This window comes from Acartia tonsa, chromosome 4, assembly GCF_053477335.1.
Source record: "Acartia tonsa isolate MP-2025a chromosome 4, ASM5347733v1, whole genome shotgun sequence".
Taxonomy (NCBI): domain Eukaryota; kingdom Metazoa; phylum Arthropoda; class Copepoda; order Calanoida; family Acartiidae; genus Acartia; species Acartia tonsa.
The window spans coordinates 9,956,573-10,090,557 of record NC_137263.1 but is presented as its reverse complement, the minus strand read 5'-3'; the positions used below and the strand labels follow the sequence as shown (position 1 = coordinate 10,090,557).

The window sequence follows — 133,985 nt, the reverse complement described above, 5'->3', positions numbered from 1 at the left end:
TATTTAATCAAGGCTATAGTGAAATATATCATCCAACAAACAACCAATATCTTTAAAGCACGACCTTTGTAATGATGTACTAATTGTGAATAGAAATTTGAGATGTGCCTGTTTATTGACCAATTTATCCTCCTGTCTTAACCTCTTTTCGAGGAAGCTTTGTGTTTATCAAGATCGAAATTAATTCCTTATCATTATCCCAAATCAAGCGCAAATGTCGTCTTGTTTGACTTTCCTTCAGTAATAGACGCGGCATGGATTGTTTATATTTTGATGCGCCCACGTTCGTTACTTTTGAATGAGATATGAGTGTGTGAAGATTTCGGAGAACAAAATTGGGCCTATCATTGGTCTCATAGTGCGTGAACAACCCTAGTATACCAGGGATTTGAAACCATAAGAACTTCAGGTAGAATTTGTTAATTTTATTAAGTGGAATGGTGTATAGGACGATTATATTTAGTTTAAAAGGCTTTAGCCAGCTAAGCATGAAACTTAATTATGATTAATATTATGTTTTAGTAATTTTTTATGTGCTTTTATTTTTGCATTTAACAATGATTTATTAAACCAAATAATTTTCCTTTAAAGCCAAAGTTTCCAAAGATTCTTAACCGTAGAGAAAAATGATTTTAAAAAGCAATTAAGATTACGTGGTTATAAAAAACTGGAATTATGAATTAATTGATTTTGTAATTTCAGGACTTTGAAATAGTTGCCTCAATAAATCTATAATCAAACCTGCTGTTGAAACTTGATGGTTCCTGGTATTGGGGGTTTGTCTGTAAGTCAACAAGATCTCGAGAACTTCCCGCTAATTCGGAAGTCACACTCAACCAAAGTGTCATGGTTGAGACAATTTCAAAGTATCTGAAGAATAGGCGTTAGCATTCTTCAAGAGATCAATAGCATCCAGTGATTATTGATGCAATAAACTGTGACATTTTTTTCTGTGAAATAAGTACCTAGTGAATCAATATGCCACTAACCAAAAAGCAGAAAATTGAGCGAGCTATCGCTATTGGCAGTGAAAGGCTAGAAGTGTTTGACGAACAGTTAAAAGTGTTTTATGACAATCTAAAAGCCTGCCAAAGTTTTAGTTCATGTGAAAATGTGAATCTAAAATCAATTCGTGACATTTTTAGTGAGGTCAAGGACCAATCTGACCTAATAAAAAGTCTAAAACCTGCCGTGGAGACTAGTGAGTTGTGCGAGTTCAAGCGTGATTTGGATGAAGCTAGTGAACAGAAAACTGTTGCAGATAAAGTTTATGCGTCGTTGGAGCAGTGTACAAAAATTCTGTACTGGCTTGACAATGATTCAGATGACGCGAGGTCAAGCACTGTCGCCAGGAACCTCGACGTCATTGAGAAGGTGAAGATGGACATGGGAGTGCTTAAAATTTCCATGGAGTTGCGCCAAGAAGTACGTGATATGTACCGAAGGCTTAGAGAGATGGAACGTCGTTCATCTAACTTGGATGAGAGTGGAACACCTGCCATACTCTCCAGAAGTATGTCTGCCGTGGATATTCGGAGTTCCAACCCGCAGTATGGGCGCTGGGACAACAGTTTGTTGCCGTCATTTGACGGTACTGACACGGATTACTCCAACTTTAAACAGGTCTTTAAAGATCTATGCGCTGGTTACGGATTTTCTGACCAGAGGTTAAGTCTGATGTTGTGTATGGAGAAGGTGATAACCAACCCGGAGCTACGCAAGCAAGTGTCAGCGATTAGAGATCATAATGAACAATGGTTGTTTCTCGATCAGATGTTTTTATCAAACACCCGCCGGTTCATGAAGATTTTAACTAAGCTGAACAAGATGAAACCTGTGGATAAACCTGTGGACGTGGTTAGTGCAATTGCTACCTTCAAGAGCACCATGCAGGAAGTAGAAGCCATCGTTGGTTCTGCAGCTAAGGATTACCACCACCTAACTCTTATTCATATTTTCAAAGACAAGTGCCCAGATGGCCTGAGAGAGAAAATTATGATGGAGCTAGGTAGCATGAACCAACCAAACATCCAGAAGATTGTAGAACTGCTGGAGAGGACCAGGGGAGCAATGTTGGCCGGTGATATGTCCTATGACACTAGCGCCGGCAAGAGAAATCGTGACAGAGCTGCCGCCGCGCAAGTATCTGGCCGCAGCGACAATAAGAATGGAAAGGCTGGAAAGGACAAGGCTTCCAAGTGGAACAGTACATGTCCTGTTGAAAGCTGCAAGGAGAAACACCCGATTTTCCGTTGCCTCACGTTTAAGAAGATGGATGTGGTTGACCGAAAGAAAGTTGTCCAGCAGAAAAAGTTGTGTGAACTCTGCCTGTGTGATGGCCATGCTGCTGACAAGTGTAATAAATCGGATAAGCTTGGTGTTTGTGGCACCAATAATTGCGACAGATATCATAGCCGGTTGATCCATGAGGCTAGTGCTGGTGTGAATACAGTCTACAAGTCAAGTTCTGCACCCAGCCCCTGTACCTTCTTACTTCAGTTAGTTCCTGTTGTAGCACCTGGCGGCGGCACCTGCCACGCCACTGTCATGTTTGACTCCGGTGCAAATTTGCCACTTGTGTCTGAGAAGTTATCCAACAAGTTGAAGCTGAAATCTACCGGCAGATATACAACTATTTCTGTAGCTGACGGCAGTGAGACTTCCTGCCGCAATGTTGTGTTTTATCTGAAAGATAGCGACGGTAATTTGAGGGAGTTTGAGGCGGCTGTCATGCCTACCCTCGGCGGGGCCAACAAGATGCGCTCGGTCCACCCCGAAACCACCGCCGAAATATTTAAGATGCCGCCAGAAAGATTTACATATATTAGTGGAGGCTTAGATATCATCATTGGAAATACACATCCTGACGTGTTTCCATCAACCTACCAGAAAGTGGGCCAGTCTATGTTGTGGCGAACCATTTTTGGTAGTGGTTTTATCTGTACAAGTGCTGACGGTGGAGCTGGAGACCAGAAGTCGGCATATAAGGCTGTCAGTGTCAGTGGAGGCACCTTGCCAGACTTTTTGACGTCTGAATCGTTTGGCGTACAGCCGCAGGCACTTTGTCCAGGATGTACTGCCTGTCAAGAGTGCAAGGCTATGGCCGACGGCACTACCTGGGACCAGCGTGAGAGGCAGAGAATAATTGAGGCAGGTTTAACACTAGACTTGCAATCCAACAAGTGGACAGGTCAATATGCTTACATTGAAGATCCTCACACTTTGCCCTACAATGAGAGTTTAGCCCGCAAAATTGCTGAAAAGGATCGTGCCAAGATGGTCAAGGAAGGTACCTATGATATGTATGTGCAGGTATTCAACGACGCCATCTCCAGAGGCGTGTTTCAAAAAGCAACGCCTGAAGAATTGAAGTATGAAGGGCCTAAGTCTTGTTCATCAATAGTGGTTGCTTTCAAGGAGGATTCAAGTTCCACACCCATGAGATTGTGTGCAAATAGTTCTCTGACGTTCAAGGGCACCAGTTTTAATCACATAATGCTGGGAGGTCCGCCGCCAATGCAGAAGATTTTTTATCAATTGTTGCTTTTCCGCGGTTATAAGGTTGGTTTAACCGCGGACATTTCCAAGTTTTATAACTCCATCCTGGCCACAGAGTTCGACAGCCAGATGAAGAGAGTTTTATTTTCTCCGACGCCAGACGGTCCACTTGAAATTTACCTGACTAAAGTGGTGAATTTTGGCGAGTTGGCTGCGGGAAATCTAGCAGTTACAGCCCTGAAGTTGACGTCCCGCCTGTTCGGCGGAAAGAGTGAAGCAGAAGTCAAGGAGATGTATGGAGAGGGACAGATAAATGGTAGTGATATTGTTGCAAAACCTGAGTTATGGAAGGAGCCAGAAATACCTACCTACCCCGAGGAAGATTTCAAGTTACCTCAGATTCCAGTTGCAGTCAAGCTTGAGAAGCACAGCTTCATAGATGATGTTATTTCGGGAGTAAGATCTGTGCCAGAAGCCAAGGAGATGATGAAAGAAGCCGACAGAATTATCAGCAAAGGTAGTTTTTCCTTCAAACAAGTCATTTATTCTGGTGATGATTGCCAGCCAACCAAGGTTCTTGGGCTGATATGGAAGCCAGTCACTGATGTGTTATCCATCGCCACGAGAGTCAACCAAGATGGTAAAGTCAAGGGAAAGAAGGTGAAAGAGGATGCTGATTTGTACAACCTCCAGGACGCCTTGGACGAGAATCTGACAAAGAAGATGGTCCACAGGTTCGCCGCCCAGACCTTCGACCCGCTCGGGCTTTGCAGCCCTATCCTGTTGAGAATTAAACTTGTCCTGCGGAAAACATGTTTGCTGAATTTGGGCTGGCAAGATTTCATTCCAAAAAGTCTACGGGATGAACTTGTTAAGTCGCTGGAGGACAGAGCTGAGGTCGCTAAATTGGAGTTTGACCGTTGTGTGGTCCCGGAGGAACCAACTGGCCTTCCATCCTTGATGATGTTTTCGGATGGGTCATCAGAGGCCTATGCATGTATGGCATATTTGAGGTGGCCAACTAGGCAAGGGTTTGAAACGTTCCTGCTAGCCACCAAGTCAAGAGTTGCGCCGGTCAAGACTGAATCAATTCCACGCCTTGAATTGATGGGTTGCCAGATGTCCACCAGGTTGTCAAAGTCCATCAGAGATGCCCTGCCCTTTGATGTTATCAGAGTGATGTACTTTACTGATTCATCGTGTGTTTTATCACAAATTGTTTCCAACAGTGCCATGTTGAACACATTTAATTCTCATCGCATTGGAGAAATCCAATCTGCAACCAACAAGGATGACTGGAGGTGGGTCCCTGGGACACACAATGTTGCAGATTTGGGCACCATAAGCACCTGCAAGGTATCAGATTTAGGACCAGGTTCCAGGTACAGATTGGGCCCAGAATGGTTGCGCCAGGATGAAAGTGCGTGGCCGGTGAAAACTGCCGAGCAAGTCAAGCAGGATTTACCACCGGAGGAGTTGAATACCAAAATGGTTAAGTTATGTTCAATGAAAGTTGCCGGAGAAGCCGCTGAAGATGTCTTTAGGTTTAAGCACAGGAGATCATTTGGACAGGCCAAACGTATTATGGCAGCTGTCCTGCAAGTATCGAACACCTGGTTAAAGAAGCTAAAGAGCAGACAAGAAGGCAAGACTACAGCCGCTGGTAGTCATGTAGCAGCCGCAGATTCTGTGTACAAGCCGTCTTTGTACAATTTTATGGCGGCGGCGGAACTTTTCATTGTGTCATGTAGCCAACAGGATGAGTGGATAAATGACGCTAAAGGCAATTATTCGTCATTGAATCCATTAGTGCATGAAGTATCATTGACCTGGCCTGTCGTTGGTCCCGGAGGTAATTATGTGACCAGGGAGATGAAAATTCTAAAAATGGTTGGTCGTGGCGAGCCCGTCATTGACGCCATTACTGGTGGCCGTAAAATGCTATTTGAAGACATGCCAGGTTTAGTAATTTTGGAGCCTGGTAATTGGTTAGCTTCTGTCTTTATGAGAGAAGCGCATGTTGAGCTTCATTCTGGTGTCCGTGGAACTTTAGCTGAGAGCCGCCGTTGGTGCTGGATTGTGAAGGCAAGGAGGTTGTCCATCATGGAGGTGAAGAAGTGTTGGCCCTGCAGTGTTGAGAGGGCCAAGGAATGTCGTACTACCATGAAGGATGTGTTACCTGACAAGTTGGTTCCGAGCAGGCCATTTGAAGCTGTGCAAGTTGACCTTATGGGTCCGCTGGTTACGAGGAGAGCTACCGCCAAAACGAGGAGTCAGACAGCAACGAAGAAGGTGTGGGTGTTCGTGGTAGTCTGCAGGTTCTCAGGGGCGCTATGGCTGGACGCCTTGGAGAAGTATGATACCAGCAGTATCCTGTTGTCCCTGCGCAAGTTGGAGGCTGCTTGTCTGCCGAAGGTTATAGTAAGCGACATGGGCACACAATTATCCGCTGCTCGCAAGGTTTTAGAGCAGAAGTTGGGCAGCCAGGTAGAGTTTTCTTGGTCCCAGATCCCGGCCCGAGCCCACCATTTTATTGGGCAAGCTGAGAAAATGGAGGGATTAACCAAGAGATTGCTGTCCAAGAAGTTGGTGAATAGTTCTGTTAATTTTAATGAGCTCCTGGTGTTGTTGGCAGAGGTTAGCAAGTTAATGAATAGCAGACCGTTGACGATAGAAGCTGCGAACGACGTGGAGAATTGGCGGCTGATTACCCCTGGCCAGCTGCTGGGAAATGTAGACCGCCAGCCGTTGTGCAATGTGGCGATGAAACCGGAGGACCAAATTTCCTCCAGGTTGAAGTTATTAGAAGATTTGTCTGCCCAGTTTTGGACTTCCTACCGCCAGGAGATTTTGCCGAAGATGTTAAGGATGTCCAAGTGGAAAGATGAGATGGCGGAGCCGCTAGCTGACGGAGATATAGTGCTGGTTACGAGTACCAATCCGCTGATGAGATGTTTGCGGATGGGCCGTGTGACGAGGATTGAGGATGGGAGAAAGACTGCAAGAGTCTTGTTCAGGCTGACAGATAAATCTCCCCTGGAAGAACATGCTGTATCAGTCAGGCAGTTATTAAAAATTATGATTAATAATTGATTCTTATTTTATGGAAATTGAGATTTTTTTAGTAAAAAAGCCACATTTTCATATGCCTATTTTATGCCTAAAATAAGAATCAACCGAAAGGCGATTAATTTTTATTCTATTTTATATGCTCAAATTTAATTTTATTGAGTTTAATTTCTTTTCAAAAGTACAATTCATTATAAAACTTACCTGAAAAGTTTACCAAAAAGGAATAAATGTGTCGAGGTTGCGTGATTCGATATTTATTCTAAGAAAAAATCAAGTATTTTTTAGCAGATTTTTTTAAAATTACATATGAATTTCAATCAAGTAAAACATTTTTATTCAGATCAAGGAATGATTGAAAATTCATATTTAAAGTCTCATATTTTTTTTACAAAGAAAAATTGGTATTTTTTTCATAATTTCGATGAAAATTCTAACGAAGATATTATTATTATTTTGCTATTATTTAAGTATTGAAAAGTTTTATTGTTGATTAAGATAGTTACAGTTCTTATTCATTAAGTTTGAAAACTTTCTGCCCAAGGATTTTGAAATATTTTTCTTACTACTCTTTTGATGCTTAACAAATTTAGTTTTAAGTACCTATAAATCTTAATTTTCTTGTCTAAGATTTATTTCGTTTTATATTACCATTATTGTTTACATTTCAACCTGATTTCGTAGGTACTTATTGATTATTAATAATGATTTATTACCTATTGATTATGAAATGATTATTAATTAGTATAAGTTGTTATATTTACAACATCATGATTAATAGGATTATCCATTTTAGGATTTGTGTATGTGATCTTGTGAGTGTCATGTGCCTGGAATATTGTATGGTACAAACCAATCCCCATCCTTCTATCCTAAAATGTGAGGTATTATGAGTCCTAGTGAGGAGTATAATATTGTGTATGCATTTCACGGGGTTTCATTTAGTTAGGAGCAAAAATTGTCATGTTTTTCGGGATGTGGCCATTCTCATGTGATTATGGTGAGTTGAGTTTAGTGAGAAATGTTGCTAGTGCTCAGCGCAAAAAAACCTTGAATCTCGTTAAGGAAGTTAATTTGACTTTCAAACGGGGGGTGTGTCTTAACCTCTTTTCGAGGAAGCTTTGTGTTTATCAAGATCGAAATTAATTCCTTATCATTATCCCAAATCAAGCGCAAATGTCGTCTTGTTTGACTTTCCTTCAGTAATAGACGCGGCATGGATTGTTTATATTTTGATGCGCCCACGTTCGTTACTTTTGAATGAGATATGAGTGTGTGAAGATTTCGGAGAACAAAATTGGGCCTATCATTGGTCTCATAGTGCGTGAACAACCCTAGTATACCAGGGATTTGAAACCATAAGAACTTCAGGTAGAATTTGTTAATTTTATTAAGTGGAATGGTGTATAGGACGATTATATTTAGTTTAAAAGGCTTTAGCCAGCTAAGCATGAAACTTAATTATGATTAATATTATGTTTTAGTAATTTTTTATGTGCTTTTATTTTTGCATTTAACAATGATTTATTAAACCAAATAATTTTCCTTTAAAGCCAAAGTTTCCAAAGATTCTTAACCGTAGAGAAAAATGATTTTAAAAAGCAATTAAGATTACGTGGTTATAAAAAACTGGAATTATGAATTAATTGATTTTGTAATTTCAGGACTTTGAAATAGTTGCCTCAATAAATCTATAATCAAACCTGCTGTTGAAACTTGATGGTTCCTGGTATTGGGGGTTTGTCTGTAAGTCAACAAGATCTCGAGAACTTCCCGCTAATTCGGAAGTCACACTCAACCAAAGTGTCATGGTTGAGACACCTCCTCTAGTCGACGCCAGTTATATTTCGATGACAAGAAGCCCATGCCATGCCGCGGGTTTATCATGATTACTACCGGCTACGCCCCCTAGAGGCCTCTAGGGGCACTTAAGGAGGGGGGAGTTGAATCCCAAAACCTAAATTTTTAATTAAGATTTTTTTTAATTTAAAAAAATTTTATTTAATTTTTTTTTGGGGGGGGGATTTTTTTCTATTGGCGGTTTCTTTTGGGTGGGTGGTGGTACCCTCCTCCAAAATAGTTATAAAACTTCCCGGGACCTATTATAAGCTACCCTGTTAAGGAGAACCCGATAGGTTCAGCGGTTAGCGAGATCCTTCGGTACAGACAAACAGACACACATAAAGACATTCTGTTACTTTATTATAAGGATTTCTTAATGTTTTAAACACGATTATCACCAAGGCAATTTTAGCTTTTCATCATTTTGCGAAAATATAATTTTATCAATCACAAACTAATAATTCTTTAAGTTAGGCGATGCTTTTATCCAATTATATAATGTAGTAAGCTTTTTCTGTCTGTAGCGAAGGATCTCGCTAACCACCGAACTGATATGGTTTAATATCTTAAAAGTCTGTTTAATTTGATTGTTTTCGAACTGCATGATGTTGCCATCCTTTTAAGTTGAGTCATATAACTGATAACATTTTCTTTTAGTTTTTTTGAGGTTTTATCACGACCTTGCAAATAAGTCAACCTAAACCAAAGATTATTATTTTCTTTTCTTAAAAATGCAATTTTTAACATGATAGTTGCATGCAACAAATGTATTGGTTTATTTTGTTAACTATAATACTATGCATCATTAATCTTAAATTAGTTAATTATTCTTCATATTATATTTATTTAAAAGAACAAGGATGTCAACATCCATCAGTAGCGAAGCTAATAATTTTAAAACTATATAATGAGGACAGCTGAATAATTGACGGGTCAAGTATTTTATATTTAATAATATAAAGTTATAAAAAAAACACTTTTTTTCAACAGAATTTCGAGCTCCATCAAACTCAAAGCGTAATGAACGAACAAAAGGACAAAAGGTTGCTATTTTCTTACAACCATTTTCAATTGAAAAAAATACACATTTCTCCCAAGTCCTAAGTTCTCTTTCATTTGGCAGTCTAATGAAACTGTAGAGTATATGCTAACTAGCGATTGTAATGCAACAGAAATGCCAGACATTTGTCTCCAATAGTAACTAAAAAATTTCCATTTCCATTGTAGAAACATCAAAAGAGCATTACAAAAGGACTAAGTAAGTAATAGAGTTAACTTAGGTGGAAGAAATGTTTAACATGAACAAAAAGAAGAATATAGAAAAAGTCTAGGTAGAAAAATTTGACCATTAGAAACCAACCAAATTGTTTTCCGTGTTTAGTTTATTTGCTACTAAAGAATGAAAAATAAATATTCGATCCTTTACTTACAATTTTAGTTTTATCAAAGAATCCTAAGGTTAATAGACGGCAAAATTAGAAAGAAACTGAATTTCAGGGATCTTAAGGGATAAGACAATGAACGATAAATTAATTTAAATTCCTAATGATTATAAACAATGTTACTTCTTTTTTTATGCATTAATAGTTATTTCTTTCATCGTATTATAAACGGCTTTCCGCGGATATAGAATGTACAATTATAAGAATAAAACCTTCGGCATCTCGGGACTAAAAAAACTTGTTTTAATCTTATGATTGTACATTTTTATATTTGTAGAAAGCTGGATATAATACGATTCTAGACATAGTTTTTTCGTATTTTTATGAGAACCGGTTCCTATCCACCGGATTCGAATGAATACGAGAAAAGCTATTAGTTTAGAAACCACTAGTTTTAACCAACCAATCAAGATTTATTATTGATATAATTAGGCCAACTAATGAAAGATCGTGTTTTAATACAAGGTATGCAGACATAAGATTTACTACTAATAAAATTTTTTTTGGTTAATAATTTGTCTTTTCATTACAAATTTTACAGTTAAAAATCATGTATAACACAAATTTTGATATATTTGTCAGTAATTCTAAACTCAGTGGTTTTAGTTAGTCAACAGTTTTTAGTACGAAGCTACTCTATGATGTTAGTTGAAAGATAGTATGTCCGTTGGTGACGTACCACACATAAAATGTACACTGTAATAAAGCTCACAATTTATCAATCAATTTATAAAGAATTGGCGTTTAACTCAGTTTCTATCCATTTGTATGTTAAGCTTCCCTGAAAAGTAAATTATTCATTTGCATATTGGATATTCTGTTTTACACTCCTACTGATTGTCTGTATGATAACACCCTTAGGCTCAACCCCCCCCCCCCCCCTGCCGATCGATAATAAAAGATCCCTAATAATCTCTGTTTTACCTCCCCCTCAACCCTGTGCACGCTACTGATGAGAAGATAAAGGTTTTGACTTAAAATTCCATTAGTTAAAAAAATCACAGATTTTAAACATATGAATACTTTCTATATTGATAACTATTCTGGCATGCTCAAGGGACATAAAAAGATGATTAACATGAATTTGAATAATTCGTTTGATTTCCTATTTATTGAGGATTTATTGACATTGCCATCCTTGTTTACAACCTATGCACCTATATTAAACACACACATACACACGCACACACATAAAGAAATGCATTTAATTGTGTGTGCACTAGACTGTACATCTGGTTGTGGAAATAACTAAGCAAACCATTTTGTTACACTTTCAATGACTAAGTAATTACAAAGAAAAGTAAAAAAAATATCTTTGTAGAGGAAATTTTTTGGGGGGGCCCCTTCTTCAAGCTCAATGGATAGTGTTGCACACCCCATCCCCCTCTCCAACTAAAAATCTGAAACTTTCCTGCCTGTTTATGAGATCTTGGCGTACATACAGATATCTATCCTGCTACTTAAGTTTTAAATTTGTCATTCTTTAAAAAGTGATATGTTTAATGGGAAGTAGGATTTGTTTGTGAAAAGGATTTTTAAATATTTTTAAAGATTCCATGAAATAAAAGCCAAAAGAACACAAAATATATAATATTCAAAGAAATTAGTATAAAGGTAATATCCTAATTAGAAATTTCAAATTTGTTCACAATAGGAAGCAAAATTATATTCTTCTACTTTCAAACAACAGTTTAGTTGGCATTAAATTTTATAAATAAGTTTTATGTTAACTAATTTGATTTATATAATTATCTGAATCAGTTAGATTGCAACTGGAGTTTAAAATAGCACAATTGTTTATGAATTAAATAATATACATTTATCGTATCGTATCGTATTAATTACAGTTCTGAGGACCAAAAATTAAAATTATAAGATTATTTAAATTTTATGGGTTTATTTCTTTATTTCATTTTTCGTGGCCATTTGTCTAAAATAACATACGGTAAATGTCTTTTAAGCACTTTTAGATATGTTTATAATATAGATTAATAGTTTACTGTAAAACGAATTGATAAAACATCCCTACTAAAATTTAGTTATTAATTTACAGAAAATGTTTAATCTTGTTTAAACATTAATGACAACTTTTTTAAATTTTATTTCATGATCTTTAAATTTAACTTTCACACATGTCTAAGGCTTTATTAATTTTTGTCCAATTGTAAGGTATATATAGCTGTTTTTCAGGGAAGAGTTTCAAGAAAATTTTTTTTATTAATTAGGCTAATAAAAGACTAATATAACGAAGTGGTTAAGTTATAGTAAGCAAAAAGTAAATTAACATTAGATTTTAGGTTTTACAGAGAAGAATATGAGAAGCAGTTAACTAATTTCTAATCCTGGCTTAACACATCAGATGCCCTTCAACAGTTACGAAAAGACAAGGAAAATAAGAGGCTGCAGCTTGTTGCAATTTGAAACAATACAAGAATTGGCGTGCAGAGCATATCCCAAATTTAGAATAACTAACTTTAACTAGTAAAGAACCACAACAATTAAGATTTTCAAAAATAAAAAAAAAATTACAATCTATAATAACCAATTAGATATCACTTGATACAAACAAAACAATTAATTATCTAAATCTTTAAGACAGAAATATAAAAACTGAAGGTTCTTTCAGGGTTCGTCAGCCGCGCGTTATTCACCTATAAGCCCCAAGGAAATCAACCTTTCACAATTTTAAAATCGCCTGGAAGTCTAAACAAGACCCAAATACGGCAATCACTCTTTTCTAAAAACATTCAACGCGTCTAAACGCGTTATCTTTATAGCTTTGTTTAACTAAAAAATATCAAATATCATCTTTCGGCTAGAAGTCTAAACAAGACCCAAATACGGCAATCACTCTTTTCTAAAAACATTCAACGCGTCTAAACGCGTTATCTTTATAGCTTTGTTTAACTAAAAAATATTAAATATCATCTTTACATAATAATATTGTCACAGATCAGCACCATTTAATTAGCAAAAAGTTCAATTATTAAAATCTTGCATAAGTTGAAATGAAGGCAGAGTAGACATTACTGAGAGTGAAGGATATTGATATGGACATGCTTGAGTGAACCAGGGAGAGGGACCAGGAGTTCAACATTGACAACAGGATTCAGGGTTCACATAGGGGAGGGAGGGGTGTATGGTAAATATTAATAAACTATAATTCTCCTACACGGTGATAGGGATGGGACAATTGTAGATAATTAATGCTTTTAGTCTATGCTTTCAGTAAACATAAAGATAGATTACAATTTCATGACTCTTCAGGTCATTTATCATTCAGTTCCAGCACTAACTAACAAATTAGTAGCAAAGACGACCTTTTTATCTGCCCCCCAAATATTATTTAAAATTTATTTTCCTGATTCAGTCTTATTTCATAAACCACAGAAATAACTTAAGCAGCCAGAGAATTTATTGATATTCTGCAGCTGATGTCGCAGCCACCAGTAATACAACAATTCGCAGCCGCGTCGCACCATTTTTGTCCAATTAGTTTGTCTGTTTTCAACATTTAAAATTTAAAAATCGCAGCTGTGGTTAAGCTGTTCTTAAGTTGTGTGAAAAGATTTATTCTTTATGTGCCTATCTCTGTGTTCCTGACATGTGCTACGGCTGCAATATCATGCAAATTTTAAGCATTCTAAATGTATGTTACTGCATATTAAGATTTTTAATGAAATGGCACCTGTCGTGTTATTTAATGCGGGGTGGGAGGGAACATTGGGCTGTTTATTACACTATAATCACCATACTGGTGTAGTGATCTAAACAGTTTTTTGTCTTAAGCTTAAGATTTGAGTCTCCTTTTTATGGAAGGTTCCAATTTCTATATTTAAGCCTTTGTATTGTTTTAGGCTTTTGTTCAGCTCCCCGGCCCTACTTACCCATTTGAATACAGAGTCCCTATCTGCTTTGGGCTTAGCTGCTAGTTTTATTTACCATTTATTACAATTATTTACATTTGTTTACAATTATTACGGTGGGGGAATCAATTTATGGTCGAGTCTCCTACCCCTGCATCCCTGATAAATACTTCTCTTCCAAGTGTCTACTCTTTCTTTTAATTGCATAGTATATACAAATAAACAAGAATTATAATATCCAAAGAAAAATTTTAACTACAAAAAGTGATTTACTTCAATGAAATACAATAGGTATCCTTGTCACTTATGATCTTCTAAACGGCTAGACAGTACTGTCGGGGCCATATCAAAAACAATATCAAAAAAATGTAAATAGATTAAAAAAGGACATAGAATCTGCGCATATTACAACAATACAGAATAAACAAGTAATCATTAACCAATAAAATATTCCTTGCATTGTTTCAATCATTTTTTAAACTTAACAAGAGCTTTAAGTCTTTAAAAAAAATTGGATAAATTTATTTTCTTTATTTGAGTCTAAAAGAAGTAAATATTTGCCAATGAAACCGTTAAAACCACAAATTAAACAAAACAAAACTTTGCATTATAATTTTCTTTATATCCTAATTCTAATAACTTAAAATTTGAAATATGATCATTTTGGTAGCATTAAAATTAACAAGAACACATGCGATCATAAAAAAAAACTAAGGAAAACAAAGATATTTAAAATTGTTTTTTTAGTTAGATTTTAGTACCTAATATTTTTAAGCTTTATATTAGATTTTTAAAAATAAAATAAAATACATCTTAAATAACAAAAAAAATTTAAAACTAATTTTTAAAAAAAAATGAAATATTTTAAGGAAAGCTGAGTAAATCAATGAGTACGGGATGCTTATCTAAAATTCTTTATTTATACAAACATAAATTTAATGCTGATTCCTATTAAAACAAAGAAACTAATTTCCCCTTAGTAGCGTAGGTAATATATAATTCAAAATATTCGTTTGCCTGTCAGTTATGTTTATGGGGGAATGAAGATACATTCCCATATAAACAACCCCTTAAATAGTGGATGTAAATATTCATTTATTTCCCTGGTATCTCATTTATATCCCTGGTATGATTTTAGAAGATTTTTAATTTTTTTTGGAAGATTTTTTAATTTTTATTAATTACTAAAAGAAAGAAAAATTATACCAGGGTAATAATTGAAATTTAAAAACCAAAATTAAACCACATTTTACTAGCATAAAAATGAGTTTTTGTTTAAATGAGAATGATATTCCTGTCCATTTTTTTGTTTAGGAATGAATATTTCTTACCCTCGTGAATAAATGATGACCTATCGGTCCATCATTTATTCCCTCGGGTAAGAAATATTCATTTCTAAACAAAAAACTGGGCAGGAATACCCCATTTCTGAATTTTTGTGTGATGATTTTCTATACCAATGGTTATTTAGTTTACAAATTACTGTTCCGTTGATCTGTTAGTTATCAACTTATCATTCTCTCTCTATCTTTTCACACACTCTCTCGTTCTCTAAAACAGCTTTTCTACTATTGGACATAAACGTTATTGTTGAATCTATTGGACAATTTCTAATTGTAATCAAAAGATGACAAACAAAATATTTTTTTTTTACTTTCTAAAATAATCATAGAGTAAATAATTAAATTAAAATAACGACTAGGCCAAACAGACAAGAATGACAACATCCACGAGCAGTAAAGCACAGAATGAAGCACTAGAAAAATTAATAATTTGTCCTAATGATTTTCAATTATATATTCACAGAAAAATAATTTCATATTTTAAATAATATTCTTTTTGAGATTGTCTTATATCTCTTGCATTATGTACATTAACTTCAATCTAAATCATTTAAATAATATAAGATTTAAATAAATTGTGACTTTTTTTAATTACAAAAATAATAAATTACATATTTGAATTTTACTTGAACTATAAAAAGGCTTATTTTATTCCAATGTTTAATAATGCTTTAACAACTTTTTATTGTTCAAATTTATTAGCTTTTTTCCTTTAGATTGGATTTTTTATTTCAATTATGAAACTCAAATTTCATTAGCTTTAATGCTTTGATGCAGTAAATTAAATGTTAGATACAAATATTAATATTATTTTAATTGTTTTCACCTATACAATAAAAAAAAATTAGTATATCATCAAGTTCTAATATTTTATCACTGCAATATCACCTTAATAGTTAAATAATGAATTAGTTTGTATGGCAAAAATCTAAATTATATTTTGTAAAGTTCTGTTTACTTGAATGTATATGATAAAACTGCTCATTGACAGGATGCAAACCATTACATTCAGGATTCACAGGAAGGCACACGCAAAAGTTGTTTACACAATGAGTTAAAATTTGCATAAAAATAGCAAATACTAAAAGTTATCATCAGGGTCAATGGAATCAACAAGAGATATGCAATTTTTGAAAGCCTTCAGCCAATTTTTTAGACCCTTTCATCTCCTTAATAAGGCTATTTTTTTAGACAGCGACATAGAACCAGCAAGTAGTGTACAGTTATTTTCAAGGGAGCCTTAAGATTTGTGCGGTCCTTTCCATTTAGACAGCATTGCAATCTCCCTCCCAGATTTTTAGGATCTAACTATCTAAAACTATAATTATGCAATTTATAACCAAATTATGATTAAACTATACTTTTAAACTCCAATACTGCAAAAAATTCTCATAATATTATCTTTTACTCATAACTACTTTATATTATGTCTTTTCCTTATCGAGTTACAAATCTCTTTAGTCTACGCTTATTTTAAGCTAGGTTAATTTTGGTTAAGTTAATCGAGCATGGGTTACGTCTGGCTTGATAAGGGTATTAAAGAAGCTCTTTTTTAAATTTCATATAAAAAGAAACTTTTGAAACTTTTTGCAAATTTGTATGAACTCTTGCCGTAAAGAAGTGGTTAACGCAGCAGAAGGTTGAAGAGGAGGCGGGGCTGGGGGTAAATAAATACATACAAGATGAAGGAAGATGTCCATCATAACTATTTTCGGTTCGATTCGCCCCATCTCTTTATGCATCCCCCTTTAAACTGGATTTTTCTGGATTATCTAATCCAAAACTTGATAGCGATAAGGTGTTTATACAAGTGCGCCAATGTTTTTTTTTTATAAAATTGTTAAAAAATGACATCTGTTTGGTTTTCCTTTGCAATTAAGCTTTTTTATAGGTACAGGGAAGGTTTTTAACTATTTTGGGAGAGCGTATCTCTACCCTCCCAATTTAAAATCACACCCCCAAATTTTTTTCTGAATATTTCTTATTAAAACTCAGTTAAAAAGTAGAAGGGCGGTTGACTTATCCCCCTCCCACCTTAAGAACACCTAGAGGCTTCTTGGGGGCATCCGTTGCCCCTAGTCTTTCTTAAAATAAAAGCTATGTCTTGCATTTTTTTCAATTAGGTGTTTGATCACGAATTTCATATGGTAAAAATATTTTTCTTTTTTAATTGTTATCCTAATAAGATAAAAGTTATGCTTGAAAATTGTTTTAATAGCTATTATTATATGTTGCATTTTTAGATAAACGTGAGAATTGCGTTCAGAATTGCGTCAGAATTTGCGTCATTTGCGTCATTTCAATTTTCAGATTTTTATTACCCGTCATCACATACAAGCATATGCAAGTAAATAGGGTGGTAGGGGGTTGTTTAGGCAAATAATTCAAAGTACACCCCTTTCCCTTTTTACATATTCCCTTCTTTTATACTACGCATAAAAAGGCGTAGATAATCTATAATTTGCGTAATTCATAAGTCCCTTTGTAATTAACCTGCAAAGGTCACAAGGTTACTTTACAACCCTTCTCTTGATATTTTACTAGCTACCAAAGGAAAAATTCTCACATTATAATTTGAGAGGGTTAATTGTCTATCTTCTATTATTCTAATTTATAGAATCATAGAGTTTTATTGGAAACCTTTCCAACATCCTGAATTCTTAACCACCCTATAATAAAACCAATTTAAATTATGACTACCTATTAAAATTTACCTCCCCTATTTTTTTTAGAGGGTGTTGTTCCAGGGATAAAAACAACATTCAATCATACTGCTATATTTTTGTTTTAGAAAGAAAATCTAAATTTTTTGGGGGTAGAGTATGTATTTCTCGAGGTAAGTGGGGGTGAATATTCCAAGACAGCCTAAAACCTGATCATCGCCAAAACTGAATTTTCTTATTAATAGCTTTGTTCTTGCTTGTTTAATGTCCAATATTATTTCAGGCAGATCAAATATAAGAACTCAGCAAAATGAAAAAATAAATATTAAGTCAAATATTTAGTTCTTAGCTAACTAACTACCGATAAGAAACAAGTGTAAAAAGCAAATCCTTATACTAAAGTAACAAGATGTTTGTCTGTTTGTTTGTCTGCGTGTCTGTACCGAAGGATCTCGCTAACCGCTAAAATGCTAACCGCTAAAATGATCGGGTTCTCCTTAACAGGGTAGATTCTCATATGTCCCGGGAAGGTTTTTAACTATTTTGGGGGAGGGTACCACCACCCTCCCAAGAGAAATCACAAAAAAATCTAAATTTTTTACGTTCTCGATTTAAGAAAGAGAGTTCAACGCAACATAGACATATTTTAAATATAAAAAAAAAAACATTTAAAGTGCCACTAGAGTCCTCTAGGGGCGTAGCCAGTAGTAGACAATAAACTATTAAATGCCTAATTTATCTGAATTTAAATGATTTATATGTGTCCCTATTTAAAAAAAAAACCTTAAGAATACTTTTTCAAAATAAAATATTAAAACTTTTCGACACGACTAGACAGTAGACATACTAAAATTATAAAATGTGACTCATATTATGACGCAGCATAAAGCTGATACCGGGGTTAATAAATGGTACGCAAAACGCGCGTAAATTTCTCTTGGTACAAGTTTTAAATTTCAAAGTGAGTCACCTCATTTATACATTAGAGTTCACTATATACATTTTGTAGTTTCAGTTCTTCAGACATTTTTGTACTTTGGGAGGAAAAAGATTTTTATTAATTAGAAATTATAATTTGTAAACATTATGATATACAAACTTGTGATTAATTACAACGTATGTAGAATATACGTGGATATTTTGACAGAGGAAAAATTCTCATAAATTTAGGTTGCTAACATGAAACTCACTTCTAGGTCAGTTCGTTCATCCAGTAGGAGGGGAGGGGATGGGGTAAAGGAGGTGGGTGGGAGGTATCGTTATTTACCCCGCTACGAGTTTCGCTTTATTAGAAAACATGAAAAATATAATCTGGTGTAAGATCCAAGTGATGATATATCCATTCCGATTTCATACGCTTAAAATATTTAAAAACATACTTTTTAAATTTTTTTTTATTTTCATTTAGAATTCTGGGAAAATTGTAAAACATTTCATATGTGATATATGCTTAAAGAACTAAAAAAAATATTTTGAATGTAAACCAACGAAATTTTAGTTTATAACATACTTTTTAATTCAACAGAATGTAAAATATTTGTATAGTTATTTCTCGCATCGTATTATAAACGGCTTTCCGCGGATATAGAAAGTACAATTATGAGATTAAAACTAGTTTTTTGGCCCCGAGGTGCCGAAGGTACCGGCTAAAAAAACTGTTTTTAATCTTATGATTGTACATTTCTATATTCGTAGAAAGCTGGATATAATACGATGCTAGACATAGTTTTTTCGTATGGATGAGAACCGGCTCCTATCCACCGGATTCGAGTGAATACGAGAAAAAATATTTAAACTTGAATTTGACAGTCAATATCCACTTAACTTTGTTTTCCTAGAAAATCCTATGAATCATGAATTCATTAGCTTCAATGCATAACTCACAGACATACAAACACACACACACACACCAAACATGGCTTTTCCCTTAAATTTTAAGGCATCCCTACTCTTAGTACACAGTCACACACGCACAGAGGTTGGGATAAAAATTACAAAAATCAATTTATCTATGAAGTCAGATTTATTATTTAATGAAATAAAGGCGTTTCTAATTTCTAAAACCTGCATATGTATAACTTTAAAGTTCTGTATTGATTTGTAAAAAGTTCTAAATAATCTGAAATTTTTTTTTATTTGTTTTGATGAATTCTTATGTATTTCTAATTTTTAGAAGATCAGGACAGTACACATATTACACATTTAAAGTGTTTTCACGAAGTTGTAAATTTCTGCTTTTCTTTTGTTTTACATCTAGTATTAATACAAACTCCTGTATCGTGTATGTTCCTTAAAATATTTGATACAAATGATCAAAGAGTAAAAAAAAACTTTTGTGTATAGTCCCTTTCGTAACATCGCACCTTATGGGGCGATGTTACGAAAGGGACTATTCCCAAACTTTTTAATTTCTAGTTTTATTAATTAGATTTTACAGAAATGTAAAAACATTGTTAAAACACAATAATATTCGTCAGGTAAAAAACTGTGCTAAGCGCACAAATATTCTAAATATTTGAAAATTGACAGTTGTATCGTTTATCAAATGTTGTCGCGTCTTTGCACACGGAAAAAAGGCATTCATTGGAAACAAAATTTACCTGTGTACTATAGCTTCTGTACAAGTTTTTCAAACTGGTCACATGATAAGGATATTTTCTTGGGTGCAAAAAGTGAACCGTGTAGACTTTTTGTGAGGATCAAACTCAATTAATATCCTATAATACAAAGTAGTAAAATTTTTCTGGATGAAGCTTAAGAATTCAATAACGTCTGGACAGATTGATTTCTCTCTTTTAGGGAAGCTTCACATAATTCCCGGAATGGTTTTAGCTTATCTTAATTTTCAGATTTAGGTCTTGGAATAGTTTTACGTTTCAAATTTTAAAATTCAGAGCCTTTAGATGCTAGGGTACAGCTACTAGTAATCTAATAATCTATGAGACAAAGTAGCTTGATGTCTGTCCGTCCGTCTGTCCGTCCGTCTGTCCGTCCGTCTGTCTGTCCGTCTGTCTGTCCGTCCCTTAAGATTTCGGTAACCATTGAACCGTTTGGATTCTACTCTTCAATGATATACCTACTGGTCCTGTGGTGGTTTTAGGCTTTTTTCTTGTTGGGTAGGACACCCACAACCCTCCCAAAAACAAAAAAATCCCTCACCATTTTTTGCAGTTAATTTAAACTGTGGTGGTTGCAGCACCAGAGGTACTTATTTTTTTTAAATTACATCTTTTGGCAAAGCCCCTAGAGGCTAGGGGGCGAAGCCGCTACTTTAAAATAAGAGAATATAATTTCAATCAAAAGGGTGTTCTACATTTGCACTCTAATCTAGCACACTTTTGTTTTTATCTTTTAGTTTGTTAATTTATCTATTTTATTTCATAAATTTACCAAGGACGTCCAAGCTTTTTTAATTGGGGGGGGGGGTGTCACCCTTTTTCCCCTTCCCCTCTTGGACGTCCCTATTCCAGTTTTATTTACGAGTGTTTTTATTCGTGAAATCACAATTAGAATTATGTAGACAAACCTTCCCTGAAAAGCATCGTTTAATAAGATGACATTGACACTGTAACAATTTTCTCTTAATTTTGCCGCATCATTTCTAAATTTACTTTGTTTTCTAGAAAATACACCAGAATTGCAATTTTATTTTGGCCATCACTTCCGCTAATAAACATTATTATACACTATACAGTTATCAGGATCGCAAATTTGTGCTAAAACAGAAACTGTCGTGCTTCCTTTTTAAACACCCATGTAACTTAATTGTTTATGTGCATTTTTTGCGAATTTATGACAGCATGTGGAAGCGATGGCACACAAAATTCTGCAATCTTGACAATTAGCAAAAATATATGCAATAGCTGCCGTTAATAGCTGTTGCTGATTCCTTGAACAATAGGTAACCATACTTATTGTATATATTTATTTATAATCTGTAGTTGGAACCGCACTTTTAACAAAATGACAGCTAAGCTGCGGCTGATCTAAATCTAAAAACAAAAATGAAATTCAGCTGTCAGTTTGGAGGCCGTGATCGAAAAAAGTATACACAAGTTTCCCCATAAAAAAAATAATGTAATATCTTCAAACTGGCATTAAAAAATCAACTTCCTACAAGTACCATTCATCGGCAGCCTAATTTGCAATCGGTAAACAATTTTTTTAATGAAAATTTTTGTGGCAGATTTCAAATTATTTATAATAGAAATATAAGACTTTCGATTAATAGAAAGAAATTTATATGAACTTGTACAATTAAAGAAATTGAATTAGTAAAAGCAAGCAAAGCACTGTAGTGTGGGGAAAAATGGGGATGACTATGATGATTAATTAGTATAAATATTATGATGTTAAAAATCAGTATATAATCTAATTCATGTTTTGAATCTTGGTAACGCTTCGGGTACAAGTCCTTAACACGTAACCTACTAACCATTGATCATATCTGCATTCTTTTGAATTGCTGTGTGACGCGCTCAATCGCCTAACACCCATTAGACAACCAACCCTTTGATTGTACGACCTTTAGCTGAGAAGTCCTTACTGTGCTTGGTAATAAGTTGCGCCTGTTTGGGCCAAGACATTCTCCCCACTCTAAATATTTATTTCGCGCATCTTACATAGTAGTAGGAACCATTTAACGTCTTTAGTTCTGACGCGGTGTCGGACCGAGAACCTATCACCTACCCCACACCGAGCGGATGTGCTACGTGTTAAGCCACGGTCCCAGGTTATCTTATTCTTGTCAGTGTTTCTCTGAAATGTTTCTTTTATATCTATTGTTGCAATTCTTGTGAAATCAGGGATCTTAAGGGATAAGTCAATGGACGATATATTGATGTACATCCCCAATGATGATACACAAAATTCCCTCATCTGCAGTTACTGGTTGAAACGTTTGGACACTCATCTTAATGAATCAACCAATCAAAATTTATTAAAAGTCCCCAAAGTAGTTGAGTTAACAAATAAGAAAACGTTATTAAAAACTTTGGGGACTTGTATAATAAACAACTCATTGTCTCCTCTCTACCTGTTGTGAAATAGTGCAGGTGTGCACATATTTTCCTTTCCTTTTTTACACGCACAACTGTTGTATAAAGCGTCACTTCCCCAACACTGTCTGTCTCAATGTAACTAGTTATTTTTGTAAATTGTTTTTTTTTTTCAATTCCTCTTCCCCTTTCTACTATATCTTACATACTCTCCTTTTTTTGCAAAGCTTTCCTTTCTGTATTTTTTTTTTGAGGGGCTTACACTTGCTGCGATACAACTCTAGATACAACTCTAGATACAACTCTAGATACAACTCTAGATACAACTCTAAATACAACTCTAGATACAACTCTATATACAACTCTAGAAACAACTCTAGATACAACTCTAGATACAACTCTAGATACAACTCTAGAAACAACTCTAGATACAACTCTAGATACAACTCTCCTTGTTTTCATTTGTTTCCAAAATGTCCTGGAATTTAAGGGGGGTTTAAAATAGTATTTTTCATCTATTTCATAAAATGATAGTTTAAAATAATAGAACCGATGAAGTTTTGCTCTTGTATTTGTTTACTGATTGGCAACTTTATATAAAACTAAGTTTATTGCACAAATAAGATTTTTTGCCTAGTATTTGTTTTTATTCATGTACACCCTAAGTTTAGTATATAGTACTTACTATTTCCTGAGAACTACTGGCCAGGTAAAGAACAGAGTGGGGGGATATCCCAAATACATTTTTTGGCCAGCTTTCAAGTCTCAATTTTGAAAAACAAACTGAAAAGAGTGAACAGTCTAGTAACATTTGTCCGTGCAAACGAAAGTGTCTAGAAAGTTCATCCATACGTAATCACACTGAACTTTAACTTTATTAAAGCATCAGAAATATGAAAACTGGATTAGAAGATCAAGAGCAGGACCTGAGTCAGGTCAGGGACAAGCCGCCGCTGCCGCCAGAGCTAAAACAGCGGCCGCTAAGCCCCAGCTGTTCAAGAAAAATGACAAGATCACCGACAAACTTTTTTGACACCCAACCGCCGGTTGGATTTAACGTACAGCCTGTGTCTGGCTTGTTGCGGCCACGTCCAATGGCGCCGACTCCAGAACAGGAAGTGGCCAGGATACTTAGCTTCAACGCGCCACCCAAGAGAAATTCTGTAGTCAATATGCAAACTGCACCGCAAGATTGTAATGATGACCAACTACGTTTCCGTCCAATTTCACCACCAGTGTATGGCTGTCATGATGGTGGTATACAGGAGCGGCCCATGTCACCGCCACCCTTGCTGCCATTGTCTGCGGCTGGCCAGACAGGCATGGATTCTGACGATAATGATGATTTAATTATAAGATTTTCGCCTGTTCTACATTCAGAATCAATGGATACAGATTCAAGTTCAGAGAGCCAGTCTAAAGAATCATTAGATAGTCCAAGCCCTGCTCCCAAGAGAGGTGAACAACAAAGGCCTGCTTCAATGCCTGCAGAAATTGCTCATTTTTCTACTTTCCTTGGCCCATTTGGTCCGGCGCCAGGCACAGCTAGGCAGGCTGGTGAACTTGATGCTTCTGTCAACGCCCGACCTTTGTCACCTCAGTTGCAACGGTCTAAGAGATTAAGCAGCCGACCAATGTCACCAACATTTATGTCAGGTAGTTTTAAACATTTTTTAATATTTCAGTAGTAAATTTTATTTTTAAAAATATTACATCTATTAATAAAATGAATGCAGATTTAATGAATCAGGTTATTTGAAGTAAAATAGTTCTTATTTGACAGGTGCTAGTCAAGGTAGCAGGCCAACCTCTCCAATCTGTGGTCGGACCACATCACTTCGACCGACCTCTCCGCTTCCATTCGCCAGCATAGCAACAAGATCATTCTCACCAAAGACAGTGCAGCCACCGGACAACAAATCCTCCAGATTTGTCAACTACACAAACTTCCAGACCCCGCTCAACAAGGACGACCAGTTCAAGGATTTTCTGCAATTGAAAAGAAAGGTGCCGCGTCCATCCTCCAGCGTTCTGGTTGAGCCAAAGTGGCAGGTAAGATATCACTAGATACGTTATTTAAATTCGGTAAATACATAGATAATCACATTGAAAAAAGATAGGCTTTGAGAAATTAATAAAACAAAGTTATTCTACATTTTGAAATATTATGTTAAAAACACGAAACCTTTCAATTCACCTTTTACAAAAGTACACAAAAAAAACTTCTCAATAGAAAATTTGAATTTCTGTAAAATACATAAAAAAAACATTTAAATGTCTACAGTTGCTATGCTTTCTAAACGACAAAAATCATCCTGAAGTGTTTCACAACAAATAGTACACTTGTCTATATCAACTATCAGAGCTATGCGCTACGGACGCACAGGCAGAATTGTGGAAATTTGGATTTTGGATCGACCAAACATAACTGTAAAAAATGTTCGCTTTTAAAGAGTATAAACTAAATAAAACAATTGCAAATTTGAACAAATAAGATAAGTTATAACCCTATAGAAAATCATTACGAAATTATAAAATAGTTTCTAGTATTTAATAATACATAACTACAATTTTAATTTAAAGTAATTCAGGCATCATTCTATTCTAAATAATTTATTAGAACTCGATGATTTGAAAAATTAAGGTTTTCTGAAAAGTTTGAATTCGACATTCATGAATCAAAATGTAAAGTCAGAAATATAGTGATATAGATAAGAAATTGGATAATTATTTTAATTTTATTGTTTCAGCTAGTAAAGCTTTATAATTAAACTAGTCTGGATATAAAATTCAAACCCCCCTCTCAACTAATTATTATGTCTCGAGGGGGTGTTCACTGGTCCCGCCCTCACCCCTGACTTGTTTTTTTCGGATCAGTTGGGGGTTTTGGATGTGAGACAGGTCTGTGCTACCCATCCCACCTCCTATTTTCAGACAAAATAAGGATAATTGAGTTAATTATTCAATCCATATATCCAAGAAACAAAACTTTTATTATATCAAATATCCTATGCCTCTATCCTTGTGTAAAGTATTCTTTATCTTCTCTTACTGAGAATACGTTAGTCAGGCTATTCAACAAATGTTCGGTTGGCATACCAATAACAACACTAAAAAGTATCTTAACATTGTTACTTTTGGCATGTTAGAATCGTTTTATCGATTTTTAACCTTCCAAGAGGATTCATATAACAATAGTTTATATATTTAGGGTACAGACGTCTTCTTTAAATATGTAGATTTTTTGTTATTTTGGCATTAATATTTCACCATGTTATAAAGATTCTATTCATAATTTTTAAGTATTGAAATGGGATTCTTAAAGCATAATAAGGAACATTGGTTTATGTGAAGCTACTCTTTAATCAAGCCAGCATCCTGTATTCCATCAATCTTGCTTGCTTGTCTGATTGTCTAAGTTATAAAGCTTCGCTTTTTGGATGTTGTCATCCGTGGTTTGTATGGACATTATTTATTTTAAAACTATTTTTTACCAAATTCAATTTACAAATTAAAAACCTTATGATTTCAAATGTTAGGTTTGGTTTTATTGTGTCTTTATTAAGCCAATCTAATATAATTTTTTCTCCTGTTTATAAGAAAGTTAAACAATTGAAATAATATATAGATTAATTTTGTTTATTAGTGCAATTTATCAAAATGTACTAGTAAGTATTTTGTATTTTTGTCAAAGTATCTTTTTTCTCAACTATTTACAGGATCTAATTTAAATACGAGACAATACTCAGAAAGAAAATAAAGAACGATGAAGAGAAAGAGAGAGGGAAAGGGAAAGGGCGATACAAGAGAAATAATTGGAGAAGAAAGGGGAATTCCGATTTAAACGAGAGATCCGTTTAGTGGCTTAAGCCTTTATTTCATGTAAAATAACTAAAATTGCTTTTTATAAAAAGAAATTCTTAATCTTTATAACTTTTGAATACGTTTTTTATACATATGTATTTTGAAATAAGGGTATTTTATATTTTTATATGACATATGGTTATTTTGGTAAAATTTAAATTGCTGTTTTATGAGAACTACTTGCCTAGCACCAAAAAGTACGTGAATAAACGAGGTAGAAGAGGGGAGTCCGCCTTGGCACTTTCAGTGCATACAACTATAACGTTACATCTTATAATGAGAGAGAGGGGGGGGGGGCAGAGATTGGGGGTCTTTTTTAGATGAGATATAGAGTGTAGAAAGAAAGGGCTTTTTATAAGTGACACAGACTAAACAGACTAACAGTCAATCTTTGAACGACAACTAGTTAATACATATAAGCAAGAAACTGAACTAAAAACTTTGAAAAAAGTGACAAAAAATGTCAAATTTTCCACCACAAATTGTCATAACCACTCCAACGGTAATAATTTATTTTTTGTAAGAAAACATTATCTGCAAAATGAATGTTTCTTAATAAATTGTTTACGCAAATTATTACACCGAAACTGATGATAACAATTCAATTTAATATTTGTTTTTTTTTTATTTTTCTTATAAAATGATTTACGTCTGTTCAATACTTACTTGTAATAAACCTAAAATATATAAGACATTTTTTGAAATGAAAATATTTTTATAAAATGTTACAAAATGTTGAAATAATGTCTACAAGTTGTGCAATGCTTCCAACAATATTTTTCTGATGAAAGTAAACAACAGCTGAGTGTGTGCGTGTGTGGGTGTGTGTCCAAGCAAAAGTTAATATATAGGCCTTACTGCACCATGATTCATTCAGTTTTCAACATTCTTTCAAAGTGTTATCACAGTTTTTTATATAATATAGACAATACAAAATTATAAAACTTAAAAGATTATAAAAATCTGTAGTTATGATAACAGTGAATGATATTATGAATTTGCAGGTTCCTGAGTGGAGCGTGGACGAGGTGGTCATGTGGGTCAACAAGGCCGGCTTCAAGGAGTACTCAGCAGCCTTTGCCGACTCAGCCGTGGACGGTGACATTCTGCTCAGCCTGACAGACGCAGATATCCGTGATGATATTGGTATCAAGAATGGTATTCAGCGCAAGAGATTTATGAGAGAGCTGAAGAATTTAAAGAAAAATGCCGACTATGGCTGCTCGGACGATGATGGGGCAACTGCAAATTTCTTGGCTAAAATCAGTCCGGAATTTAGAGCCTACACATACAATCTTGTCAGCCATGATCTCGCCTATGAGTACCTACTAAGACTTGACCCAACTAGCCTAGAAGATATGCTCAAGTACGTGGGCATCGAGTCAGCCATCCACAGACACAAAATTGTGGAGGCTGTTATGATTGCTAGCGAAGAAGAGGACTCGAACTACAACATGCTTGACAGACTTTACCTGGATTCATCGGAGCCAACAGATGTGTACATCAGTTACCCCCGCAGGGGTGGTGCAGAGCTCGCCTCCTTGATCTCTATGCAAATGCAAATGCGCGGCTACTCAGTTATTTCCGCGCCCAACGACGGCCTAACAGTATCGGAAGGAGTGAAAAATCAAGTGAGAGAATCCAAGTTTTATGTGCTTATAATGCCAGCAGGCGCCCTGAATGATTGTCTGCGCAGGGATGAACAGTGCCGCCTGTATTGGGAGCTGTGTACCGCCCTGCAGCATGGCATCAACATAATACCTGTCTCCCTGGACTTCCAGTGGCCGGAACCAACAGAGCTACCTGAGGAAATCCGCGGCCTCTGCTATTACAACAGTGTCCGCTGGGTGCACGACTACCAGACTGCCTGTATCGACAAACTGGACAAATTTATGCGCCAGGACCCGAGCTTGCTGCGCACCAACACCGACTCCCCAGCAACTATACTGACCAGATCCGGCAGGTCCACGCCTCAAGTGCAGCTGGCCGCCTCTCCGAGGCTAAAGTCTCGCCGACGGAGTAGAACCCCAAGTGTGGATTCTGCACTAGGATTTTCTCCAGCACCCAGTACTACACACCTTCCAGGTTCTTCATAATCAGTGAAGATAGAACTCTAATGTAGCAAAGTGAATCATAGAGTAGATTTGCTCTTTAAAGTATAAATTTAGATTTAACCAAGAAACTCTAATTGTAATAGTTGCTCTACAATTATTTACTCTGAATTTTATTTAATTTTTATTGTTTGTAATAGTTATCAAATGTTATGATTAAAAATTGTGCTTCACCTAAAAAATAAAATAAATACTATAGAGATATGAATCATGTTTTTTCATTATTATTATTAATTTTATAAACATGTAGAGTAAGAGGAAGTGTTTGTCATTTTTAATTATTTTAGAAATTCCATTGAAAACAAAGTTCCCATTTTGGGTGGATATGTTAATATTGAATTAGAAAATTCAAAATATTTATTTATGTCATAGTCAAGAAAAACCGAGAGTATACAAGTTGACATTCATCTGTTTTTAAAATTTTTTGAAAATGTATATAAATTTTATTTATTTGTAGAAAAGGGGTAAAAAAGTACGTACAGAGTATATAAACAAGAAAAACACTAAAGGATATGACATTCTATCAATAGAAATAACATAAATCGGCTCAGTAATTTTTGTCATAAATTCACTTGTCATAAGTACACTTGTCATAAATATATTTGTCATAAAAGTACACTTGTCCTAAAAACATTTGTCATAAAGGTACATTTGTCATAAAAACATTTGTCATAAAGGTACGTTTGTCATAAAAACATTTGTCATACAGGAACATTTGTCATTAAGGTATATTTGTCATAAAAATATTTGTCATAAAGATACGTTTGTCATAAAGGTACATTTGTCATAAAAGACATTTGTCATAAAGGTACGTTTGACATAAATTACTGGTACCCAAAGTTTTATGCTAGTACCCAAAGTTTGGTAATTTCCTCTTAGAATTTTTTTTCAATTTTAAAAATTTTAGTACCCCCGACAGAACTATGAACTCTGGCCGCACCGCTCAGCTCCCTAGCCTGCCTAGCCGCAGCACTTGGCCCCTTTGTCTGTCTAGCCGCAGCGCTCGGCTCCCTGCCTGCCTAGCTGCAGCGCTCGGCTCCCTAGCCTATAACCTAACCTAAAATAGTTGTTCTCTGTCAGGGGGGGGGGGGTGTACTCAAATTTTCAAAATGAAAAAAAAAATTTATGACAAATGTTTTTATGACAAACGTACCTTTATGGCAAATGTTTTTTTATGACAAGTGTACTCTTATGACAAACGTACCTTTATGACAAATGTTTTTATGACAAGTGTACCTTTATGACAAATGTAATTATGACAAATATATTTATGACAAGTATATTTATGACAAGTGATTTTATGACAAAAATTATTGAGCCCATAAATCTATGTACAGGCTCCTTGAAACACGTGTCTGGGTTCTTCAGAGATAAGACGATGTACAAATCCCCATGAAGATAACATCAATACCCTTTCTACAGATTAAGATTATTGGTTGATAAGCTAGGACACTGCTACTTTGAACCTTTGAAGATAAAGCTTTTGGTACTAGTATAATTTAGAATAAAAATCTTTAACGAATAACTGCTCAAATAGTTAATTTTCATTTAGGTGTATTTTTTATCCCCAAAGCATTTAATGTAATAAATTGTAACAAAAACTGATAAAAGACGGTTTTTCGGCGGTTAATAATTAGCTAGAAGTAGATATTTCAATCAGATATATGTTTTAGTGAGCTGGCTGTGCAACACTGAATTTTTTTCGGGGGGGGGGGGGGTCGTTATTACCAACACCCCCTAGCTACCCTCCCTTTTTTCTTCCTTTCTAGCTTTAATTCATGCCCTTTTTATCAAAATTATTTTAATTACATAACTATGTATAATGTATTTTGTACATAAATTAAACTCATTATATAATCACGCGGGCATTAAAGTAAGCCTAGAAGATTTCTTTGATTTCAGTTCGAGCATTTTTTTTTGTTATCTGGGAATATTTATAAACTTCCTAAAAATATGAAAAAGCGATTTAATAAAAATTAGAAGAAAATTAGCCCCGAGAAAATCGTTCTACGAAGTAGAATGATGTCTGTCCTTCCAACCTTCCTTAAGATCTCGTTTGATGCTAACCCCCCCAACCCCCCCGGGAAAAGGGGGTCCATAAAAGGACGAGAACTCCAAATTATAAAAAAGCCTTTTTACATTACTATTACAATTAATATATTTAAATTCTCTCTAAGGACCGAGCCAAAGTATTATACAATAAGAGAGGTTTTTTTCTAGCTAGAAATAAATTGGGTTGTGCTTTAAGATTGTTGCCTTTTTTTGTAATATTGTGAAAACGTTGTTATCTCGCGACAAGACAAATATTTCCGGAAATTCCAGTAAAATCCATTCACAAATACTTACTAGGTGTTCATGCAATTCAAAATAAAATATAAATAGAATATTTGTTGACTATTTTATGTTATGATTACCTCTCATTATTTTTTGCCTACGAAAACCAAAAACCATTAAAAAACATAATTTTATTCTTTGTGTAGTTTCTGTTAAAATATTAGGTGCCAATATTATCATAAAATGTTACTAATTTAATTATTCTATGGATGTCGATTTAATTTAAGTTAAAATACAGATAAAAATGTTGTTGATTTGAAGGAACTTAAATTAGTTCAAGAGCAAATTTATAATAAATTGACATTTTATTTGTATAAGAAGATTCAATATTGGAAGTCTAGTTTTGAAGCAAAAATTTTCTACAGTTTTGTTCGTTGGTTAGCAATTCTAATTCGAACAATTAGAGTATAGTTTATTTTTCTATTAAATTTTGAGTAGCAAAAGACATAAAAAGGCATAGGATGATAGTCAATACAGATTTTCTAAACTGAAAATAGACAACTGAACTGTAAATTATAATGTTCTCCAAAGTTTTAAAATACGTTCTATCATTCTTTAGTTCCAAAAATTAGGAGACTTCTGTTAAATCTTGATTGGGTTGTATAATCTAGCATTTTATAGAATTCTTATACTTTGATTAATTTGTCTTCTTATAATCAAGGGTGCAGTTTACATCAAATTATCGTCCATTGTCCTAAGAATTATGATCCCTAAGTATAAAAGAAAAAATTTGTATCATCATTTCATCAAAGAGATAGGATATGTGTCTGTCTGTCTGTCTGTGATGCAGCTTGTGACAAAAGATCTCTGGACCATTTGGACTCTTTAGAAAAGCAAGTTATAGGTCTAAAGTCAGTTATTTAGGGTGGTAGAATAACCCTCTAAAGAGAAATGGGCACTTATTGTTTTTAAACGAAAATTAAATGCAGAGTCCTGCTACTCTTGGAGTGAAATGGTAAGGGGCGAAGCCACAAGCTAGTTTAAAAATTAAAGTACATACATTATTTATGTGTATTTTAGCAAGATAAAAAAATAATTAATATATAACAAGTAAACAAGAACAAATGTTAGCGAATGTTTTTGATGAAGTTGATTTAAATTGTATTTTTGTCCGTTTTAGCAAATTGTTATATTGTTATTGTATTTTATTATTTGATTTAAAGGATTTATTTTAAAATTTGCCTACAATCGCCACAGGGCTTTCAAAAATAACTATTGATTTCTTAAAGTGCCTGTCGAGCTCTGAACCACCAACACCCCTCCTTATTAAGTACTTAATTTGCTATGCCTAACCCTTTTGGAAGGTGCTAACCCATCAGGGCCTATGCTTATGGTGCCCTAACCTTGTGGGGCTACCTAAAATAAAATAACAATGTACAGTACACGCGGACTATTTACTTAGGAACTTGAAGAGTAGCTTTGCACCCAATAATTCTAATTCATATTCAGGCTCATTATAATCAACATTCCAGCAAATCTAGGGATACAGGGATAAGACAATAGAATTAGATTATTGTTCTTAAATTTCTGCATTTGCTAGATCAAACCCCATTTAGAAAGGAAGATGTTTAGTTTATTTTTTAGTGCTATTGTCCCTTTCCTCCCTGAGCAAATCTGAATTGGACTAGAGTAGTGAAAGTGCTTTATTTTTGAAGATATTTAGTTTTGTCCAGTTTTCTTTATGTTTGGAATTCAAGTTGTACTGATTATAATTAGACCTTTTGCATCTTAAGGCTGTACATGTTGGTATCACGGGTCCTCAGGGTTGGAAGGAACATAGGCAGGGAGGGTTGGGACATTGGGCTGTTTATTACACTAGTCCCCAAAAATTTATAACATTTTCTTATTCATTGGTACAACAACTTTGGGGACTTTTATTTAATTTTGACTGGTCAGCTTATTAAGTTGAGTGCCCAAACGTTTCAACCATTAATGTTAATCTACAGAACGGGTAATTTTGTATATCATCACTGGGGATGTACATCAATTTATCGGCCATTGTCTTATCCCTTTAGATCCCTGGAGCATAGGAATACAAATTTTAAACAAACAAGGATGACAACATCCATAAGTAGCGAAGCATAAACAATTAAATAAGAATTTAGATATTAGTTGACAAAAGCATTTATATTAGGAAAAAATCACGAAACCTTTTCAACATTTGTTTTTAATTTCTTAATATTTATTTATATTTCAGTACTATGACTAACAGACTGACGGTCAAAGTAAATTACATACTGGATGCTCAGAACAACGGGAAATTTAATTTTGATAACTGCAAAAATTAAAAAAAAAACGGACCATAAACACCAAAGATATGAAGAAAAATGTGAAAAATATAAAAATAGCCAAAAACCTGCAAAAAGGCAGTCTGACCGCCATTGATGTGTTCTTGAAACGAAAGAAAATTTAATTTTGATATCTATAACTGAAAAACTTTGGAAATTGGGCCATAAACACCAAAGGTATGGAGAAAAATGTGAAGAAAAAAAACAAAAATAGCCTAAAACCTGCTTAAAGGCAGTCTGACCGTCATAGTTGTTTTCTTGAAACGACAGGAAATTTAATTTTGATTCTATAACTAAAAAAATTTTGGAAATCGGACCATAAACACCAAAGATATGGAGAAAAATGTGAAAAATACAAAAATAGCCTAAAACCTGCTAAAAAGCGGTCCTATCGCCATTGATGTTTTATAGTTAATTGTGCTCCTTGATAATGGAAATGTTGTCAAAAAAATTTCAGCCTTTAATCTTTTATAGGAGCCGAGAAAATCACGTTTCCCACAAACTAAGACGGACAGACGGACATTTCAAATTATAGAGTAGCTTCGCTACTAAAAATAAGGTAAAAAGATGTAAAATAATGTCTTATCAAGTAGTTTAGTGTCAGCACCCTAACAAAATATCATTACACAAGTATATCCGTTAACCCTTAAAAACTTCAACCAGATTGACTTTCAAAATATTAGTTTCTATTTCCATAACTTAGAGGCTGCCTTGCTTAAAATGGACGTGCACGCCCTTTTTTTATGCGTACAGAGTAGCTTTGCTACAATTATTTATTATTTATTAAATTGGAAAGTCTCCTAAAGAACAGAAAATTCTTTTATCATAAATCAGCATAAATAAGGACTAACTCTCCCTAAAGCACTAACATTCTAACCACAATCATAGAAAAGTTTTGCTTTTCTGCTAGCTTCTGGTTATAAGATAAAAAAAGATATTGAAAAATTTTATTTTATAGGAATCAGATTAACCATCTTTGTAATTATCAAAATTAAGATAGGAACCTTTTTGTTCTTTTCTATGCATTTTAGCTGTTGCATTTTAAGTTGTTTAAAGCAAAAAATAGTAAAGTTTTTTTGGATTTTTTAAATGGAATTAGTTACGTTGTGGTTTAATTTAGGTTAAAAAATTGAAAAACACAAATTATTAAAACACAGCGTCTGATTCCGGCTAATAATACAAAAAAAACATAGTAGCTGAATTAATTGATTCACTTTTACAAGAGAATTCTGGCAATGGTTAATTTATTTTACTTGAATATATTTATGAAGAAGAGCAGACAGTTGTTTTTATAATCCAAAAAGCAATATGACCTAAAGTAGAAAATCTATAATGTTAGCAGAGATGATTTTTGTTTCTTAATCTGAAGCAAGCATCTTAAAAATAGGCGGCTTTTTGAAAAGCATTGCTAATAAACACAGAATAGCAAATAAATATAAATTATACAGCAAAACAAGGATAACAGCATCCATAAGTAGCGAAGCTCAGAAATTATGAATGTATATTATGAATATATTTATCATATACCAGTGTCATCCTATATATTTGATGAAAAAGGGAAATGACGAAAACTTCAAAATCACGCAACCTTTAAATCACGAAAAATTAAAAATCTAGGAATCGATCTAGCAACACAATATATAAATAAATCTTAATGAAACTTGATGGAAATATGTAGACTATTAGCATATTCAATCCCTGATAATTTCAGCCGTAAATTTTGAATAGGAATTGAGAAAACAATAGAAAACCTAAAAAGCTAGGAATCGATCTAGCACCCCTATTAATAAAAAAATCGTAATAAAACTTAAGGAAAATATGTAAAATGTAAATTTAAGCAATCCCTGAAAATTTCAGCCCATTATCTTAAAAAGGAGTTGAGAAAATAAGAAAAACATGAAAATGTAGGAATCGATCTAGCACCCCAAATGACAGACGGTTGGACAAAACAATGTATAGATTAGATGGGCATATGTTATAAGAATCTTCACTAAAAATTTCGGATCTACTGCAGTTCACGGTAAAATATTGCTGGTAACGAATATTGCTAAAAATCTATGAATTTTAAAGGCTGCTAGCTGCCAAACGGCTGAACGTACAGATCATACCCGCACACCATTTTAAGCGGTATAAGAAGGCCTACAAATAATCTGGAATAGCCAAGATCCAATGATGCACAGGGAAAGCTTCGCAGAAGAAAAAAAGCGTAAAATAGGCTTTTTTCGCGCATTTCTCTGCACTGCGAGACAATTATGCATTATTGATTTATGGCTATTCCAGATTAGTTGTAGGCCTTCTTATGCCGCTTAAAACAGTGTGCGGTCATGATCTGTACGTTCAGCCGTTTGGCAGCTAGCAGCCTTTAAAATTCATAGATTTTTAGCAATATTTGTTACCAGCAATATTTTACCGTAAACTGCAGTAGATCCAAAATTTCAGCTGTCTATCTTTTATAGGAGCCGAGAAAATCACGTTTCCCCCACTTTGTCTCAGACGGACGGACGGACAGACGGACGGACATTTCGAATTATAGAGTAGCTTCGCTACTAAAAAAGTATGTCAACGATATACAAAATTAAAAGGAGGCTTGAATGAAAGTTTTTGTATTTTAATACTGTTGCAAGAACACAGTAATAGTGTCTGACTGATTATGACGTAACAAAAAAAATTTGCCAATGAGAGGCCGCTATTGACCAATGGTAAAATTTATAGTGGCCTCTCATTGGCTAATTTTTTTTGTTACGTCATAATCAGTCAGACACTATTACTGTGTTCCTGTTGCAATAGTTTTTTCTAAAAAATATTAAATTGACACAGAATGGTGAAATTTTATCTCTACATTCGTTGAGTACAATGTAAACATACATTGCTTTTAGCGTACTCTCATGCAGATTAAAGCCATTTAAAGGAATCACCTATATTTTAATGATACAACAGCCTATGGTCACCTGATTGAAGGCTTTCCTAAAAAGTACAACTCTTTCAGTTAAATGAAATTTTGAACAAGGATGAAAACAGCGAAGCTTTGAAATCAAACTGTAGAACAAACAAACATGAACACTTGTTGAAAACTTAATAAGCTAATCTAAAGGTATACACAGTATTGTATATAAACTTACTGCAAAAATGTGTAAATTCTGTTTATGGACATACTTATATTTTATTACATTGTAGAGATGCCTCACTTAAAATATTGTACTTTGCTGTCCTAGGAATCAAAAACAGATGAATAAAAAAATCAGCTTGTTTTCGATGGACGAACTGAATTTTGGTAACGATTAAAGAGTTGCTACGCTTTCTATATTATACCTAACTGTTACAGGAATCATCAAAGTTTGCATACATTCTTAGACTTCTGGGTACTTATTACAAATTATATTTTTAGTAATTGAACGTACTATTATGTATATATATGCAATCCGCCGAAAACCTATAACAGACATTATGATAGTTAAAAACCAATGATAAAGTTCTAGAATCATCTCGTTTTTTAAAAATCTGGATAGTAGTAGAGTACTCTACTTCAAATCAAAAGGTGGCACTTTTTACAGACATTCATCTTATTAGACTGGCCTGGGTTTAAGGATACAAATAATTATATACCAAGATTAAAATTTTATTATGCTCTGTATTAAAGTTAAAGGGACTCGGTGATTCTAAAATTAAAATTCTGCATCTTGTTGTTTAATGATAAAATATTAAATATCAGCGGCTTAGCCTATCACCCAATTTTGAACTTATTGCCTTCAAATTTAAAAATACGGTTGTGAATGTACTTAGACCAGGGCTTTGGTATGTAAAAAACATCATGACAATATCAAAAGAAGAAATAATATTTGACAATGAACTTTAACAAAAACTAGAAAAGAAGTAAATAGCCTAAAAACCACATCAAGATTTAATTTAAATTTGAGAATAAAAAAGCCTAAAACCACCCCGGGACCTATGTCAAGATACACTATGTAATAGAATAGATTAGTTCTTTATTGATTGCAGAAATACTTAAAACATTAACATTTAGTTGCTAAATCCTTCCAAGCTTGTCTATTTTTTTAATCAGAAATTTTCAAATTAGGCATAATCTGTCAAAAATTATGATTCTGATTATTATTATAATTTAAACGGACGAACACACCCTATAGTAGAAAAGCCTTGCTTTTAAAAAATGTAGTTGATCCACTTTAGTAAATGATTGACACACTGAACTAGTATATTTCTCTAATCTGTTAGTGAACACCGAGTTCCCCCTTTAGAGCTAAGACTTTACCATCCCTCACCCATATTGGGTGATAAATATACCAAACCAAATCGGTCTCAACCCCTTCATACCCACCGGGGGCTACTCGCCAAACATTTATATACTTATACTATTATACTTTTTGTGAGGGGGTGGGTTGCACTCTCTTCTTTATTATAAAATTTAACCACTTGCGGTGCGTAAAGCTTTTATTTATCAAATGTTTACTATGAACACAGTGTACATTTGAAAACTATAGGTTTATATAAATATGTACACATTTATTTTTTTGTAAGTCATGAAATTTCAACAATAATTGCGTTATAAAAATAATGTGTTTCTACAACGTAGTTCTTTATACCATTTACTCAAGCCTATATCTGACCTTACGAAAATTGGTTCAGTTTTTGAGGTCTTATTGGACACACAAACAAGTATTTGAATGTTAGTAATTAGGAATAAGGGTTTTGTGCTAGTATATGGATGGTAGAACCCCTAATTTTGTTAACCTATTAAAAAGTAATAAGCTTTTTTTGTCTGTAGCAAAGGATCTCGCTAACCACTGAGCCGATATGGTTCTCCTGTACAACGAAGCTTTAAATAAACCAGGGAAGGTTTTTAATCTGCTGTAACCTACTCCCAACTTATAAAAACTTGTCTCTTGTAATAAAAGGGAGACCTGTTAAATCTTGAAACAGAACACAGTAATAGTGTCTGACTGATTATGACGTAACAAAAAAAATTAGCCAATGAGAGGCCATTATAAATTTTACCATTGGTCAATAACGGCCTCTCATTGGCTAATTTTTTTTTGTTACGTCATAATCAGTCAGACACTATTACCACTATTAATGTGTTCCTTGAAACAGTGTGTCCACCTGAAATTTCAAAGCTAATATCGACTAAATGACACTGCTTAAAAGGATTCATGGTTAACATAATACCGACATACCATCATTCTACATTATTCTAAGATTTGTGGCATCTTTGTCCGTTTTGACTGTAGGACATCTTGACATTCATTTTGACTCTGGCCTAATGTTGATGCAATAATGGCACAAATTTTGACAGATATATTATATTTAGTGCATCGGGTTACTTTTTATTCTAACCTAACCTAACCAACAAGGTGAATAACGAAGTTAAATCAATACTAATGAGGAAATGGGAAGTTTGTTGCATTTGCAAAATAAAGAATTCTACCTAGCTGCGTGGAGCCCTCTCTATGAACTCTTTCGGATTCAATATTAAACAATGTACACAACATGTTGAAATTTTTAAGCAACGTATGCAGTTTGACTTATACAAACATACATATGTATATTTGTATATTTTCTTATATAAGAGTAGGGGTTACGCTCCTATAGGCCTCTAGGAGCACTAGAAAAGGGGGGGGGAGGGTTGAATTCTATAACCCAATTTTTTTTCAGAACTAATTTTAGTTTTTTTTAATTTTAGGGGTTAATTTTTTTCTAGGGGCGATTTCACTTGGAAGGGTGGTGGTATCCTCCCCTAAAATAGTTTTATAAGCAACGTATGAAGCTTGACATATACAAATGTGTATATTCTCTTATATAAGATAATTTTTCGCTATCTTAGTACAATTGCGTTACTAGGAATGTTTTATCTAAGTGCACGAATCATTTTCTGACTACGATATTCGCAATTATAAAAATATAACAATGGTGACACTATCCATAATAAACAAAGCACAGATAAAAACCATTTAGCAAAAATCGAGAAAAGTAATATAAACTTGCAGACAAATTTAAAGAAGATTCCAAAGATTTTTAGAATCTGATTTCTTATAGAAGTCGAAAAAATAGTATCAAACAAAATTAAATTATTTGATTAAATTCCCTCTAAATCAAAAATTCAATTTTTTAAAGACCATGACGAAATTTAAAATATTTTAGTGCCTCAAATTTCCCTTTGATCACAATTGATCACATATGTACAAATTAAAAATGTAACCCCAAATTATACAAAACTAGAGGTCCCCCCCCCCCTAGCATCCATGTACTTTTTATTCTAAATGGTAAGGAAGGCCAGAAAAATAGCCTAAAACCATCCAAAGACTTAAATCTAAAAATATGGCCTAAAATTATCTATGGATCTATTTGAAGCTTCCCTAAACAACACAGTAAATAATACTTTGATTTTTAATAGTTATTCTACTATACAACTTTACTTTGTCTGTCCAACCGTGATGAAATAAGGTAAATGGGATTTTCACAGCTGCTATTTCAGATAGTCTGGTAATTTTATAAATTTACTTGGCCCGTCAGAAAAGTTAATCATGCTACAAAAGGTTTCTTGATTTTATACAATTTGGTAAACGCATATTAATTCTCTCTTTTATGACCACTAAACATATACCCAGCAATCACTTTGTCCGTTTGTCCAACCATGATATTTTGTGCTCCGTTAATTTTGGATAATGTCAAAATTGTTTGTGGACAATTTCAATAGTATATAATTATTCAGTAGATGTTTTTTTCAGTATGGTTCTGAACTGGTTTTATTAGCGAAAATTATTTGAGCCATATTGGAAAAGATTTAACCTTTTGAAAAGTCATAACACCTTCGGTATGACCTGTTAATGTTAAAGATTACAAAATAACCAATGCAGCCCATCTCAAGAATTTATAAAAAAAAAGACGAAATTTTAGTTTCCCACAGAAAATTAGGTAAAAAATAGGAAATACTTTTGGCTACAAGCCAGGGAGGAAGGGTCCATTGACTGTAAATGTTATGTCAGATTTTCATGTACCCTGATAAAATAATGCTCACTAAAATAATGGTACCACCCATCCACCCACTTTACTCCATCCCCTCCCCTTCTATTGATGAACGAACTGAACAATAAATGAGGTCCACATTAGCAAACCAAATTAATGACAAATTTTCAGTATATCCTATATCCATTCAACTAGCAGTGATCAAACTTTCCACCAATAATATTTATCTTTAAAAGGGGTAATTTTGTTTATAATAATTGCAGTTTTACAACAAGTTACTGTCCATTGTCTTATCCCATAAAATCCCTGCTAACAGCCCAGTAACAGATACAAAAGAACAAAAAAACAAGGAAAAAAATTACCAAAGAATTCATTTTTTTAAATATGTGCTGAAGTCAGTAAGCATAGAATAAAGTTGATTGTTTTTTAACCTAGAGTAGTTTACAAAAAGCATTGTTATAAAAGCAAATATTTTTTTTATTCATAAAACTATTTTTTTCCTCGTTATTTTTATTGTCTTCGAGTTATATTTTTTAATTAACCCCCAAAATCTTTACTTACACTAAAGAATTGTTATAATAAATAATCAAATGAATCCAAATAATCAAAATAAAGCAACTAAGTATGAAATGAAATTATACTTCAAGTTAAAAATATGAAATTATTATACAGGAATTTTGATGATTGTTATCTAAAATGACACTAAAGTATTTTAACTTTTAAATGATATTTATAAGATGATATAGCTTCTAAATAATTGATCTTTATATAGACTTGACACAAAGTCAAAGGAACAGGGTGACATACATGTAAGATTAAAATTAAGTAAAGTTTTGGATTGACATAGAGAAGAATTGCAGGGGAGCTTCGCCTGTAAAAAAATCTCCATCAAAAGCTTAATATTGTGAGCATATGGAATTTCCGGAGTTCAAAGTATATCAACTTTAAACAATCTACATAGTTGTACAATAACAAGATAGTTATCACCTTAGGTAGCGGCGCAACAACACAATCATAATTTTTAAATACTAATGTCTTGTCTTATTTATGACAGCCAACTTGTCAATCAGGGAATCTAGGTACCTCTACTCATTCCCGTTATACAGCAACCTTTGATTGACTTTCTCATAGATAGATGAATTATTCCTACGACTGTAGCATAAAACGCATCGCATCTGCTAGTCGTTGGGGAGGTGTTGGGTTCGAATCTCAACTTAAGACAAAATCAAGACGTTAAAATTTGTACCTACTGCTGCTATGTCAGAAGCAAATTATCAGTAGAAAGAGATGGGGAAATGCTTTTGCCCAAAACAGGCGCAACTCATTACCAACTCAATTAGGACTTCCTAGCAATAGAGAAAATATAGATATAGAAATGTAACTAGAGAATTGAATGTAAGAGTACAGAGTGAATTATAGAGTAGTTACTAGTTGTGTTACTCAAATGAGAAAGAGTGATTTTGCCTTTAAGATTAAAGATCATTTGAGAAGTGAGTTAAAATCTAAATTTATTGCTCATTTCTAGACATATATGATTGTGTTAGCTTGATAAATTGATAGCACAAATAAAACAAGGAAGACAAAAAGATGATCCGTTGTCAGCTTCATTTTATGAGAAAATTCAGGCACCGTCCTGCTGCCCTTAGATACCTTAGCGTCCAGCCGCCTTGATTTCTCTAGAATTTTGTCTTTGGTTTATCCTTATACTAAAGTAACAGGATGTCTGTGTGTGTATCTGTGTGTCTGTACCGAAGGATCTCGCTAACCGCTGAACCGATCGGGTTCTCCTTAACAGGGTAGCTTCTCATAAGTCCCGGGATGGTTTATAACTATTTTGGGGGAGGGTACCACCACCCTCCCAAGAGAAATGACAAAAAAATCGAAATTTTTTTAAATTTAGGGGAGACTTCAACGTCAAATAAGGTGGTATCGTACATAAAAAATTAACTTTAACAAACAAAAACATTTAAAGTGCCACTAGAGGCCTCTAGGGGCGTAGCCGCTAGTAGTAAATATTGGACTACCCCTACCCTTTATTTTTTAGTGTTTTTTTGTCCCTACTTATTTTGGGTTGTACCGTAACAACTCTCTAAAAAGTTTTAAAAAACCTCACCGTGGGCTAGAATTGAATCAAGACAAAAGTAAGTGCCGAGCCCTGGGACTTATGTGTGGTGAAAATAGACATAAAACCATGATTATTCCAGGTAAAACCAAAATATTTCAGCGGGGGCTTTTTGAGAAAATTAGATTTGAAAATTTCAAATTCAATTTTCACCCCCTAGGAGTTGCCGCATAATCATGACAAGAAAAGCAAATATTATTTATTTTAAATTTTGAACAACTTTGCTTTTATGAAGTCTTTTATAAAACCTCTCTATATATGATTTATTTTAGGCTGAATTTTCGTGACCTTTGCAAAGCAATTGATAAAAATGGCCATTAATTAACTCCCTTTTGGAGTGATTTTATGAAGAACATTATAAAAGCATAGTTGTTCAAAATTTAAAATAAATAATAATAATTTAAAATATTTGCTTTTCTTGTCATGATTATGCGGCAACTCCTAGGGGGTGAAAATTGAACTTGAAGTTTTTAAATCTAATTTTCTCAAAAAGCCCCCGCTGAAATATTTTGGTTTTACCTGGAATAATCATGGTCTTATGTCTATTTTCACCATACATAGGTCCCAGGGCTCGGCACTTACTTTTGTCTTGATTCAATTCTAGCCCACAGTGACCTGTGTTTAAAAAAACCTATTAAGCCCCCCTTAACATTGTTGAATGATTAGCCCAGCTATTTATAAGATATTACTGGACAGACAAACATCCAACTACAGAAATCTGCTGTCATTATGTCTAAACAAAAAACAACAAAAAAAAAATATCGTAGTATACAGAAAAATTCCACAAAATCAAGTTTCATTGTTTAATACGTTTGCACTATTCAATGCCTATATATATGTGTATTTCTTAACCTAATAGAATAAATAAAAAAAGCTCACCCATAACAAAACCACAAACTCCCATAACACGGATAGATTAAAAAGAAAAGATCCACATACAAATAATAATTTAAATATGTAATTAAACCTTTTGTAGCAACGCCAATAAAAATGTATAACATTTTCAATACACCCCAAGTAATGGTCAAGGGATGTTGCAAGGGAAGTATTAAATAATTGAACATATAAAAAGCTACACTGTAAAGGAGAATCATTTAGTTTCAGTGGTTAGCGAGATCCTTCGCTACAGGCACAAAAGCTTACTACTTTATATAATATGATTGATTTATTTTCTTTGCCGGTATATTACGAAAATGTACTGACTAATGATTAATTTAATCATTTGAAAATTTTTGACTGTTGAAAAATTGGTGTAATGTTGAGGTTAAAAAGTTTTCCTACAAACGAAACATTCCTAGTTAATTCCTATACATGAAATTATACTAACAGTAACTGTAACTAATTCGCTTTCGGGTTGCAATTTTCTTATATAGAAACTTTTTTCCATTATTATAAGCAAAATTAAGTGCATTTGCTCGTTTTTAAACCATCAACGCCAAGTTACTTAGTTTGATAACATGAAAATTCATATGCTTCTCGAAAATTGTGACAGAGCGAGGGAAACTAAGTGTTATAGAATTGATTACTCTGCTTTTCAAAAAACAAGAAAAAATTCAAGAATTGTAATGTATGAGTACAACAGAGCTAGATCCACTGTTACTATATCAACATACAATTGTACTATTAAAATAACGTTGTCATGATGATAAAATGTCAATAATGGCCACTTTTAAATAAATGAATACATAATTGTTGATAAAAACAATTGGATTTTTTTAAAACTTCTAAATGATTTAAGTGTTTTAAGGCTTCTTATCAGTGCAGGGCTCGACAGCCATGCGTCAGCCGCATGTAAGCCCCAGGGAAATCAACCTTTAACAATTTTAAAATCAGCTGTAAGTCTTGACTGACCCAAATAAGACAATCCCAAAGCATCCAAACGGGTTTAAACTTGAGACTAGGTCGAGGCTACTTTTTAGGGTTTTTATGAGACTTGAGAAAATGAGGTTTCGTGAGTTTCAGTACTAAATGAACAGGCCCTTTACCTTTCCCTTATCCTTTACCTGTGCAAGTGTAAATCAATTTTTCGATGGGCTTCGCGCTAACTTATGTAGTGACGTTGTTTAGACACAAACGTCACAAACGAATATGTTGATGTTATTTTAGGACTGAGAGTGTAAATATTGTTATCGCTAACGCGTTAGCAATTGTACAATTTTTATTTAGTAAGCTTTTTTAAGTAGCGAAGCTATTATAGAACCTTCTCTGTAGGCCTGTGACTATATGTGCTGCTCTGGGGAAAAGTGAGCGTTTGTTTTTAATACAGATAGACGTCTTGAACATTGAAATTTTGTACAGGTGAGTATATTTTCTTCAACTTACATTGTAAGTCCGTTCTTTAACCCATGTAAAGGAAATTTTATTTTATTGGGGAATATAACTTTATTTTGTTGTTCTTTAAAGTGTGTTTTTAAAATTTCCTAGTAAATATTTACTATAGAATTTACTTTTTTTGGCTATTAATTTGTACAGCCTTTAAATTTCCATGGCGAAAATCAAATCAGAAGGAAATGTTGTTTAATTGGCTTTTATGATAAAAGCAAAAATTGCATGTAAAGATTTTCTTGGTCCATCAACTCTTAAGGGTCATATATAACATTTCCAATTTCTATTTTCCTAAACTTATGGATGTTGTTATCCTTGTTTATTTATAATTACCAAATCACACGTCATGAATGAAGTCAAATTCTATTTACCTAAATTAATGTGACTGTGTGACATTTATTTACAAAAATAGAATTAATAAATTAAAAAACTAGATAAACTACCTTTTTAAAAGAATTACTAAGCAGCCGAAAATTTAACAACGTCTCGGCTACGCAGCTTAAAGGTTAAAAAATTATTTTATAAGGAGTTTATACTAAATCTGGCTATAAAGTCTAACGTTCATCTACAGCCAGGCGGATGAGTCCTACTGTTTAAAACTGTAGTACTTTGAATTTATTGTTCAAACCCTTAAGGTTCTTTCTAAATTATCTGGCCGCTCTATATAAACAAGGATGACAACATCCATAAAAGCGAAGCACTGAAACGGTAGGACAAACGGACATTAACACTTGTATAGTGTTAAAACTGAATAATCAGGATATAAATGTATAAGAGTCAAAGCAAAATTGTAAGTAAATTTGTTGAAAAACTGCTTGATTCAGGATAATGTTTATGGACATACTTACATTTTTAGGACTTTATTATAGAGTTGATAATATACTTTGTTGTCCCAGGATTCAATATACCAAAAGTCAGATCAATCGGATGATTAGATCACGTAAAAATTTGTTGTTAAAAAAGTAAAAAAATCAACATGTTTAAAATGGACGTTCGGACTTTTTGGTAATGATTATAGAGTTGCTACGCTTTCTAAATCGTACCTTACTACTAAAGGAATCACAATGCAAAATTTGAAATCGATAGAACAATTCTAACATGCCTAAATTAACGAAAAGAGCTATCTCTCTGTGACGGACGGACGGACGGACGGACGGACGGACGGACCGACCCTAATTATAGAAAAGCTTCGCTTTTAAAAATAAAATGCAGAAAAAAGTTGACACTGAAATTGACACCAGCTAAACCTGTAAAGTAAAATCATAATTTTAAAAGTTCAGGTGGTTTAGAGGCTCAGCTCTAGTTGCTGAATAAGAAATTTTACAAAATTCTTTTTATAGTCCATTTAGCTGTCTGTTAAGCAGCTGCACTTCTAATGATTGCCTTTATATCTACAATAAAGCTGCTATATTGAGCTGTTGACGTGTTTGACTTCTGACGTCTGTCTAATATCTATAAGCTAACTTATCTTCTTAATTGAATGCAACAAAAGATGGAATCATAAAAATTAGGTAGACCTACACACAATGAGCAAGTTTTAACTGGATGGTAGACAGTTTTAAGGAACACTTTGATTAAACTACTTTGATTCAATTCAATTTAAATTAATCTTAATACAAAAAGTCACAAAACCTTGTAATGTATTTTTTTAATTCCTCTCTTGGTATGATTTTATAAATTTATTAAATCGTTTTATAAATGAGTGTTGACGATAAAGAAATACAAATATCAAGGATTAGTCCCTGTTCAGTAGGCCCAGACCATATGCATAAAACGGGAACCACTTTTTTATTTTCCTATCCGCAGACAACTTACTAACAAGGATGACAACATCCATAAAAGCGAAGCACTGAAACGGTAGGACAAACGGACATTAACACTTATATAGTGTCTGAACTGAATAATCAGAATATAAAAGTATAAGAGTCGAAGCAAAATTGTAAGTAAATTTGTTGAAAAACTGCGTGATACATGATAATGTTTATGGACATACTTACATTTTTAGGACTTGATTATAAAGTTGCTTCGCTTATGATATTGTTCTTTGTTGTCCCAGGAATCAATATACCAAAAATCAGATCAAACGGTTATTTAGATCACATAAAAATTTGTTGTTAAAAAAGTAGAAAAATCAATATGTTTAAAATGGACGTACGGACATTCTGGTAATGATTATAGAGTTGATACGCTTTCTAAATCGTACCTAACTACTGCAGGAATCATCATGCAAAGTTTGAAATCGATAGGACAATTCTAACATGCCTAAATTAACGAAAAAAAGCTATCTATTTCGGACGGACGGACCTACCCTAATTATATTTAGAAAGCTTCGTTCTTAAAAAGCAATGCAATAAATATATATTTATAAGTGGGTCAAAAAACATTAGCTTTCGAGATATTACAGTTCCTGGAAAGTCTTGTAATGCAGAGAAAGAGGGGACAAGAAGCTGTTTATTTATACACAAGTCCCAAAAGTTTTATAACAACGTTTTCTTATTCGTTGGCTTAACAACATTGGAGACTTTTCATACATTTTTATTTTTTAGTTATTAAAATGATTGTCCATACGTTTTAACCGCTAATTGTAATCTACTGAAGGGGTAATTTTGTGTATTAACATTGGGGATTTACATCAATTAGTCGGCCATTGTCTTATCCCTTTAGATCCCTGCCTGTAATGTATGTATGTAGCCTTGATTCTCTGAAGTTAGGAGTCAGATGCACGAGGAGATTGGAGAATCCTTTGACCAATCCTAGATTGGTAAGCTTCGCGCACAGCTGAGTGTATTCTATGTTACATCACAAGTAACCCGCAATTCTCGTGGAAGCTACACAATTATTACATCACCCTGGCCTAGAGTTTTGGCAGGTGTTTCATATTGGGCCACACTAATTAATGGCACTCTCATATGAATGAGGAGCATGGACGAGGGAAAGCACGATTACAGTTGCTTGATAGGTAGGATCCTAACTTCCTACAAATCTCCCCCCTTACAACCTAAGGGCATCACAGGGAAGGTTGTGTGATTATATTCTGGCAAATTGCAACAACATTTGTCTTCCAAGTGCAATATCTATGAGGGGACTTGAACTCGAATTTTTCCCAACCACAGCGTAGTGCGCTAACCACTACTCTATGGGACTCCCTGCCTGTATTAAAAGTGCGCCGCACCGCAGAGTGAGAGGTTGAGTATGGGTGGATTTTTTTGGCTTATTCGGAATTTGGCCAAACTAAAAAACAATTATTTCTGTAATTTTCTATACCCTGCTTTATTTTATTGATTAAAAATATTAAATAATGAGGTCAGGTTGCATGATTTACATGACATAATTTCTATTATCCACATTCTTGTTTTTCCTTTTATTTACATAGAAAAATAATTTAGAATTAATCAGCATATACCAACAACCAAATTAATTCGAGAAAAAAAATTCACAAAGCTGTCGGTGTGTGGGGGGTAGGGGGGGGGGGGACAAATAGTAGAATTGACGACCTTTACATCTGCCCCCCAAATATTATTTTTAATTTATTTAGCTTGTTGGCTATACCTTATTCCTGAGAATTAATAGAATAATAATCTTCAGGATTAAATCCTTTAGCGTCGGGTGTGGTGAATGACGAATTTTGTTAAAACTGTTAAATTCATGTTTAGGTTATTTCAGGTATATGTTTGAATGGTCAGGTAAATTTTGGGATACGTGAAATTCTAGGGATCTATAAGGGGTAATACACTGGAAGATTAATTAATGTCCAAACAATTGTGATAAACAAAATTTATTCTTAAACAAATTAAAATTGTTGGTAGGAGAGTTTAGGCACTGATTTAGATAATAAAAATAAGGGAACATGTTATCCAAAACTTTGGAAATGAATATAGGTTCCAGTCCATTGGTCCTTTAATTCCTTCCAGGTGGAACCTTGTAATAATTCCAATATAGAAATGATTTTTAAAAGCGAAGCTTTTCTATAATTAGGGTATGTCCGTACGTCGGTCACGTACAGTTAGCTCTTTTCGTTAATTAAAACAGTTACAGTTGTACTACCGATTTCAATCTTTGCATGATGATTCCTATTATCACAAGGTGTTATAAGCGAAGCATCCCATAATTAAGTCCTAAAAGTGTGTCCTTATTTAAGAAGTTTGACAACAAATTTACTTACAATTTTATTTAGACTTATGCATTTATATTCTGCATTTTTAGTTCTGACACTCTACAAGTTTTAATGTTCGTTTGTCCTACCATTTCAGAGCTTTGCTTTTATGGATGTTGTCATCCTTGTTTTGTCTATACTGGCAGGATTAAATGAAAAAATATATAATAAATGAAATTTGTATTTAAATTGTAAATGAAATCAATAATTTATTTTTAACACTTTTACTTGCTTGTTTACTGTTTTTCTACAGTAATTTTTCTATGAATTTTATTTGATTCCTCTCATTGACCAAACAAACATTTATTTATATTTTCTCTAAAGTATGGAAGCTGTTTAAAGATCGTCCTCTTTGTAAGATTTATAGATTTCTCAATTTTATGCCAATAACTAATTTTTAAGGTCTTTTCGACATATTAGTAAGTATTTTTAGCATTGATAAAGTTAAAAGTCTATGAAAAATTGGTTTTATTCATAATAAATTAATGTGTTTTTTTATGAATTGAAAGTTTAGGTTAAAACTAAGGGTTTGGCAGGAAGAGAGGGGATGTGGGAAGGGAGTGGGAGAAAGAAATTAGAAATAAGCCGGGGGCATGGAGGCATTTAAAGAGGGGCACTGTGGGAATTCAGAAGAGTTTTTAATTCTCGGAAAACTTAATGTTAACAATATACGTTTTAGAAGTTTATAGAAATGTGACATATTTAATTGTAATAGGAGATTTTTAGAGAAATAGTTGAAACCATTTATATTTTTATTTTTATTGCATCACATATTTGCAAATCCAACCTCTAAATCATATGAAGAAAGCTACCCTGAAATGTCCTAATGTGAAGAAAGCCACTCTCAAATGTCCTAATGTAAAGAAAGCTACACTTAAATGTTCAAATGTGAAGAAAACTAACCTCAAATGTCCTTATGTGAAGAAAGTTAACCTCAATTGTCCTTATGTGAAGAAAGCTAACCTTAAATGTTCTAAATGTGAAGAAAACAACCCTCAAATGTCATAAATGTGTAGAAAACAACCCTCAAATGTTCTAATGTAAAAAAAGCCACTCTCACATAGGAAAATGTCTCTAATCTATAATAAATATTACAACGAACATTAGTAACTTTTAAAAAATTTATTGATTGTATGTATTGTATAAAAAAAGTATATCAATCAAAAATCATATAATAATTACAATGGGAATTGAAGAGATATTTGATAATTTATATTGTTAAAGACATTATAACCAAATCCTCCTCATGAACTCTTGTAAATAGCTATTATTATCATATACGCCTCTTTTTAAGAATTCTATAAATTGCTCCTACCTATTTTCACACACTTTAATGCATTGAATGGATTATTATATAAAGAAATTAATTAATCTAAACCTAAATATATCTCTTTCTACACCTAAAATCCCTCCAACAACTCGATATCTTGTAAATTTAAAGGGTGAAGAACTCCACCCTCAAATAGTGTACTGTGAAGGAGGCTAACCCCCTTCATGTGAGCCAATTTCTCTGTCTCTTGTATGATAATTGACACCAAAAAGTCAAAAGTAGGCAAAAGTTTCACTGTGTCAAAGGACAAGAGCGACGACAGAGAAGGAAATGGACCTGTAAAATAGGGCATGGGGGATTACCCCTTACCCCCTCCCCCCTCCTCTCCACACAGCAGGTAAATGATATTTCAGAGTTCTACAGAGAGTGAGTGAGTGTCAGTTCAGTTCAGTGTGATCAGCTGTTCAGCTGGAGTAACATGTTCACAGTTAATGTACTGTAGTGATGTGGGTTCTCAACTTGATAACCCAATTTTCACTCAATATAATTATTAAAATATAATAATCAACTGAAGTTAATTAATTGTTGTGATACAAGTATTTCTTGCATCATAACTTGACCACTGTGTGTGTGAAGCTGCTCTCTAGCCTATCACCTGATTGATAGGAAAGGTTAATATTACAGTTACTATATATATAAGTAGCAGGTTAATCCAACTCCTGTGATAATTATGGAGGCTCACGACTATGAACACCACAGAAATCTTACTCTCATGTTCTTCCTTGAGAAGCTGCTTGATAAAGGAGGTAATATTATTATATTTTCCTAATTATAACCTAGAAATTTCTCCTGATAAGCCCGTCATAAATATGGAATAACTGTGCTTTGAAAGTACATAAAAACCTCATGTCTTTTTACCACTTTTCTGTCACTAGCTAGCTATTTTCATTTTGTCCCTGTAAAAAAAAATATTTTTTAACATTAAGATTTAAATTAATACTTTTCAAAATTCTAAGAATTTTACCGACAATGAAATATAAATGTTTATTAGGTATATTTATTTGTAAATATCGAGAAACTATAAGCGGACCAATAAAATCCTGTTTTTTTACAGTAGAATTTTAATGAAACTTAAACTTTAAAATGCAAGTATAGCTTGTTTAAATATAACTGAAAATTTGTATGAACAGATCAGAGGTGGATTTTTAAAAAAATTGCCCCACTAATCGCTTAGTGGGGCAAAATTGTTTTCGTGAAAAATCCACCAAAATCACATTAAAATCTACAAAAATTAAACAAAATCATAGAATGGTTATTAACATATGATTTTGTTTAATTTTTGTAGATTTTAATGCGATTTTGGTGGATTTTTCACGAAAACAATTTTGTTTAAGAATCCACCTCAGATCACAAATTAAAACCTAAGGTTTTAAATATTCTAAACCTACATCGTGTGTAAGCCTATTTATCTCAAAACTGAAAATCGATGTATTTATATAATAATGTGCTATTTACCGTATAAGTTTAGTTAAATGCCAAAATATTTAAATATTTTTTTAAATAAACTTTTTATTCAAGTTTTGATTTGTGCTAAAGTTAAGGAAAGTGAAATGTAAGCAAGAAAATTTTTAGAATATTTCGTGAAATTGTTGGTGTAAATATGCACTTTATGTTTGTTGCTAACTATCAAGATTTTATTGAGGCGGTGATTTCATCAATTTTGTTATATGTATAAATTTTATTTAGAAGGGGGGAGGGGTATAGATTTATATTAGTAACCAAAGTTTCAAAAGAATGTTCTTTTATTCGATTGTTTAAAAAAATTGAGGTACTTCTATTATATCTTGATTGGTTGGTAAAAACTCATCACAATTGGGGTGCACATCAATTTATCGTTCATTTTCCTTTTCCTTAAGATTTCTGCGTTTTATTTGAATTTTTAAAACAACTCTAACAACAGGTGCGTGCATAGAAAAAAACCAGGGGGGGGGAGGGCAGTAATACAAAAAGAAAAGGAGTCCTCTATGGAACCCATTAAAAGTGTCGGACTGATTATGACGTAAAAAAAATAATTAGCCAATGAGAGGCCACTATAAATTTTACTATTGGTCATTAATGGCCTAGCATTGGCTAATTTTTTTTACGTCATAATCAGTCCGACACTATTCCTGGGTTCTCCTCTACGTTTTTATTTATTCGTGGGGTGTTATATGTCTAAAAATACCAAAAATATTTTAAAGACTTACTAGATTTCCCTTCATTAAAAAATATCAACAAATCTGTATTAAACAGCCAAATTTTTAGGAGCTTGGATTTATTTGAAACTAATTAGATAACGAGACAAACGAACAAAGTAAAATTAAATGTAGAAACGCTTGAAAGAAATGGCATGTAATTGTTATCATGTCATATGGTCTTCATGCTTCAAACATCAACTTGAAAAAAATATTGAGATACGTAGTGTGATCAAAATATTTCATACTAAAGAATTTGTTCTGATTTTTAGTAGCGAAGTAACTTAATATAATAAGCAATTGCTTTCTTCATTTATTTATTTATTGTTTATTTTATAGCTTCATCCCTCTCTTTTTAATTACTACCGACTACGCTCCTTGAGGTCTCTAGGGGAACACTTTTTCTTTCAATCGATGTTAAAATCAGCTGTTTAACAAAAATATTTTTTTCGCCGCTGTATAGTGTATGGTGTTGGTTGTGTTTTTTTTGGGGGGTTTTAGCTATTTACCAAAAAATATCCGCTAGGCGGCGGTTTTTCTTTATTTTTGGCGATTACTCTTGGGAAGATGGTGGTACCCTTCCCTGAAATAGCTATAAACCTTCCCAGGACCTATGAGAAGCTACACTGTAAAAGAGAATCATATCGGTTCAGAAGTTAGCAAGAGCCTTCGGTACAAACAGACAGCCAAACAGACAGGTAGACAGACAAACATCTTGTTACTTTATTATAAGGATTAGTCGCTATTTATAATACCCTTTTAACTTTATTTGTATAAAGACTATCATTGTGTGAGGTATAAGTAGCTAATTATTATATTTGTTTTAGATAAACTTTATTATACGTGTTATATGTTAAAATCCCTAATCCGGCCAGTTGAACAATAATAACCCACCCTCAACTTGATAGTTTTTTTTATGCCTAGTTTAGGTTAAATAAGGCTGAAAACCAAAGGTTCTAATATCTTTAACAATATAACATGATAATTATTTTTAAAAAACCAATATTTTAACACCCTAAGCAAATATTTGATGCACATCTTCATTTAATTGCTTAAAATGATTTATACGTATTGAATGGACGTATGTTAGTTTATATGATGAGCTTATAACAAAGTGCCTTATTGTCTTATGAATTATCATTTCAAAATGCTAGGATTGTTCCAACATTTACTATGTGCTAAAAAATGAATATAAAATAGTTTTGTTTTTAAGATTATACCTATTGTTTCAGGAATATAAAAGCTATTTGTTACAGACGTTCAGATATACATAACTTTCTAAAATAGGAGAAGCTTAAAGGGCGAAATATAGGATTCTTCTTATTTAGTTGATAAGTAATAAATACAGGTTAAAGTCCTACGCAATAAAACTAACAATCAGAAGTAAAGATTAGGTTACAATAAAAAAGGAGGAAAATCATAATAAAAAATCTGGCTTAGCTACTTCACAAATCCTATTTGGTGTGCTATAACTTTCACTAAATATATCTCATTATCAAATTATCAGAACTGCTAAAAATTACCCTGGAGATAAGCAGTCCTTTTCTTTTGCTTCACTCTTGTCATTAAACAATCTTTCTTGTTTATAGAGATGACACACTTTGTTTCATTTGTAGCTTGGTCATTTGTCAATTAATGCTCAATTTTAGCTGGAGTAATCCAAAAAGTGTTTTCAAATTGGAATTTGTGATGGATTTTACTAAAATTGAGTTTGCATGACTCTAAACGCACAAACAACCATACGAAAACAAAAATGAGCGGTCTTTTTTTTGCTTAAAATGAGAAATGAATAGAGGATAAATTTTCTTACTTTAAAAAAAAAAAGTCTTTAAAGTCCTTAGGTACACATAAACAAATTGTTACAAATTCTTTATTTGTTGCCTGCTAAAAAGTAATAGCTTTAAATTTATCTCCTAAATGAATAAGATTTGTTACGCTACATATTCAGATTGTCAATGGAAAGGTCGTGCAAATTTTAAGTAAGTACGTGCATCGTATGGTAAATACAACGAAGGTTGAAAATAGTACTGAAATGTGTTTTTTTCCAGTCATCCTAAAGTATTTTCATGGCTTTGATTGTTCCCAGTTCTAAACTGTCCTGCGCATAGGAAGTAATAGTCAGCTTTAAATTATATTATTATCGAAGCTATTCTATTACTGTAAAAGGTATATTTTTACGTTCATCATTAACTTTCTAAGTTACGTAAAATGACTGCTTAGCTTGATGTCGAACTTTAAGGTTTAGTAATTTGATTTTCTTAAAGTAAAATCTCATAAAACTTAAGTTATTTATATTGATGCCAAAATTTACTTTTAGTATTGCCGTGAAATTTAGGAACAAAATTTTCTATGCAGGGGCATCCAAGCTTTTTTTTGGGGGGGGTAAAAAAATTTTAAGGGGGGGGGGAAATGGCGCGCGAAGCGCGCCACAAATTTTTTTTACCCTCCCCAAAAATTTTTACCCCGGGGGTAAAATTTGCTTGGGGGGGTGGTAATTACCCCTCCTGAAATCTGTTGGCAGGGGTAAATTTAGTTTACCCCCCCCCAAAATTTACCCCCGGGGTAAAATTTTTGGGGGGTAATTTAAATTTTATTAAATATATAGTATTAAAAAAAATTTTTTTAGTAAAGATTTTTTATTGTTGGGGGGGGGGGGGGGTAAAATGATAAAAATTTGGGGGGGGGGGGGTAATCGCCCCATTACCCCCCCCCCTTGGACGTCTATGTTTCTATGTATAGTTTTACATCTTTTACCGTATCACTTCGAAACCAATTAATATCCGGCGGGTTAGAACCGGTTCTCTGCCATACCGTGCCTTCGGCATCTCGGTCCTAAAAAACTGGTTTTAATCTTACAGTTGCACATTTTTATACGATGCGATAAATAACTTTTCTAAGATTTATTTTATTATTTGTTTATCATTTTATTGCATGTTGTGTATCTACACAGTAAGTAACAATTATTTTAAGCAAACCTTTTCCATAATTTGGTTCAGTAGCAAAGCTACTCTATAAGTGTTTGAGCTTGTTTCACCTTCTGTCTGTTCAGAAATAACAGGGTTGTCCAAGTTAATTAGTTATTTTGAAGTTATAGCTTATAATTAGTGCCTCTGTAAATTTGTATAAACAGCATAATTGAGTCATTGTAACATTTTTCAGCCATTAATTATTTAATCTTCGCTTATGTAGATTGCTTATGTAATGTGTAAGGGGGAAATTTTGTGCTTAAGAATTAATGTTGTATACATATTACATATATACTTGCATTAAATATGAATTATTAATTATTATTAATGTACACAGAATTATGGATTACACATTTACTAAAATATAATTTATCAAGAAGGGATTATTCATCACAAGAATAGTTGCTTATCGAATCGTATTTTAGACAGCTTTCCGTGGATATTAAAATGAAGAATCATAAGATTAAAACCAGTTTGGTTAGCCGCGAGGGGCCCGGGCTAAAATATTATGTTATCAATTTTATGATTTTAAAAAAATATTTGTGGAAAATCTTCTTTAATTCGATGCTATGCATAATTTTTCAGCATGGCTGTGAACCGGTTCTAATCCAGCGAGTATTAGATAATCGGTTTCAAAGCCATAATGGAAAAATATAATCCTTCCAAATTTTTATGTACACAGTTTTAAAATGGCTATATTTTCTTGATTAATTAAAAGTATAGAAGCTTTAAGTATAAAAAAACAAGGATGACAACATCCATAAGTAGCGAAGCATAAACAATTAAATAAGAATTTAGATATTAGTTGACAAAAGCATGTATATTAGGAAAAAATCACGAAACCTTTTCAACATTTGTTTTTAATTTCTTAACATTTATTTATATTTCAGTACTATGACTAACAGACTGACGGTCAAAGTAAATTACATACTGGATGCTCAGAAAAACGGGAAATTTAATTTTGCTATTTCTAACTACAAAAATTTAAAAAAAAACGGACCATAAACACCAAAGATATGAAGAAAAATGTGAAAAATATAAAAATAGCCAAAAACCTGCAAAAAGGCAGTCTGACCGCCATTGATTTGTTCTTGAAATGAAAGGAAATTTAATTTTGATATATAAAACTGAAAAACATTGGAAATTGGGCCATAAACACCAAAGGTATAGAGAAAAATGTGAAAAATACAAAAATAGCCTAAAACCTGCTAAAAAGCGGTCCTATCGCCATTGATGTTTTATAGTTAATTGTGCTCCTTGATAATGGGAATGTTGTCAAAAAATTTCAGCCTTTTATCTTTTATAGGAGCCGAGAAAATTACGTTTCCCCCAAACTAAGACAGACATACGGACATACGGACAGACGGACATTTCAAATTATAGAGTAGCTTCGCTACTAAAAATAAGGAAAATGTTATACAATTAATTTGTGGTCAGTGTTTTATAATCAATAAATTGTTGTCAAACCATTTATTTTCTTCAGAAGACATTCTCTTTTTAAATGATTATATACTTTAAGTAGAGAAAAAAAGATTTACCCTAATACAGGTTAATCAAATAAGTAGAAAAGAAAGTATTGATAAAAATAGTTTAGCCAGGTAAGCACAACAAATATTAAGGTCTGCAGACTTACATTATAAGTGAGGTGTTAGCAAACAACAATAATTCCGTCCAAGACAAGCTAAGCTACGTGTAATTGGTTAACTAAGACACTCCAGTTTCAAATGACCCCCCCCCCTCCCCCACTCAAAATAGTCAAAAATAAATGATAATACTGAATTCATAGGCGTCCAAGGGGGGGGGGGTAATGGGGCGATTACCCCCCCCATTCAAAATTTACCCCTACCCTGGGGATGCCGTAGGCACCCCCAACCATTTAGGAGAGGGGTATTTACCCCCCAAAATAAAAAATCTCTAATAAAAAAATTTTTGCGCGCTTCGCGCGCATTTTTAATACTATATGTTTAATAAAATTTAAATTACCCCCCCAAGCTAATTTTACTCCCGGGGTAAAAATTTTGGGGGGGGTAAAAAAAATTTGCGGCGCGCTTCGCGCGCCATTTTACCCCCCCCCCCATACACGAATTACCCCCCCCCTAAAAAATTTTTACCCCCCCCAAAATAAAAAGCTTGGACGCCCCTGGTAATACTGATGTAGATATGAGGCTAATTCTCCATTATGACAACATATCAATAATATGCCTGTTACATTGAAATTGTATATAGACGGAATGCTTTTCAAAGTGGATTAACTGCTCTACCCTAACATTAAAGAAGGAAAGACAGAAACAAACAATGAAAAAGCAATTTCGACATTGAAAAAATCTTTCTTTACACCAATAATTCTCATATATTATTATGATAAGAATTTTTTTAGCCATCCTCAATCATGCATTGCCTATGCCCAATATTTATTTTTAATTAAAATTTTATATTTTATTAAAAATATTGTGTGTACTTTTGGTTTATTTTTAAGAATTGCCTAATCAGCTTTTTTGTTGGAACTTAATAGCCTTGTGAGTTTAGAAAAGGTGATAGAAAACACTTTGATTTAGATAGAAATGTAAATATTTGATTTTTAAATTGTTGCCAAACAAAACTGTGAATATATTAGGCCAGCTAAATATGATAAATTGGCGAATATCTGATATATTGAGCATTAATTGTAACTTTTTTAGAGTTATTGATATGACTTTATAAATTTTTTTCGCCTCGTATTAGTGTAGTAATATAATCAAATGGTTACTGATTATTATTTTCTCAATTATAGTTTGTTTAATTTATAAAGCAGATCATAAAATCAAAATTATGTGAGACGTCTAAAATGATTAAAAGTATAAAGATAAAAAATATCCTAAAATTTATGTTTTTAAAAAAAACTAATTGGATAATCCCATTCGTGTTTTTTTTTGTTTTTTTTGGGGGGGGGGTAACCATCTGTCATTTATTTCTAAAATTAGTATGAGTTTTGTCTGAAGCAAATTATCTTGCAATTTTTTTTCATTTATTTCTTCATTGAAACGTGAAATAAACTTGGGATGGTTTTAGGCTGTTGTCAAGCTCATCAAGTAAAAAGCAAAACCCCTGAAAAGTAGAAACTAAATTATTGACTTACAAATCTACAATACGTTAAAAATATTTATCTGAGAAAGACTTAAGTATACAATACAGGCCTAAAATTGTGTTTAATTTTGTGCCCTTGGATGATTATCATTCTTGTTTGCTACTGTTATTGTATTAAAATAAGGAAATGATTTAGGGTTTTCAGCTAATCTTCGATTGGTGTTAAGAAAGAGGAAAGGGGTTGAAAATATTGTGAAGTTGCAACTTTGTTTATTTGCAAAAGCGTGCAAAATATAAAAATATAATCTGCCAAAAAAAACTAGTTTTTAACATTAGGGGTTATAGGTTTTATGTGTAATGATTAACACATTCAAGTTAAAGACAAAAAATAAAAACCTGAAGTCTTAAAAAGGTTAGGTAATGTCTATGTTAATTTTAAAGAACACAGTAATAGTGTCTGACTGATTATGACGTAACAAAAAAAAATTAGCCAATGAGAGGCCGTTATTGACCTATGGTAAAATTTATAGAGGCCTCTCATTGGCTAATTTTTTTTGTTACGTCATAATCAGTCAGACACTATTACTGTGTTCATTTTAAATTTGGGTTTATATTTGAATTTTGTGTCTATAGTTGGAAATGAAGTTTATATGAAGTTTAAGTTTAGTTTGAATACTGATAGTATACATTTTACCATTGGTCATTTACAATTTATACTGGCCTATCATTGGTCATTTGTGTTGTATTACTTTATTTTTTTAAAGGTGCTTTTTGAATGCTAACACCAGGCACGGGCACATATATTTCCACTGGGTAACATTGTGACAAAGACTAACAGGAACTATTTTATTGTAAAACAAACAGTAAATTCTCGCTAAGCTAATATGATTAAAGAAAAGAGTGGTTTGATTTTTTGTGAATTCAGGAAGTAAATGCAATGAATTTTTGCAAGGTCATAATCTTATATTCATCAGGCACTAAGGATTCATTTTAGAATTTTATACAATTTTTTTATTATCGGTCTCTAGGGGCACCAAAGGGGGGGAATGATCATTACATTTGTTACCAGTACGTCCGCAAATCCGTAAGATATTATTTAGTCACTTGAATATTAAAAGCTGCTACTCTAAAGTCGTTACTTTTTATGTGGGCTGACAAAGGCCAAATGAAAGAAAAGTCTTATGTTAAATATAATTAATGATATGTTAGAACTGAACAAAATCCACATATGAGCCTACGCGCGAACGTGCAGAAATGCCTATTATTTTGTGGCAACGCTAATAAAAATTAACTCTTGTCTGTAAGAACCAAGGATATTAATAATTTTGCCCTTTGTTATATTCAAATTACCAAACTTTTAGGTTTCAAAAATGGACCTTTTTTGTATATTTTACAATAATGTTCTAAACATTAATTAATTATTGATTTATTGAATTTAGATAAAAACCTGACGTACAAAGTATTAAAAAAATAGATTACAGCTTACGATGAAAAAATATATTAAGAGCATATAATAAGATTATTCTATTCATTAAAAGAAAAACTAAAATTTTAGAAGCAACTCCATGCTAAAGCTTACACTTTAGTAGTTTTTAGACAATATCGACAGAAAAAGACTTTTTAAAAAAATATTTTGGAAATATTTTTCCCTTACATGATTATAATTAAAATTTATTATTTAGTTCTCATTGACCCAAAGAATTTAGCAAAGATCAACATTACAAATTTTCCGCTAATGACTTATTTGTTGTGTTTGATTTTCTATGTTTGTGGCAGAATTTTTAAATAGTTGTAACATTCCCTCTAACAAAGATAAGACCAAACAGTCATAGACTGAACACTTTTTCCTTCGCAGCTCAGAATCAACTCTTATTATGCTGATTACAAATCGGTTATGAACCTTACAGCAAAATCAGATTTATTATGCATTCATTCAGTAGAGTTTACATTGTTTTGCCGGGAAATTTTGAACTATAAGGGAGTGATTTTAAAAGAGGATGTTGAGTTGACACTATCTTACACCTCCTTTTGCACGCGCCCATGGTTTTGTGGAAATTTATCACGGAAAAGTTAATAAAAACCACATTGGATAATCCTTTTTTAATAAACCTGAAAAAATATTCAATATGCAATCTTATTAAAAATATAGCACTACATCGAAAAACTTACTCGTATAGTTCAGACTTGCCTTGATCATGGACTAATAGTTTAGTTAATTCTAATATTCATTAAAATGCCAAACGCAACAGCAATGTAAAGTATTACAATAGAGTAATGTAGAGCTTTATTAATCAAAATATAGTTCAAATAGATTTTTAACATTTTAATTTATACAATATTTGAATACATTTAGTTTTATAAATTGGAAAAAGTTATAATTAAAATTATATACTTTTGATTGAAAGACAAGAATTCTAATCCTATTTTATAAAGTAGTAAGCTTTTTTGTCTGCTGTGCAGGATCTCGCTAATTGCTGAACCTATATGGTTCTTCTTTATAGTGACGCTTCTTATAGGGCCAGGGAAGGTTTTTATCTATTTTGGGGGAGGGTATCTCTACACTCCCAATAAAAATTACCCCCTTCCCCCCCCCCACCAAATTATTTTTTTACTTTTCCTTTTTAAAACTCTTCCATTGTAAGTGCCCATACTCATAGAAGCTTCTAGGGGCGTAACCGCTAGTAAATAAACAATATGAGGCAAAAATGTATCAAGTCGAAAGACATACAAGTCTAACTTGCTAAGTAGCTCTGCTTATATTTGAAGAAGCAATTCTAATAGGCAATACAAACGGAATTATTGTAAATGATTTCAAATGATCTGTGTAATATATGAAAGATGAGTCTTCATATCCCCATAATATTACAGATGCAAGTAAGCATTGAGCTATAGACAATTAGATTATTTGCTGACTTAAAGAAAGTTTTTGCTGTCTTGATAACTGATTACTAGTTCATAGTAATCGACAATTTGGAAAGGGCTGAATTTAATTATTCAGTACTAATGACATTTGGTATTTGGTCAGTAACGTAAAAAAAAACTATTCTTGGTATCTTTAGCCGTTGGTCGCACAAAGGTTTTCTTTTGTCTGACATATGTAAATAAAATACTGTCCCTTTAGATACTGTGAATGAATTAGGCAAAAAGAGAAAGGGACACTTTGCGCTGTTGTAATAATTATTCGGAATTGTGGACCCATCAATAACTAAACATCAATCTTAATAAATCGGCCAAGTTAATCAACATTAGTAGGCCCACTCCTAAAGCTCATTGTATAATTCAAATTTAAATATGGACAATTATGTCCTAAAGAAGCGCGGTTTTAACAAGCCAACATGTTTTAGATGAAAAAGAATAGTAAAGTTTAGTTAAACAGTAAGTGGAGAATGTTATTGTAGTTTCTTGGTGTTTTGAAATTGTTAATATTTACAATAGAATAAAGTAGTAGGTTTTTGGTACTTGCTTACATGTGGTAGACTGGAGCACCGAAAACCCCCCCCCCCCCCGCTTAGTTTTGACAAAAATCAAAAATAAGGGGGGGGTAGTTTTTTAATGTCTGGAAAACGGCAAGGAGGAAAAAAGCTCAGCAAGGCAAAGACTTAACCCCCCCCCCCCTTAATTTTGAAGAAAATCAAAAATAAGGGGGGGGGGTAGTTTTTTCACTGTACAACACGCCAGAAAGTTGAGTGAGGTAAATCAAGAAAATCCAGTATACCAGAGGGGAAACCTTATTACAGGGACATTCATGTTTTGGGGCATAATTTCCATATTTATTGACTGATTTTAGTAATTGATGTATCCCTGAACAGAAAATGAAAATAAGGAGGAGGGGGGCCAGTAAAAGGTTTTAATTTTGCGCAAAATTAAAACCTTTTACTGGCCCCCCTCCTCCTTATTTTCATTTTCTGTTCAGGGATACATCAATTACTAAAATCAGTCAATAAATATGGAAATTATGCCCCAAAACATGAATATCCCTGTAATAAGGTTTCCCCTCTGGTACACTGGATTTACTTGATTTACCTCACTCAACTTTCTGGCGTGTTGTACAGTGAAAAAACTACCCCCCCCCCCTTATTTTTGATTTTCTTCAAAATTAAGGGGGGGGGTTAAAAACTACCCCCCCCCTTATTTTTGATTTTTGTCAAAACTAAGCGGGGGGTTAAAAAACTACCCCCCCCCTTATTTTTGATTTTTGTCAAAACTAAGCGGGGGGGGGGGGGGGTTTTCGGTGCTCCGGTCTTCACATGTAAGCAAGCACCAGGTTTTTTTGTCTGATGCGCAAGATCCCGGTTAATACTGATCCAAATTAGTTTAGAAGTTTAGACTATATTTTTCTAACACTCTCCGTTATCCTCATAGCCTAGCGAAGCAACTAGTATAACAATAAAGACAAAACTTTTGAGTAACATAACATTAACCATTTATACACTCAGATACACTTAAACCCTTCTTTATTTTTATTTTAAATATATCTTTTTTTCAGGTAAGTTCTGAGATATTTGTAAAGGTTGAAAAAAGTTAAAGAATATTTAAATTAGTTATTTTTCATAAGTTTTCTTTTCTGTTTATTTATTGGTTTTTCATTACATATGGTCATAAGTGTCCTTGTTCTATTAGCATTATTTAATTAATGAAATATTAATGAACAATATTATCTACAATTTTTCTTTTTCAATGGTAACTAATTGCTAGATAGTAGCCCAAAATCACCCTATTTACTAAGACACTGAGAAAATCTGAAACCTTATCAGAACAGCCATTTACGAGATCTTAAACTTTAGACAAAAACTTTACTAGTTTATATTACAGGATATATCATAAAATTATGCAGTCCTTCACCAATGATTAATGTCTAGGTTTTTTATATGACAATAAATAATTAATGACATTTTATCGAAATGATATTATTGACATTACTTTAGTCGTGTATGAAATGTTATCGACATAACATAACATATTTCATTGACACTATGAACACATATTTATGTTAATATAATAATCATACAGAATTTACAGTTGTGCGTTAACGGTTGGACACCCTGCGTGTCACAGATGTAAATATTAAATCAAAGTAGAAATAAGGTGAATGTCAATTCAATTATCCTAATTAAGACAGTAAATAACAGTAAGATATACATTACCAGTGGATGCGCCCCAAGCATCTAGAGGCTCTGTATTGAAAGATGGAAAAACAGCATAACACTTGAATCTAGAAATAAAATAGCCTAAAACCATCCAGGGACCTATGTTAAGCTTTCCTAAAAGAATAACTATCGGCTCGGTAGTTATTGAAATCTTTACCTTCAGACAAAACTCTACTTAATAGAATAGGATATAAAATTCGTCTTTAATTGATAGCAGCTTTAATATACATACAGTTTTCATTTTCTTGTCTTTATTTGCACTTATTATTAGAATATAAAACGATTACGATATTGAAATATGAAATTAGCACCATCTTTAATGCTACTTGATTACCTCTAGCATCTAAATACTCTATGTTCGAAGAGTAAAGAAAGCAGAAAGATAGCTTAAAACCATCCCAAGGCTTAAATCTAAAAAATCTAAAACTATCCCGAGACCTATGTGAAGCTTCCATATAATAAAGAACTCAATTGGTTCTGTAGATATTGAAATCTTAAGCTAAAGACAAAAATGCTTACTACTTAATATAATACCTAGGTTAATAATATAATATGCATGCCTTACTACTGAATTGAATAAACAATTGTTACCTATTTCTATTGGTGCTTAAATACTTTTTGAACTAGATGTTCAGTGCTAGAAGCAAAAAAATATATAAATTTTAGAAAATAATTCAGAAGAATCAAGAATAGCAAAACTCTTAAAATGTGAAAAGGAAAAATTGTCAAAAATCATTGTTGTAGTAAAATAAACTAAGAAATTTAAATGAAGCCGTATATAGTTCCTTTAAAAATGACGTCATACCAATGACCAATGATAGGCAAATACATAGAATAAATTACAAATGACAGGTCAATATACATTTTAATTGACCAATGACGTCATTTTATAGGCACTATAAAAAGCTTCAATTTAATTAGGTTATGGCTATTTAACTAATTAGTTGGTTTGTATATACATGTTTACTATGAAAAGAATGAATGACCATTATATTGTAACAATGTACACAAACAAAGTACTTAAATTTAAGAGACCATTAGCAATGTAGACTATCTTGTAAAAAATAGAAAAACCTAATGGTTCTTAAGGGATAAAGACAATGGAGATAAATTAATGAATACCAATTATAACATTGGAAAATTCATTGTTGGAAAAGTTTGATACTGTCCAGAAATATAGGATTAATTCTTATCCCCAAGGCTTTCAGGCTTACGAATAGCAGAACAAGTTTAGAAACTTTTGAAGGCATCATCATCTACAGTCCATTATTCCCTTTCTCTTGATAACTTTAACTAGTTATTCTAAAAAAATCCCAGCATTGATAAGTATTACCAAATAAGAAAATATTAGGATTTAATAAGTCAAAATTATTCTTGCATTATAAGCAATTATGAATAATGAATTTAGCAAATCATCCACACATTTCTAAGTGTCAAAACTCAATAATACACTTCATTGTAGAAATTCACTGTGCTATTAGCAAATTACTCCCATGAATAAATTTGAATAAAATGAGAACTAAAAAGATGGTTTTGTCTCTGCCCACACAGTAATACAACAAACAGATGATTCTTGTCATTGGATGCAGACAATTTCGGAATTTTTTTGGTAAAATTACTTAATTCTTTTTTCCCTTTTGGTTAACTTGTATGGTTTGTTAGGACAATAAGATTTGTAAATGTGGACTGTATGGACTTGTCCTACGAAAGGCTGAATTATATACAGTCTTACTTAAGTATAGCACACAGTGCATGGCCTTTTTAATGCCTGAGGCCTATTCCGGCGACTATACGAGAAATAGCAAAAAAGTCTTTTTAAAAAGTTAATGTATTATTGGGAGTTGACAACTATTTCATCTGTTTGAAAAACTGGCAATGAGAAATGATTGTCAATCATAAGATTAAATTTCTTATAACCAGCTTTCCTAAATCTTTTACTTCCAAATCTAATCTATAGAATACATTTTGAACACAATGTTTCGAATATTTTTTAATGTCTCATGTTGTTTTTGCTTACAAACAAATGCAAATATTTTTTAAAGCTCTTATTGATAACTAGTTGTTAAACCATAATCACATTTGAGCTTCGCCCCTTGATTTATTTTTGGGCGTTAGTGAATAACCAAATTTCTCCTCAAAACAACCTGACAAGGATACATTTCATCCCAAACTGACCTGTTGTTTCTCAATCTAAATGATGAAAGACAGTAGAATTTTGTTATTTTTAACACAAATAAATTTTGTTTTGCATATTTGATAAGATAGTATCAATTTGCCTCCAAATTTTTCTCCAGTTTAAAACTATCATTACCGTATTAAAATGAGTTGCTTTTTTGAATGTTGTATAAAATTGTATGCTGTTATGCAAAATAGAAATTGTTCAATATTGAAAACTTTTTCAGTTGTAATATCCCTGTTCCTATAGCAAATGAGAACTTTTAATCCAAGTCAAAAACAATAAATAATTACACAAAAATTATATTACATGTTATATTGTGCTAATCATAATAATTCTATTGTTTTTATTTCATGGTTTTTATGTTGTGGGATCTTCAAATTTGTATTAAACTGAAAAAAAATCCACGAAATTTTAATTGAAAATTAAGGTTTTAAACGTGACAAAATATGTAATATTATTTTTATTCAATCATCTTTTCAGTTTTAATAACTGAAAAAAAGTGTCCAAATTAATGTATTTTTTACCGTGCATTAAAGCTGTAGTAGTAAAGGTGCCTGAGGCCCAGTTTCTGGAATGTTGTAGGCCTTCTCAGTGTCCAAACATTAATGTCAATTTTTTAAGTAAAACTTTCAACTTTGTATCGTCTCTCTTTTACGTGACAGCCACCATTCTAAGTAGCTGCGGCTGTGAATTGTCCAAAATTTTATGGGCAGCTGCAAATTGTTGAAAAATGTTACTAAACGCAGCTTCATAAGCTTCCGCTTGCTGAATTTATTAGTATAATGATATTTTGCAGCAATTTATGCACACTCTGTCTTTGTTTTCATTTAAACTTACAACATTCAGCCATTTTGTGGAACTTTAAATTGGAAAAGCTTTGTGATATCTTTGTGATATCATCCTTTAATTCATTTCTTTTTTTTAGTTGTATAACATCTAAAAATTCTGGTTATTTAAATAGTTTCCAATCAATTTTAATTTCCTTCAAAAAAGACATTTTTCATTTAAGGAAGATATTTTTCACTTGAAGAAAAACCTATTTGTCTCTAATTTCTCTACTTAAGAATCATTTATACTTAGTGAGAAAAAAATAGTTTTTCTTTACACTAAGTATAGTACTTTGATATTTAATTGATTTAATTTTGAGTCAAACTTTATAAATTAGACGTATGACAGTAATTTATTGTTAAGTTTTTTGGTTCTGATAAAAAAATGAAATTAAATAATAATAATTCCCACGCTCCAGTTTATTTTTCTAATGTCTTGATTAATGATTTCATATTTAAATCATTTTGCCAAAAATGTTCCAACAGATGTTAAAAAAAGATACATAAATGACAATCATTAATTTTTGCATTAAAAGTAGCGAAACTATTCTAAAACCAATGAATTTCCGTATGACCAACTGTCTTAGGCCACTCAACTGTCTTTTACTATGCAATTCTATAATTACAGGCACTCACTAGGAAATACAGTATAGGCGAGTATAAACAACACAATCAAAAAAAGTAAACACTCTCATACTAATAATAGAGATGCCCTGGTCATTTTTTAAATTTCCAATATTATTTGTTTGATGGTGCTTCGCTTATTGTGTAAATGGTTATTCTTTTTGTTATTTATAAGGTTTTTCTTTTACATTGATCTCTTTAGAATTGAGACAAATTAAATAAAAGAGCCGCTGCAATTTAAAGTAAAGGATGACAACATCCATAATAGCAAAGCTTAACTCATATTATAGTCGAACAAACGAATATTACCACTCATAGGGTGACGGCATTTGAAAATAAAAGTTATCAGTTATAAGACTTAATAAAATGAAGATGAAAGGATAATGGTTTCAAAATAGTCATAAACCTTATCAACATTTAGAGTTGCTTTCCTAACTTAATTGAACCATTGTGTTGTAAAAATAATCATGCAAAATTTAAGATTAATAAGAGCTATCCGTTATAAAGTGTGTTACCTTTTTTATGTTTTATTATTATTTGGACACAACTTGGTAAAAAATGCTCGCAAATCAGACCTTTTTCAGCTAAAGAAACTCAAATGGTTCCTTTACAAGCCCAATCAATCAGTTTTAAGATATCTTTATATTTCAAGAAAATGAAAATACTAAAAAACAGCAAATTTGGGTGTTACCTTTTATATGCACAGATACCATAAAATCAACAGAAAAAATACTTATTTTTACTTTTCTGTCATTTTTAAAGTTTGATTCTGTTAAATTGGCTATTCTTGAAAGAATTTATGCATTGAAATATACTGAAACATAATATTGGGCAGAAATTAATGTATTTCAAAAAAAGAAAATTTTTAAAATAAGAAATTCGACCTCTATCACTTCAGAGGACAGCTGCCAATCTCCAGTTGACAGGATATAGTTAAATACTTGTTAGCAATAATAATTAGCTCAAAAAGTAAAACAAAAAGTTTTTTAATGTGGCAAAAAAATGATAATCTAAATCTTAATTTTGGGGATGATGATCTAAAGGACGCTCTTACTGGTGGTGATGATGACCCAGATGTTATCCAAGTACATGAGTGTTATGACAACTCATCTATTGAACTATGGTCCAATTTTTGTATTTGTAGCAGCCTCCAATTAAAAGTTGTAACAAGAAATATAACCATCTTTTAAAAACTACTATATTTACCTTATGAATTGGAGAATTTAAAAACCATGATTGTATGTTTTGGGATTTCTCTTGATTGGAGAATGATACATATACAATAATCGGACCATAGTTTAATAGATAAGTTGTCATAATGCTCATGTATTTAGATACCATCTGGGTCATCATCACCAACAGCAAGAGCGTCTTTAAGATCATCATCCCCAAATTTTAGATTTAGATTATCATTTTTTTGCCATATTAAAAAACTTTTTGTTTTACTTTTTGGGCTAATTATTATTGCTAACAAGTATTTAACTATATCCTGTCAACTGGAGGTTGGCAGCTGTCCTCTGAAGTGATAGAGGTCGAATTTCTTATGTTTCAGTATATTTCAATGCATAAATCCTTTCAAGAATAGCCAATTTAACAGAATCAAACTTTAAAAATGACAGAAAAGTAAAAATAAGTATTTTTTCTGTTGATTTTATGGTATCTGTGCATATAAAAGGTAACACCCAAATTTGCCGTTATTTAGTATTTTCATCAATTTTCCTTGAAATATAAAGATATCTTAAAACTGATTGATTGGGCTTGTAAAGGAACCATTTGAGTATCTTCGGTCGAAAAAAGTCTGATTTGTGAGCATTTTTGACCAAGTTGTGGCCAAATAATAATAAAACATAAAAAAAAGGTAACACACTTTAGACGGACGGTTACATGGACCGCACTTAAATGTAGAAAACCTTCGCTTTTAAAAATTATTATATTTGCAAGCCATATCATATCAAGGCCAAAATAAAGCATAAGTTGACGTTCCATTAAAGAAACTGATTTTTTAAATTTGTTGACCAACTTTATACCTTGTAAACTGCTTTTGCCATAGCAAACCTAATTCATGCATAACTCTTCAATTTTAGTTGCTAATCTTAGTAAAATAACAATAAACTTTTTTATAGCTATAGATTAACAAATTACACATTGTTCCCCTATAATAAAATCAAACCTGTGGTTTTGTAGACACAACTCATAGGCATTTTATATACTTGGTAAAGCAGGCCTTCGAGTAAATATTGTAGTTTTTTTGCAAATTTTTTCCTCGCTCTTTGTGACTTGCAATCATTGCAATTTCCATTGACAATATAATACATTCATTTCTAACTTTAATTTGATTTAAAGTAACGTAAAATAAACTCAGATTGTTTTGATAATCTAAAACTAACCATTATAGGTAAAATGTTCCTGGTAACGATTATCTCAAAAAGTCTATGAACTTTAAAGGCTACTTGCCACCAAACGGCTTAACGTACATGTCATGCCTGTACATTGTTTTAATAATCTGAAATTGACAAGAACCGATGATGTACAGGTAAAGCTTCCCTGAAGAAAAAACGCGTAAAAAAAGTTTTTTTTCTCGTGCATTTATGACCACCGCGAGATAACTGTGCATTATTGAGTAATGCTAATTCCAGATAATTTGTGAACTTCTTCGTCGATTAGAATTTGTGTGAGCATAATCTGTACGTTTCACAGTTTGGTCGTTAGCACCGCGAACTGCACTAAAAGATTCTAAATTTTTATTCTTTGGATTCTTATAATTTTTAAATTCTAATTTTAACAAATTCTCAGCTATAAAACATATTTTATAACTCAGCTTTATGAAGAAAACTTTTTGGATCTACTGCAGTTCACGGTAAAATATTGCTGGTAAGCAATATTTTCAAAAATTTATGAATTTTAAAGGCTGCTAGCTGCCAAACGGCTGAACGTACAGATCATACCCGCACACCATTTTAAGCGGCATAAGAAGGCCTACAAATAATCTGGAATAGCCAAGATCTACTGATGCACAGGGAAAGAAAAAACGCGTAAAATAGGTCTTTTTCGCGCATTTCTCTGCACTGCGAGATAATTATGCATTATTGATTTATGGCTATTCCAGATTATTTGTAGGCCTTCTTATGCTGCTTATAACAGTGTGCGGGCATGATCTGTACGTTCAGCCGTTTGGCAGCTAGCAGCCCTCAAAATTCATAGATTTTTGGAAATATTGCTTACCAGCAATATTTTACCGTGAACTGCAGTAGATCCAACTTTTTTTCATTTGCAAAAACAATACACGAGAGGCAGACATAAGTATATTTTTGCACAAACGGCTGAAACAATTAGGCTTCGCTTTACGGAAAATTTGTTACAGGCAGTCTTTTTTGCTTCCGCCTTCTAAATTATACCCCAAATTATACGATTAAATTTGTTTGTTTGTAATAAAAATATTAACAAAGAAAAGTTTAAAATCAGCATTTGAATTAATTTGAATTTTGTTTAATTAATTGGCAATATAATCTATTAATACCAATTAAGAAGTTTTAAACAACAACTGTCATTTAAGATTTATTTTGAGGATGAGTGCAGGAGTAAGACAATGGGCGATTAATTGATATACATCTGCAATGATGATTACCCCTTCTGTTGATTGAAATAATTGGTTAAAAAGTTTGGATACTGCAGGTTTTAAACCAACCAATCAAAAAAAAAATTTAGCAAACCATGTTTATTAAAACTGGAAAATTAATCAGTAGTTTTTGGATTTTTATTTCTTTTTGTTTAAATATTCCAGATTTGGCCAAAGCTTTTAAATTTGATTTCTTTGTCATTTGCAAATTAAAATAATTTTTTAGATGTTTTTTGATGTTGTCTTGACTTAAATGATTCTTTAAAGGGCTATTACAGTTGTGAGGTGAAGTTATTTTCCTTTTCTTAGATGAAACTCTAGCTTGAAATAAGTATATTGAAAATTGTTTTTAAGGGTTTAAAATTAAGGGTTAATAAATTAAAAGTCATATCTCTCAGAATTCCATCATTTTCTCTCCTCAGAATTAAGAAGCAGACTTTGGACTATATGAAATGGATAACTTTATCAATATAATGATTTCCTAAGGTCAAACAGACATACAAACATCCTAACCTTTTTATTGGGATTATTAGAGAACTAGTTTATTCCTCTCGAACTTGAGAAAACGGTGACTGCCGTAAATTTAAGATTAATTCATTTGAAACTAGGACTCATTTAAATTTCAAAATACTAAATAATAAATACTTTTTGATAATCTTAAATAGCCTTTTTAAAAGCGAAAGAATATTCTTCCAACATTTAAACTGTAGGATAAAGAAAAATTAAACCGAGATATTCTTCATTTCATTATTAATATTTAAACATTTTATATAAATATTTAACATTTTAAGTTAATAATAGTTCAATTGAATTTGAATGTATACAGGGATAGGTCGTTGGACGAACAATAAATGTAAAGCTCTGCCTTAGGTAGCTAATAATGATATAACTTCAATTGTAATTTTCCTCCCCATGTTTTAAAATAATTATTCCTTCTGAAATTGTTTTTTTTCTCATTAATCATTAATTTTTATGAGTTTTATCCCTTCATATTGGTTTTTGCACTCAAAGTTGAGTGCAAATGTTTATAATTATTAGTAATCATATAGGATTGTTTAACTGTACAATGAATTTATGTTTACAACCATTTGATGAACACCAATGGCAATATTTTGCGGAAAAAAGGGGCGTTTCCACAGGAATGTTGGGCTCACCTGATTCATGACCTGCCATTTTTCATGGGGTCCCTTCCCACCCCAATTTTAATAAGTTTAAAAATGAAAATGGATGATAAAGGGTTGGCTAACAAATTGCATTGCAGTTTTTTGTTTTTATTGCTTTTCATTTATGTGAATACCACATATACTTATGTTAAGTAAAACACTGTTTGTCTGTCCGTTCGTTCAACCGTCTGTCCTGCTATTTCCTATGTGCTACCACTGGATAGGTAGTCTTCAAAAATGCTATTTTGGTACCTATTATTGGCCAATTTATTGCGTTTTTATCATACATCAAAATTGTATCCTTTTTCCACAAAAGGGGCGGCTTTCATCCAGGTTGCAAAAAAAATGTAGCATCACCCAAAACGCCCAAACACAATGCAATACGATTATCATAATGATTTGCCTAGCCGTCTAATTGTAACTTCCTCATCAAATATTCATGAAAGATGAACAGTAGTGGGACATAATGAACTCATCAATATGGCCACGAATCATAATACCAAATAATAAAACAAGGACGTGCGGAAGGGGGGAATTAACACCCTTTTTAAAGTGAAATTGTTTAGTACCTTATTCTCCTTCTTTAGCTGAACCTCCCCGTGGCAAAATCCTGTACACACCACTGTTAGAGATTCAAAATAACAGGATTAGAAGGGATATTACAGAAGATTATTATGTTAATATTTAATAAAATTATTGTTTTTCATAATATATACATTTCTAGCAAATCTGCAAATATAACAATACCTAAGTAAGGAAGTAGAAATTATAACTTAAAATTAACTAATTTTAACCATATAACGCTTCTTTAAAAAGCACAACTTAATCTATCTAGCCATTTCATAAATCTTTTACTTCAGAAAAAAAATCTTACAATCTTACCCAACGTTTCTATGCTTTTTTTTATAATTTTTCGCTTCTATACTTGAGAAAAGTATTGTTATTGGGAAGTTATTTTGAATCATCATCTCTGCAGTTGTGTCTCTAAAAGTTAAAGCACAAAATGTTTCATTATTTCATTAGAAATATTTTAAACTAGGTAACGATGTAACATTTTTTTAGGATAGCATAACAAATTGAAATACGCATAGCATACATATATCATAATCATATATATGGTGATTCTCATTATTTTTCTTGATATTTTAGTGTTATTGTTTGAATATGTACATATGTCACTCCTCCTCGTATTTGTCATGAAATGACAAAACCAACAAGACATATTGTACCGGGCATACACTTTTATAATAGACTATAATTTTTGGGGGCAACTTTTAATGTCCCGCAAGATTTAGGTTCCCTATCAAGATGATATTACATTTTTTCTCGTCTTAATAAAAATGCATTCTAGGATTTAATTTCTAAGACATTTGGCTAAAACGCCTTAGCAAGAAGCCTGCCTAACTCGTCTTTTTTTCAGCTTAAAATTTGAATTTTTTCCTAAAATTTCATTTAGACTAATGTTATGTTTCAAAATGGTCAAAATTTGTGAATATTTTTAGCCAATAAACAAAATAGTTTGAAGAGAATATACCCATCAACCTCTTCCTTTCTCTTATTATTAAGAAAAGTTGGTACTCTTATTTTTAAACTCTTTTTACAGAGAAGTAACCAAAACAGTTGTTTAATCAAATCAACCAAAGAACCTATTTACAACAGCAACCACAGTTTTGAAATTTATTAATCACATTTCATAAAGCTTTCATAAATGCAAAAAGCATTGTAATAAATTGATATGAAACTTTAAATCAACTTTAAATCAACATTAGTTAAACTTTTCCACCATACAATTTGCCAATTTTTTTCCGCCGCGCTGGAGAATCTTATGTAAGTTTTAGAAATTTTGTATTGATGGAACACCCATAATTCATGCTTACATTGCCTTGAAGCAGGAACTTAACAGTTCTCATTATCCATTCTTATGAGACATTTGATGGGTGAAGGGTGCTCATTTTCAATACACAGCCCTTCTCTTACTTACTTTGTCTAACTGTACTAACATTGTAATATATAATGTGCGTAGTTTGATTTTAAATCGAAATAGTGCTTAAAAATTCTTTATAAATCATTTGATAATAAACGTTGATCTTACACCAGATTATCTCTGATAAAGTAAAACTTGTAGCTAGCTAAAATAACGATCTCCTCATTTCACGCCCATTACCCCATCCCCTCCCTTCCTTCTGGATAAACAAACTGACCAATAAATTGGGATCATTGGAGCAACTTAAATTGACGACAACTTTTTTACATATTTTCTACATTCATTATTAGCATTGTGGGTGACATACTTAGTTTAGGTAAATTGTAGAGAGACAGGATTTTTTATTTGATATGAAATCTGAATCATCTTAACTTTTAAAATCATTAAGCATTTGTTTTTTTTAGTATTAATGTATGAACTGTTAAGTATTTCAAATATTGTCAATGTTTTCCTTGTAGGTAATCAAATCACAAATGTATGAAATATAATTGATTTGTCTTTTCTACTATAACTAACTGTTCGTCTTTCTACTTTGGAAATTTTTGGCACCCCCTCCCTTTATAAAAAAAAAGACAGTAGGCTAGATTAAGATTTGCAATTTAGGACAGAAAAGTAAATATTGTGGTATTACTGTTTGGTATTCCTTCAGATGAATATACTTTTTTTTGTAGAAAATTAATAAAAATTACTCATCTGTAAACAGTAATTATACATTAATTATAGTTTTTCATTGAAAAATATAACACAGAAATTCATCTAATTTTTTAACAATTACTTGATAAACTACCATTAGAACATCAGATTTTGTAAAAACAATAATAATATTGTTCTTTTTTTTGTAAAGGGTAAATGTAAACAATAATTAAATAAACTTAAAAAGGATTGCTCGAATTTTTTGATTATTTCAAATAAACCAATAACCAACTAGGTCTATATGCACTTATGCTAGATTTTTCATACATAATAGGTTTGCCGCATGTCCATCCGTCCATTTCACAGTCGTCAAAAGATAATTTAGAAAATAGACTGCTTAAACATGACTTTTGGTGAATTGGGAAGATCTAAAATATGTTTTATTAATATTAAGATATTACTGTATTATATTATCCTGTGCTTTTTGTTGCATAAAGTTTAATGTTAGTTGCGCTTGTTAAAAATAATATTTTAATTTTATATACAAACAAGAAAGGCAGTGCATTATATTTTATTTTTCTATTTTCAATGTACAGATGTCTTAGGGCTCTGAACTACATTCTCTGAAAATTGTAATTATGAAATTGTTTTTTAGTGAGCTATCCATTCCGCAATCGCATAGGTTTTATAATTAAATATTTAAGATATCAAAAAGACATTAGGAAACAAGGTCTTAAAAAAGGTGAAATCAAGGAAGGAACAATTTTGCTGTATAATATTTTGCGTTTGTGCTGTTTTTTTATATTGCAAAAAAAAACTTTTTGCAGCAGCGATTAATCACAATTGTTTTCTACAATTAAATTTGCTCGTAGCAATACATTACAAAAATTATTCTACTCTCATAAGATTAAAATACAACTTTAAGATATATTTTTTTTTCTTTTAGTACCTTATATATTTCATTTTATTACAGAAAAAAAACACTATTAATATTAAAGAAACACATTGGTACCGAGTGAAAATTTTTATTCTTGTTTTGCGTTAGTGTTTACTATTGTTTGATTTTGTATATCTAAATATGTGTTTATGTGTGTGTCTGTGTGTGTTTGTGTATAAGTATGTGTGTGTATGTACATGTGTGTGTATGTACATGTGTGTGTATGTACATGTGTGTGTATGTACATGTGTGTGTATGTACATGTGTGTGTATGTACATGTGTGTGTATGTACATGTGTGTGTATGTACATGTGTGTGTATGTACATGTGTGTGTATGTACATGTGTGTGTATGTACATGTGTGTGTATGTACATGTGTGTGTATGTACATGTGTGTGTATGTACATGTGTGTGTATGTACATGTGTGTGTATGTACATGTGTGTGTATGTACATGTGTGTGTATGTACATGTGTGTGTATGTACATGTGTGTGTATGTACATGTGTGTGTATGTACATGTGTGTGTATGTACATGTGTGTGTATGTACATGTGTGTGTATGTACATGTGTGTGTATGTACATGTGTGTGTATGTACATGTGTGTGTATGTACATGTGTGTGTATGTACATGTGTGTGTATGTACATGTGTGTGTATGTACATGTGTGTGTATGTACATGTGTGTGTATGTACATGTGTGTGTCTGTGTGTGTTTGTGTATAAGTATGTGTGTGTATGTACATGTGTGTGTATGTACATGTGTGTGTATGTACATGTGTGTGTATGTACATGTGTGTGTATGTACATGTGTGTGTATGTACATGTGTGTGTATGTACATGTGTGTGTATGTACATGTGTGTGTATGTACATGTGTGTGTATGTACATGTGTGTGTATGTACATGTGTGTGTATGTACATGTGTGTGTATGTACATGTGTGTGTATGTACATGTGTGTGTATGTACATGTGTGTGTATGTACATGTGTGTGTATGTACATGTGTGTGTATGTACATGTGTGTGTATGTACATGTGTGTGTATGTACATGTGTGTGTATGTACATGTGTGTGTATGTACATGTGTGTGTATGTACATGTGTGTGTATGTACATGTGTGTGTATGTACATGTGTGTGTATGTACATGTGTGTGTATGTACATGTGTGTGTATGTACATGTGTGTGTATGTACATGTGTGTGTATGTACATGTGTGTGTATGTACATGTGTGTGTATGTACATGTGTGTGTATGTACATGTGTGTGTATGTACATGTGTGTGTATGTACATGTGTGTGTATGTACATGTGTGTGTATGTACATGTGTGTGTATGTACATGTGTGTGTATGTACATGTGTGTGTATGTACATGTGTGTGTATGTACATGTGTGTGTATGTACATGTGTGTGTATGTACATGTGTGTGTATGTACATGTGTGTGTATGTACATGTGTGTGTATGTACATGTGTGTGTATGTACATGTGTGTGTATGTACATGTGTGTGTATGTACATGTGTGTGTATGTACATGTGTGTGTATGTACATGTGTGTGTATGTACATGTGTGTGTATGTACATGTGTGTGTATGTACATGTGTGTGTATGTACATGTGTGTGTATGTACATGTGTGTGTATGTACATGTGTGTGTATGTACATGTGTGTGTATGTACATGTGTGTGTATGTACATGTGTGTGTATGTACATGTGTGTGTATGTACATGTGTGTGTATGTACATGTGTGTGTCTGTGTGTGTTTGTGTATAAGTATGTGTGTGTATGTACATGTGTGTGTATGTACATGTGTGTGTATGTACATGTGTGTGTATGTACATGTGTGTGTATGTACATGTGTGTGTATGTACATGTGTGTGTATGTACATGTGTGTGTATGTACATGTGTGTGTATGTACATGTGTGTGTATGTACATGTGTGTGTATGTACATGTGTGTGTATGTACATGTGTGTGTATGTACATGTGTGTGTATGTACATGTGTGTGTATGTACATGTGTGTGTATGTACATGTGTGTGTATGTACATGTGTGTGTATGTACATGTGTGTGTATGTACATGTGTGTGTATGTACATGTGTGTGTATGTACATGTGTGTGTATGTACATGTGTGTGTATGTACATGTGAGTGTATATATTTTGCAACGCTATATTCTGTGTATCAAGAAGTATGCAAATTTTTTTTCTTTGCAGATCCACTACTCGCATTTGCACATACTTACAAACATTTCAAATACAAATAGACATGATATATCTAGATGGTAAATTTGACCCCAAAATTCGACAAACTTAAAAAGAAAATTCTTGTAGACAAACACCTTTATTTAAGTTTGTTGTTATACACGATTCTTTCTAATAATATATGCCATATGCCTTTATAAACGGTATAAGTAAACCTAGCAAAGCTTTATCTTAAGTAATGCGACTATTTACAGCTGACTCGTATTGCGAATGAAGTGAAAAAATAACCGTTCTTTCTGTACACTTACTAACCAATAGTATGGCCGGGTTGTTTCTCCACTGTTTTCCTATTGTCTGATTTAGAGAGTGTGTCTTTAAATTATCTCTATTCAAATACATAAACTATATCACAATTAAAATATACCATGGATTTTTAGCGTAACAATAATATTTTTTCTCGTATTCATTCGAATCCGGTGGATAGGAACCGGTTCTCATCCATACGAAAAAACTATGTCTAGCATCGTATTATATCCAGTTTTCTACGAATATAGAAATGTACAATCACAAGATTAAAACTAGTTTTTTTAGCCGGTGCCTTCGGCACCACGGGGCTAAAAAAACTAGTTTTAATCTTATAATTGTACTTTCTATATCCGCGGAAAGCCGTTTATAATACGATGCGAGAAATAACTATGATTGAATAAAAGGCGTTTAATGCAACAATTACATGGAAAACATTTTGATTAAAAATGCGTAGAGTCTGTAGACTTTGGTTAACTCAGATGATACTCGTGAATCATATATAAATAGATTGTCTAATTTCTTTTAAGGCTAGGCTGAATTATAACTGTACGTTCAATCTTTATGGTATTGGCGTTTATATGAATATCTTTCAGTGACGTACTGCACTTACTATGATATTTATAGAGAAGATGCGTATCACAAAAATTAAATTTTATTGTTTTATTTCATTTAAATTATTTCATGCATTATCATAATTGTTGTTTTAACTAAAATTCTTATTATCTTATTTAATAATTGTTCATATTTTAACATTTGTATAATGATATTAATAAGATTAAATTTCATGATTAAGTATTTAAGAAAAGTGTATTCAATTATGATATAATTAAAATAAAAAAGGATAAAAATTCATATGATTTAGATTAAATAACACTAAATTAAAATTTTTCCACCTAACTTACATCAAAAAAGAATTATATATAGGCTATTTCAGAAGCATGCACATTATTTTTGCTGAAGGGTTGCATATCCCAAAAATATCTTATCCACTACACTAGAAATCTTTTCCTTGCACTAGGGGGGGGAGGGGGGGCCTTGACAGTGGTTGACACTGTAGGGATAAAGGGAGGTGGTATGGCACCCAACCTTTCTTCATGTGAACGCCTCAGGGCTCTTTTGTTGTTTTTATAAGCTGCTAAAGGAACATAGTATCTCTTTCTAATTATGGGATTTTTAACTCAAGCTCCCATGATCATTTTTTTGATAACCTCTAGGTAAAAGTGCTCGCTATATAAATGAAAAATTGATAGTGTCTTATCCCTTAAGATCCCTGAATTTTACTTTTATATGCCCCTTGGCGAAAACATTACCACAGAAAATTTAAAGGTTAGTTTTTATTGAATATAAATTCCAATGATACTAAAAAATTATAACCACATTGCTATGATCAAAATAAATCTGTCTGTTCACTAAGATCTCCAGAATGGTTGGTTAGAACGTTTGGTAGGGAGATGTACAATGGCCCATAGTGCCTAAACAAGTTGTTTTTCAATGACAATTGGGTAAATCAATCCCCCCCCCCCCCCAACTCCATCTTTTTAAGCATAAAATTATCAACAACAAAAATGGTGCTTTTTCAATTATATTTTCTCCTTTTGAATACAAGTCTAGTTGAACCAACACTAATTGTAGCGCTGTGTGAATTATTGAAGATAATTTTAGTTTCCCATGGCTGAATTGTCCACCGTGAAAACTCAGGGTGCCGTGGGGTGTCTGATTTTAGATATAAATAAATAACTAAAAGTTTTTAAATATATCTTAATATACTTGGTCGTCAGAGATGTTCTTGGTAATCCTTCCACAATAGTTCTTCTTTTAAAGAAAAAAAATGAAAAAGTAGAGATGTAAGTTTTTTTTCTCTCCAACCTATTTCTTATGAGAGCAAATTCTATTTCTCACAAAATTTTTATTTGCCCTGTGATATCATCCTTCCCATAAAATTGTAGAAAGTTCGTTTAAGCCGTTTACGAGATATTACCGAACATAATATATAGAATACATGTAAAATTAATTAGTGTGCGGCTTTCTCTTTGGTTCTAACGCACCTTTAACGGCAGTTTTTTGGTAACTTCGCATTATAGAAGTGTTTAAACAAAGCTTCAAAGAAATTCAATAATTATAACATAGTGTAGGAAGTTTTGGAGATACGTGTCATGTACTACGTCATTAAAATACGTCTAAAAGTAAGGATGAGAGGAGAAGTTGGAAAGGAAACCCTTAAGATTGGATGAATTTAGACGTATTAACATAATATTAAATTTGTCGAAAAGTAAATTATATTTTTACTTTATCATATGAACACTAAAGTGCCATCTTTTTTTTTTTTTTCAAGCTACTTCTATTACAATTTAATATAGTTGTACATATAATTTTCTTTCAAAATAATTTAGACAGCTCCAAGTAAAATCGTGGTTTCCCCACAAAATTAAGAATAACATAGTAGGGAGGTTGATAACATTTGTTTTACAAAACCAATCAGAACAAATGAAAAATGTAAAAAAAAATCTGTTGGTATATTGGCCTGAATTTTTACATTAGGGGTGAAATTGTATTTTCAGTTAAGTACTTCTTAAACTTGAAATAATAAAATTTTAATTGAATACTAAAATTGGTAGGTTAGCTGATTGTTAGGTTATATTTGTAAATCATGTTCCATTTACAAACTTAAAACTTGATTTAATCTTCAAACTATTCTGTTCCTCGCAAATGTAAACTTATATGAATTTTGTTCACAGCTTGAAATTTATTGAAAATTATTTTAATGATGCTTCAGCTTTGTAAATCAATGTGTAAAATATGAATATTTATTAAATGTAATGTCTTATTTTAGGTAAGAATCGAGAATTGGTTGGAAAGGAAAAATTTTTATTGTTTATATTTAATTGACAGCAGATGGCCAAATTTAATTTGCTTACACCATTTTTATATACTTTTCTTGGGAGATTTATCTTGGCAGGGTGAAGGTACCCTCCCCTAAAACTGTCATAAACCTCCCCTTAAAAAATTCTTATTTACGGTAAATGATATGCTGCCAATGCAGGGATCTAACGTCCTGCAGGGATTTTCAAACCGCAATTTCGCGAATCATAAATGTACAATTTTAGCAATAAATTCGCAATTAAACGATCAAATTTAATTGTTGCTTTGTTTATTACTCCATATCTTTAACAACCAAGTACCCGTCTTTTTGGCGTTAAAGAATGACTTACATTTATGTTGACAAACAGACGAACATATTTATTGACTAGAAGCATTTAATTTTTTTTAGATTTTTACAGATTATTGTATTGCATTGTTGTTGAAAAAGTTGAGTAAAATTGCCCAGTAGGATATAAAATCATACCAAGGTTGAAGTAAAATCCCATTTTTCACCTATAGATCTAAAATCAACCACTCTTAAATTATGTTTAAAAATAAGTTAATAATTCTAGTCCTAGCTGGAAGATCCAATCTGTTTATTTCTTTCCAGTCTAAATATAAAAATGTTCATATTAGTTCTTTTTACATTGAATTATTAGATTATATAATTTAGGAATATTATTGGGTACCTCCAAATTTCGGATATTTTACCCTCATGGCCTTCCAGGGTTTTTATTAACCCTTTTACTTTTAAACGGAAGATTAACACTTTCAGTCTAACTATATGCGAAAATATTTTAAAATTAATTTCATACGCTCATTTTTAAAAACTTCTGATATAATGAAAGTTTGACTTTCAGGGTCTTCTTTAAATTCTTTTTTTTTTACAAAGGTAGATCTTATTGCTTATTATATTACAATGACATGGATTCGTCTACCTTTATTTATGCTTAGATAGGAATGTAAGGGAAAAAAAAGGGCGTAGATTCAATTTGTCATCGTTGCTCTCTCCCTCATTGGAAAAGGCAGACCTTTTTTGTAACAAATGGCCAAAAAGAATTTAATATTCCTAATGTTTGTGGAAATTTGTACTTTCTAAGTGTGTTTTCTATGTTTAAATATTTATGTAATTTCCAAGATACAATTTTGCCACAATCTAAAATAATTACAGAAGGGAGGTCACCCCCCCCCCCCCCCCCAACTTCAAGTGGAACCTGTAAAACTTTGAGAAAGTGTGGTGACTACAATACTAAACTGGCTATGTCGACTATACAGAGTTAAATTATAGTTTTAAGGCTAACCTTTGGAATTGGGTATATTTCGAATATATATGACATAATAGTGGACATGGATGACATACAAACGACAAGATGTTATTCTGATTATATTGTGACTACATTCTTATATAATAACAGTTCAAAAGTTTATCATGTAGGGAGTGCTTTTCCCCAGAAACAGGCACTGACCCTGTGCATAATTAGTGCCTTTAAGGCCTAAAAATGCCTCAATGGATATATTTTTTCGTTACTACATAAATAATTTATAATTAAGCTAAATGTTGAAAAGTGGAAGTATTTGTTAAAAGTAGAGAGGAACTAAACCAAAGTCGAGACTAGTTGCTGGCGAGACTAAAAGCAATAATTTCTTTAAATTCATTTATGTAAACAAGGATAACAACATCCATAGAAGGACTGCTACTCGGTCAATTCTAACATGCCTAAATTAATGATAAAAGCTATCCTTTTAGGACGTACAGACCAACCCTTAATTAAAGAAAAGTTTCTTTTAACAACTTAATTTAATTAACATAGTATGGCAGTTGAGTCTAAAATCTGCATGTTAAAAATACAATAAAATTGGTAATCTGTACAATTTGTTAAATTAGATATGCAATTAAATTTATAAATTTAGAGATAAATAAAAAAAACTTATTTAACAGTCTATACAAATAACTAAGCTCTTTAAAAATATATGTTAGAAAACCACAAATGAATTGTTTTCAAAAATTTCTATTTAAAGCTATTGATGATTTACAAATACTTATGTTGCATAAATTTTTTGTAACAAATATAGATCTAAAACCAAGCCTTACGTTAAAACATTTATTTGGATGAACGTACGAACATATGGACACCTTTACACAAGAGTAGCTGCTCTACTAATATAAAGCAATCAAAGCTTATACGTTACAAAAGGCTTTCCTGGATTCTTAATTAGATATTTAAATAAAAAATATTTGGTAGTATAACTTTAACATCATTAAGAAGGGAAGTGTGGATATATTGTAATACTACCAACCTGCCCTGAAAAGAAAAATCCTCAAAGAAGCTTTTATAGAGCCATAAAAATGACGCCATACTGGCCTAGTCAACTATAACAGCTTCTTGGTAAGTTGCATTGTGATGAATTCGGAATCTCAACATCAGAGCAGGAAATATAGATTTTACTATATCCTTGTAGGCCTCAAGAGAAAACCACTGGTGAACAGGGATTCAAACTTGCAACGTCAGCGCAGTCGTCTAATTTATCATACCCATAACATCATGAGAATTGAGTCATGTATTATTATCAAGAACATAATCTGCAGCAGGAACTGCTTTAAGTATGAGATCAAAACCAGTAGCTTTTGACTTATTAACCGCCACCTCGAAATGAACAGAAACATCGTGACTGTCTTCTAATAGATTAATGAGGGCGATAAAAGCATTCAGACACAAGTAGGGAATCGTGTTCAATGGAGGTCAGTCTACCATTAATAAGTTTCTTTATAGAAACTCATTTTGACACCAAAGTATTATCCTTAAAAAATTTAGAAATAAATTTTGAGCAATTAAATGATAATTAACAATTATTTCTTTAGACAATTGTGAATGATTTACATTTCATTGAAAAACTGAATCCCCTTCTACTTTCACTGAAGCTTCAACATCACCTTGTGCTAGCTGAAGCCGGATACCTATAATTGATCAATTGTATTGTATGACGTCATTTTTATAGGCACTATAAAGAGCTTCTCCTCAAAAACATTTTTTTACTATGGCCATTTATTAGAATCTTTTTGTTTTGCTTTAATGTTGAAGTCTTTTTAAAATTCAAAAACAGTTTGCTTGTTAGTTGCAAAAAGTTTGCTCTTTTTCTTGCGAAATCTTATACTTTAACACAGTATTTAACATTCAAGTGCTGTTAACAACTTCAGAATCAAATTTCATCAACTTTTTAGGAAGAGGTGCTACTCTATAAGTCTGTTATTGGCCTGTGGCTTTTCCTATCATTATGCGTTCACGCATTTCCATGCAATGTATTACGAACGTGTTCTTTTAATTTAGCTTTGATCGCACACAAACGTACACTCAAATAAGCAGGGACTGTCATTTAGCAAAGTAGGAGAAGGAAGTAGGTTGTGCGAAAATTTTCAATTAGAATTGTATGTAAGAATCCTGGTCCCTGGTCCCTGCAAATAAGTTTATTGCTAATAATACATCGCAAAAATAATATAAGGAAGGTAAGAAGATGCTTTACTGTGTGGATTGTATCGTCCTTGTTTATCTTATAAGTTTCTAATATAATCTTTAAGTTTGCACAAATTTCAATGCTTAAACTTAATGCACACAATTAAAGTATGTTTAATTTCTTTATAACTTATGTATGTCCGAACATAAACGTCCAAGGGGGGGGGTAAAGGGGTGATTACCCTCCCCCCAAATGAACTTGGGGGTGCCTACGGCACCCCCAAAATTTTGGATTTTCAATTTTTACCCCCCCCCCCAAATAAAAAAATGCCTCTATGAAATAAAGATTACCCCCCCCCCCAAATTTTTATTTTTAAAATAAAAAAGCTTGGACGCCCCTGTGTCCGATTGGAAATAACGTGAAACAATAATTCCGCCACATGTAAAGATTGGGAATTATACACACACAGAGACAAACACACATTTACAGTAGCTGTGCCATTAATAGACTATTTTTTTAGTTAATCTTTAAGTTACTGAACATTTTATATCTGTACATTTTTTTCTTTTGATACTGTTTTTTTTATTCAAACTGTATGTATACACTGTATCAAAAATTGTATAGTTATTTTGTCAATATTAGAATGTATTCATAATGTCGTTATGTTAATAATATGTCAGCCAAAGCCACGATCAATTAAATTATAGTCGACATTAATTGTACTTGACATGTCGAAATTTTGTCAGCCATGTTCACTTTTATTGAATGCCATATAGTCGACCAATGACATATCTTTATCCTATCTATAATACAAAGTAGCTTGATGTCTGTCCGTCTGTCCGTCTGTCCGTCTGTCCGTCTGTCCGTCTGTCTGTCTGTCTGTCCCTTAAGATCTCGGTAACCGCTGAACTGATTGGATTCTACTCTTCAGGGTATATACCTATTGGTATTGTGGTGGTTTTAAGCTATTTTCTTGGGGGGTGGGACACCCCCAACCCCCCCAAAAACAAAAAAATTTCCCCCCATTTTTTTTTTTTTTTTTTTTTTTTTTTCTTTTTTTGTAGAAGAATTCTTTTGTAGAAATATTCTTTTGTAGAAGAATTCTTTTGTAGAAGATTTCTTTTGTAGAAAATTTCTTTTGTAGAAGATTTCTTTAGTTCTTCTTATTTTTTTTTGAATTTTTTTTGTTGTCATCTCTTGGGGCAAAGCCCCTAGAGGCTAGGGGCGAAGCCGCTAGTATTATATAAAGTAGTAAGCGTTTTTTGTCTGTCCCGAAGGATCTCGCTAACCGCTGAACCGATATTGTTCTCCTTTACAGTGAAGCTTCTTATAGGTCCTGTGAAGGTTTTAAACTATTTTTGGGGAGGGTGTCTTCACCCCACTCCCCCCAAAAAATACTTTTTAAAATCTTTTGAAACTCAAATTTAAAATGGGATGAGGTCGACTTTTCCCTTCCTACCTTAAGTGCCCCTAGAGGCTTCTAGGGGTGTAGCCGCTAGTTTATTATATAATAGTATATGGTTTGTGTATGCGTGTTTGTGTGTGTGTGTGTGTGTGTGCACGTGAGTGTTGAGTCAGGCACCAGCCTGTTTTTGTATAAGTACCAAGTCACGTTGTATTGCATTACTGATAAACAGAATAAATAACAAGGATGACAACATCCATAAGTAGCAAAGCACAAACAAATCATGATGGGAATACGAACAAGGAAACAACGAAATATATCACGTGTATTTTTATATTATTTAGGAAACTCATCAAAAATTATGCCGTCTATCTTAAATAGCAACCGAGACAATTACATTTCCCCTATAGCCTGACGGACGGACATACAAAGTATTTATAGAGTAGCTTCTCTATTAAAAAAGTAATTGTTATGCCAATCCTGAAAATCTAAACTTGAATCCCGAGAATTCAATTGATAGATTGTTCAAATGCTTTCTAAACCTGACTTTAACACAGAAATAAAGGTCTAGGACTCAGAATCCACTTTATTTTCACTGGACACAAACTGGTTTTGAACCGCATAGTAAAATCCAATAAACCATAGTTTATTTCAATTGCCAAAGGAATGATTTGTGTATCCGCGGTCAGCTTTCTATTTTTTTTTATATTCATTATTCCTTTCCAAAACTGTCTGTCTGTACCATAAGATCCCGCATATCGTTAGATTTTGTTCTCCTTTTAGCACCATACAAAGCTTTTATAGTGAAAACAGCTTGAATATTTTACCAAAAAGGTCTAATAAAAGCTGTCAAGAATAAGCTTTCACAAGGACTCGAATATAAATTTGAAGAAATAATAACTATGATATGAAAACCCCCTTTTAAATTAAACCCTACCTAAACCTTCCCCTTTTTTATCCCCGTATGGTTTCACAACCCATTCCACCACTGGTGAAACACTGTGCACGCCACTGGTTTAAAAATTTTTCTTTTCTTGTGACAATATCCCCTTACTCTCTGATGTTACCATTTATTCAGTTAGAAAAGGGAGAAACTCAGGGATCGTAAGGGATGGGTCAATAGACGATAAATTAATGTTTCCCTTAATTGTTATAAGCAAGGTAACCTCTAATGTAGATTTAAATGATTGTTCTAAAAGTTACTTTTTAAAAGCCAATCAAGATTCAATATTACTTGCGAAACTTTTTAGGCTTCCGAATGGAAGAACGAGTAAATTAACTTTAGGGGTGCAATACAATTTACACTCCATTATCCCCTCCCTCCCTCCCTGGAGAAAATAGAAAGGGAAAATACTCGTGACATTTATAAAAGTTTTTCTGTCATGAAATAAAAGAGTTTATAAATAATGGATGGATGGACTTTAGACATACTTGTTTCTGCATATATCAAAATAACTCTTAAAGTTGTTATAAAATACTCTGTACATACGATCGATTCACTTATGTTTAATTACTGTATCTTTCAAAATAAGTTTTTTAGTTTAAGTTTAGATTTAAAAAAAAAAATTTACATTTCGCACTTTACTTTGTTGTTACCTTTTTGTTGCTACATTACTTATGGACAAAGTTTTTCTTGTTTAGTTTAAAATAAAACTTATTAAATATCTATTTATTTATCTCTTTTGCTTTCAGAAAAGTTTATTTGATTGGCTTCGATTAAAAAGAGTTGAATATATGTACATATGCATGTATCAAAATATTTTCCCAACTGCTGGATTAATTAAGTTTTCAATTTAGGGTACGTTACCAATTTGCATTAGGTTTGTTTTTGTTTATTTTCATTGAGTTTGTGCCATTCCCATTAAGGTTCGCCTCCTCTCCTAAATTAATTAAATTAGAAGGTAGTTCGACATAATTACTGAAACTACTAAGAATTTTCCAATTTTCGTGGTAAATGTAAATTCATCCTACTTTGAAAGATAGTACGTCTATTGAGTATTGTGTCATTTGCTATAAAAAGCAAAAATGCATTTTTATGAATAATAAATAGTTTATGAATCTTTAAACAGAGGCATGCACAGGATTTTGTCAATATGGTGAAGCGCTCGGAAATTTTTACAGTAACCATCAAAATTAAAATATTATTACCCTTCCCATTTGTTCCCTTCTCCACTTTTTTTCCCACTTTTCTTTCTTGACAGTCTTTTTCCCTTTTCTTTTTCTTTCTTTCTTTCTCTGTCTTTTTCTTTCCCCAAATGTGTGTCTTTATTTAAGCTTTATATTTTAAATAGATTCGCTACTATTGGATGTAATCATCATTAATTGAGTCTAGGGTACACTAAACTAAAGTTTGGATGATAATAATAACATTTTCATCGCTTTTTTATTATTAGAGGGGTGTTGACATACTTAACATTACCTTTCGCACGCCACTATTTTACAATATTTTGTACTTTACAGTCCTTCAGTTTATTCACAAATTCGCACACTCTTAAATATTTGCAAGTCATTTTACTGTCAGTGCTATTTTTAAAAAGCGAAGCTTTTCTATTTTTAAGGTCGGTCCGTCCATATAATAAAGTTAAGATGGATTTGTATTATGGCTTTTTGGTAATATCTGACAAATAAAGAATATTTTTTAACAAGAACAATAATATATTAGCCATTAAAACAATAAATGTATATATATGTATAACCTGATATCAATGGTGGGGATCTTTTTAGTCTCCTAGCCAATTGCTCTCTGCTCTTTTGTAGTGACTTGGCCGTGTTAATATGTCCAACGCTATTGGCTGATATTCAGGGGCACAATTGGAAGTTGGCACAGGATCCCCTTTCCGTGAACATATGTACACTTTTCAGCTATTTAACCCCTGCCTCCTCAATTATTTTACTTAAATATTAATTTAAAACCTTTGTTTGATGGACGTATAAAAAAGTTATAGGTCAACACAATTCCTTCATTTTAACAAGATATTATTATTATTATATAACTAAACTATTACTGTTTATTTCAGGTCCCCGAACATTGCATGATCTGTCCTGCCAGTTTGGTACCAGAGGATTCAGTAAAGAAATGAGACAGGAAAAAAAAGATATATTTTATATTTATATTTCCATTAAAAAACTGTATAAAGAAAGTAAGACTTATGTCTTTTATTATCTTACAAATAGCTTTATCTATTAATTTTCAAGGAAGCTCATTTTTGTCTTGGAATGGTTTTCTTATACTTTTGGAGATGCCTAATACAAAATGTAAAATCCTTTTTTTAAAGTTAGGCTACTTTTCAGATTATTACTCCATAAGTTTATTGTAAGATCTAAAAGCGTTTGAATATATCATTCTATACCTTTTTTCCTTTTTTCTGCAGTGTTTTTAACAGAGATTAACTTCCTATTTCTTTCTTGACTTTCCCTTTCAGCAAACATTATTGAACCTTCCCTTAGATCTGACCTGTACAAAATGAAATTATCAATGAAATATTATCTATAAAATGTTGAATATACAGATTGCTGGTGGATCTCAAGCTGGACTCAGAAAATTTTTACAACAGGAAATTAACTTCAAACGTCAATAATACATTTCTTACCTCTCCGTCGTTTTTTGTTGTTAAAATATCTTTTCAAATAGAAAATCCAATAATTAAGGCTATATAAGATATATAAAAAACACAAGAATAATAACATCCAAAATAGCAAAACTTTAAGCTTATTGATTGTCAGAATAGAAACAGAATTTTACAATTTTAAACAAAAATCGACTTGATTACTTTTAAATCAAATTTCCAAAAAAACAGTCATAAAAACAGTTAAGAACTTTTGACTTAATAAGAACATTTGACTAAACCGTTACACACAACTTTACGGAAAATACGTGAAAAAAATAACCCCCTTTGTTAATTCTTTTGTCTAAAAACTTTTAAGTTTCAACTAGACGTTAAGGGAAAAAAGAAAACAAAATTATTTGTAAACTTGTTTATCAAACCATTGATTAATATTTAAGTAGGAATATTTATCTAATTTTGTCCCAAGTTATCAAAGTCATCAAAATGTTTTTACAATCCAGTACCTAATCCTTATGATGAAATAACAGGATCTTTGTATATCTGTCTTTCTGTACCGAAGGATCTCGCTAACCGTTAGGGTTTTCCTTTACAGGGTATCTTCTTATAGGTCCTGGAAAGAGAAATCGCCCCTATAAAATATTAGCATCCCTCCCCCCCCCCCAAAAAAAAAAGTCTGAAATAGAAATATATCTAAATTCAATATAGCTAAGCATAAAAAATACAATTTCAATTTATTTGAAATTGGCTAATATAATCTATATAATAAAAAAATTTATATTAAAGATTTTCATAAAATATTTGTTTAGCACTGATAAATTATGTTAACCAGATAAAATATAAAACCTAACTCTATTTACATAAGAGGCTAGCCTTTACTCTCAAAACGGAATATATAAATATTCTAATCCCAAAACATCACAAATTCATCTCAAAAATGAAAACAAATGTTTGGTTTTAACTAAGAGCTGACTTGCGAAAAATTTGCGGTATAAATGTATTAATATTATTCTGCATTACCTATCGAATTTATATTCTTTTTGTCTTTTTTTCGCCTTATTGATATATGTGGACTTGTTTTATGTTATTTAGATGATTATTAATTTGCACATCTAAGTATGTAGTGCAAAGATAATACATAATGTATTCATATAACCCCTGAATAAGGTTTCATTTAATTGGAGTATAATTTTATAAAATTCTAACTTGAAGTTTGAACATTATATTGGAAATTTAAGTACATATGGATAATTTCAACTCAAACAATGCTTGTATATTATTTGGAGAAAAGAAGAAAAGCAATTTCCAGTATGGCATCGAAACCGATTAATATCCACTGGATTAGAACCGGTAATAAGCCATATTGAAAAATCATTTATCATATCGTATTATATCCAGCTTTCTATGAATATGAAAATGTATAATCATATTATGAAAACCAGTTTTGTTATCCCGTGCCTTCGGCATCTCGGGGCTAACAAAACTAGTTTTAATCTTATAGTTTTTATATCCAAGGAAAGCTGTTTACGATAATATGCGATATATAACTATTTATTTATTTTATTTAGTAATATATATGATAGGAAGAATAGATTGAATTATTTAAAATCCATAGTTTCTTAGTGTTTCAACCCCAGTAGTATGAAAAAAACACCTGACTACTTAAACTCGATTTAAATTTTTTGGGGAGGGAATATTGAATTTTGATAAATTATTCAATCTTTGTCAAACTTTGTCCCTGTTTTTCCTGTGAGTGGAGGGTTTGTTGGGTTATTTGTCAGCCAAAAGTTTATTTATATTTACATAAAAGATAACTAACAAGTTAACTGTTCTTCTTTTTATTATTGTTTTTTTCATTTAAGAGAAACCTTTAAGTTAAATATTGTTTTTTTTTATAATATATTCTGCAATTTAGATAATTTATGGCATAAAACATTATTATTGTGTAAACTAATTACATTTATTACAATTCTACTCTAAAACTTTTTATTAAACCAAATACTATAGTACTAAAAAGATTCGTGGATTCGTAGATTATCCAATTTTCTACAAACATAAAAATGTATTTTTTATCCGAGGAAAGCTGTTTATAATACGCTGCGAGAAATAACTATTATAAAATCAACCCTCTGGGCATACCTCCACTGTCCTTTGATAATGTAATGGATTTTTTAATGAAATTACTTCCTTTTTAATTTAATTGCAAAAATTTGCAAACTATGCAAGGAAGTAAAAATGCTAAAAGCGTTTTAAGATAAAGGCAATGTCCTTACGTTGTTGCTGAACCTGATTGCTATATAATATTAAAGTAAATTATATCACAGGATGCGTATTTAGGAACTTTTTATATGTTTTGTATTATATCCCATCAACTAATAAAAAGATTATAGATGTTGATGTCTCCTCAAACCTTCATTACAAGAATGCAAATATTTTTATTTTTAAAGTATTATTCATGCTTTATTATTTGTATACCTTTTTTATTGTTTAGTTTTTATGTTTGAAAGTGATCAGTACGTAACAATTTTAATAGAATGTACAACACTTTCAACATGAAACTTTTACTTTTGTATTTGTCAGAAACCTGATTATGGTGCTATATATTTCTGCAGCCGTCATTTGTGCAAATGGGTTGAAATCAGCTGTTTTTGAGAGTGGCTGTGATTCAGCAATTTATTTCTTCTTTAAATTTACAAACATTTAGATGGTTTGTTGTGGAAGGCTTTGGATAAAACTGGTTTTAGGATTTAGCTATCAAAGGGAGAAATAAAGGAATAAAGGTTTAGAAGATTTTTCCACTTAAAATAGGTGCCCAGAATCGTGGTTCCTTATTCCTGATTATTCCATATTATGTAAATGGCATTTTAGTAAACTGTGAGTGTAATAATTTTGGAAGGAGTAAATATAAATAGGCACCAAACAATGGACAGGGCTCGCCACATACATTATAGACACAAGGGGGATACAAATTTTAAACATTCAAATCTGAAAATGTTTTAATAATAAAGATGTATTTTATGGTGAAAAAGTTTACTATGTATCTTATTCTAACTACATATATTTTGACTGTAAGTAAGATTTCGGGGGATAACCCGATTTTTGGAAAGAGGGGTTGATCAATACCTAATAAATATAAATTAACAAGCTGTTTTAGAGGACTTTGGTAACATACAAGCATACATACAAACACACATCAAACTACTTTAGTACACAGAAGTAAGGTTTTTAAAGTCACCCTTTCATTAGTTTACAATAAATTTCATTCTTTCCTGCTTGAATGTATAAAACACATACTATATGTAAACAATTTAATTTTTATACCAAGCTCACAAATGAAAAGCAAATTTATCAAAGAAATATGATAAACTTTGGTTCTTGATGAAAAAATGAGTATGAATTGCATGGATCTAAAGGGATAAGACAATGGTCGATAAATTGATGTACATCCAAAAGATGATACATAATATTACCCCCTTTTGTAAATTACAATTAGTAGTAAAACGTTTGGATACTCAACTCGCTGAACCAAAAATTTATTAAACCAACGAATAAGAAAATGTTATTCTAAAACTTAGGGTACTATTGTAATAAACAGGCCAATCAGGTAGGGTAGGGAACAAGCCTGAAGTATGCGATTCTGTCCCCAATATTGTACATATAATAAAAGCAAACCCCGTGTTCCCAGACAAACCATTTCATCTGAATAGATGGAAGTAATTCTAGTTTAGGTTGATGGGTCCAACATTTACTCTCAATAGAAAATATTTTACAAAATGGGTGGGATAATGTTTTCATAAAAGTTTGGCATACGAATGGATTTATTATTACTTGGATCTTACACCAGATAATCATGTACTCTAATAGAGTGAAACTTGTAGCTGGCTAAAATAACCATCTTACCCATCCACTCACTTCACCCCATCCACTTCCCTCCTAATGTATGAACGAACTGATCAATGAGTAATGTCCATGTTAACATCCTAAATTGACGACATTTTTTCCCCTGACATAATATCAACTTATATTCAACACCCATAAGCATTCGATGCAACTGTTTATTTAGTAAGGCTACTCTATAACCAACTGTGACCGTTCAAAATGTATCCGGTGCAATTACAAGTTAAGCAGCTTGGGACTAAAGACAGGTTTGGCCCCAGCCTACCTTCCTAAAAACAAATAGGAAAACTAAATACTTGGGTAAGTAATTGAAGGCTTAGCTTCTCCTATAAATACTACCTACCTCCATAAAAAGATTATTTAAACAAAACTCTCTTGATAAATTAAAGCACGTAACCAAAATAAAACTTATCTTCAAAGCATACTTAAAAGCAATTAAGTCATATTTCTGATATTATTTTGTTTGATCGGACAGACAGACAAACTTTATTATAATTAACCTTTGAGGTGGAGAATAACAAGTCTAGCCATTAGGATCTTTTGCTGTAGACACAGAAATAAGGTATATCCAACAAGCGAAATTAATAAAATAATATTGGGGGGGGGGGGGGGGCAGATAAAAAGGTCGTTAACTCTACTATGTGATGCCCCCAACGACAGCTGAAAATCGTGCTTTTTCCCCTAATTATTTTCTTCATTGTTGGCATAAGCTGCTATAGCCAACCCACGACATTATATTGATTGAAGTTAATAAATGGATATTCCAGTATCCCTCATTGTTTACTGTTGATGGTGAATGGGTCACTGTTGCTACGACAAACAAGGTAAACTATGTGTTTTTTCCAAGTCTAGAATCCGATGGAGCTGTATCCAAAGCAAAAGAAGAAGTCCAAGAAGGAGGGGGGTTATCTCCCTCAAACTTTGAAACCCCCCTTGACACCCTCAAAATAAAAAAAAATATTTTATATTACTATACCCCCCTTAAACAAAAGCTTGAACGTCCTTGGTCACAGATTTACCTGGATCCGTCCGGCTCCGCATCACTGTAGCCCACCTTTTCTACAATTTTGGCATATTATTGTTCATAAGGTCACGGACTTGCAAGCTGACCTTTCCTGTAATATTTCAACTAAACATCCTATTAGAATATGTTTGTTTAAAAGTAACTTAGTATTTATTTTGTGTATGATGTCATTCTTGTAATAAATATCTACAATTTTCTTAGTAACCAGCGGTGCCAGTTTTTTTTATATAAGTGAAAACACCCCTAAAAAATTACCCCCCAACTTGAATCTAGGTTTAAAATTATTTAATTTTTCAAATCTTTTTTTTTTAAACACGAAGGAATAATTTTAGCTTTAAATTTGATCATGGTAAAAAAAATGGTACGTGAGTGTGTGTATTTGCAGTGTCTATGATATTTTGTTTGCAAAACTACTAAACAATTATTATTATATATTGGTCTTTCTGCATTGTACACTTGCCTTCTTGTCGCGTAATTTAAATAACTTATCGCACTTAAAACAGTTAGGGAGTTGAATCCATTTTTATAAAAGCAGAAATATAATCTATGATTATGGTTTGGACCCTCTAAAACTGTAATCTACCTTTCCACTTTCCCCTCTCTTGGTGAAGATATCTTCAACGCCGATACGATTTTTGAAATGTAAGATTCTACTTTCCCCTCTCTTGGTGAAGATATCTTCAACGCCGATACGATTTTTGAAAGTAAGATTCCTTTTTCCCCTCTCTTGGTGAAGATATCTTCAACGCCGATACGATTTTTGAAATATAAGATTCCACTTTTGTCTCTCTTGTTGAAGATATCTTCACCAAGAGAGGCAAAAGTGGAATCTTAAATTTCAAAAATCGTATCGGCGTTGAAGATATCTTCACCAAGAGAGGGGAAAGTGGAAGGGTAGATTACAGTTTTAGAGGGTCCAAACCATAATCATAGATTATATTTCTGCTTCTATAAAAATGGATTCAACTCCCTAACTGTAAAAGATGATTCAATTGGATGGAAAAAATAATCGGTTCGAAAGTTTGAGTTTTCCAAAAAAAAATTGTACAAAAATCTTTGCTTCAACAAGATATATCCTTCTGTATTTATTTGTTAGTGTCAGGGCGTTTGGATTTGTCTCTGTGTTCTTTTTTTAAAGTCAGGGAGTAGGGGGACATTGAACTGAAAATTACGCTCTCGTCAAAGTTTTAAAACTCGTTATGCCATTTGTTTGACTTTTGGGCCATTGTTGAATCTTTATTGAGTTGTAATCCAATAGTCAAGGGAAATTTTGTCTATCATATTTAAACCCCATTGTCCTATCCCATTGTTCTTTACTTTCAAATATGGCCATGATAATATTTTCTACTTGATGTTTTGAACTTTTAACAGCCGGGGTCGGTCTACCTGTATTTCACCCCGGTTATTTATAGATGCTTATCTTTATTAAACACTAAAATATTTTATTTTTTTACCTTTCATGTTACAGGGGCCCTCCTGGTGTATATCCTAGCCGGGTCAACCTTTTATGTTTTTGGCTAACAAGGATTATAAAACGTGCTTTTAGATTGCACTTTTAATTCAGGGACAGCGTTTTTTTAGCAATGTGAATGGAATTTTTATACATTTACTTTTTTAATGGTATATGAATAGGCTTTTTTGCTATGCGCATTTTATTGAAAACAGCTTCTATTATATTGTAAGTTTACATATGGCCACAATACATAATAAGTAATATTTCCCAATGCAGTATTGATACAATGTCCTATGTTGATCAGTATTATAAGTAATTTTTGTAATAATATTGGCTGCGCTCCTAGCATTTAGAAGCTCTGTCTTCGAATGAGTAATTAGTATTAAAGATTAAACAGCATAATACCATCCAATGACCTATATTGGTTCATCGATTAGCGAGTTCCTTCGCTTTAGACAATAAAAAGATTACTACTATACTTTGGATTTTCACAATCAAAAGAGAAAATAAAATAAATAATTACCTATTCCTTGGTTGATTTTTGCTTTTTTATTTTGAATAAACAATACTGTGCGCTATTGCTGTCCTTGTTGCTCTGAATTACGGTAACATAATTCAATACAAGCTCGGATTCCAAAACAGATAATGATTTATTTTTTCCATCATTTGAAATGAAATTGGTAATAGGTGGGCGTAACCATGTTATTTAAAATTGAGCTTCTTATAGATAATATCCTAGAAAATGATATCGTGACTGGTAGCACGTTTTTTTTCATAATATCCTTCAAGATTTAAATGGACATATTCTATTTCTACTCCACCCTTCCCTCCCATCTCTTGGTGTTCACAGGGGTGTTGAATACCTAAATATTGAAAAGAAATTTTGCAGTTACTAAATTTTGCAAAATTCAAACTAATCTACTTTATTTTTGTAGTTCTATAGATGTTTAATAATTTCATCTTTCAATTCCTTTGTTACGACAAGTTAGATAGCTTGATAGTTAGATAGTAAAACACAGGGCTCGGCAGCTAATCTAAACCCGTTAAAGATATTTACTGAACAGACGAATTGCCATATTAATAACTAGTGGCTGCGGCCCTAGCATCTAGGGGCTCTATAATCAAAGGGATATGGATGGGCAAAAAATAGCTTAAAACCACCTAAGGACCTTTAAGGGGCCTCACTGTAAAGGAGAACCATATCTGTACGTTAGTTAGCGAGATCCTTCGCTACAGACAAAAAGCTTATTACTTTTTATAATAGGATAAGTTACAAATGTTATAAAACGTCGATCCTAGAAGGAGGAAAGCATATTCAAATGGGGGGAGTCTGTTATTAAATAAACCACTTTCAATGAAAAATGTATTTTTACACAGATTTAAAATTAATTTACTTTTGGCACCTATTTCACTACTAATTTCCTAATCCACAGAGAAAGGTAGCCAACTATTGATAATACCAACTTTGATAAAATAAAGATTTGATAATTTTTTTATGTCTAGAAGGATATTATTCTAATCTAAAACTGAAAATGAAAAATCTCCAAAATTTATATTTTGATTTAAAGACCTAGAAACAAAATCTAATGATTTGATTACTAAATGTTTATAAAGTTGATTTGTTATAGTCGTTAAAGCTTATTACAGCATTTATTTTGAATATGATAATAGCAACATTCTCACATTAAATGTGATAAAAAATTATTTTCCAAGTTTAAAATCTGTAAGATAACTCTTTCATACCCAAAAATATTATGAAGAAGTGATGCATTGATGTTGTGACAGATCCTAATCATAGAAAAGATTTACATTTAAAACTGAAAAACGACGTCCCTCAAGGAAATCAAGACTTTTGAACATTTCACCTATCAAATAAATATAAGTCAAGAGAACAGACTTCATTTAGATATGGTAGCTTAATGAAATAATTTATTCACCTTATATAAGTGTGTTTTTTTGCTAAGTAAATAAGATTTCAAACAATAGTCCCAAATATATCTACTTTTGTTTGAAATAATAAAAAAATAGAATTGTTGTAAAATAAAGTTATTGGTTTAAATATTTTTAATGAAAATATTTTTAAAAATTAATAGTTGCTTGATATTATTTTTGTAAAGGGATACATCAGAATAAGGTCACTTTAAAGAAGAAAAGTCATGTATGGTCACTTGGACACTGTGTGGTGTTCAGAAGAAGGAGAATCTGCATGATCTTAAGGGATAAGACAATGGGCGATAAAAGTACTTTCAAATTGGTCATTAGTTTGTAGATTAAAATTGTTGGTGGAAATGTCTAGACCCTCAAATTGTATGTGTTTATAAACTTTAAGGATAGATATAATTTACATTCCACTGTCCCCTGTCTCCCTGTGTAGAATATATTATGATTGGTTGGGTTGGGTAGTCTGAAACACCACCCACTCATATTTAAACACACACACACTCACATATTTGTGGTGGACATGAAATTTGTGAAGAAAACAAAAATTAGAAATTTCAACATTTAATTTTCTAAATTTAATATAATGAAAGCAATATAGAATTTTTAATGATGAAATTTCCCACTCTGCAAATTTTGAATTGAATGTTTTAAAATATTATTGATCTTATTGACATTACTATGGACTATAAATTGATGTAAATACCTATTTATGATAAACAAATTTAATCCTTTAGTAGATCAAAACTATTGATTGAAAGGTTTTGACGCTGCAAACTTGACCCAACCAATCAAAATTAGTTCTCAATTTTTTTGAACCACAAATTAGAGAGAATGTTTAAAAAACTTTGGATACCAGAGTAATTTGTCACTTGTGTCATATCCTTCCCTGTAACTATCAAGTTTTTTATGTAAGTGCTATTTGTGAAGAACCTTATTTGGTAGCCATCCTCTCTCCATTCACACTGCGGCATTTCACATGTATGAAATATTGGATAAAGGAATCGATAAATAATTACATGGATATTGCTCCAAATTTTTTCCTACTCAAATTAAATGGTATATCCAGCTGGCTAATATAATGATACCCCCCATCATCCACCTCTTTTAAACCATTTCGTTACACTTCTCCTGGAGAAATGTGCTGACCAATAAATAAGGACTTTATTAGTAAACTAAATGGACGACTAAATTTACCCCGTCATAATATCCACGTATATTAATTATATATTCGTTGATATAGGAGTCAGTAAATTTTCATACATTATTTTGACTATTTATATAAACCTTTAAAATGCATTGCGTATGTACACTTACATAGTAGCAAGGTAAATACCATTTTTTTGAACATACTTGCACATATGAAATTACCTTATTTCATCTCCTTGTTGGCAATTATACTTAAAGATAACATTACAAAATTCCCCTATATCAAAAAATACAAATGGAAAAAAATGCATTTGAAAACAATCAAAAGGCATCTATAAAAAAAAAGTCTCTTGTATTATTAATTTAGATACATAACCCCCCAAAAAAGTAAATAACTAAACAACTTACAAATCCTTTTATCTCTGATTAATACACATTTTTACAATACTATATAAGAAGAGTTATGGTCAGCCTAATGTTAATTATACACACTCACAACTATGAAAAACATAATAGAGTAATATTTTACCATTTTTCTCTAATGTTAGGGTAAAGTAGGGTAGGAATTTTCGCTACATGTATCTTTAAAGCATACAGGAAAACATACATCCTACTACTTTTAACTTCATATTATTTATGCTTAATTGTTTATTAGCTTGACAATTTTTATGCTGACCTTAGTCAAAAGTGGTGATGGCTGTCATAAAATCGACATGCCATTCTTTCTGTATCATTACTTTTGAATATCTAGCGATAATAGCCTGCGTTTGAATGCGAGAATCACCTATAAGGTTTTTTAAGCCGTGACAATTTCTTATAAAAATTTAAAAGTTGTGGTAAATTTTAGCAGGAGAAAATTTGCTTAGGAAAAACCGATAGAAACCCATTATACAACTTTCCCCTATAAATATTATTTCTAAAGAAGGTGTATCAACTTTTTTTTTATAGCTAGCCGGTTCTTTTGGTAAGTAGTAGATGTAAATTTTTCATAGAATTCAGATATGCAATCGTTTTTTTTGTAGACCTCTTATTTTTAAAGTAATTTAAGTTTAAAAAAAAAATTAAGTCGATTTTAACTTAAGGTACTAAAATGCAACAAAAAAAAGAAAGAAAATGGCCATTATGAACAAAAATAGTAAGATCTTTAATTTGACACCTTACTTTTTCAATTCTGTCAGGTAATTATTGAAAAAATCGATTTTTTTAAACCCACGAGAATAAAAACTTTGAACTTATTTTTTTCATTCCCCAGGCATAAGAAATAGGCATTATATATACTGTTAGAATGAGAAAAGTATTACAAATCGATTCTAAGCAAAATTGAAATAAAAAGTTTGCAATATAGTATATAAACTACAATAAAAGGAATTATATGAAAATATCATATTACAGGGTGGGGCAAATAAGACCGGACTAACTTTAAACGGCCATAGCGCCAAAACTACTTGACCTATCAGGACGTTTGACCACACTATAAAAAGCTTAGGTAATGACCTTTTAGCAAAAAAAATCTTTGGACGTAGATGGACGTGTACAACGAGCTAGCCGCGTATATGTTCAACAAGGCAGATTCCAAATGCGCCGGTGCAGTGGTTTAATCTGGATTCTCTACTAGGGCCCACTAATTATGACCTCAGCCCATCTGTAGGTGAGGTAGAGTTATGCAAATTGCTGGGGATACTGTTAGATACATAAGTAAGACACTAGAAAAGACTAGAGCTCTCTATCTGAAATGGCTTTGCCGTAGTACTCCAGCAAAGTGAAACGGGGCAGATTTTGAGATGTAAAAAACATCAAAAACCGTGAAAATTTCTCGGTTCTTGACTTTAGGGACCCATATTAAACTTTAAAACTCATTTTAGACTATAGGTTGCGCTGACAACCCTAGCTTAAACTTCATGCCATTTCTAAAAAGGTAAAGAACGTCGTTCTAGCTCAACTGTGGTCCAAATAAGAGCCTCCGTGTATAAGGGTAGCTTGAAAGTTGGGCGAATTAGGATCCTGCGGTTACTCACGTTCCTAAGGAAATGTGGCCTCCCAGCAGCCTGATCTTAATTCAATGGACTTTTTGGCCTAGGGCTACTTTGAAGCATGCACCAATAGACGTGCCCATACCACAAAGACTTCCCTCATTGCCACTATCAAGGAGAAATACGCCAGCTTGGACAGGTACATTTTGACCTGGACCTGCCGGCGGTTGAGGAGACGGGTAGAGGCGGTAATTAAGGCTGGCGGCGATTTTATTGAATAATCTAATAGTCATATACCTATTTTGCTTGCCAGTTTTTAAAATTCAATAAAATCTTTAAAATTGACGATTTTATGTTCATTTGTTTAGAAGTTAGAATTTGTCCGGTCTTATTTGCCCCACCCTGTATATTATACAGGCAACGTCTTAATTCTTGAATTGAGTATAAAAATGGGAAGGGGGTAAAGAGGGGGTAAAAAAGGGAAGATGAAAATGTTGCCTGAACAAAAAATATAATTGGCCATTTGTTTATTTTTTATTTTTTTACTTTTTTTCAATTTTGCTTACAATGGAATCGTAATATTTTTCTGATTCTAAAGGTATATATGAACCCATATTTTTTACCTGTGAAATGATAAAATTAAGTTCAAAGTTTTTATTCTCGTGGGTTTAAAAAATCAAAATTCAAAAAGTAAGGTGTCAAATTAAAGATCTTACTATTTTTGTACATAATGGACATTTTCTTCCTTTTTTTTGTTGCGTTTTAGTACCTTAAAATTGACTTAATCTTTTTTTAAAAAACTTAAATTACTTTAAAAATAAGAGGTCTACAAAAAAAATCCGATTGCATATCTGAATTCTATGAAAAATTTTACATCTACTACTTACTAAAAGAACCGGCTAGCTATAAAAAAAAAAGTTGATACACCTTCTTTATGGAGAATGTTTTCTTTAGTTCAAACTTCATTCCAATACTAATGGCGTCATGAACTTCACTTTAAAACTTTAAACTCGAAATTTGCTTATTATAAGTCTTCCTTAACCCTTAATAATTGGGCCCCATTTTTAGCTTATTCATTTCCGAATAGAGGGGGGGGGGGCATTAAAGGTTGCCCTGTTGGATAACCTGTTTCATAACAAAACGAATATCTTGACATCATTCTTTTTTATATTAGACTTCCTTTATGAAAATTACAAGATAATTTGAAAACTATAATATTTGTTTGTTTAGACTGGTGGAAAAGAGAAGAACGGACAGCCTGATCGTGACTATGTGTTAGAAGCTGTGCAATATTTTAAGAATAAGTTAAAGTAAGTTTTTTTTTCGAGGGAGGGGGGGTATGTTAATTTCATTTTTTTTTGGGAAGGAGACAAAAGGCAAAAATTACCCCTTCTAATTTTTACTCCGGGGGTAAAATTGCTAGGGGAGGGGAAGGGGTTGAACCTACAGTTTGGTTTAAAACTCCTAAATAAAGTTGAAAACAAGGATGACAACATCCATAAAAGCGAAGCAAAGAAACGGTAGGACAAACGGACATTAACACTTGTATAGTGTCAGAACTGAATAATCAGAATATAAATGTATAATAGTAAAAGCAAAATTGTAAATAAATTTGTTGAAAGACTGCTTGATACAGAATAATGTTTATGGACATACTTACATTTATAGGACTGAATTATAGAGTACCTTCGCATATAGTATTTTACTTTGTTGTCCCAGGAATCAGTATACCAAAAATCAGATCAATCGGGTGATTAGATCACATAAAAATTTGTTGCTAAAAAAGTAAAAAAATCAACATGTTTAAAACGGACGTACGGACATTCTGGTAATAAATATAGAGTTGCTTCGCTTTCTAAATCGTACCTAACTACTACAGGAATCACCATGCAAAGTTTTAACTCGATAGAACATGCCTAAATTACCGAAAAAAGCTATCCTTTCCGGACGGACTGACTGACAGATAGACGGACTGACCGACCCTAACTATAGAAAAGCTTCACTTTTAAAAAATAGGAAAATTATTCCCCCTATATAAAATTTATGTTTTGTATATTTTTGAATATCACAAAATATGCATATTTGAATTATGACCTAAATTTGTGAATATAATATGTTGCATCTTTAACACGAAAGAAAGTGATTAGCAAATGATAAAGTGCAGTTCATACCAAATATTTTATATACCAGCAGAATCCTCTATTATGCTAGTTTAATACGAATGCCTCTCACACACTCTCCTTTTCTCTGTAGTATATCTTCTCTTATTTATCCTATTATTTAAGCTTTTTATGGTTCTCCTTCACAGTGAAGCTTCTTGAAGGTACAAGGAAGGTTTTCAACTATTTTGGATAAGGGTATCCCCTAGGAAATCTCCCCTAGAAAAAAAACTACCCTACAAGTTTCTTTTACTTTTAGTTTTTATATCAGAAATTTATGGGAGGGGGGAACTAGTTTCTATTAATTTACTGTAAAATCCAGGTGTTAAGACAATATCCAAGGTGGAATTGCTTTACTGAAAAACTACCCCTTTTCTTATCAAAATGTTAAATGTGGCATTTTTTCAAAGAAAAAAAAATATTAACGCAGAGAAATTTGTTGCAGATAAAAAAGATAAAAAGCTACAGCATTGAGATCTGCTATGCGTTGCTACAATAGTGTACTTGCAAAATAAAAATTGTTAGAAATATCTGTAAACACACTGTTATGAATAAACTGACCAATAAATGAGTTCCATATCTGCAACCAAAATTGTCGACAATGTCCACGTATATTTTATTCCATTCTTTTATTTTATTTTTCTTGCCTTTTTTTTATTACATTTAGATAAAAATTGTACATTTAGTTATGTAATACCAATTTTTTAAGATTTGATCAAAAGTTTAAAACAAGTTTAATTTCATGCCATTCATGCGTTTATACATGATATGGTATATAGAATTCCACAATTTTAATAAGATAATTTTTGTTTTTACTCTTCACAAATGTAAGAAATTTTGCCTTTTGCTCATTCATCAGTAATTCATGTCCTTTCAGTAATAAAGTCCTAAAATGTTCAAAAACCTCAAAAGGCAAACAACTCTCACAAAACCTTTAAATTTTATTAATGGATTTAGATAGTGTATACTGTATACCATACCTAACTTTTGCCGTAAACAAAAAGCTATTATTTTTACAATACATTTGAATTTTCTAGGCAATATGGTCCAGGTACAGAGGTCCCAATCAAAAGCCTGCTTGGACATCGATCACAGGTAATTAAATGATAACATTTGAAACAGACAATCTGCATTGATATGTATTTCCTAAATCTAGATATCAAACTTCATTTAAATAACTATAAAATTATAAGTTTTGATTCTTACTATAATTTTCAATTGACTAATCGGTTTTTAAGAATTTTACTTATTTTTATTTGTTGCAGGCTCCCCCAGAGGTGCGTCACATATCAGGACAACACGCCAAGGAGTTCCGAGACTTCTTGGCCAAGTATCCTGACGAGTTCGTCGTCAAGGAGGAGATTGTCTACTTGAAGGAGTACGAGGGGAACATCACCAACACCTTCACAGAGACGGAGGACCTGCCCAAGATTGATCCCATGGTGACCAACCAGTTCATACAGTTCTTCAGGGAAAAGATCGACAGCCATGTACAGATACATGTTGACCAGCTGTTTAATCAGGCATGTTTCTTTATTAAGATTTTTTTTATTTCGTCCTTTTAAACTAACTTGAAGTTTTGACAAATGTGACTAATAAATAGCCAAAGAGTCATTTATATGCTCTTAAATTGATCTATCATAAAAAGCTAATAAAGCTAACTGAATCAGGCTGTTGGAGAATTTAGCGAGGAGTCCTGCAGGATACTATTCAAGACCCCACAGGATCTGTCAACATTTCTCAAGATTTATTCCCATATTTTCCAGGTTAGTCCAGTTTTTTTTATTGCATAAGGTTCCTTATGGTCCATAAGAATATTTAGAACTATCGAGCTATTTTATCAGAGTGAGGATTAACGACTCATTAATTTTCTTTAAAAATTTAACTGTGAATTTTTTTGTTTACTTCTAAAAACCGATTTCTAAATATATTTAGGTTAGGTTAGGAGTGGTTCCTGAAAATTTACCCTTTTTCAACAAAATATTTTTAAAGTATATTTATGCATTTTTACGTAACTTGTTTTGAACTGGCCCTTTGTGTCTGTCTATTTCATGAAATATCTAATAATGAAATCCTACTCTATAATTAAACTAGTGGCTGCGCCCTTAGCACTTAGGGGTTATGATTTTGTGTTAAAACGGAGGGGCCATTTCAGTAGTTAGCAAGAACCTAACGGACAAACATTTAAAAACTTGACTATTTTATAAACCTAGTAGCGGCTACGTCCCTAGAGGACTCTAAGGATACTTGAAAGTTGGGGATGGTGGGGGGAAGACTTTCAATTTTAGTTTTTAAAAGAAAAAGTAAAAAATTGAGGAGGTCATTTTCTTCTAGGGGCAATATCTATTTGGAGGTTGGTGGTACCCCCCCCCCCCCCCCACCCAAAATAGTTTTAAACCTTCCTTGGACCTATAAGAAGCGTAACTTTAAAGAAGAATCACATTGGTTCAGCGATACAGATAAAAGGGCTAACTACTTTTTATATTAAATTTTTTAAAATTATATTCTTTGTAAACTTTTTTTCTTGTGTTGATTTGAAAATATTTTTTTATCTGTTTGCGACAATTCTATCTGTTTCCAATATTGTGTTCATTTTATAGGGTGGCCATACAATTCAACAACTAGATAATGTATGACGAGTTTTCTAACGACTAGGCATAATTTTTAGAGATTATCAACTCTATTATTGTCACCGGAAATATGTTGATTTTTAGCTATTTTGAGAATTATTCTGGTTTTTAAAAATGTTCATTAATATTTTTTATACTTATTAGAAATGACAATTTGCGCGAAGCGTATTTATAATTATCTCTTTAATTGTAAGTACGTCTGCAACGATAGACATATGCTCTTAAGCAATTTTGTGACAGATTAACACTTTTCTTTAATTTAAAAGTGCTAGCACTTATAATGTCATTTTTCTTGTTATTTTCTGATTTCTTTGTTAAAATCTCATTTATGGATAATTCCATCCTTGTTTATATTAACATATTACTATAACAAACCATTTGATACATTCTAAAAACACTATTTATTGTTCAATATTTTGTTGCTTTAATAACATGCAGAGCTCTTTTTATGTAAGATGCGGCATTTTAGATTACTTTAGTATACACTAAGGGCCTCATTTCTAGCCGCAAGGGTATAATTGCCCCTGTGAATGATGGCCAAAAACCCGCAGAAATTTCTATAATCTGAAATAGGGCAACACTGAAAAAGACGACCTACTCAGAGAAATGAAGTTATTTAACATTTTTCTTATTTTAATGTAATTGTTTTTTTCTACCTGTTTAGGTTTTGTCATTACATGTATTGTTATTCATTAGTAAGCCATTAATATAACATTAGGTACAGTAGTAATTATTATTTTCAAAATAGAATAACAATTTTCAAACGATTACCAAAAAAGAGTAACTATATATTATTAACTTGGACCTTTCTTTCAAGATTCTTAAATTTAAGAACTTTACAAGTTTGTCTGTCTTCTTTTGTCCTGGCAACCTTGGTTTTATGATTTATATATCAATTATAATTAGGTTCAGATTAGTATGGCAACCCAAGTTATCATATTTATGTATTATATTAAAGGTTACTAGTGGCGCTAAATCAATCTGTTCAATCCATGTTAGGATCAGCTGTTTACCAAAAAATATCTAGTAGGATGCTAGGTGGCGCTATTTATATTTTTTGGATTGTGGGCGATTTCTCTTTCGATGGTGGGGGTACCCTCCCCCCCAAAAATTAATAAACCTGTCCATGAACTATGAGCGGTTAGCGAGATCCTTGTTACACACAGAAAGACACATTTATTACTTTATCTTTAAGGTTATTGTACATATACATTATACATATATCCTTTTATAGGTTCAGAATGGCATAGTGACCCTTGTTCCGCAGAGAGCTTTTCAGTCCATCTATATTCAACAAAACAACAAGGAAAAAAACAAGTTTTATATAATTATGCACGCTACCTTTTGACATGGTTATTTCTTTCTTGTTAGTCCAGCTTAAAACTAGGCCAAATGCATCCTTATTGTTTATAGTTTCTTGGTATCTGATATTTTAAGATATTGTAAACTTTTAAAGAAGGCGTCTTAACTTTTTTTATAGCTAGCCGGTGCTTTTAGTACGTAGTAGATGTAAAATTTTTCATAGAATTCAGATATGCAATCGGTTTTTTGTAGACCTCTTATTTTTTAAGTAATTTAAGTTTTAAAAAAAATTAAGTCGATTTTAAGGTACTAAAACGCAACAAAAAAAAAAAAAAAAAAATGGACATTATGAACAAAAATAGTAAGATCTTTAATTTGACACCTTACTTTTTGAATTTTGTCAGGTAATTATTGAAAAAATTGATTTTTTTAAACCCACGAGAATAAAAACTTAGAACTTAATTTTATCATTACACAGATAAAAAAAATTTGGGTTCATATATACCTTTAGAATCAGAAAAATATTACAAATCCATTGTAAGCAAAATTGAAAAAAAATGGCCTAATATATTTTTTTTGTACAGGCAACACTTTCTTCATCCCCTCTTTACCCCCTTCCCATTTTTATTCTCAATTCAAGAAATAAGATGGTTGCCTGTATAATATAATATAATATTTTCATATAATTCCTTTTATTGTAGTTTATATACTATATTTTATTTTTATTTCAATTTTGCTTAGAATGGATTTGTAATATTTTTCTGATTCTAACAGTATATATAACGCCTATTTCTTATGCCTGGGTAATGATAAAATTAAGTTCAAAGTTTTTATTCTTGTGGGTTTTAATAAATTGATTTTTTCAATAATTACCTGACAGAATTAAAAAAGTAAGGTGTCAAATTAAAGATCTTACTATTTTTGTTTATAATGGCCATTTTCTTTCTTTTTTTTGTTGCATTTTAGTACCTTAAAATCGACTTAATTTTAAAAAAAAACTTAAATTACTTAAAAATAAGAGGTCTACAAAAAAACCGATTGCATATCTGAATTCTATGGAAAAATTTACATCTACTACTTACTAAAAGCACTTAAATCCCCAACATTATTATAAAACTTTAAGGACTAGTGTAATAAACAGCCCAATGTCTACTCCCCACCTGTTTTTTAAGAATTTAAATTGTCTAAATAAACAATCACATACATAAATGTACCCCATCTTGATTACGCTAACAAATTTGGCATGAAAAACAATGGAACTAAGATTTATCATAAAGTTGGTGAGAATGCAGCATAATATAATATAATACAATACAATACAAATAAAGATATGTTGTAATTTCCCACAACTTACCAAGTAAGCAACAAAGCACCCCAATTCTAATTTCCCACCACTCGCCAAGTGAGCAACACAGCACCCCAATTCTAATTTCCCACCACTCGCCAAGTGAGCAACACAGCACCCAAATTCTAATTTCCCACCACTCTTAAAGTGAACAACACAGCACCCCTATTCTAATTTCCCACCACTCGCAAAGTGAGCAACACAGCACCCCAATTCTAATTTCCCACCACTCGCCAAGTAAGTAACACAGCACCCCTATTCTAATTTCCCACAACTCGCCAATTGAGCAACACAGTACCCCTATTCTAATTTCCCACCACTCACCAAGTGAGCAACACAGCACCCCTATTCTAATTTCCCACTACTTACCAAGTGAGCATCAACATAGCACCCCTATTCTAATTTCCCACCACTCGCCAAGTAAGTAACACAGCACCCCTATTCTAATTTCCCACCACTTACCAAGTGAGCAACACAGCACCCCTATTCTAATTTCCCACCACTTACCAAGTGAGCAACACAGCACCCCTATTCTAATTTCCCACCACTCACCAAGTGGTGAGCACCCCCATCTCATAACTAATTATTCCAGAAACCTGTTAAAACTAATGCCTTGTTTTGTTTATTAGCTGTGGTTAGGTTAAATTGTGTGTAGGGTAGCCCCACAAGGTTAGAGGCAATACTTACATTCTGCTTTTCTTTCATATTTATGAGCCTTGCCCCTCTTAAAATTTTTAACATACTTGGGGGGGGGGAGGGGGTCTCTATTAATTTCTGACAACAAGTGCGAACTTTGGAACCATTTGTTCTTGTTCGATTGTTTGTTTCTTGATGTGCAAAATTTGTTAATGAATGAGAATTTAGTCAATATAGCGTAAGCAAAGCATATATCCTTATTCTCATAAAAAAAAACCAAGAATATGTTTATAAAAAGTTAGTTGTCATTTTTAAATAAAATTATGTTGGATTTCCGTTGAAATGGTTATAATCTTGAGCATTAACCATTAGACTATAAAAGTTGGAAAGATTTTTAATCAATATAATAGATTTGAAATCTGCATAAAATTTTAAGGATTTTTTTATAAAATTAGTTTTTCATATAATTCTTTATTTAAAGGCGCAAATACGATTTAAGTTAATAAATTTTGACCAATAGGATAGCTGGATTGGAAACTACCTACGCTCTAATTGGTTGAATGATGTATGTCACTTAAGCTTCTCCAATCAGAGCGCAGATAGTTTTCAATCCACCAATCACAGATCTTAAAATTATTTAACTTAATTTGTATTTGCGCCTTTAAATAAAGAATTATATAAAAAACGAATTTTATAAAAAATCCTTAAAATTTTATGCAGATTTCAAATCTATTATATTGATTAAAAATCTTTCCAACTTTTATAGTCTATTAACCATTGCAATTATAACTTTACATAATGCTTCTTTTATTTTTATTGATATTGATTATAGAGTAGCAACGCATGTAAAAAAATGATGTAATATAATGAAATAGTGAGAAAAGTTAATTCCTAATAATCCGGGCATTGTTTATCAAATACTTATCAATTTACAGCAAAAATGCTTGATTCCTGCATGTATCACTAAGAAGAATTGTATAGGTAATAGCCAGGGGGGAAGTTTTTTGTCTTCTATTTGAAATACTTTATTAAAACTTGTGTTTGACTTACAGACGTATATCAACTCCCAGAACCACAATGGCACGGAGTCGAGCCCGTACACATCAGGACCAAGCACTGGTTCTAGTTCCCCGGTGCCTATTCAAAACGGCAGCGGTGGATGCCGTGATTCGCCCCGCGGCGGGGATAGTATCAGCCTTAACCAACAGACATTGAAACAGCGCGTCAACATGGTGGTCATGCGAATGATTGCGCAAAATTCTGACCAAGATCAGCGACAAAGCCTTATACCGCCTGAAACTCCTGTTTCCCGCCAATCCTCGAATTCAATAGGCAGTGGCGGAGGATTGGGCGGAGGTAACGTCAATGGTTCAACAGCCTCGTCGTTGACACACGAAGGCAGGGAGGCTTTGAAAATGCGGACACTTCAAGTGTCGCGAGTTATTGTGAATGCGCGAGAGTGTCATCAGCTTGTGGATGAATTGTTCCGGGCTGGTCAGCCTGTTGGTTTGGATGGAGAGGGTGTTAATCTTGGCCCTAAAGGTTAGAATATTTGTAAAGTAGAATTGTTCTGAAAAATTAATCAATGAGAAAAAGCCATATATTTGTATGTAAAACATCTACATCACACATAATATTTTTAGCACAATAGATATTCTTTTCAGGGAAGCTGACTTTAGTCCAGATCAGTACTATGAATGGCCAGGTGTTTATATTTGATGTGCAGACCAACCCAGCCTTATTTACCATGGGAAAACTTGAACAGCTACTACAATCAAAAGATATTGTTAAGGTAAACCATACCTTTGGAATTTAAAAATTAGATTTTGCTTACATATTTACCGCCGGTAAAAAATAACAGCTTCTTTTCATTGTAATTTTACTTTTTTTGTTGATACAGCATAGAATTGTAAGCATGTGTTTACCTTTAATAGAAAATTATTATATCTATTAATTATCTGAAAGCATTTTTATTAAAACTAACACTTATTAAAACAAGTAACTTATAAAAAATCATTTTGCTGTTGGCTACTTTGTTTTATTAAGCTATTAAAAGTTTGTCACTTTGGGAATTCAATGGGAATGTAGTTTTTTTTACTTTTGTTAAGCTATATTATTAAAAGCCAGTAAAAGGTTTTAATTTTGCGCAAAATTAAAACCTTTTACTGGCCCCCCTCCACCTTATTTTTTGTTCAGGGATACATCAATTACTAAAATCAGTCAATAAATAAGGAAATTATGCCCCAAAACATGAATATCCCTGTAATAAGGTTTCACTCTGGTATACTGGATTTACTTGATTTACCTCACTCAACTTTCTGGCGTGTTGTACAGTGAAAAAACTACCCCCCCCCCCCTTATTTTTGATTTTCTTCAAAATTAAGGGGGGGGTTAAAAACTACCCCCCCCCCTTATTTTTGATTTTTGTCAAAACTAAGCGGGGGGTTAAAAAACTACCCCCCCCCCCCTTATTTTTGATTTTTGTCAAAACTAAGCGGGGGGGGGGGGTTTCGGTGCTCCGGTCTTCACATGTAAGCAAGCACCGATAGTTCTATATAATAATAATTATTTCTAGGTTATCCATGATTGTCGGAATGATTCAGCAGCCCTGTATCACCAACATCAGATAACCTTGAACAATGTTTTTGATACTCAGGTTAGTAACAGTTTTAAAGGCTATTATTTTTTTGTCTGAAGATCTAAAAATTTACGAGCCGATTGGGTTTTCTATTTTAGGTATTCATTACATAGGTCCTGTAATGGTTTTAGGCTTTTTTTGTTTTAGTTTTGGTATTGTTTTGATCTATTTTTCTAGCTGTTTTTGTCCCTTCGAATAAAGAGCCCCTAGGGGCGTAACCGCTAGTATAATAAAAAGAATAAAATGAATTTAATTAATGAAACCTATTAATTTATGTTCATCGAGAGGTTTGGTGAGTTTTAAGTTGAATTTAAATAATAGAAGGATAGCACAAAAGAGATGGATTTATCTTTCCCCTATTTATGACTAGAGTTGGCTCAATATAACTATATCGCTATTGGCTAGTTTTCTATAAGTACATATCTATTTATCTATTTCTCAATAAATCAATTTTCCTCCCCCGCCATTACTATTTAAAAGAAAAAAGTAAATATTTATTAATTTAAATGATTTTAAAAAGATTTTTTCAATTATATTTTTTTCACATTACCATCACCAAAGGGTTAATATGATTAAAATTTTAGTTTTAATATTCTAACACAAAGGAAGTGTCGCCACAATCGAATTCTTTTAAAATGCAGTTTTCTAAGATTTACTCTATCATGAACGTATATTTTTTATTTATGAAATAAGGATTAAATACTTTAATGTAATTCAAATATCTACATGAAGTGAAAAACTTAATTCATTCCATAAACAAATAGGATAAAGGTCTTATCGCTTTGGTCAATGAGAGTTTAATGAGGATTATTGGAGCACTATGAGTTTTAAACACTTTACCATTGGAAGACTCGAGCTCATTTATAGACGTTTATTTCCTATATAGATCTGTCATGGATCTTGATGCAATAAAGCAGGCTGTTTTGTAAATGTTAAAAATTGGAAGATTTCATTAAATAAAAGTAATCGCAAATATACTTAGTAAATAAACACAAATTTTCCATTATTAGATATAAAGGGATAGTTGCATGAAGTTCATTTCAGAATAATGTTATCAAGCATAAGTTACAAGTAAACCCTGAAACATATAATTTTGTAAAACAATAATTATAGCAAACAATTAGACGTCACTAAATTAGTCTTCTTGCTGTTTTTAAATAAGCCAGCTACATAAATTGCATATATCACAAGAACACGATTTTTAAGTCTTGGTAGTTTTAAAACTACATGGTGGAAAATTGAAATTTGCAAATATATGCTCTATAAATGTAGTTTAAACAATTGAACAGGAAAAAATATGCAGTTCACTAAATCTAAATTTAAATACATTTGTGCAACGACCAATTTAGAAATAAAAAAGTATAATAATTCGTGGTAGTAAAAAACTAAAGACTAAAAAAATTCCTTGGATTTAAAGAAGCTGTAGAAGAACTAAGAACCTTATCAGACTAGCGATAGCAATTGATCTTTAAGTACCAACAAACACAGACAAAAATACATCCTGTATATGTATATAAGGATGATAAATGTCCATTATACTTACATAAATAAATGACACAGGGTCCTAATTGAAAGAATAGAACTGGTACCACATCCTGAATATAGGTTAATAACATGAATAAACCATTTGTCTTTCCTTCTTGCTACTAGCAACATGTAAAAACTATATTATAATAGAATGCATACAAAATTTATATGACCAGGGATGAAGGGGGTTTTAATTTTAATTTTTTTGTTGTTAAAATTACTACTAGTTGCTTCATCCCTAGCATCTAGGGTAGGGCTAGGGAGGATTGGAAAAAATGCCTTACCAAAAATTATAATCACGTGATAAAAGCTAATAAAACTTCAAAATTTCACAAAAATGTATCAATTTTTCTTTGATGTCAAATTAATAGTTATCACATATCTCTGATATCCTTTAAGACTTAAATCTCCATAAATTTTGAAGCCTACCATATTATGCATCACTAAAATTGTCCCACTGGGAATTTTTCTGCAAATAATATCGGGCATTGAAAATAGAAATGTGGTAAAAAGTTCCATTAATCATTTTCCTCTGTATGTATGTATATTGTATAAACATTTATTTAAGCTCTGAAAAATAAATTGGTTAAATATTTCTGTAAAAAATGGTTCATGGTTTTTTTTAATTTTTAAAACTTTGATATAATTTAAAAAGACAAAACTTGAACATACAGACAAGCACAAAGTAGGTGTGTAGGATATCCCTCCAGACCGTCTTTAGGGAAGGATGTATTCTCCCCCCCCCCCCCCCCCCCCACCCCCAATAGAAGATGAAGATTTCACAGGGGTGTGAAGTAAAACAAATCAAGAAGGAATATTTTTTTAAAAACCTTATAAGGGGGGGGGGGATATGTACCCACCCAGCGGATCGAGAGTTAGGTAAAAATTCAATAGGGGCTACAACATTTTTGGATGCTTTCAACATTCCCCTTTTCTTGGAAGCATATCTATTATATTTAAACTTTATTTCATTGACCATTAATGTACCAAATAAGCGAATGTATTTTTTTTATAACCAAAATCATGTAATCAAATTATCTAACGGCTAAAAACCGGTTTTGTTTAGGCTGCACACGCTGTGATACAGCTGCAGGAGACAGGGAAGCCAGTTTACAAAGTAAAAAATGTTTCATTCAACGCCTTGTGTGAGCTATACAACGCTCCCATCAACCCTATGAAGGATCAGGTATTTTTTAAGGATTTGTTTTGCAATATTCCCTGTCAAAAACCTGTGTCAGCCATGACCACTTTGCATGTCGATATTATGTCAGTTACGACTCCTTTAAAGACCGACATAGCCCACATAAACCCTTGAATTTGCATATTGATAAAATGTCACCATTTTTTCTCCCCTAACGTATCATTTATCTTTGGGGCACTCTGGCGCAATTTTGTTTTTTGTTTTCCCGGTTGGGGGGGGGGGGGGGGCGGGGGGGGGAGGTTGATTTTCTAGTATAAATTCCATCCTAAGATGTTGTGAATATTTAATGCTGGGCTTTAGCTACTTTCTGCAATTTGTCCGAGTCTATGTTTACTTGGTTTTTTTGCTAGACTTTTTACCTTACTCCTGACATTGTCCATATCTTAAAACCTATACTTTTTTCTAGGTAAAGAATATCTACCGACGAGATCAAAGATTTTGGGCCAGGCGGCCGCTGACAAAGGATATGATCTGCTACGCGGCTGCGGATGTTATGGCCCTTGTTCCAACTATCTACACCGCCATGGCCAGGTTAGACTTCAAAATTTATAGGAGTGTATCAACTGGACTGGCAAAAATCAGGGGTTATAATCTCCCCACACACACCCCCACCCAAAAAAAGCACCCCAAAGGGGTTGTCACGTTAAAAGTCACACCCTCCTCTGGTACAAGGGAGGTGTGAAAAAATTTACGCTGCTCAATTATCAGTCAAAGAACGCTTTTTTGGCATGCCATGACTCAAAAACCCTGTGCACGCAACTGCTTTAAATATTTATTTTACATTTTCTTGTCGCGGATACGTAAAATTTGGATAAAACTGTTATGTATCTTCTTCTCTCACTCTCCCTCATATTTGAGATATTTTTCTTTCCATATTCTTTTCATCTGATTCTAATTAATTTCCTCAGATACCAACATTTCAATCTTTCATCGCCCGGGTCTTTAAAGGGTGGGCAACCCATTTCTCACAGTTTCTGGAAGCGTAGCAACTCTGTAAATAAATATAAGCTACAATCAAATGCTTCTCTTATGTTGGTAAATTTAGGAGCTTTAAAAAAAAATCGGTCTTGGTTATTGATATATTCCAAAACTTGAAGTGCATTTATTGCTTATTATTTAATTATACGTTAAAAATTGTGAACCAGACCATAGATTAATAGCCTGTTTAAGTTCATTACCTTTAATGTATTATTTTTTTGTATTTTCATAAGCAAAGAAATAAATTCTTTTGTGGAATTTATGGCACTCCGCTTTGAAGTGAAACAATCAAATGTTAGATTTGTGAAATATAATTTATAACCACAAATATATACAATATTTTCCAAGTTAAAAATGAAGTAAAGTAAAAGCTACCCTTTTATTTAATTTTTCCTGTATCTATTGATTTTAAAGCAATATTGATAAGAGTCACAAAATTACGTCATTTACAAGTGCTTCGCTCCTAGCTTTTAGGGTTATGACCTAAATAGGCCGAATTACTTCCCACACCATTTAATCGATCAAAAAATATATATTTAAGGGGGTGAGAATAAAATTTTTCCCTGAATCAATCTCATAAAATATAAATAAATAAAGCCTCTTGTGAAGACGAACCAAAAAGGTCCAGTGGTTAGCGAGATATCCATCCTCATTCATTTTAATCAATAACAAGATTCTAATTAAGGGAGTTAAAATCTGAGTACCAGAGCCTGTTCATGTCTCTGTGTGAGGAGCACGTCCTTATGTACATCCACTTCGACGACATCAAGGAGAAGAAGAGACAGCGCAAGGTGGAGAACGAGGTGGCTGACTTGAAGCTGAAGCTGGCCACGGCACAGTCTAGAAATATTGTATTGTCGAACAGAGAAATTAGATTGTTAAGGTTTGTTTTTTAATATTTGTATGGCGTGAATTACGTGGTTGTAATCTTGTTAGGCGAATGGCTTGAAATCTACCAGTTACTACCTAGTAACTTTGTAGATTTTCTTTGCGGATTTTTTCTTATTAGTAAGCGCAATGTCTCTGCCGCTCGGGTGAGAAAAGGTAATACATGATATTTAACCATAAAAATTTTAGAAATGTTTTTTTTATAAATGAGTTATTTAAGCAAACAAAATTTAGCATAAATGGATATTTAAATCCCAAGGTATTAAATGATCGAGCGATAGCTATCACCATGCTTGATAAAAAGCTAAAAAATTGGATATTTAATCAAACCAAATATCGCGTTTTTTGCAATGGAATGTTTATTTCTAATTTTGTTTTTTTAACGTTCTTAAATAATAATAGAAAACTCCAGAAATTTTCGGAGGGGGGGGGGGGGGATTAAAACCACCCTTCTTCGCCACGCCCCAGATTTAAAATTAAAATCAAACCTATTGTTTTATTTTATAAAATCTTAAATTTATAGATTTATTATTTAGATACCTCGAGCTTACGGAAGAAGACAAAGAGAAATTAATCAAAGGATCAACAAAAGTTGCGAAAAAGCTGGAAAAATTGATGGGCAGGCAATCAAACGACGACTCAGGTACTGTTTCATAATTCAATTGACAATGTCAACCTAATTTATGTCCATTGTTAGTTTGCTTATTATAGACAAGAGAATAGTAGATTACGTAATAATCCGTAGAATTGTGAGCAAGCTTCCAGTCAAATGCGCTTATTAAGTCTAATTGTTCTTATGTTGACAAAACGCATAGTATAATTAAATGCATATTAAAAAACAGTTTGACCTAGTAAGCGCATATGACTGGAATCTTTTCTGATTATTGCGTATGCGTCAGCTACTATTTTCTTTTTAAAAGCAAAGCTTTTCTATAATTAAATTAGGGCAGATCCATCTGTCTGGATTCGTTTAATTTAAATTGAAATTGTCCTATCGGTTTCAAACTTTGGTTCCTATAACAGTTAGGTACGATTGAGAAAGCGTAGAATTTCTGTAATCGTTACAAGAAAGTCCGTACGTCCATTAAAAACATGCTGTAACATTATCTCATTATTGATAGACGCATATGTTATAGATAACGAGGATGATTGTGATAACGGAGACTATCCAAGTATGGATAGTGAGATAAGCCTCGCCTCTCCGGAGACAAGTCTCTCACCCAGACCAACTTCTCTTACTGAATCTATGCAGGTATACTAACCCAATATATTGATAGCCAATTGTAAGAGAATGGTCGATATGTTGATGTACATCCCCATTGATAATAAACAAAATTATCTCTTCTGTAGGTTACAATTGGTGGATGATACGTTAGGACACTCATATAGATGAACCAACTAAAATAAAATAATTAAAATTCAAGTAAAGTTCCCAAAGCTTTAAACCCAACGAACAATAAAACATTATAAACTTGTGGGGAATCTTGTAATAGACAATCCAATGTCCCCTTCCTAGCTTTTTATTTTGGGGGGGGTAAAATTTTTTTAAGGGGGGGGTAATTTGGTTTTGGGGGGGTAAAATGGCGCGCGAAGCCCCCCTGAAATCTGTTGGCAGGGGTAAAATTTGTTTACCCCCCCCAAAATTTACCCCCGGGGTTAAATTTTTTGGGGGGGTAATTTAAATTTTATAAAAAATTTAGTATTAAAAATGCGCGCGAAGCGCGCAAAAATATTTTTTGTTAGAGATTTTCTATTTTGGGGGGAGTATTTACCCCCCCAAAAATCGTTAGGGGTGCCTACGGCACCCCCAAGGTAGGGGTAATTTTTTTTTGGGGGGGGTATTGTTCACAAAATTTTGGGGGTGCCAAATGGCCCATTACCCCCCCCCCCTTGGACGCCTATGCTTCCTAGCTTAATTTTTAGTAAACTATTTAATCGGTTCAGTGGTTAACTAATTATTAATGGACAGACAAAAAACTTACCATTTTTTGTAATACGAGAAGACAATACCAGAAAGTCTGCATCTTATTGGCCAAAAAAACTGCTATCTTACTGAAATTACAGACAGACAAAATCTTGTTTACTCTTTAAACAGAATTTTTAAAAAATGATTTAAAGGACCATCAGGTTTAATGCGTTCAAGAGTTGGTTGTCGTTATGAACTTGTTTGATATGCTTCCTAAAGGGCATCCAGCAACCCATAGTATAATTGTTATAATATTATTATTTGTTTAGATGGTAGAGGATATTCTATCAGACAGTAGCATGGAGCGTATGGACCGAATAGATCGGCTAGAAAGCATCCTGGCAGCGGCTACGCAACACGCTCTTACACCGACTTCAGGTAAACAGTTTTTCTTCCTCGCTAAAAAAAAACGAAGACGAAAAATAAACAGTAGCGGCGATTATAACATTTCTGTGATTCTGACCCAAAAATTAAGTTCCCAGCCGTATGTGGTTTGGCTACCTACGAAACCATATTTTGGTAATGCCTATATTTTTTCCCAACTGCGCATTGTAATTGGAATAACATATTACATTCAGGGATCTATAGAGATAAGACAATGCTCGATAAATTGATTTACATCCCCTATGATGACAGATAAAATTAACCCTTCTGTAGATTAAAATTAGTGGTTTCAACACTCAACTAAATCAAACAACCAATCAATATTCAGTAAAGTCCCAAAAGTTGTTAAGCCAACGAATAAATAATGTAATAAACAGCCCATTGTCCCCCCCCTCTCTCTGTATTACATTGCTCATAAACTAGGTGCTTCTCCAGGAAACCTGAACCTCCAAGTTATCTCCAACACTAGTAAAGTGGACGCTGAGACACAGGTACAGTTTTATAAATAATCAATAATATTTTCGAATATAAAGTGACTTATGAAAGACTATTGAAAACAAGATTAACAAAGAGGGTCATTCCGTAAGGTTGGGTTGTAGTCAAATGCTCTTATTAAGTCAACATGTTCTTAATTATAATTTCATTTCATATATATACATTTGGTTACAATTAACTATAACTTTTAAAACTCTTTAATTATTTGCTCTAGAGCTCACCTTTGCTTTTTAACTATTGTTACAATCCTTATACTAAAGTAACAGGATGTTTGTTTGTCTGTGTGTCTGTACCGAAGGATCTCGCTAACCGCTGAACCGATCAGGTTCTCCTTAACAGGGTAGCTTCTCATAGGTCCCGGGAAGGTTTATAACTATTTTCTTGGGGGGTGGGACACCCCCAACCCCCCCAAAAAATGAAAAATCCCCCCCCCCCCCAAAAAAAAAGAACATTTTAACTAAAATTAAAAATGAGTGGGGGGAGGGGCAACCCTCCCCCCCCCCAAAAAAAAAAGGCATCTAGGGGCGTAGCCGCTAGTCAAAAAAATAGTAACAGTAAAGTTAGATTTACAAAACTAAGATTGATTGATGAATTAATAAAAATTTTCATACCTCTAAACACAGCTATAAGCAAATAATAAAATGTTGTAAATACATTTGAAAAGGGTAGCTTTTAATATAACGTAGATATTTATACCTAAGTTTATAATCCCTTTAAGTGTGGTTATTTATCCCTTAATCTAAAGAACAAGTTAGGTGTTGTTTTGTTTGTTTGAACTAATATATCAGCCCTGTAATGTTTATTGGTGTTGACAAGTAATAATGTGTAATATGTTGCAGACTTGGGTTGGGAATTTCAGTAAACTAATTTATACTTATACGCTATGTTGCTATTGCTATATCACTCCTATGGATATTGACAAAATTTATTTTATTTGTTAAGTAATCATTATAAAAATTTTGTACAAGGACTTTTAAAAAAATAATCGAATAATAATCTTATCCCATTGATATAAAGATTGAAGACCAAGTTATCCTTTTGTATAATATCACTGCACTGCACATATATCAGCCATGCTTTTTGCCTTGTAGTTGACAAAAAAATTGAGTGTCAAAATAATGCTACTAGTTTTGACAGGGTTGTGATTTGTCTACAAAAGAATATATAATTTATTATGCTTCAGCAAACAATAATCTACTCTATATAAACTTTATTTAATGTTTTAGACTATGTCAACAGGAGATATTGTGATAACCAAAGTATATTTCCCAGAGGCTCAGAGCTCACAGGTAAATTAAATTAATCTTCAAATCTTATATAATAGGAACAAGATGTCTGCCTGTGCGTAGAGAATGCTTATGCTAACCGCTGATCCGATATGGTTCTCCTTTACAGTAAATATTCTCATAGGTCATTGGAAGGTTTATAACTATTCACCCCTAAGAATATTGCCTTTCTTAACTCAAGTGCATCTAGAGCCGTTTCAGCACTCCATTTAAGGGAAGCTTCACACACGTCCCGAGACAGTTAAGCTGTTAAATTAAGTTTTGGGTAGTTTAAGGCTATTTTTGTTCCCCACTCCTAAAGGTGAAACTACTGGTTAAAATATTTTTATATTTTACAAATGTATGTTTAAGTATTTAATCATGCAAAAGCAAGTTGATCTAAGAAATTATCCAAATTTTAGAATAGCTGGGTTATTAGTAGTGATAAAATTATTATTTTATTTAAGGATTCAACACCTCAGAATTCCCCTAAAAAAGAATTAAGAAGCTAGAACATAAAATTTGTCTTCCCAGATTAATAAAAATAATATTTACAAATATAAAGTAGTTGAATATTAAAAATAATCTCAATAATTTGCACCTAATGTTTTTTTTATCCGTAAAATGTATTACTTTTTTCTGTTTTACCTGCCACTTTAAGTTCAGCCTAGCTTTTAAAAGAAGAAGACGGCTTGTATCAAAAAATATGAATCGAAGTGAATATTTATTTTAAAAACCGGTTTTACTGGCTAATAGATAAAATTTTCTTATTTTAAATTATTAAGCATACAAGCTCATGAGTCCAGTAGATCAATTTTAGACAATCAAAAGGCTTAAATTTTCCTCCAGAATAAAAGTTTTCATATTGAAAATTAATCCTTAGCAAGGACATTTAACGTGCAAAAATCTTCCAAATCACGGTGAGATAAATGAAATTGAGATTTAATTGTCGAAAGTTTGATCGAAACCCCAATCCAGTGTATTTATCATGTAATTTTTTTTAATTGTGTGTATATATCATAAAACTCATGATGTTTCATCTTAGTTATTATTTTTATTTGACTTAAATATTAAAATTTATTACATTCAGTTAAAAATTGTCAGAAATATCATGATTAACTTGTAAAAAATGTACAAATCTCATACCTTAAAACATTAACATTGTAATTTTTAGTTTTTATTCCCGGTAAAATTGATAAAGAAAATTTATCAATGTCTTTAGCGATATTTTTATTTTAGATGCTATTTTTGGGATTTTGTAAAAAGAATAAAGGATTCAGTCAGTATTTTTGTTTAGTAACTTATTTTTCTTTTTTTCTGATGAAAAGTAAAATTAAGTTCATTATTTTTTTTGTAATTTAATGCATATCTTTATAATTGAAATGCCTTGAGTCATCATTGTCCTTTTTAATTTTAAAGATTTCTTCAAGTAAAACATTAAAAAACTAATTTTGCACATAAAAGTGTAAATATTTAATGTATTTGTTGCCATATTATGTATTTTAACCTAATTTAACTACTTGAGCTGTATCAAATATTGTATTACTTTTATTTTTTTGTATTGTAACAATTTTAATTTTTCAGTTCCATGTCTTATTCGTTTCTAAAGCCGGTTCTAAGGAGTACTGAGTAAAACATTTATTATTTTCGTATCCGTGGACAACCGTCCATAAGACGTTACGATAAATATACAATTGCACAAGTTCTTTTCAAACCTCATTTTTTAGTAAAAATTTGGATCAAGAGCAGTTGACAGAAATGCTGCTGGAAAATAAATTTACTGTGCGCGTTCCGAGAAAACACGCATAAATTAGTCTTCATTAGATCGCGCATCTATGTGCTCTTTAGTTGATCATCATTGAGTTTTAACTTCTTTAAGTGGTTTATTAGTGAAGAATTGTCCACTATCAGACTGTTAGCATTAATTTCATGAAAAGTTCGATTCCAGCAACCTTTCCATAAACTGTACTAGATCCGAATCAACCTAGGAAATATTAAAGCAAGTAATAAAAGAAGTATTTGAGCTTGCAAACTTAATTTGCAATTTTCTTTTATCATTTAATGATAAGAAAATGTGATCGTGTATTATTATGAATGATTTGTTTGTTTTATTTGTAAAGAAGTTGTATCAAATTTTTTGCTTTTTATTTAAGATAGCTAGCCGGTTCTTTTAGTAAGCAGTAGATGTAAAATTTTTCATAGAATTCAGATATGCAATCGGTTTTTTTGTAGACCTCTTATTTTTTAAGTAATTTAAGTTTTTTAAAAAAATAATTAAGTCGATTTTAAGGTACTTAAACGCAACAAAATAAAAGAAGAAAATGGCCAGTATGAACAAAAATAGTAAGATCTTTAATTTGACACCTTACTTTTAAAATTCTGTTGAGTAATTATTGAAAAAATCTATTTTTTTAACCTCGGTTTAATAAAAACTTTAGACCTAAATATTTTCTCAAACAGACATAAAAAACATGGGTTCATATATACCTTTAGAATCAGAAAAATATTACGAATTTATTCTAAGCAAGATTGAAAAAGTTTTATAAAACTATAATAAAAAAAATAAGTTTATTTTAAGAATCATAATTTTCGGCTTTAAAGGGTTAGCTTGAACCAAACCTGAACAGAACCTAAACAAAAGACAATGCAATGTAGCAGATATTTTTTAAACACAAGAAACAATAATGTATTTTTAACTGCATTGTTTTGAAGTTTATAAACAGACTGATGCATATTTGTTCATTATTTTTCATTATTTACATGTTCTTTAATATCACTATATTTATTGTAGTATCTATTGTATATATTGTATGAACGTTCTCCTTTTTTTATGGCAATTCTATAGGTTAATTTTAAAGTTTAAGTTTCCTGATTCGTCAATTTTTGCGATTTGTGATTGGCTAGTTTAGTAGTTACAATTCTTAAAATAAACTTTTTATTTTTTCTATTTTTTATTACAATTTTTTAAAACTTTTTCAATTTTGCTTAGAATGAATTCATATTATTTTTCTCATTCTAATGGTATATATGAACCCATATTTTTATGTCTGTATGAGAAAATATTTAGGTTTAATGTTTTGATTAAACCGAGGTTAAAAAAATAGATTTTTTCAACAATTACTCAACAGAATTTTAAAAGTAAGGTGTCAAATTAAAGATCTTACTATTTTTGTTCATACTGGCTATTTTCTTCTTTTATTTTGTTGCGTTTTAGTACCTTAAAACCGACTTAATTATTTTTTTAAAAAACTTAAATTACTTTAAAAATAAGAGGTCTACAAAAAAAACCGATTGCATATCTGAATTCTATGAAAAATTTTACATCTACTACTTACTAAAAGAACCGGCTAGCTATCTTAAATAAAAAGCAAAAAAGTTGATACAACTTCTTTTAAATTTAAGAAGGCAGAATCATAAAATATTTTTTGAAAATCTTTTGTAGGTAGAAGTTTCATTTAAACAGGTATATCTTTATATTGTAAGATCCAACATTTATATGATTTCAACTTCTTCTTTTAACCATATCCTAACCAAATAAGATTTTTAGGCTTGGTTTTCGTAATATTAAAATTTCCTATGGTTTATAAAGCCAAACTTAGTTTAATAATAAAAATATGAATACATATATGTATATGACTTAAAGTAACCTGTACAAAGTTGCATCTACAATTATTATTATAAAGTATTCTGTATCAAGAATTATTAACAAAAAATAAAAAGTCAGAAATAATCTCTTTGTTATTACTTTTTAGTTTTTACACATTAAATTGACCATGCGTCTAGCTCTACTAAGACAGATGGTCGTTCGAACGGACTGGAGACGGTCGTCCTAGATTGATTTGACGTGCTTAATCTATTCAAAAACTGAAAGAGTTTTTACTAACCTACTTATATGACTATATTATCAAAGCCAAAGTTTTAAGTTTTTTTTTTGCTAGACGGACGTCTGTAGGGTTCCAGATTAATAAGATTCCACTTTTATCTCTCTTGTTGAAGATATCTTCACCAAGAGAGGCAAAAGTGGAATCTTAAATTTCAAAAATCGTATCGTCGTTGAAGATATCTTCACCAAGAGAGGGGAAAGTGGAATCTTACATTTCAAAAATCGTATCGGCGTTGAAGATATCTTCACCAAGAGAAGGGAAAGTAGAATCTTACATTTCAAAAATCGTATCGGCGTTGAAGATATCTTCACCAAGAGAGGGGAAAGTGGAAAGGTAGATTACAGTTTTAGATGGTCCAAACCATAATCATAGATTATATTTCTGCTTCTATAAAAATGGATTTAACTCTAACTGTTTAAAGCGCCACTAGAGGCTTCTAGGGGCGTAACCACTAGTTGACAGGATGTAGTGTCATAGATTTATTAGGGTTGCTTAAACAATTCAATATCTCCTAGCCAAAAAGGGTAAATGTTAAGGGGCGAAAGCATAAAAAAAAAAATTTTAAGAGCTCTTTTCGTTAATTTGGGCATGTTAAAATTGTCCTACCGATTTCAAACTTTGCATGGTTAAATCAAAACAATGAAATTATGCCATATATTTAAGCAATTTTGCAACAAATTTATGTACAATTTAGTTTTAGTTCAGCCACTCTACAAGAGTTATTTTGAGTTTAGAGCTTCGCTTTTATTAATGCTGTCATCCTTGTTAGAATTGGGAGAAAAGATCAAAGCTAAATTAAAATATAAGAAAAAACAAAGGATAAACATAAAATCTTTATTTAAGTTGATAATGATCAAGAAAGTGCATGAGAAAAATATACTTTTATCTGTACACATTTTCATACATGGATATCATAAGAGGAAGGGGGAGGGAGGGAATTCTAACCAATTTAGACAAATAGGCTAGGTATACATTTGTGTAATCATAATCAAAATTAAAAACAAAAAAAGCTTCAAGAACACGCAACAAATCAAATAGAATTTTGTAAATACCAAATCATTTTTGACAATTTTTTCAAAAACTTTAAAACGAGGGTTAGAACTGACACCCCCCAACCCCAGATTTTTTTTTGGACAGGAAGTTCTTTGAACCTGTCGAAACAAAACTAACATTAAAAAAGCAGGCAAAAATATCTGCATTCTAAAAATACAATAATTAGACCTAAATATGTTACAATCTATTATTAAAAATTCCCCGCTTACTATCAAAATAATTCAAAATAAACAAATGCTTGCAAAAAAAAAAAATACTTAACGTGTAAATTTTTTATATATTGTAGTAAATTAAATCTTAGATTAAACTAGGGGACAATTACACTAGAAAAAAGGAGACAAACATAAATATAAAACTACTGAGGAAATTAAAAACTTAAGATAATATCACTTGAAGTTATGATTAATATTATTAATTATTATTACATTAAAAGTGGCTATTTAGAAAAATTAAACTCTGAAGAAAAGAAAATATCTGTGGTCCAATTCAGATTTGAATGATACATAATTGTACAGTTTAAGATTTTGATTATTTCTTTTCCTTTAAGTTTTTAAAAACAGATTACATATGTAGGACGAAACAAGACTTATCGGTTCAAAGTCGGTTCTGCAGGTTTTATTCACTTTTAGTGTTTTATTAAGGAAAATCAAAATACTATTGACTATTTTTAAGCATATCCAAAAATAAAAAGTGACAAGTAGAATTAAAAGGACTACATAGAATTAGAAACATTAATTTTTTGTACTAAATCAATGTGCAATTTCAGATTAATTTCTAGGCTAATTTTTATGCAAATTTTTCAACATAATGGTAGAGCGACATTTTTTCAGGGTTTTCAACAAGCATCCGGAATTTTTCCATCATTCATTCGATCAATTGCAGCATTAATGTAGTATGTACAAGAAAAGGATTTTAGAGTACCTCATTTTTTAATGGTGAATCTTTCAAAGGGCATTTTTACGAAAGGAATTTAATGTTTAATGGAAATTAAACAATAATTACCTTGGCAAAATAGTTATTTTCTCGTATTTAATAATAAAAGATACATATTTTTATTTTAAGCTTTCCTTTCAATCGCACCAACAAAATAAAAATAAAATAACATAGAAAATGGAAAAATCTAAATTATTATTGATTTTCCAGTTTTTAGAGGTAACAATTGACTATCATACCCGAATCACAAGATAGAGACATAAAAATAAAGTTATTATTCATTATTAGTTATTGAACTTTTTTATGTTTAACAAATATTGAAGAAAAAAAGTAATAGCCATCTCTAATGGCTAGCACATACTGGTTTGAAAGAACTTGTAATAGTGATTTTTTTTTAATATTGCATAAAAATACCAAATCAAGAAAATATTTTAAAAAAAGACAAAATAACTTCTCAACTATAAATTAAAATCGTTTTAGACTAAACTAGGAATTTTTAAACAATCAACATAAATTCTAAAACTAAAAATTACAACCAAATAAGTACAATTTCAGATCTATGTTTCTAATGATTTTTATGAATATAAATGTTTTAAACAATCATTCATGACGTTATGCCCAAAAATATATTATATTAGCGATGGCCGTATGGCCTATAAATAAGTTTACTGGATGTTTTATCTTTTCTGCAATTCTATGTTTTAAGGCTCACAAATTCTGTGTCTCTTAGTTGACGTCTCCATTTCTCTAAAAATTTGTTCTCAATAACTTGTCTGGCCTTGTCTAGGCCTTCTCTTAATTCCTCATTCTCCCCGAACAACGCCATAAACCTTTCTCTCCACTGGAGCAGGGAAGGAAGGCTTTCCTTGCCCTCGTCCTTCGGGTTGAGCATGTCATCAAAGAAGCTCTCCCATGTTTTGACCTGCCACCACCTCTTGAAAGTACCTTTCACAACCCAACGATTTCTGGAGGTTCCGACTTCAATATACTTGCCGAATAGCAGACAATAAGCGGCACCTGAAAGAAATAAAAGATGATAATTTAAATATCAATCAATTACGATATTATAATTTAAAGTTAATAACAAAAAAATTTTTTTGGTTCTGATAACAAAATAATATCATTTATAAGTATTATTATCAATGCCTTGACTAAAAAAAACCATTACCTGCTATGCCGAAGTAATCTAAATGATATTTTCCTGTCCTTCCCTCGGAATTTTCTTCTTTTTTAGGCTCTTCTTTAACTAATCCACTGTCATTTGTACCATTCTGGGTAACCTTGTCTGATAACTTATCATTCTCTGCAGTTTGATCCGTGGTAGGTTTATTGATTTCTGTAATGCCATTTGTAATATCTGTGTTTTTTTGTTCACCATCTTTGATTGTTGTTCCATTTTGAGGCAACTCCATTTCTTCTCCATTTAGTTGCTTTTCACTGGAAAGAAGAGTGGAATAGTCGAGCTTTTTTCTTGCATCTATTCCCCCACCATTGACCTGCCCGTTGGACTTGGGGGTTCCGTTTTCTGAGGGCTTGGCATCCCCACCTCCTTCCAGCCTCACGTCTATGGCTTTGCCAAAATCTATCAACTGTAGGGAAGGTGACTTGGTGGTGCAGGGTATGTGTCGCACCAGAAAATTGTCAGGTTTTAAATCTGCATGGACAATATTAATGCTGTGTAGTAGTTCCATGATACCCAACAGTTCAGCTGTCAGGAATATTGCGATTGGTTCTATAATACTCTTGTCTGCATTCTTAGTCAGGTTCACAAGATCAAGCAGTGTTCCCATTTTTTGGAATTGAGAAATGAGAACAGCCCCATCACGATAGGTGTAACACCGAGGCGAAGTCATGAAACCTTTTTTCCAAGCCTCGGCGCCTCCTTTTTCTTTGAGAGGATGATCTAACTCTTGATACCTCATGTTGACCTGGCTTAAAATATACCACTCCCAGTCGTTAGCCGGCATTTGTACTTTTAGGACAGTGCTTCTTTCCTCGAGTGGTCCGTTTTCCCAAACGGCTGAGAAAACTTTGGCAAAACCTCCCTCACCGATCATATCACCGACCGAAAAGGTATCGTTGTGCATCACCAACTCTGCGCCAGGCTTTATGTATGGCAGCGGACCTTGGCTCTCCATGTATCCTTCATATTGAGTTGGATGTGGATTTACATTTTCTAATAATTTGAGGTGAGCAGCTGGCTTGTACGGTTCCCTAGACACACTCACCGTGCTAAATCTCTTGGCAAAATCTTTAGGAGTGTATGCGCCAGGCGCGAATGCCGCGTGTGTCTTTCGGTGGGTCCTTAGCGTGGAAGTTTTTGAAAATATTTTCCGGCATATTCTACATCTATTTATCTTTGGATTGTTGTTCTTTTTAAGTGGTGTACTATATTCAAAACAGGTAGGGAAGGAGTAGCGTATTGATTTGTAGTTGAAATATTTGTATGGCGAGTCACTGGGTAAAGGAATATCTTCCACCATGTAATATTTTCCACTAATTCTACGAAATTTTATCACAAGTCGCTCTTTTCTTATATCAAAGTTTGAATCCTAAAACAAATAAAAATACATATATTTTTTAATTTAAAAAAAATAAAATATAGAAATACAAAGTGTTTTTTAATTAAATAACAGAATGAATTCTTTATACCTGACTATTACTTGACTCTTCTTCCCAGTTGTACGAAGCTTCTGTAGATGACTTGCCAATCATATCCTTGAAGGATGGATTTGTTGATGATTTTCCCATAACCTGCTTCGAAGCTATTTTCTCTTCAAAATCAATGTTTCCTACTTCGTCAAAGTCTTTGTCCTGGAAATAAAATTAAATTCATTTGTAGCAATTTTTGTTTCAGGGACAGTGGAATTTTTCATCGGAAGAAAAAGTATTATGCACACAAATTTTAGATTCTCAACATAACCTACTTGTTAGTACTATTTTACATTACAGAAAAGCAATACAATTCGTCTCAATACCTAAGCATTGAAAATCCGCATTTTAGAACCACAAAGGTGATTTTGTTAGGTTAGCAATCTCTCTGGCTCTCACCAATGGTTTATTTTAATACTAGCGGCTATGCCCCTAGAGGCCTCTAGTGACCTTTAAATGTTTTTTCCGATTTTTTTGTGATTTCTCTTGGGAGGGTGGTGGTACCCTCCCCCAAAATAGTTAAAAACCTTCCCGGGACATATGACAATCTACCCTGTTAAGGAGAACCCAATCGGATCAGCGGTTAGCGAGATCCTTCGGTACAGACACACAGATACACAGACATCCTGTTACTTTAGTATAAGGATATAATTATAATTAAGAATTTCTGCGGATATAAAAATGTACAATTATAAGACCAAAACCAGTTTTGTTAGACCCGAGATGCCGAAGGCACGGGCTAACAAAATATCTAATATTTGATTGTACACTTTTATATTCGTAGAAAACTGCATATAATACGACACATGATTTTTAGTGTGGCTGAGAACCGGTTTCGAAACTTTACTGGAAAAATTAAATTACCTTATCTTGCGAGATGGAGGACTCCTCTTCCATCCAAGAGTTGTCATACTCCTGGGCTCCCCCCATTCTCTCCTCCTCTGAAATACAGAATACAGGCTCAAAGTATGCGTCACTGTCCTAGGCCTAGCTGGTTAGCTTTACACTAGTTTTAATTTTCTATCGGGGACACCATAAAACACAGATAAAGACAGCGGTGTATATTCTGCACAAAATTCATTTTTTTCCCCTGCTGCAAATTTTTATATTTATTTCTCCTAGTTTTTTCCAGCAAGGAAGGGGATAAATGGAAAAATATTTTCAGAACTCTTTATTTTATTCATATTATGCCCTTTCAACATATTTTTAGTTTTTTTTCCACCAAAGAGGGGAGAAAAATAGAAAAAAAATGCTATCAGTCCTTATAATTTTTTACATTCCCCCCCCCCCCCCCAACCACATATTTTTTCTTTTTTTTCTTACCCCCCTCCCCCCTCAGCCGGGTAAAATTTGCAGAATATACATACACCTCTGGATAAAGATTAATATTAGCTGACTTTTTTGAGTTTTTAAAATTAAAATTATTTTTGAACTGAACAGTGTTAAATTCGTGTCCCTGGTTAGCTAGTTATACAAAACATTAACTGGGAAAATATTGGGTCAATAGGGCCGGGTCGGGGCTTCAATGCAAAATGAGGGGGAGATACTATCGAGGGGTTGTAGTAGAGAGGGGTCATCATAGTAAAAAGTCCAATTTGACTAGACAATTATCAATATTTTTACTTTTTTATGGACCATTTAAGAATAAATTGGTTATAAAATGCAAATAGAACGAACAATATTAAATTGTACAATTACAATAAACTTTTTATCTTCATTTTTCATGTCATTATCTATTTAAAACAGTATTATTTTTTTGTCAATTTTAAAATTTTCTTTTCTTTTAAATAGTATTTAGATACCACGTCAACAACACTTGTTTTGAAACACAATTAAATAATGATACATTATTTCCAACATTATTAGGTTATATGAACCCCATAACAAAGAATTTGGTTCTGAATGAATGAAATAGAACATTGATTAGGAGGAATTCTAAAACATAAGTTAAGAGAAGTCTAGTTCTCTCTGAACATAGAAGAGGATGTAGGCCTTGGAAGTACAGACTGTCTGGTAATCTGACTCCTTCACTGTACAATCATTAAAGTGGAACCATGCCTGAAACAAATATTTATGATTTATATAAAAACAATAGGTACTTAAATAGGTTATCTAAAATTGAAGATTTTTTTGTTTATTTTTTTGAGAAAGGAAAGCACTATAGAAATTGTATAGGAAAAAAATATACTCTGGTCCCCATAATTTTCGATGGGGGGAGGGATTGAAGTAGATACTTGGATTGCAAGTTATCTGGATTACTCTTTCTATCTATAGACGTCAAAGTTAAGGGGAGTTTACCCCTCCCCCCTCCTTAAAAAATTTGTTTCGCCTAATTTAAACCCCCTGAAATTGTTTTAAATACAACATATTAGATTACCAATGCCTTTTTCAAACCTTTGATCCATTCCTTTTACCCCTTCAAAATGAAAAGTGCCATAAAACTCCCTATTATAATAGATAGATATTCCTAATTACCTTATTGTTGGTAGCAAATGCGGTGTAGTGACCCGAGCCTGTGCCACTTCCATGGTGAACTATAACAGCTGCCAGATCATACAGACTGGAGCCTGCACTGGACAGCCGTGTACCTGACTGATTCTCCAGCAGGTAGCCCGACATGTCCAGCCCTGTCACTGGGAACTCAATGTAATTATCAAGTTTGGTCCTGTTTAAGTTATAGGATGATTTATTAACGAGATGTAATAAAGATTTTAAAAATGTTAATATTTGTAAAAAAATATCCTTTTACTTCGTTATGCCAAAAACTGAAATATTAAGATTGCAAGTCAAATAAAAATTTTGTTTTCATACATATGTAACAAATATGTAGGAAAGTGAAGATAAAAGAAACATCCTTTCCTAGCGTATGCAGTCCAGCGGAAACGTTTAATGTGCAAGCACAATACGTTTGGTAAGCGTCGGATCATAAATTTCTTTGTCGATGGCTGTTTGGATTTACATGTGTTACAATAAAATCTTTCTGAGTCTGCTAACTCCTCAGTTTCCATGAACTTTTGTAAACAATCATGGATGTGGCAATTCGGAGTTCCAGAGTCACGATCCTTACACTTACGAACTGGTCCTAACAAAAACAAATTTAAATATTAATTAAGATTGAAAGCTTTTGTCAAAGTTAAAAATTAAATATAAAATTGTAAGGTCATAATTATGACCTAGATTATAACATTCGAAAGAAAAGGATAGTAGATAAAACAAGGAGACTCGAATAACTTGGCTTGTATTTTGCAAAAAGTCAATCATTTGAATATGAATTTTGCTACAATACCTGTAAATTGCTGTGGAATATCGACGGATAGATCAAGGAATGGATCCAACTTCTTGCTAGTGGACCTGCAGTTTAAACAAGTCACCTCGGATTGCAACGTGCCACCAAACACAGACGTGACCACAGAATTAGCTTTGGCAAGAGGAGCGCCTCGTAGAACTTCGTCAACTCGGTCATTTCTGAATTTGCCTGGCAGCAGGAGAAGCAGTTCTGTATGAAGTCTGTCTAGCATGTAGCGTAAAAATTCATGAGCATCCTGTTGTTGGTAACCACGAAAGCGTGGAACAACTTTCCAAATCGCGTGTAGCAAAGACTCGGGAGTGATTGCATTCGATTTGTCCTCTCCATCACGAAGTATTCTTAATACTTTTTTTAGTTCCTCTGTCACAATGATGCCATCGGCTGACAAACGAGTTAGGGCTGATTTAGCCTCTCTGTTGGTGTTCAATTGGTGCTCCAGAGAGGGCAAGCTTGTCAATATACTGCAAAACTTTTCAATGTTGCTTAAACTTTGCAACACAGAGTTCATAAAACATGTGTTGCCAAGATTTTTCAGTCCGAGTCGCTTTTTCGGGCTGCGACTTTTCTCTGAATTCTTTTTCTTCTGAGCAGCCTCATTTTTCAAAATTTGTTTAGACTTTTTAGGCGAAGAACCGCCCATAACCGGACTGTTCACCGCCCGCTTGGCACGCGGCCTCAACGCACGAACCTGAGAGGATTCTGCCTCGGGCTTTTCCAATAAAATTGTCTTCTGGATGAGTTTAGTTCGAAGGTGTTCAATGTATTTATCTTGAGTGTCGTTTATAACAAATTCGTCACAGTCATAACAAAAAACGGAAAGCTCTTTGGTTTCAATGCAAACTGAATGTGTTTTTGAGTATTCCTGAGCATCAGAAAAGCAATTATTTGAAGTTAGTATTATTAGGTAGGTAGGTAATTAAATCTTCAGCAAAATTAAGATATTAAAAAAGATCACTTTGATTATTTTACTAAATAAATAAAATACAAAAATATAATGCTTATTCTGCCTTATGTTTGAGTCCGTGAGCCTTGACATATCTGCCACAACTGAGCAGTCCACATGAAATGCAGAGCCACACAGACTCTGTGCTATCACATTCTGAGCATTTGAACTCTGATCCCGGCGCCTCCAGGCTGCTAAAGCTTGCGGAGTGCTCAGGTCCGGAGCTGATTTTGTCCAAATGTGGACACTCCATTCAAATGTTTTGGTTCTGAAAAGATCAACATAAATATAATTAAAAAGTCTCCTATAGTACCCAATAATCAATGTTATTGTTGATTATTTGTCGTATGTATCACTGATTTAGAGACTAAAGCAATTTTTATTTCATATAAGTAAAGCTCTACTTTGCAGCTAACTTCCTTCATAACTTTTAGCCATGACATTGCTTGCTTTCTTGAATTAAAACAATCACTACATAAAATTTTTCACTATAATGCAGAAACAAAATGTTCCAATTACAATATTAAAACGAAGCTGACAGGCCTATTATCACCGACCAAATTCCAAGAATTTACACTTTGTAAATGAAGGATATTGTGTTAATAATTGGCAATTGCCCTATCCCTTTATCTCTTTTAGAAGACGTGACAGAAATTAGCAAGTACTTTGTAACTAAATAAAAAGTAGTTTTAAAAATTTCACAACTAAAAAAATCATATTCACTAGTATATAGTTTAGCTGTTTCCATTAAATGAAATACAGCTGTTTTAATTGCCATACCTACCGGTAAAATTTTATGGATTTTTTCTATGTAGAAAAAAATATTGAATTTGCATAATGTTTGGCAATTTATAGAAAATTAAAGGGTGTGGTTCAAAAAGTGGAAGTTATGATAAAATACGACAAAAATTGACTAAATTCCCGGTGATTATAGAGAAGCTTTCCTCTCATTCAAAAGTACAAATCAAAGATGGTGCATAAAACTAAAGACGCAATATCTAATTTCTTTAAAATTAAGATTCATCAAAAACAGCTTAACTTTGGGTTTGTTTCTA

The 133,985-nt window shown here is 32.4% G+C and overlaps 4 protein-coding genes across 6 annotated transcripts; 2 read left to right on the top strand and 2 right to left on the bottom strand.

Moving 5' to 3' along the window:
• The first annotated feature begins 23,492 nt into the window (after positions 1–23,492).
• On the top strand, positions 23,493–28,899 carry LOC145315975 (uncharacterized). The gene is made up of 3 exons (XM_080156218.1): positions 23,493–24,376; positions 24,504–24,772; positions 27,589–28,899. The coding sequence occupies exons 1-3, from the start codon at positions 23,614–23,616 to the stop codon at positions 28,678–28,680; spliced, it is 2,124 nt and encodes a 707-aa protein (XP_080012344.1). The 5' UTR covers positions 23,493–23,613; the 3' UTR covers positions 28,681–28,899.
• Positions 28,900–50,744: 21,845 nt separating this feature from the next.
• Positions 50,745–122,283, top strand: egl (Egl_like_exo domain-containing protein). Its single transcript, XM_080159240.1, has 22 exons — positions 50,745–50,971; positions 88,768–88,835; positions 89,260–89,304; positions 93,978–94,034; positions 101,975–102,054; positions 103,941–103,998; positions 104,169–104,426; positions 104,574–104,669; positions 106,768–106,850; positions 109,649–109,661; positions 109,869–110,358; positions 110,481–110,608; positions 111,392–111,472; positions 114,048–114,167; positions 114,589–114,713; positions 115,846–116,043; positions 116,585–116,691; positions 117,185–117,300; positions 118,284–118,392; positions 118,822–118,889; positions 120,120–120,182; positions 120,626–122,283. Exons 1-22 carry the CDS (start codon positions 50,896–50,898, stop codon positions 120,668–120,670), a joined length of 2,484 nt encoding a protein of 827 aa, XP_080015366.1. The 5' UTR covers positions 50,745–50,895; the 3' UTR covers positions 120,671–122,283.
• A 2,579-nt stretch (positions 122,284–124,862) lies between these two features.
• Positions 124,863–129,680, bottom strand: LOC145315973 (uncharacterized). 2 transcript variants are annotated; one of them, XR_013878205.1, is made up of 5 exons: positions 129,545–129,680; positions 128,681–128,842; positions 127,197–128,580; positions 126,098–127,045; positions 124,863–124,982 (listed from the first exon to the last, which is right to left on the bottom strand). XR_013878205.1 is itself a non-coding variant. In XM_080156216.1 (4 exons), the coding sequence occupies exons 1-4, from the start codon at positions 129,608–129,610 to the stop codon at positions 126,723–126,725; spliced, it is 1,935 nt and encodes a 644-aa protein (XP_080012342.1). In that variant the 5' UTR covers positions 129,611–129,680; the 3' UTR covers positions 124,863–126,722. The 2 variants fall into 2 exon arrangements, 1 of the variants encoding a protein (XP_080012342.1); XM_080156216.1 differs by having other exon boundaries at positions 124,863–127,045.
• LOC145315974 (ubiquitin carboxyl-terminal hydrolase 3-like) lies at positions 129,621–133,219 on the bottom strand. Of its 2 annotated transcripts, XR_013878206.1 has the most exons (6): positions 132,995–133,219; positions 131,967–132,849; positions 131,542–131,762; positions 131,156–131,347; positions 130,050–130,738; positions 129,621–129,746 (listed from the first exon to the last, which is right to left on the bottom strand). XR_013878206.1 is itself a non-coding variant. In XM_080156217.1 (5 exons), the coding sequence occupies exons 1-5, from the start codon at positions 133,181–133,183 to the stop codon at positions 130,628–130,630; spliced, it is 1,596 nt and encodes a 531-aa protein (XP_080012343.1). In that variant the 5' UTR covers positions 133,184–133,219; the 3' UTR covers positions 129,621–130,627. The 2 variants fall into 2 exon arrangements, 1 of the variants encoding a protein (XP_080012343.1); XM_080156217.1 differs by having other exon boundaries at positions 129,621–130,738.
• Between the last annotated feature and the right edge of the window lie 766 nt (positions 133,220–133,985).

Excerpts from the sequence above, each read along its gene's own strand:
- LOC145315975 (XM_080156218.1), top strand. The coding sequence starts at position 23,614 with ATGAAAACTGGATTAGAAGATCAAGAGCAGGACCTGAGTCAGGTCAGG. Across the intron at positions 24,377-24,503 it reads GTCACCAACATTTATGTCAG|GTGCTAGTCAAGGTAGCAGG; the intron begins GTAGTTTTAAAC and ends CTTATTTGACAG. Across the intron at positions 24,773-27,588 it reads TGGTTGAGCCAAAGTGGCAG|GTTCCTGAGTGGAGCGTGGA; the intron begins GTAAGATATCAC and ends ATGAATTTGCAG.
- egl (XM_080159240.1), top strand. The coding sequence starts at position 50,896 with ATGGAGGCTCACGACTATGAACACCACAGAAATCTTACTCTCATGTTC. Across the intron at positions 103,999-104,168 it reads TGCTTGGACATCGATCACAG|GCTCCCCCAGAGGTGCGTCA; the intron begins GTAATTAAATGA and ends TATTTGTTGCAG. Across the intron at positions 104,670-106,767 it reads TTTATTCCCATATTTTCCAG|GTTCAGAATGGCATAGTGAC; the intron begins GTTAGTCCAGTT and ends ATCCTTTTATAG.
- LOC145315973 (XM_080156216.1), bottom strand. The coding sequence starts at position 129,610 with ATGGGGGGAGCCCAGGAGTATGACAACTCTTGGATGGAAGAGGAGTCC. Across the intron at positions 128,843-129,544 it reads CCTCCATCTCGCAAGATAAG|GACAAAGACTTTGACGAAGT; the intron begins GTAATTTAATTT and ends TTTTATTTCCAG. Across the intron at positions 128,581-128,680 it reads AAGAGTCAAGTAATAGTCAG|GATTCAAACTTTGATATAAG; the intron begins GTATAAAGAATT and ends TATTTGTTTTAG.
- LOC145315974 (XM_080156217.1), bottom strand. The coding sequence starts at position 133,183 with ATGGAGTGTCCACATTTGGACAAAATCAGCTCCGGACCTGAGCACTCC. Across the intron at positions 131,763-131,966 it reads TATTCCACAGCAATTTACAG|GACCAGTTCGTAAGTGTAAG; the intron begins GTATTGTAGCAA and ends TGTTTTTGTTAG. Across the intron at positions 131,348-131,541 it reads TCCGCTGGACTGCATACGCT|AGGACCAAACTTGATAATTA; the intron begins AGGAAAGGATGT and ends TATAACTTAAAC.